The sequence below is a fragment of the Nicrophorus vespilloides genome, unplaced genomic scaffold (assembly GCF_001412225.1).
Source record: "Nicrophorus vespilloides isolate i.1.1-1 unplaced genomic scaffold, Nicve_v1.0, whole genome shotgun sequence".
Taxonomy (NCBI): domain Eukaryota; kingdom Metazoa; phylum Arthropoda; class Insecta; order Coleoptera; family Silphidae; genus Nicrophorus; species Nicrophorus vespilloides.
Window position 1 is genome coordinate 401,027 of NW_017099680.1, and position 144,179 is coordinate 545,205.

General features: G+C 32.1%; 13 protein-coding genes and 3 non-coding genes across 21 annotated transcripts; 8 read left to right on the top strand and 8 right to left on the bottom strand.

Moving 5' to 3' along the window:
* The first annotated feature begins 3,604 nt into the window (after positions 1-3,604).
* Positions 3,605-3,677, top strand: Trnak-cuu. Its single transcript has one exon. It is a non-coding gene; the product is annotated as a tRNA-Lys (tRNA).
* A 52-nt stretch (positions 3,678-3,729) lies between these two features.
* On the bottom strand, positions 3,730-12,433 carry LOC108565153. The gene is made up of 4 exons (XM_017924447.1): positions 12,405-12,433; positions 4,558-4,897; positions 4,248-4,501; positions 3,730-4,181 (listed from the first exon to the last, which is right to left on the bottom strand). Exons 2-4 carry the CDS (start codon positions 4,887-4,889, stop codon positions 4,015-4,017), a joined length of 753 nt encoding a protein of 250 aa, XP_017779936.1. The 5' UTR covers positions 4,890-4,897; positions 12,405-12,433; the 3' UTR covers positions 3,730-4,014.
* Trnar-acg lies at positions 3,820-3,892 on the top strand. Its single transcript has one exon. It is a non-coding gene; the product is annotated as a tRNA-Arg (tRNA).
* On the top strand, positions 11,798-11,889 carry Trnay-gua. The gene is given in 2 exon segments: positions 11,798-11,834; positions 11,854-11,889. It is a non-coding gene; the product is annotated as a tRNA-Tyr (tRNA).
* An 18,734-nt stretch (positions 12,434-31,167) lies between the features above and the next one.
* LOC108565142 lies at positions 31,168-51,545 on the bottom strand. The gene is made up of 11 exons (XM_017924431.1): positions 51,413-51,545; positions 49,341-51,058; positions 45,609-45,761; positions 45,358-45,555; positions 45,047-45,300; positions 44,384-44,981; positions 43,166-43,256; positions 42,802-43,104; positions 41,479-41,626; positions 31,598-32,962; positions 31,168-31,539 (listed from the first exon to the last, which is right to left on the bottom strand). The coding sequence occupies exons 1-11, from the start codon at positions 51,543-51,545 to the stop codon at positions 31,416-31,418; spliced, it is 5,085 nt and encodes a 1,694-aa protein (XP_017779920.1). The 3' UTR covers positions 31,168-31,415.
* Positions 51,546-57,787: 6,242 nt separating this feature from the next.
* LOC108565143 (dynein heavy chain 12, axonemal-like) lies at positions 57,788-69,865 on the bottom strand. The gene is made up of 6 exons (XM_017924432.1): positions 67,699-69,865; positions 65,345-67,644; positions 65,026-65,292; positions 64,720-64,965; positions 64,330-64,660; positions 57,788-64,260 (listed from the first exon to the last, which is right to left on the bottom strand). The coding sequence occupies exons 1-6, from the start codon at positions 69,863-69,865 to the stop codon at positions 57,788-57,790; spliced, it is 11,784 nt and encodes a 3,927-aa protein (XP_017779921.1).
* Positions 69,866-76,985: 7,120 nt separating this feature from the next.
* LOC108565183 (sushi, von Willebrand factor type A, EGF and pentraxin domain-containing protein 1-like) lies at positions 76,986-84,608 on the top strand. Its single transcript, XM_017924500.1, has 22 exons — positions 76,986-77,431; positions 77,484-77,615; positions 77,670-77,925; positions 77,986-78,162; positions 78,218-78,364; positions 78,416-78,808; positions 78,870-79,064; positions 79,119-79,220; positions 79,272-79,424; positions 79,483-79,604; positions 79,656-79,770; positions 79,825-80,475; positions 80,530-80,691; positions 80,750-81,067; positions 81,125-81,548; positions 81,604-81,850; positions 81,908-82,017; positions 82,079-82,251; positions 82,304-82,696; positions 82,757-83,356; positions 83,411-83,596; positions 84,350-84,608. The coding sequence occupies exons 1-22, from the start codon at positions 76,991-76,993 to the stop codon at positions 84,508-84,510; spliced, it is 5,658 nt and encodes a 1,885-aa protein (XP_017779989.1). The 5' UTR covers positions 76,986-76,990; the 3' UTR covers positions 84,511-84,608.
* LOC108565185 (chymotrypsin-elastase inhibitor ixodidin-like) lies at positions 83,698-84,112 on the top strand. The gene is made up of 2 exons (XM_017924501.1): positions 83,698-83,798; positions 83,850-84,112. Exons 1-2 carry the CDS (start codon positions 83,744-83,746, stop codon positions 84,035-84,037), a joined length of 243 nt encoding a protein of 80 aa, XP_017779990.1. The 5' UTR covers positions 83,698-83,743; the 3' UTR covers positions 84,038-84,112.
* A 2,040-nt stretch (positions 84,609-86,648) lies between the features above and the next one.
* Positions 86,649-88,205, top strand: LOC108565145 (NADH dehydrogenase [ubiquinone] 1 alpha subcomplex subunit 10, mitochondrial). Its single transcript, XM_017924434.1, has 4 exons — positions 86,649-86,972; positions 87,028-87,278; positions 87,335-87,956; positions 88,021-88,205. The coding sequence occupies exons 1-4, from the start codon at positions 86,745-86,747 to the stop codon at positions 88,147-88,149; spliced, it is 1,230 nt and encodes a 409-aa protein (XP_017779923.1). The 5' UTR covers positions 86,649-86,744; the 3' UTR covers positions 88,150-88,205.
* A 1,789-nt stretch (positions 88,206-89,994) lies between these two features.
* LOC108565158 (triosephosphate isomerase) lies at positions 89,995-94,807 on the bottom strand. Its single transcript, XM_017924454.1, has 4 exons — positions 94,696-94,807; positions 94,045-94,290; positions 90,433-90,676; positions 89,995-90,373 (listed from the first exon to the last, which is right to left on the bottom strand). Exons 2-4 carry the CDS (start codon positions 94,265-94,267, stop codon positions 90,097-90,099), a joined length of 744 nt encoding a protein of 247 aa, XP_017779943.1. The 5' UTR covers positions 94,268-94,290; positions 94,696-94,807; the 3' UTR covers positions 89,995-90,096.
* LOC108565155 (excitatory amino acid transporter 1-like) lies at positions 90,683-93,938 on the top strand. The gene is made up of 8 exons (XM_017924451.1): positions 90,683-90,984; positions 92,072-92,366; positions 92,422-92,617; positions 92,674-92,753; positions 92,814-93,013; positions 93,072-93,295; positions 93,347-93,676; positions 93,736-93,938. The coding sequence occupies exons 2-8, from the start codon at positions 92,078-92,080 to the stop codon at positions 93,884-93,886; spliced, it is 1,470 nt and encodes a 489-aa protein (XP_017779940.1). The 5' UTR covers positions 90,683-90,984; positions 92,072-92,077; the 3' UTR covers positions 93,887-93,938.
* A 362-nt stretch (positions 94,808-95,169) lies between the features above and the next one.
* LOC108565156 (something about silencing protein 10) lies at positions 95,170-96,822 on the bottom strand. Its single transcript, XM_017924452.1, has 5 exons — positions 96,723-96,822; positions 96,556-96,667; positions 96,072-96,498; positions 95,322-96,016; positions 95,170-95,259 (listed from the first exon to the last, which is right to left on the bottom strand). The coding sequence occupies exons 1-5, from the start codon at positions 96,743-96,745 to the stop codon at positions 95,170-95,172; spliced, it is 1,347 nt and encodes a 448-aa protein (XP_017779941.1). The 5' UTR covers positions 96,746-96,822.
* Positions 96,823-98,521: 1,699 nt separating this feature from the next.
* Positions 98,522-103,926, bottom strand: LOC108565157 (putative ATP-dependent RNA helicase me31b). The gene is made up of 6 exons (XM_017924453.1): positions 103,694-103,926; positions 102,336-102,752; positions 101,861-101,939; positions 101,631-101,799; positions 100,429-101,181; positions 98,522-100,369 (listed from the first exon to the last, which is right to left on the bottom strand). The coding sequence occupies exons 2-6, from the start codon at positions 102,392-102,394 to the stop codon at positions 100,104-100,106; spliced, it is 1,326 nt and encodes a 441-aa protein (XP_017779942.1). The 5' UTR covers positions 102,395-102,752; positions 103,694-103,926; the 3' UTR covers positions 98,522-100,103.
* Positions 103,927-104,094: 168 nt separating this feature from the next.
* Positions 104,095-106,123, bottom strand: LOC108565146 (protein KBP homolog). The gene is made up of 2 exons (XM_017924435.1): positions 105,806-106,123; positions 104,095-105,750 (listed from the first exon to the last, which is right to left on the bottom strand). Exons 1-2 carry the CDS (start codon positions 106,011-106,013, stop codon positions 104,192-104,194), a joined length of 1,767 nt encoding a protein of 588 aa, XP_017779924.1. The 5' UTR covers positions 106,014-106,123; the 3' UTR covers positions 104,095-104,191.
* A 1,367-nt stretch (positions 106,124-107,490) lies between these two features.
* Positions 107,491-113,724, bottom strand: LOC108565144 (E3 ubiquitin-protein ligase TRIM9). The gene is made up of 9 exons (XM_017924433.1): positions 113,716-113,724; positions 112,004-112,099; positions 111,699-111,932; positions 111,032-111,185; positions 110,661-110,693; positions 110,299-110,438; positions 108,522-108,660; positions 108,217-108,441; positions 107,491-108,156 (listed from the first exon to the last, which is right to left on the bottom strand). The coding sequence occupies exons 1-9, from the start codon at positions 113,722-113,724 to the stop codon at positions 107,864-107,866; spliced, it is 1,323 nt and encodes a 440-aa protein (XP_017779922.1). The 3' UTR covers positions 107,491-107,863.
* A 23,111-nt stretch (positions 113,725-136,835) lies between these two features.
* Positions 136,836-140,996, top strand: LOC108565147. 6 transcript variants are annotated; one of them, XM_017924437.1, is made up of 4 exons: positions 136,836-137,180; positions 137,621-137,685; positions 139,797-140,015; positions 140,072-140,996. In XM_017924437.1, the coding sequence occupies exons 2-4, from the start codon at positions 137,649-137,651 to the stop codon at positions 140,350-140,352; spliced, it is 537 nt and encodes a 178-aa protein (XP_017779926.1). In that variant the 5' UTR covers positions 136,836-137,180; positions 137,621-137,648; the 3' UTR covers positions 140,353-140,996. The 6 variants fall into 6 exon arrangements, with proteins under 6 accessions (XP_017779926.1, XP_017779931.1, XP_017779929.1 ...); XM_017924440.1 differs by lacking the exon at positions 136,836-137,180 and adding an exon at positions 137,391-137,508; XM_017924439.1 differs by lacking the exon at positions 136,836-137,180 and adding an exon at positions 137,503-137,564.
* Positions 140,997-144,179: the final 3,183 nt, after the last annotated feature.

Below are 144,179 nucleotides of genomic sequence, written 5' to 3' on the forward strand. Positions count from 1 at the left end.
GTCCCTGTCTTATAATAAACAAAACCACCAAGGCCGTGGGAATGCTTAATCATCAATATATACAAACCCTACTCCAAATCACAACTCCCACCCCCTATTAATAAGAATTTACTTTGTAAGTGGAATAAGTATTTAGAATTAGTTTCAGTAAAACCTTGATAAGATGAACAGTCTCAGCAGAACCTTTGAGGACAAGCATAGTCTCATAAAAACCTAAGACGAGCATAGTCTTAGCAGAAGACGAAGTAACGAATAAATTTGTGTAAAACCAAACGAATTTCATTAAATTCCCAACTATTGAGGCTCCGCAACGGCTTCCACTGTGTCCAGAATTCCATCCCTGGCACACGACAGAGGATATGCTAGTGTTTGTATTAAAATTAAATTTAAGGGTAATTTTCTAGTAGGGTAGTTTTGGATAGATATAGAATAGAATAGGAAACTTTAAATATATGAATTTGGAGAACCTTAAAATTATGATAGTATTTCAATTATTTCGAAAATATGTAAAAAAAAGTGTAAGAAATACATTTTGATTTACAAAATAAATCTAGGTATTAGAAATGATTTATAAATAACATACTGCATTTAATGATCTTTTTACATTGTAACAATTAAGTATAAAATACACATAAATGGAAATATATGAGGAATACACACAGAGTAATGGTATAAAATAGCAGTATATTCGTACCTTAATTATAGTTTTAATATTTTTAATGAGTGTTTTTATTTCTTATTTAATTTGTATGTAAAAAGTTAATTATTTGTTACATTTTGCGTTAGTAACATTTTTTATTGTAATTAAAAATAAGTGGTATACAATAATTATGTTAAATGAGTTGATACAGGTTCTGAGAAACGTTAAATTTAAAAAAAATGTGTATGCAAATTGTGTATTGGAGTTCTGTCCGTTGAACATAAGCGTGTTACGCAAACGCATATAAAAGCTGAGATCGCGAAGCAGAGTCGACTCAGCACGGATTTAAGTACATAAAAGAGTTATAAGTGCAATAAAACGAATCAATTGTGAACATAGGTATCAAGTGGAATACACGGTTGAAAGAAGCACAAAATATAGAATTTTGATATCTGTGTGATATAAGGTATACGTTATTTGCTTTTGATCTATAAGTTTGCAATGAACTGAGGAGAAAGGGTTTGTGATTTAAGTGTATCGTGTAATTGGTTTTATTGAACCGTCGTCTTTGGTCCGATGATGTGATGAGAATGCACACGTAATATTTCGTTAACGCAGCGCAATACCAAGAGGCGAACGATGAAGACCTGGAGCCGCGGTTTTGTTTGGTTTTCGAGGGGTCTCTTTTTGTGGTTTTGTTGGCATATTTACGACGCTGGACTATCGTTTAATATAAAATAAATTAGGATTCGATTAAGTTGGGTTTCTCGTTTCAACAAAAAGATTTTGAGAGAGAGAAAAAAAAAGGAAATCCAAAAAACGAATAGTGGAAGAACACGACCGCACCAAAGGCCCCGGTACGTGTGAAAACTTTGTTTACGACATCGGGGGCGATAAATAAGTCGTGTGTATGGGTTTTTGTAGGTGTTGAAAGTCTCTTTCTCGCTCTTTCTTTTACTGTTTCGCTCCGTTCCACCCGTTCCGCGCCTCCGCCGGATGGAAAGAAACGAAACGGAATGGAAAGGAACGAAATGGAATGGATCGGATTTGATATGGAACTGAGAGGAATGGAAGATCTAAGGGGGCTCCTTTGGCCAGCTGCGGAATGCTGTTACGACTTTGTTTAATATTCATTTCTTATTCCGTTTGTGCTCTTTCCTTCTCTTTCGGAGGCCAGAGGAGACTCCGTAGGACGTGGATCTGTGGATAACCGTGCTGTGTTATTAATAGGAACTCCGGGACTTCACGCGCCCGCCGCTTCCATACAAACCACCCGCGGATCGCAGAACAACGTGCTACAAGAGATATCTCTAATTCAGATATTATAATCAACGCGATTAATTTTATCATGTAAACACCTCATTCTCACATATTTCATGCCTATTTCGCGTTACCATCGGCACCTTTCCACATTTTCCCACTACGTCTATATGCAAAATTATATAACTAATTTCTCGAATATAATGCACACTTGTATATTGCTTGAAACTTCTGCTAAAATTTAAATTATCTCTAGATAAAATTGTTTAACCTCATATATGTCTTTAATGCAAAATATTATATATAATCTTTATTTTATTTATTCTAAAAGCGTAAACTAAAATATATATTGAGACTGGATTAAATTGAAGATTTTTTACTCTCGATTATAAATTTACTAGTATGTAATATTTTATTAAAGCTGTTTCAATTTATAATACTTATTTTCAAAGTAAAATAATATATTTGGTGTTTCCAATATAATTCGCTTTTTTGTATCATAATATTTTATGCAATATAAAAACTTTTGTTATCTCATCATTTTTTCTTTAATGCAAAATAACATTTTTACACTCTCAAATATAATTAGTTACTTTTAAGCTTTTGGTAAAATGTGAATGGATGAAATTGAAACTGTTACATTTGTTTAACTTCATGCCAAGTAATATTCCTACTCTCTCGAATATAATGCGAATTTGAAAGGCTTTATGCGAATGTGAAAGATGTTAAACTCAAACTGAAATGATTTTTTTTCATAAATTTTGATATAATTTGTACAGTTTTAAACAGTGCTTAAAACTGTACAAATTATATTCGAGATTCCATACTTTACAAATTCGATTTTAAAATTATTATAAAATGCTTGAAATCTTTAAAATAAGACTCAGCGTTAAATATTTCAAAAATGTTTTTACTATATCAATGTTAACTGTCGATTAAAATACACACCACTATATTATTGTATCTATGAACCTGCAAATTCGATTTTTCAATTCTTAAAATGATGAAAATTATGAATTAATACGAACGTTTAAATGTGTAAAATTGTGCTTGTTACACACGAGATTATACGATATGTACTTTTTTTTGTTTAAAAATACACATATTTTTTGTGATTATAACATTGGTATCAATAGACCATAATCTGTGTTTTCAAATTCTACAAGTCATGATGAATTTAGTGATCATAAAATTTTATTTAATGTCTTATATCATGTTTTCTATGGACGGAGTTAATATTAAACAATAGAACAATAGTTGAACGGAATAACATTCTCAATCAAAAACATTGATATGCTTTTAAGATAATGTAAAACTAAAAAAAATATGAAATGTCTATTATGTGGGTTTATAAACTTTTTATTAGGTAATAGATTAAAATAATTTCAAAGAGTAATTTTCTGTGTTCTAATTTTTACAAAATGATTTCTGATACTTCCAATTGCAAAAATATTGATAAAATGTATAGTTTATATTAGGAAAGATTTATTATTTGCATTTTGCAAAATATTTGGTACTTCTAATTTGACTGTTTATTTATTTTCTAATTAATGATTATCTAAATAAGGAATGTTCGTTTGTTTCGAGAACATCTGTTACTCAACTATATACTTGAATTCCCAAAATAAACGAGATAATTTAGTAAAACTATTAATAAACTATGCGTTATTTTCGTGTACGACATTCTATCTAATATTTATATAAGCCCGGCTAGCTCAGTCGGTAGAGCATGAGACTCTTAATCTCAGGGTCGTGGGTTCGAGCCCCACGTTGGGCGACTTCTTTTGATACAATTAACAAAAATATATAAATTCTTAAAATTCTTATTCTTTATTTTTTACAACACACACTATTATTATTTAAAAGTTAACAATCTTGCATTCAAGTCGATCACTGGATATTTACAGTAGTTGTTATAAGGTCCTGTGGCGCAACGGATAACGCGTCTGACTACGGATCAGAAGATTCCAGGTTCGAATCCTGGCAGGATCGCTTCTTTTTATGTGTACCTCATATTAAATAAAATACGTAGATCTTGGTGACATGATACAAATATTATATTTTCGTATAATTGTATCATGGATCTTCGTAATGGTTATTCAAAGTATTTGCATTTACTTCTTTATCAATTTTTTGGCGTAAACGAAGGTCATTTGATAAGGAACTGCAATGATGGTGCTTCTCTTTCCGAAATACTTGATCTTCTCTTTCGCGACTCTTGTCGACATAAAATGATTAATAAAGTCATCAGTTACTTCAAAGTTCAGGCTCTTCAATTCTTCTACAAAAAGAAAAAAAAAACATTAAACATTATAATGAAGATGTAAAAATGTTGTTTATTATTTACCTATCATTATTTTCTTGTTTGGGAAAATTTGGTACCTCTCAAAGGTCTTGCAAATGATCTGCGTAAAACCTATATCGATTAAAGACCTTGTCAAGTTCTGTTTGTCACTGAAAAGGCGCAAATTGACTTTGCTGCAGGAAGACTGATCTTTGAGTTCCTCAATAACATGCGCAAAGAAATGATCGGTTTGTAATAATATCACGATGTCTCCAGTAGGAGTAAGGAAGTTTTTGTAGAATTTTTCGAAAATATTCCTGAAAAAAAAATTTGTAAAAGTTTGTGTTTAAATGATTGGAATGTATACAAATACCTCTTACTCAGGAAATCGTCAATGTAATAAATTGAGAAGATCCTATCGAAAGTCTCCGTGAACTGCTCGTTGCAGTTATTAATGGTCTTGAAGGTAATTTTCGGATGAGAATACCGCTGTTGCGCCAAAATCACGTCGTTCGAATTGAAATCCATTCCTATCACATTGCTCACTTCTTTCGGAAGCGCCCGAAGCAGGAAGTAATTGGTGAACATCCCCTTACCGCATCCGAAATGCAGTATGTTTTCATAGTCATTCCACGCACCGATTTCTGGGTAAAACTTCAGGATGAACTTCACGTCCTCCATTTGACACATATTGTTTTTGTACATGTTAAAAGCTGAAAGAAGCGTAATTTAGTTAAATGCAGTCAACACAATGGAGAAGCGTCCGAACGGAGCAGCTATTTATAGAAAACGGTATACATTGTTATCAGCAGGGTGGAAAGATCAGCAATGAACAACAATAAGACCAAATATTTAGAAATTTATACTTGTTGGAGTTTAAAAACAAACATGTTTTCCTTGATAATTCTTCATAATGTAAAGAAAAAGATACTTTTGTTTTCACTCTAATTGTATTGGTAATGTGTAAATAGTTATAAAGATTAAATTAAATATTTTGCTTTCCCACAAAAATCTTAATGGTAAAGTATCTAAAATATCCACATCTCTGATTAAATTCGATAATGCATTTGCAAGAAATGTGTCGACCTAATGTAATTATATCTCATTTGATGTACGTAAATAAGGATTAAATAATCTTTGAAGCACAATCAACAATACATGGTTTCAAAGTTCACAAAACAGATAAAAAAGTATGTTACAAAACAAATTTAGGAGTGATTGTTATATTTTCATATTTGATTTTATTGTAACATATTTTTAAAATTGACAAAAACTAAATTTGTTCACTTAACTTTACTATAAATAGAAATACTTTTTCCACAAGTTTCATTGTTTTGATTGACAGAAGTTAAAATATTTTATTACAATTTGATTATATAAGAAATGTGAAAATGTAGTATTTTGTATTGTCCATGAAAGTTTGCTGAATTAAAATATAATGCAAGTCTGAAATATATTCATAACTCGGTTAACGTTACCTCTGATAACGAAGTTCGCAATTTCAACGTGTTAAGAACGTTCGACAAATATATTCCATTGAAAGTTGCATTTCTTCCAACAAATACATCGGATTAGGAAGTAACCATCATTTAAGCTTATTATCGGTGTCAAACATTAAGCAATGGGAAGAAAATAACAATTAAAGCATTGATAGTTCTTGTAATGAAATGCTTAACAGAAATTGTACCCTCAGCTGGCCGAGGTAAAATTTGCAAACGTTGACCGATCCGCGGCGATAAAAAGGTTGCAACAATAGATTTGGAAAATGACGATGAAGCTGATTTTAGAAATATATTAAATATAGAAGATTAAATGATGAAGACGAAATTGCAAAAAATCCTATCAAAGAATGTTAACAACCAAAGATTTACAAAATACTTAAATGACATTGAAAACGTTAAATTAGCAAGTAATCAGTGTTAAATGTAACTATTCCATATAGTTATTTTTTAAATGAAAGATAAAACTTTTCTTTCTTGGAAAAATAAAGAAGATTTTCTTTATGAACTATTAAAAACTGATATAAATTGAACAAGAGACAAACTAAAACACACTGTAATAATCTAATTCCAAGTTAATTTCAGTTAACAAATTTAATTTACAATGTTATCTTTCTCTATTAATATATGTTTTATATTCTTTTTGAGATAATAATTAATCCAAATAGTATAACAATTATGTGGGTTACGCTATTCCTATTACTGTGGTCATCTCATATTTAATGAAGATCCGAAGAAGAACAGATGAATAATGACAGGTTTAAAGTGCAATCGCTGAGGCGAACAGGAACATATAACATATTGTTCTTGCATTTTTAATACTTTGACCTACTAATTACTACCGTCGTTCGAAGCGAAGCTAATCATTTTAATAGTTGATTTCGGTGAGCGTAATATTGTTTTGGGACATCGAAACGTCTTTCTCCTCGCTGAGGGGGAGAGATACAACCTGAAGTCCTGAATGTTTCAGTGGTTTTTCGTTATTTACATTCGCGTGCGGTAAATGTTATAGCCAGTAGCAAAGGCTAAGTGGTAGTTTCGCCTGTTTGGATGTTACGCGAGCGTGGAAAAACCGACAGATGGAACACTTGATGCTACTCAATATTTCAGAGGATGATTACTGGTCTTTTGACCGGCATGTATCGTGCACGATACGTACCGTACTTCTATACAACAATTGTACACGGTGATTCAGAAATGTTAAATACAAAATATAAATTTAATATATCAATATTATTAAGTAAGCGATACTTGACAAGTAACATGTATAACTATAAATATACTGTATGTAAATGAAGCTCAAGCATTTATCAAAGAAAATATGATAATAATTTAAAATTTTCATGTTTTTGTCATTTTTGGGTTAAGGGTCATAAGTTAAACAATTGCACTCTATTTCCTCGTTATGACTCTTGTGAGGTTAGACATAAAAGTGAAGTATTTTTTATTCTCTAAGTTAATTAAGATTCTAATGAACGAAGCATACATCCTTTTCTTTGATAAGAGTAGAATTTGGATAATTATAACTTTTATTTTCAATTAATTATATCTGTACTACAATTTACATCTATGTAAAATATAACCAATCATTATTTATTTAGAAACGTCAATCTTTAATTGTTATAAAAAAATCTTTAATTGCGCTCATTTTATTGTAGTATTTATTCATTTTTATTGAGTGCAAAGTTTTATTAAGTTTTAAGCATAGTAACACTGAAACAATTTAATTTATTAATTTTAACTTACTTGTTGCTTTTTTTTGTATGAGTCCTTTGTGATTGTGATATACGCTAATGACCTAAGCTGTCGATGCTCAAAAACGAATAAAAAAAAAGTAACACTGTTTAGATATAAAATACAGCAACACTTCGTATAGTAATTGGTTCCATCAATTTCCCGGATTAATGAAGTAATTAAATAAGATAGGAATTAAGTGCACTTTTTTGTATAAAAAGATAATCTTATATATTAAATTTATAGAATTTATTTCTAATAATAATAATAATAATAATTTATTGGCCAAACATCAATACATAAGAAAAAAAGTACATTATACATATAAATAAATAAATTCTAACATAAAATTAAAAAAAATATATATATTAATAAGCTGGCCAAAGGGCTAACGACCGAGGTCTTTCCGCCCTTTATTTCTATTTTAATAATAGTAATAATAATATTTATTGTATCAAAAAAAACAACACAATTTAATAAAACAAAAAGTCCACTAGTGTATAGGGCTTTTGATCTAGCTCTTCTAATTTACTCAATTATCATTTTGTTTGTTTTGGAATTTTCAAATCTGGACTGATAGATGTCGTACTATGCGAGATATTGCTGTTCTTCATAATATAATTGAATATATTGCACTATAAAACTCAATTGAAAATATATGAAAGCAAGACAAAATGGTAAACCGCTTATTGAATTAATTATACAATAGTTATGTTTTTCCTGAAATAATTATTATTGCAAATTATATATTAACAAAATTGATATATTTATGAGAATAATTGTTCCCTTCTCTTTTATACAACATTAGCTCATTTATTCATTGAATGTTTATACATTCATTGGATCTAAACCTTCAATTATCTAAAATACACATTTCAGAAAGAACAATTGATCTTTCAAATATAGTAAACACCACTTATCGTAGTTAACATAACACATTTCATTTTATGTTCTAAATTAATTAGATCTAAACTTTGAATTATCTAAAATAAACATTTATATTATTTTCTTGGAAATGATAGATGAAAAAATGAATTAATAAATAAATTATTGTAATGAGATTCACTGTGTATATAGAGATGGATGTTCGCTTGATACTCGTCACATAATCGAATGAGTATTAGCCGAGGTAAATAATGCATACAGTCTTTACTATTATTTAATAACAGTGGATATAACAAATCGCTTGATGGACAACTGAGACATGCAATGCATGCTATTATCATTTTCCATCGAAACCCCCCCGTGACCGACCACCACCTATCGCTGCTCAATATACACAAACCGTTCGAGCCACCCTTAAAACAATTGACAACTTTCCCGATTGAAATATGCATGAGATCAGATGTATATGAAGAAACGTATCAAATATGCAGACGTGTAAACGTTACGAAAACATTTATAACTTTAGCGTTTATCGGGTAGTTCCGGACGTAATAAGAATAATTTCCTTTAATTCAATAAAAGCGAATTGAAAGATCACAGTGCTTTGAATAATGATATAACCAGGAAAAGAAAGAAACTAAATAATCTATTGTGAAGAAGAAAATATCACCTATTAGTCATAATCGAATCTATTGGATATATCAACTCAACTGTGGGTAAATGCGGCTCTCATTAAAATTTTATTTTATCATAATTGAATTTTATTGCTAAAATTTTGATAAATACAAATTTTTGAATTTCTTTATTTACGTCTTTATGAAATATAAAAAAACATGATTGCGTCTCTTTTTGGCCTTATGTGAGCCCACATATACTATGTCTTATATATTTATACAGTAGATTTTTTAAATAATATTGTAGTAATATGGACAAAAAGACCTATAGTTCTTTGCAGCAGTTGACTTCATATTTTGTATTTTCGATATTGTAATATTTTGTATGAGAAAATGATTCAATAAATAGAACATTTTAAAAATCGTAAAAACATGGTAATTAGTAAACATTATTAATTTCTAATCAAATTCTCTAGTAAATAATTATTTGATCACAAAATTATGAATAAATTACATACAAATTATGAAATAATTACGAATTTAATTATTTTTTAATTACGAAGTAATTATATTATTTTGATTTTCTGTAATAATTAAATATTATTATTTTATACATTTCTTGATACATTGAAGTGATATAATTTTGTTACCGACGTTACTAGTAATCAAATTATTAATACAAAAATACCTCGCATAGTACGGATACTCCAAAACTGGATTAATCGAGAAACTAAATTTTATACAAATTTTGTTCACTACTTCTTAAATTTAATTTAGTGAATCCGGAATGTCTGAAGCTTATCAGAGCTATTGGAGATGATATGAATCGGTGAATATATTGTGTTTTAGATTATTATAGAGTTAGAAACGCATTCACACGAAAAGAAATGTGTATTTTTAAAATACATGAATTGTGGTATAATTATTCTAGTGTTCTCATGCTTTCTGCCATGTTTCATGTCACATCCAATTTAGTTCCATTATTTTGTCAGTTGCACGAAAGATAGGCGACTGCTTAACATAAAAGCAAAACAAATTAACGCTTTATCCGCACTCCACAATGGACGTAATCTGATGGAAGCAAACGAAAATCGTAAAACACTTTCCGTGGAAAATAAAAAGAAATACTTCTGCGAACTGTATCGGTTTCTATTGTGACTACAAGTTTTGCAGAACTGAGCTTTGTGCAAAAGATGCAAGGATTTTCTTTTTCCCGTAACGAGATTTTCATTTATTTAATTTGTTCCTTTACGTGTGAAACTGAGGAGCGCGCAAGGTGTGGTGCAGAACGTTCCCAGCCACTTGTACAAATCGGATTAGATTAGGTCAAATCATCCAGAAGGGCCTCCTCGAAACCAGGAAACGTCAAATGTGTCTCGTGGTACGTTTCCCGTCGACTGGCCACACGAGGGCCCATCTCGAGAAATTATCCTTAGAGGCAACGGAGTGTGCAAATATTCGTCACTTCATGTTGATGGTGCAGAGAGAGAAAAAAAGGGAAACTTTGCAGAGGGTCAGGACAACAAAGGGCGAGAATTCTGCACGAAGATTTAGATGTTTTAACATATTTATTAACTGCAATGGATCTCGAGATTCTTTGTTTTCTTCTTCGGGTGCGTTGTGCCGTAACTTGACGGCGATTTGATCGAAGTTGATTGATTTGTTCTTTGTTTGTTATACCTGAGTTCTTTGGGCGGGGCGACGTCGTTCGACCGCCAATGGCCGCCTTGCGATTTATTGCGGCCGTGATTTAACTCTTAAGACACTCACTCTCCTTCGGTTTCCAAAGACGCGAAAGTTTTGTCAAAATGGCGACATGCAATCATTACTTTGTACTTTATAAATATAATACAACAGTTAACATTCCGCAAACCTGATTTCAACAATTTCATTTCGAATATTACAACTATAGGACATAAAAATAAACAAAAAGTTAACAATCCGCAATCAATATTTAATACTATTTTTTGCTTATTAATTCTATTAAAACTTTTATACTTTTTAAACAGTTTTTCTTCATTTATATTTATAATAATAACAAATATTGAATGCTTTAATTATTAATAATCAATTTAACTATTAATAAAACAATAAAATGAAAGATAAATTTGTATTCATATATTAATAACAAAATATATTTATCTTGTTTGTATATTTGCACTTGATCAATGTAAAAATATCAATAAGTAACAATAATTGACGTAAATGTCCTTGAGATTTATGTGTATGACTTTAAAATAACCAGTTTAATTGATTTAAAGTCCCGTTCAAGGTTTTACATGTTTATATTAAATACAATAATTAAATAAATTAATTGCAACTAAATTTTATAAAAATTAATGTGGAAGTATTATTTTTTCCTTTAAGCCTATTACTTTTGAGAACATTTAGAATATATAGAATAATAATGATTATTAATCAAATCAAAGTTTTTGAAGTATAAATATAAAACAAAGAGATAAAAATATAAATATATTAAAGTTGAATTGAAAAAATTATTTCCTACTACTAATAGAAATTTACGATTTGTAAGGTATTTAGTGTAAATCAGCATTTTTCAAATTTCCAATGATAGTTGTCACTTGTATCAAAGCGAAAATCGTGAAACAGTCTTAGCTCTCATCAGTAGTTTCTCTTTGTAAAACTACAAACAAATAAGTTAGATCGCGCAACAAAAAGGTTGAGAAACTCTGGTGCAAAGATACAAACGATTTTGTAAATGCTTTTGTAATTTTATAAAGAAACCAAATCTATATAGGAATAGAGATGTCTACTAAATTTATTATAATGTATATTTTACTTATGACATGCTTTAGTAACATTATAATTATTATAACTACGACTAGATTATTAAATGTGTTTTTTTACAAAACAAATATAACCTTCGATAGCTCAGTTGGTAGAGCGGTGGACTGTAGTTTGTAATATGAAATAGTCATCCATAGGTCACTGGTTCAAATCCGGTTCGAAGGATTTATTTTACTATAATTCGTAGTATTTTACTCAATTAACTTGCAGTTCTTCATTTATAATTTAATTATAATTAATTCATTTATTTTTCATGAATTTATATTTTGTTATAGAGCTGATAGAGAAAGTTATATATAAATAAACTTAACATACCAAAAATCAACGAAATATTCCTTAAATATTGAAAAAAATCACTTGGCAATAACTGTGTATTGGCAATGTAACGAAACGATGGACGATGGACGATGTTAACTTGGTGATTACTAAATGCAAACTGAATGACCCTTGCAAAAATTGTCTATTTGAGTGCAGCGAAAGTATTTAGAAACGAAACATGCCGAAAGCATGTTTTTGACCGTTTAAGGTCAACTTTACAACAACCCCCATAAAGTTGGGAGAATTTAAGTAAACAGAAGAGAAAACTTTCTCAAGGTTACTTGAGTAAAATGTTTCAATAGATAAATCCTTATTTCCAACAGCTGATTTTTGTGGGTATTCTCCAGTTCAAAGATACTTACATTTAAATAAAAACGAAAAACGATTTAAAATAAACAAGATCACTCACGTACACTTTTTCTCGAGAAAACCACCAAACATATGAATTCGATTTATATATTTTATTTACGCTTTTTTTAATGCTCAAATCAAAAAGACTTAAAGAACAGATTAAGAAAAAATATTTTTTTTAAGAAATCAAAATATATCAATCAAACATATATATTTGATGACATTTACCCAGGTAAATCGAATAACAAAAGATGATTTAAATACAATTAAAGTAATTGAAGTTAAAATAGTTTTGTGTGTGATCTTCATGTAATAATGGAATGTTTTAAACAAAAATTAATAGTGATTATAAACTACTTAGAGTTTGTAAATTAACACTTTGAAGACTATTTGCTTATTTATTTCTTTGAATCCAAAAAAAATCAGTTTTTCAATTTTTCCTATATCTAATTGACTACTTTATTTGTTAATTGTAGTAATTATAATACCATAATACCATTATACCATTATAACAATAAATCAAACAAATAATACTACACATTTAAAGCGATTAAACTCATTTATTTGAAGTTGAATAACATTAGAAGTAATACAGTAATAGAATTTTGTAATATTGATAGTATTGATGTTGAGATTATTAATAATAAAATATGATTTAAGTTCAAATTATAATTGTAATTACAATATTTATATGGAAAGTTGCAAAATATTTAACCCCTTAAGTGAGTATGTCGTATATATTCGTCTTGGCCGTAGCGCTTATGACGAATATATTCGCATCATGAATAATAAAATACGCTAGCAATAAAACTAGTTGGCTATTACAAGAGCCACATCATATAATACATCAATCCGCTTAAACGGTTAATTAATTCTATTACCGAAAAATAATTTTATTTTGTTTAAACGGTTTATAGTTATTATATAATTATTATCTACTGATTAAAATCCAGTAAAACTTGTAACAAATTTAGTTCTTAGAATCTTAATTGTATAATTAGAAAAATTTCAGTATGTGTTATAATTGAAATATTGGAAGAAATATTGTTTGTTATTAAAATTATAAATAATATTTTGGTTGAACCGTAACTACATAAATAATTACAAGTAAAAAAGTGAAATTAAATTAAGCAAATTCTATCCGCCTAAATCATTTACATTAACTAATTCAGTAAATATTTCTACTAAACCTAAATTTAACATATAAAAGAATTAGTATATGCAAAGATTAAACTATTTCAATGTCATTAGAGCTAATTCAGAAGTATTGCAATAAAGGGTTAACAGGCTTATACGAACTAAGTTTTCGCTAAAGGAGAATTATATGTTAGCCTTTTTTGGAATTGCTTTCATCCTATACGTTTTCATTTCATTCTTTATTCAGAAAACGGGTTTAGAATAGAAATGCTGCAAAGAACTAATCCAAATATCTATATACTCAAAGTATTGATTACGCTTCACTGAATTTTCAATTGCGCATTGAGACGGAAAATAATTCTATGATACAAACATTTCACAATATATTCACATGAAATATTTTTGTTTAATTTATTTGTATCTATTAAAAGAACTTTTAAGTAAAATAGTTACTAATGGGACTAACAGGTAATTATTTTGTTGAGTTTGTAGTATGTTGATTTGTGGCAATAAATGTTGTTATTATTAGTTACTAATCATCATTCTTTCAGCTATATCTTTCTATATTAATTAAAGTAAAATTTATTTTATACAAACCAAAAAAAAAACATAAAAAGTAATATTTATTCAATAATTAATAGACGTATTTTTAATTTTACTATAACATATTGTTTGTTAAGAAATTTTCTATAAGTTTCTCTATTTGCCATTTTTGTTTGTAGGACTTTTTCTATATTTTTTTGACATTAATTTAACATCCATTTTCAAATTATTTTTATCATGTATATTTTCTGAAAATGTTTATTTATATAATGAGTTTAGAAGTATTCAAACAGAACTTATTCAAATATCTATATAGTATTGATTATGTTTGATTTTCCATTACACAGTGAAGTAGAAAATAATTCTTACATATAAACATATCACAATTTGAAATAAGTACAGTAAAACAATTATACTGGTCTTAATTTACAGGCGTTCGAATTAACCGTGGTCTTGTCTTAGTGTTTATATATTTTATAAATTCAACAATAAAATTGTCTCTGCAAAACTGCCGTTAAGTAAATAATTTTGTAAGGAAAACAAGAAAAAATATGTTTTTGTTTTAATTTATATTATAATTTGTATATCGATATAGATATTAAATTTGTAAACCGAATAAATGCGATATTTGTATTAACCGTGCTTTTCAATTATTCCCGATTTGCTTTAACATTCCCGATACCACGGATAATCGCTGATTTACTTTACATTAATTTTAAGGATTATTATTTCTATACAGCCAACCCATTTATAACGAAATTAATTGGTATCGTGTAACATGAAAACCGCGTTATTAGAAGCTCAGAATAAAATCTAATTTTATATGGAAATAGAATTTTAATTCCTTACTCAAATCAAGTCTATTTTTCACAACAATCCAGTTGAAACTGTCAATCCAATTTTTATACCTTTTTTGTTTACCATAGCATTTGATATAGAAGATTTATTTAATCAATTCTTCTTCATCTTATAAACTTTGGATTCTAAAGTTTCTTCCCGAACTAGTTCTTAAGTTAATTAATAAAAACCGCGCTATTAAATGGTTTTTGTCGTTAAAAAGATGTTAATTGAATGTATTACCAAGATTTATTTAGATGAAAAATGAAAAAATTGTAGCATATTGTTAAAAATGGCAATTATTGTTAGAAATAAAAAACTGATACTTTTGTTATAAATTAATTTAAAATATTAATAATATTCTGAGATTATTTTAATTATTAGAATTACATTTATTGTATAATTTTATCATGATTTTCAAAGTGTGGGTCGCGACCCCCAGGGGGTCACGTAAAATATAATAACAGATCAATCCATAAACTCATTCTTCGGGTTTTTTTTCCAAAAGGGGGTCGCGAATTAAAGAGATTGAGAATCACTGATTTAGAAGAAAAATCATATATTTGTTTTGAACACTATTTCATTCAATTTGTCTAATTATTGGTTTTATAAAATCTATATGGAGTTATAGGCTTAAGTTAAATAAAGTGTAATAAAGGTTTTCCTATAGAAATTATAGTCCATTCAGTGTATCCTTCATCCACGCGTATTCTACTCTGTACGAAAGGACGAGAAAGAGTGTGTATACATATATGTATTGCAAAGATTTGGTTTGTTGTTGAGTGGAGACTAATCCAAAGATCGAATTATCCGTGTTTGGTGTAATGAGATTTCGATGAAATTGAGTGCGCTCGTTACGGACGAGCGATTCCTCCTTTGACAGGCAGGATGAAGATGAAGATGAAAAAGGGGTTTGTACTGTGTGCGTGCATCCTCGGATGTGCATGAATTGTAATCCGGGATAGTTTTTCGGTGAGCTCCGGGACCGATCCATCACGGTTTTTCAAAATGTGCCTCGGAATCCAGAAGTCCCCATTATACATCAAAATCACATGACGGCTCACGTCAACCGTAATCCCAGAGCTATTTGTAAGAGACCACAGAACGGAATAACAAAGCGACAAGAAAAAGAAGACGAGAGCGGAGTAGAATAAAAGCTGAAATCAAAATGAAAATAACTATGCATATTATATGTATACATATATACGTATTTTTATTGTATTTGTGTGTATGTGTACGCGACAACAATGAATGGAATTAATTTTGTCCACTTGTCAGGCAGAGCATTTTCCTAACAACAAACAGAAACTGACACAAGGTCTCTTGACGTTTCTGGATGTCCTGTGATTATTTTAAATATGAATACGAATCAAATTCTGGAGAGGAAAACAGAAAGGAAATACATAATATATTCGCTATATTAATACGAATGAATAGCGAATTGGAGAAACGTTACAATCGGTTCAATTAAAATTATATTGTATATATTTTAACTCAATCTAATTCACAAATATTATTATTAACATAACTATAGTATTAAATAAACTATATATATTGAGTTTAGTTTATTAATAATGTAAATTTAAGAACGTTTTCACTGGTAAATTAAATCTACATAATATTATACAAGTACATAAGACTTGAGTCTAAATTTTACTGATAAACAAATCTAAGTTTATTTAAATCGATTCAATTCATAATTTTGAAAGAAATTACTGGAAAACAAAGAAATTACTGATAAACAAATAAATATAAATCATAAGCCCACAAAAAAAATAATTCTTCATCTTCATACAACTAAAATTGATCTTTTATATGTTTCATGTTATTTTTTACAAAAATATAGTTGAAACTTCTTTTGTATTAGGTAACAAATATGTTATTATTTATCATCGCCTGTTTTACTAAAACAAATAATTTGTTAACATTTTTAATGAAAAACTCAAAATCAATACTTTAGTGTAAACAGTATAAACTAGATATTTAATTGAATTTTTTTTATTAATAATGTCGAGATTCAAAACTGAAAATAAAAAGATTAATTGTGTTTTATTGTAGATTTATATTTAAAAACTATATTTTCTTCATACTACATCGTAAGCTACTAATTATACGTTAATTTTTAATTAATAATTTTATTCATTGTAACTTATTTCTAATTTTTAATATATGACTGAGATTTAAATTATATTTTATAAAAAAAAAATATTAATTAAACATAAAAAATATCTGTTATTCCTCGTAAATATAATTTTAAGAGCAGAAAGACTTATGGTCAATAGCCGCCCTTTGTAACAGTTAATCTTTTGTTTTACTATTATTATTGTTGTAAATGAAAATGTTTAATTTTGTTTTTAATTGTTACAATAAAGATTATTATTATTATTATTTTAAATCAATAAATTATGTTTCAGGGGTTGCCAAACTGTGGCTCGCGAGCCTCATGCGGCTTTTCAAGTGTCTTGTTCTAGCTGGTTGAGCCACAACAAAACAGAAATATTATATATATTTTATATTATAATTGAGATTTTTTTAAAATTATTATACCAAAAAGTCTGGCCACCTTTGTTATATATGTTGCTTAATAGCTCTTTGCAACAGTTACATTTTATTTTTATTATTGTATTGATTTAATGAATTTATCTGTTAACTCTTTGAGGGGCCAGAAATTCCTAAATTTCTAGACCCAACAAATTTTTTGACAATTGTAATTTCTCTTTCATGTACATATTATAGAAAATTATTTTAATTATTGCGTGTACCATCGCCACTCAAAGAGTTAAGTAAAAGCAAAACTAAATTTTATTATTCGTAATTACCTCAAATAAAACATATATGGAATCAAACAGTCTTGCATTTCTGTTTTCGATATTTAAAAATTGTTCTAAAACTCTTAAAACATGGACGAATGAATGTTTTGTATTATTTAGTTATTTTCTAATAACAATAATAACTATTATTTCAAAACTCACACAAGACTTTTGTAATTAAAAATGTAATAAATATATTTTGATAATTCCAATTAATAAAAATTATTGCAAAAGGCTATAGGTTTTTCCAGCTTATACTTGTCAAATAAAGAGCAAACTAAGTCTAATGTTGATTTTTCAGTTCGTAATTGTATTTTACAGAAAGTTTTTTTTTTAATATTATTAAGTTTTGCAATACAAGAAAATTTACTATTATTATGCTGTATCTGCTCTATTTGTTGTGTCAAAAATTAAATGTATATCTGCATTCACGCACAGTGCGGATGCACAATAAAACAAAAGAAATATCAAATTTATTGCATTCAGCAATGAAATTCTAAAATCAACTCAATTATATGAGTGTCAATAATGCATTAACTTTGAGATTCATCGAATTAAATTGCGATTCGGTGGAAGCAATTGAATTGAGTTGAAAGGGATCGAGCGGGGTGGTAGTGTATGTGTATGATCGACGTCGGTGTTCTCGGTTTACCAAAGGATCGCTGAATGCCTCTTCCCTCCGCCCGATGATCGTCATCATTATTATTATGATCCGGTGCAATTCTTTGTGCAGGGCGAAAGGGCTGAAGGGGGGTGGAATTGATAATTCGATTTCAATGCGAGGCGGCGTCGGATCAAAGCGCGCGCGTCTCCATTGTCGACGCCTAGGCCAACAATGGCGGGTTGCGAACGGAAGACTCCGCTTCTTTTTCTTTTTCCACCAGCACTAGTAGTAGTATTATTATTAGGGCATTCCCAGTTCGCGTTTTCTTTCTCTCTTCTCTTTTTTTTTACTACTACTTACTTCACGTTTTTGATACCCGACACGCCGCCCCATCAAGGGATCTGTTTAATAATATTTTCACTGCGCGGCCCTTTTTAAGAAAGCGGCAGGGTTAAATAGTTTCGAATTACCCTCCGAATTATTGCTCCATTCAGCCATGTCGTCTTGTTCTTCTTCAACCCGATTTTCCTTTACACATACACACACGTTGGAGCATCTAAAAAAAGATCTTGCGTAAACGAACAAGGAACTTCTTTGTTACGTTTACGTTCGAATTGAATACTTTGGGAAATCTTGATCTTACTCACACTTCGACCATGTTGCATTAACATTTTCATTATTGTCAGGCAATGTTAAATGGCGGATGTCTACATCACGTTCACACATATAATTAAACAAACAAATATGATACAGTTAAATTTGGTTAAATTGAAACCGGTTATAACGACATCAACATCACTCTTGAAGTTATATAAGGAATTACAGTTCTTTTAAAGATATAAATCCAAAAGACATTGTCTTGATTAAAATGTCACTAAGTTAATTTGTTTTTCAAATGATAGTGTAACTAAAATTGATATAAATCATGTATCATGCAAAACAGTTCTAATTATGATATAAAACTTCTATTTTGTTATTAGAAAAATAAATTATTACTTTACATGTAATTTTTACAGCATACATTTTAAAATATTAAATAAAATATACAATTTTGTTAACACAAAAATTATTATTTTTTAATCTTTGAAGCTTAAGAGATTTGACCAGAAGTTATGCAACCAAATTCACACTTAAATCATAAAGTTGGCTAATTTATTATTTTATGAAGTTGTAGAAAGTAAGTCAAATTAAAAGAGATATTTGTTATTTTAGACTAGTGAATAGAAAATGAGTAATTTTCTAGTTTTCTTAAATTTGTAAGATAATATTAATTTAATGCATTTCATAAATGAGCACTAATTATTCAAATTTTTCTTCAATTAAAATTTAGTTTCTTTTTAAATTAAAAAAAAAAGTACTAATAGAAGCCGTACTATACGAGATATTTCTTAATAGAAACATTAAATTCCAGGTGCATGTTTTGAAAATTATTTCAAATATTTACGAAGAGAAAGGAAATAAAACAATCCAAGAAAACATGTATCGTCATGTGTACCTGTTTGTAAGAGTACAGCTATTGCAATTACTAATAACAGATGAGTCGTAAAAGTGAGCTATGTAATGAAATTGTGGTTCTCAGATTTGATTTCTTAACTATAGCCTTAGGAGACGTTTCTAATGATATGATCATCAATTCTATCGTCTATTAAAAAAATCTTACGAAATAACAATTATTTATTTTTCAAAAGTAATATTCTAATTCTGATTATATTACATTTTTTATTAATTATAATTACATGAAATTATTATTGTATAAAAAAAATAATTGTTTATAAAATTTAATTGTTACTAAATGAAATAAAGGTTAATCAAAGTGTTAATCTTGTTAATCAAACAAGATAAGAAATCGAAATAAAAATATAAATATATATTTTTTTAGATATTAGCGAAACGCGTGTATATATGTATCATATATAAAGATGGTATGTTCGGATGGGATTCTTCGGATATGATGTATCGGTGGATGCCAGGTGTCTGACTGTAAGCGCGGTCCCTTTTTACTCTCACCGAAAATTCTTCGCCTTTATCTCGGTATGTAAATTGAGCGTAAAACTCGACCTCGAGTTGCCTCTTCCACCTTTCAACTCCATTTCCATCCGAAGACAATCCGCCATCAACGGATTGATAATACATTTTACTACTTTGATCTTATTATATCCTTTTCAAGAAAAATCCACAACACTATGTTTACATATTTAAAGTGCAGTAATACTTTGCACAGTGCGAGTAACTCGTTCAGTCAATATCCCGGATTGTTTGAAAACTTATCCTCGACTTATAGAGGAAATATATACAAAAATTAAACCGCACGACAAATGACTTTACTGTATGAAGATGAAAATGATTATTTTTATTAGAATTTATTTTTGCTCAATTAAAATTTTGTTTGCTTTATAATTTTTTTACCCGGACTAATTGAAGCCGCGTTATTCAAGGTATTATAATCATATTTTTTTAAAAGATTTCCTTCCCATTCATTTGCTAAATTTGATTAATTTATTTAGTAATCTTCTTATTTGTTATTGCTAATACTATCTGTAACTCAGTAAATTTATTGGTTCATAATAAAAAGTTAATAAATCTGCAGACAACAGATACAACTACATTCAACAATTTAGTAAAATCTGTAAAGTATTTTCATTTTGTAGCATTTGAATAAAATTATATCTATCTATCGCGCACTATTTTGGATTATATTATGAATTATCCTTTAATATCATTGACTGTTTTTAAAACTTTAATTCAAGAATTTTAATATAGATTAAGTAGATTTATAGTTATTGTAATTACATTCCTACATCAGCTATGAATTAATTATAATTGTTTCTAATTTGTAGATATAGAAAATGTAAATACAAGGAACTGGTGGCAAGTTGTCATTAATGAATCATCAAGTTAACAATGATTTTTGTATATCGATTTACGCCAATATTTTTTCTTTACCATTTCTGGATTAGTGTTGAGATTATTTATTTACACTTGGCTACAGTAATCCTTTACACAGCATCTGTACCATTTCTTCATACTTCATAAAGATTATTTTCTAATCGGTAGTGTATCATAATTCCCGAAGTTAATTTAGTTTTCTTTTAAGTTGTTAAGTATTAAGTATAGTTTTGGTAAAGTTTTAAGTACATTATTTATATAAAATAATACCTTGCATAGTGCGGGTAATCTGTTATGCCAATATTGAACACTGTTTGAAACCTGACTCATCCAGGACTTTTAAACAGCACAAAATTAGACTATACTGTATATAGTAAAACCGCACTGATTGAATCCGCACTTTGCGAGGTATTATTGTATAGTACAATACTTGTACTAGTAATATGGATAATGTATAATGTCTAGTAATCACTGAAAAGAAATTACTTTTAAATTTACTTTAATGAAAGATTAAAACAGTTAACAAAGTACATTTTAATGTATATTAAAAAGTTATTAGTAGACAAATGTCACTTTCATATTTTTTGTAAATATTATAGGAATAGTTTGATGATGTTATTTAATCTTCGGTGAAATTTCTATTTTCTTACTCTTTGAAATCATCTTTCGGAAAGTCTGTATCAAACTGTCAGTATATATTTTAACAAGCTATTAGGATGATCCGAAGATGCTTATTTAATAAATACACACGGAAGGTTTAGGTGTGTTTCTTCGGCTTTCCTTGTGCTTTGGCGCTCGACTAAGAATAAGCATGAGGAGGAGGAAGAAGAGGTGGCATTGTTTTCCATGAGTCTGCAAGTTTTGTTCTCGATCGGTGCTCGAAATTACTGTATACACACAATGGATGCCGATCGTAAGGATAATGACTTTTCGGGAATCCGCTAATTACAGGACACCGGTCGATCCGTTGAGGATGACACCACGGAATTCGATACGGGCTCAGGAATTAAATCAATTAAACACGGGAATTATTATGAAAAAAGAAAATAAAATAATAATGAAATTAAATTGTTTAGAGCCGCGTGAAATTACACGCGAGTTGAGGCCCCGTGCAAAATGCATTTATATATGATAAAGAGAAGAGTGTGTACCTAGCCAAGATGGCCGACATGTAAATAAGTTTGGTTGTAAGCCGTGAACATGGAAGCCCTTCCGGTTTTTTGAGCTGTCAGCGCGCCATCGCGCTCTCGGACAACTTAATTATACATACAGACACATACACACACACACACTCTCGCACATAAAAGTGTGCATACATGCACTCATACACATACACACAGCATGCACACACCACTTGCGGCCAACGTGCCGCCTTCTATTGCCAAACATTTCCCACTTTCATCATTGTATTCCACTCACCAACACAATGAGCACAATGGAAATTACATCCCAAATAAAAAAAAATGGAAAAGAAGAACGAACCACAGAAAGAAATTATAATGAAAGAACGAACCAACCACACAATTATAATTAACGTTGGTTATTATTCTTGTATGCAATTATTTACTACCGAGTGTTGATCCTTTGCCGCTAAACATATCTTTCATTTCTCTTCATTTCATTTCATTCTTTTTTTTTCTTTTTGTACTTTTTGCTTTAACGTAAGATCAAAATACCACTGTTCGGGCAAATTCTGACAGGTCCGATAACCTTTCGAAAATCTCGCAACGTAATGCTCTCTCGACATTTGTTGCTTTAGTGTAAAAGACAACCGAATCTGCAATCACAATGGGAACAATAAAAAAACAGCTTGAGAATTTATTTGAAATCAGCTTAAAGCTATAATCTGATAATTACGTGCATATCCACTGTCATTTGCAACACCTTCTATGAGAAGATTTTTATATCACCACATATATATTATATACGTTATAACAGTGTTTCGCAAACTTTTTGGTTCGCATTTTGTACTTAAAAAAATTAAAGGACCCCCGAAGAATGGGTATGTGTAGAAAAACATACAGTTCCGTCTGTCATTATTTCATTACAAACACCAGTGATCCGCGTTAGACTATAATTATTCGTTATTATTTGTTTTATAGATTATCAAGTTTCTTTATCCATACTAAAATAAGATACTTTGATATCGAAGAAACAGATGACAAAGTTGAAATAATAATTAGAATTATCAGTAGATAATTGTTTAATTTATCAATTATTCATTAGTTTACAAGGATCTTCCTGCTGGCGCAACCTTAAATTTAGCATATAATAGAAATTGAGAATACATGGATTAATATAATAGAAAAATTACATAACAATACTAAGAAAACACAATTAAATTAAATTTAGCTATGGTTAAACAAGGTTTTCAATATTAATTTTCTTAATTAAAAATAGTAGTACAAAGAAGTTTAGATAATCGATAAATGAAATACATAAGAGAATGCATCCAAACAAAGTAAATCTCATTGTTTGGATTGAAAATTCACATACATAATTCACCGATACGCGCATCTTCTTGTGATGAATTGGTTCAAAATCGACTATTCATATACCGTATAAAAAGAACCGCACAAAAACAGGTTCTACTGTATATCTTAATTTTCAATGGCAAATATCTTGTACACACAATGTACATTTGTCAAATGCAGTGATAACAGTATACATTTACCAGAAAATGTATAGATTATCCCAAATATGCACGTATACCGTAACATATACAAGAAACCTTCCAATAAGATGGCAGATAGGTTGTGTTATATAAAACCGTGTTATGTGAGATCATGAATGATTCGCTCTTATTGCGTTAGAATTCGAAAACTTAAAAGCATTTTTATTTTCGATTTCTTTTAAAACACATTAAATTTAAGTTGCCTATATATGTATTACTTTCTGGTATCAACAGATAATTTTAAACATAAATCGTATAATAAGTGAATTGTAGTGAATTTTCATATATACAGTAACAATATTATCTTATAAACTTACTTCATAATATTCTGCAATACACTTTCCTTTTCTATACAATATAAAAAATAACCAATTCAGAAGTGACAAGTATTACTTTAATGTAGGTTTATACTAACTTGGTATTTCCAACTGCAAAACAAATAATTTTGTATATAATATAAAGATTGCTTTAAAGTATCAACAAGTATTTAAGTCTATTTCACGACTTTTTATAATTTACATAGTGACATAGTCGGTACTTAACGACAAAGAGTTAATAATTATAAACAAAATTAAATGTTTATTCGCTTGAATGGAATTATCTTCACTTTCTGAATTCTGTCCTCTTTAAAATGTATAATTTGGTTTGTCTACTATTCCTTATTAGATAATTATAGATTATAGATCTAAATATTATACATTTCGTTAAATAGTAGAAGAAACGTTATACGAATATTTGTTAGTGTTATACGAATATTTTGAAAAGAAACCGTGTTGTAGAATATCTTACTCTAGAATAGTTACATTTATGGCATAAATAGTTAAAATGAAAATAGTAGTAGAATATGATAAATTTTAAATAAAACTTTTATTGAAAATGTAGGAAGGTTGATATTCACGAGAAGTGACAATTCTACAAGAAATTAAGTATATTAACAATCTCATGTAAATACTATATAAAATACCCTAAATAATGATCATACTTTTACGATTCTTCATGGACCATTGAACCCACAATTGAAAGTAACGTCGTTAATTAAAAAAGCGCTTGTCTATGCCTTCAGTAATAAACACGCAGTTTCGAATTTTGATGGCTTATTTTATTAGATGAAAGGGAACATTCTGTGGCGGCGGTAATTTTTTTTTCCGGGTGATTGGTGGCATGTGTGTTCTTACACAATGGGTGGCTGATGATTGGCGGTGGCGGGTGCTAATTTACCAGATTACAGGTCTCATGAGACCGCGGTTGTTTAGCAACAGAACGGGATCCGGTTACAGGACTCGAACCCTCCTCCTCCTCCACCACCTCCTCCTTCAGCTCTAAACCCCGACGGCCCATTCAACCCATTGTCCAATCACACATACACATTCAGTAAGCCCAGACCAGAAATTCTATCTTCGATTGTGTGAATCGCATTAAATAAATAATAAAACCCAATTCAACTAATTGGAAACGAAAAGAACAAAAGTTTATTTATAATCTGAGAATGCTTTTTGTTTTTTTTTTTTTCATTTTGCAAAGAGATTTAACGTTAGGCCTAATATTTTTATGACTCAATTATCATATTTAGAGTTAAGGTCGCCATTGCCATGGTTTTACCGGACATGTCTACTTTTTTCATCAAGAATTTTCTAGGTAAATATTTAAGAACTTTGCAACTGAGAACATTTCTTTCATTTTAGAAATTATATTGCAATACATACAATAATTTCATACACTATATGTATTGATATACTATTGGCAAGCAGGTTAATAACTAGATCATAAATAATATATATTTGTTACTTAGGGTCTTCAACTGAACAAATATCTTCTTATTCTTTCATTAATTTTCCACGTAACATTTTCTTAGATAAATCTTTTTTTGTTTTGCATAGAATTTAAATTAGTAAACTTAAGTATTAGCAATTTATTATAATTATGTTAAAATAACTTTGTTTTCTATATTAAGATCGTTTCATACACGGAAACTCGTACACAATTAACAATGTAGTGTGTAAAACTCATTTGTCAAGAACATCACCATATATTTTGTAATCTGTTTGAAACGTTTTCAGTGTAATTCGCATATGAATATGTTTAACATGATTCGTTTATATATGAAAGCGACAATTAATTTACTGAAAGCTAAAAATCAGAATTTATACAATTTTTTTTTTCAAAAATGATAACTTCACTAAATCTAATTACTACGAATCTTCAAATACAATTCGTTCCAGGAGACAGTTTGATTTTCAACTTAAATTTTCTTCTAAGAAAACCATGTAAAATCTTAAAATTTACCTATTATTAAATTAAATATTTTAAGTTTATAATAAACACATGCACTAAGACCTCGTTTAACGTGTTAAAAGAAGACACATTTACATATACAGTGAAACCTCGCATAACGAGCATTGCGCTTAACGAGCAAAATGAATTGTAAGAAAAATGTCTCGCTTAACGAGCGACATTTCGAATAACGAGTGCTATATCATTTTAAAAGTTTGTGTACACATATTATATGTATTTTTGAATATGTTTCACTATACGAGTATTTTATTATACGAGTAAAAATCCGGAAATTTTGTAATGTAAATAAGCAAATTTAGAGTTTTTTAAGACTTCGCGTTATAGCGCTAAATGAAGTTTACTGTATAATAAAAATATTATATAATAATATTAGAAGGAAGGATATGACTGTTCACTGAAGTGATACCAAGTTTTCTTCACTTCAGATGAAAGAATAGTAAAAAATGTATAATTTTTTTTTGAGTTTCAAAATTTCAAGTTCTATTTTACTTTGGATTTGTTTTTTATCACTCTTTTATATATATTTAATTTTATATATATTAAATTTAATTGATTTTTTGTTCTAGTTTGAAATAACATTGAATATCAAACCATTCTACGTACGACATTCGAGTTTTTGTTTGACTTTTAAAATTTTCATCTATTTTCTTTTTGTTAATATTTCTACTAGTTCAAAAATCAAACTTTTCTTGGGAAAATAAATTGTCTAACATAAATTGTTTTTATCATTCTTTTTATATATAATTAGAGAAAGAAGTTTGATTTTCGAATGAAACCATTTAAACTTCAAAGGTCCTGTTTACTTGCTTTTTGATTATGATTTGGACACAATTAATTATGTTACGTGTAATATAATATAACTAAAAATAAAGTAATCGTGTGTATAAATCATCGCGGAAATATGTAATCCGTTAGAAACATCCAAGCACAATTCGTGTGTAAATGAGTGTGTTTTTAATAATGTAATGGGCGAGGCGTCGCGACGCCATTGCGTTCCTTTTGTGTACGCTCCACATTAATGTGTGCGTATGTCAAAAGATACAGAAGGTGGGTGGATTTATGCGCCGACAAATATTTACATAACTTCCTCTCCTCCACTGTCGGCAATCCATTTCCTATGCAAATCTAAGCGGTGACAGCCATCAAATGTTACATCTAATCCATCTAGTCCTTTTCATCGGACACGTTAAAATATTTAATAACTCCTTCATTTACATTTTTTCACATAAAACACACGTGCATTTTTATTATAAATGGATCTTTTATAATACTTTTACTACTGTGTTTATGTAATTAAATTTGTAAGCCTCTTTCAAATTGCTCTTTCTTTGTTAAATGAAAACAATATTAAAGTGTTGTATATTAAAGTAACTCCAAGAGATTGTGTTATAAAATACATGATATATTAAAAACACTTAACTTATTCTATATTAGTTTCAAAATTATATTTAAAATTATCCTGTATTGTAAAGATACATTATATATTTTAACATTACATAAATTAATAGTAACTAAACACTTTTCATATTTATTGATTACATTTCTCTAAATAAGCATATTTAATATCTTTTTAAGAAAAATATCTTAACACATATCTGATGCTAACAATGATTCTTATGAACATTAAATATATAAAATGATCATCTTCACTATTATATATTAATAAATATATGTTGTTTATGTTTATCTTAATTCAAATTGAAAATATTGGTAAAGAGCATTCTTTTTAGATTGAAAATGCAATAAAGAATTGTAAAAATACTCAACAATTCATAGTTATTTTTGTATTATATATGCAACCAACATCGCATTTGGTTCAAATGTTATTTTACTAAGTTATGTTCAAATTTTATAATTAAATTAATTATCATTTTATAATCATTAAAAATTAAAAGTAAACTAGTTAAATTTTTGTTAATAACTCAGAATGTATAAAATATACTTGGATATAGTGGAAAAACCTAAAAATAGGTCTATTTTTAATATTAATTATAATTTTTGTATTTTGTTATGACTATATAAATAAGTTTTAATTGTATTTAGGCATGTTTAACAGTTTCAATAAATATTATTATTAAACTTTAATATTTCTAGTCGAAAAAAATTGATCAGATTGAAGTGAAAGCAATGATAATTCAAATTTAGCAAAGTTTCTGCAAACTTTATTTATATTATTATTATTTTTGAAACTTCTTTTAATCATACATTATGTTGTTGACAATTATGTTATGAGAGATTATTTCTTATATAATTGGTGGGTGGTCTTTGTTATCGGCATTTTAGCAATAAAATATCTATTCTTGAATTCTTTTGTGAATTGTCAAAAAAATATCGTAGGATTTGGGTTAACATTCTTTAGGTATCACAGAGACGTCGCTACGACCGGTCAATCGAGAGAATGTTCAAACCCCACGAAATTGGGGCCCATAAACAGTGTTAGTTACTCTCCCGTTTTCACATTTTCTTCTGGGATGTCGCCCCCAATTATCATTGAAGTTGTCCTTCAATTCATGTAGTATATTTAATACCACCATTTGATATTTATACCCGGGGCCTCAAAATCCAAAGGCCCTGAGATGCCAAGCCTAAATCTGGTCCCACGTGGTCCCTTCCGGATTGCATACCCTTGTTATGCAATTGCTAATACACTCAATGCGTTAATCTTGTAATAATTAACATATTATAGTGATAGTTGTGATATTTGATGAACAGACTAGATAATATGCAACCAAACTTACTCATTTCTTTAGAAAAAAATCTTTATTTTATAAGAAAATTGAGTTGATAAAAATATCTATTTTATAATAAGAACGGTTAATATGTTATTCCTTGATTTAGTATGCGAATATTTTGTTTGAAGCATTTAAAATCCAGGTATAAAATTTCTTTTGAATTAAGAACCGGAAATTCCTAATATGTCTCGAGTTATAATAAATGAGCAGAAGATTTACAATTATGTTTACAATAAGAAATATCTCTTATGCACAACTGATGGTTTCGAGGATAAATCTATTATTTATTTGAATTTAAATCAAGAGTTTACTAAACTTTCTTAATCTATTATTTTATATATTATATTATATAATGGATACTAATCCAATACATTTTGTAGTTCTTTCACAAATATAAAAGTAATAGCTTTAAATTAAACCTGGCAAAATCTTAACATTTCATACAATATATTTTTTGTACTCAAGGATGCACGCGTCTCTTCCCTTTCTTTGGATTACAGAAAAAAATGTAACTTTTCTACTGGAAACCAACAACAAGATTATCGATGGATCTAATATTATTATTAAAGTTACATTTGAAAAAGTAAAGGTTTAATAATCCTTTCCCTTCTATTCTTTACGAATGCAATATTTTCCCACCCACTTCAAAATTTCTTGCCTGATCAGGGTCCCATGTGTGTATCTGTGTATATGCGGATAATATATTTTTAATAAGTCGACACGTAAGGCTTGTTATGATCGCATTAACACCGTCCCCCAGGTGTCTATTATCTGAAAAAAGAGGGTTTCTCCAGCGAAACACGTCTGCCACATTAAGAGGATTATGCGATCCCCTTTCAATTCCATCATCCATGTACGAATAAAATATTTAATAACCAGAATCCTCCGCATGGAAACGCCATTGTTCTTCACCCCTTCACCAAAAGTTCCTAAGGAAACCAATGTTACCTCTTGCTAATTGTCTGATGGCAACAGGAAACGATGTGTGTAAGTGCATGTAGTAAATAGAAATGATTAATAATAATACAACAAACTAAATCTACACAACAAAAACAATAATAATAATACACATATATAAAGTAAAATGAAATGAATCGTTTTTTTTTTTTTATTTATTTATTGCTCAATGCATATGAGACCCAGATTATTCAAGCGTGGGGCCTTTTGTGAGAGTGTCAAAACCGAAAAAGTTAAAGTCGGCTCCATTGGAGCGACGCCTTTGATAGGATTAATACAGTAGACGTATAATTTATAAAACGTACATTCACCAGGCACAGCAGAAAACGAATTCTAAAATAAGTCCACGAGAAGAACTAAAAATACGTTTATTCTTTTTTTATATATGTTGTAAATGTAACAGAGTATATCGTTAAATAAAAGTTAATCTATCAAAATCTTATAACACTTACTATGTACTAAATAAATATAAAATTTGATTCTTTTAAAGTATTTACAGTTGTTCTTTTGGTGCGGACGGACAGTTTTAAATTACTTACATAACTAACTTTAATAGACACTAAGGCAATATAAATATATAGAACTAAACAAAATTATATACATTTTGGATACAATATAACAGTTTTTTTTTTACAGAAAAGCAAGTTCTAATTATTAGTTCCAAAAAAATATTTCTATATTTGAATAAATGAAATAGATTATAAAATAAATGTTTATTACTTGCAAATTAAAAAATAAATAAATTTCATCAGCAACCAACAATTATGCTCAATAAATCTAGATTCGTTTAAATTCATATAAAATTAATCTATTACATATTCGTTTATATACAATAAATATTATTTTTATTACTTACATATAATCTTCTAAACTATTTTCCAGTTTTACGCAGTTTTTGTTTCACAATTGGTGTGTTTGTTACACTGTTGTAACATAAATTAATTCAATTAATTTATTCTATACAAATATGTAATTTATATATACATTAATATTTTAAAAGTTATTCCTATACAATATTCTGGTGAAAGTGAAATAAACAATTATATGTAGAAAACTTTCTAAGTAGGTTTGATTAAAAATATATTTACAAATTGACTAATGCGTTTCTAAATGAAAACTAGTTCATTGCTTTTCTCTAATGTATATAAAATATGATTAATATAAATTATTTCATCTATTTCATCCATTTTAAAATAAAAATTATAACAATAAAATTATATAATTTTAAGATAATTAACTCGATTCTAATTTATGTACTTTGTAATGAACTGTATATACAATATATTTTGTTTAAGGGAATAATTTAACCAACTGTATTCATACTATTTATGTATGAGACATACATATGTTCCAAGTTATATTTGGAATTGACAGCAGTTTCATTGTTCTTATATACTAACACTTGTATCTCATACGTGGCTGCAACGCAATACCTTACATTTGAGTATTTTAGAATGATGTAAATCGATTAGACGACAAAATTATATCGCTCGTAAATTTGTTTTGCGACGTGGCAAAACATTCAGAACGACACCAAATCTTAGTTTTTTTTACATTATCGTCCTTAACGTCTTATCGATGTGCCTCAATACACTGGAGGGTACGGCTTCGGTCAAGGCCTTTTGGAACTGGCTGTGTCCACTCAGTTGACCCAAAAGCATTTTCGAATGTTTCCTGCAAAACAAACAAACACTTGAGCACTTAAATCGCATGCACGACGCAATTATCTTACCTTGTTTCCAAGCTTCCTTCCATCAGCAAGTTGGCGCCTGCCAACAAAATTTTATCCCTTGTGTCTCTCGGCAATTGGAAGATCTTTTCCGCGCCTAACTTTGAAACGATATGGCATAGAAGTCTTGCGGAGGCGCAGCGAACTACGGCATTCTGATGATTGCAGCCTCGATGTGAAATGACATTAACGACCTTCGGTATGGATAGATTTGCAATCATATTGTCCAAAGCGGCGTTCGCATCGGTCCTCAAGAACTTGTTGGTATCGGCCGTCCTATGAAGGAGCGCTGAAGCCAACTCGTCCAACTCCAGCTCAACTGGTCTTCGGCTCATACTAAACAACTCAGATGTAACTAGACAAGCACTTCTTGCCACCTGAGATCTCAAGTTACGTATATGTCTACTTAGTAAAACGCACAAGTTGTGCATGTTATTTTCAACGAGTTCTTTGTGGAACTTAATCAAGCGTACGAAGTCCTGCAAACCCTTCATCGTCGTTTCCCATTCAGTGCTCTCCAGTTGCGAAATAACTTCGTTCAGAGCCTCTTTCGGTTTTGCGAATGGACAAACGTGATCACTCACTACGTTTACGTTTGTCGATTTGCATTTTCGGCGATAGGATAATGATTTCTTCGCAGAAACTGTGGCCAACGATCGCGGTTTCGGCTGTTGAACAATTACTTCCTGTATTTCAGGTTCTGGTTCCGGTTCAGGTATAACTTCTGGTTCTTGTTCTAATTGCGGTTCTGGTTCTGGGTCAGGGTCTGGTATCGATCCTGGTAATAATACAGGTTCGGGTTCCTGACTCGTCTTCGGAATCTCGTTTAAACTTGGAGCAGAGTTCGTGGTTTTCCTGATAACTTGCGTGGAGATGATGATGTCCACTTCAGATTTGGAGAGTTCTCGATGTTCGGAGAAGGTGATGTGCGTGAAATCGACGGCATCGAAACTGCTCATTGCACTCAAAGGATTTGGTTTGATGGTGGATGCAAGTTCGTCCAAACTAGTAGACGTCGCGTGTCTCTTGAAAATCCTCTTCGGCGTCGCTGGTTGGGAGGGGAAATGGTGCTTTGGACTTGGCGTAGGTGTGACATCTCTTTTAGGACTTTCGATGGGACTTGGAATAGGCGTTATATCGGAGGAATTATCCTTGCTCGGGGTTGATTGCAGTGAAATGACAGGTGTCGACTCCTTGGGACTGGACAGTGGAGTGACAGCGCGCTCTTCAATTTCCGGTTCCGGCGGTGGCGTGAAGTAACCGGAAGATTCACTTCCAGATGATTGAGGTTGTCGATCCAAGATGTTATCCTGCTCAGGTCTAGCAATAATCTTTTCCGGCGTGGAGAGTGGACTCGGTGATTTCACGCTACAAAAACAGAAAATATCATTAAATTCGACCTACATAATTAAATACGCCTGCATTTATTTCTTTTTTCCCGTTCTATTTTCGCATGGGTATTAGCATTTTATCAGAGATTAAGGTCTTGCTACAAACAAAACATTTTATAACGGACTTGCACGCATCGTTGGAAATTGGCTCTTATTTCAATTCTCTGGAGACCATTTTAGAATTATCTAGAAATTGCTGTAAATATTTCACGATTATACCCTGATGGTACTTCAAACATAATAAAAACTTTTATTTTTAGGAACAATCGATTCATTTTTTTTTATTCTTGTACCATCGCCTTTTCTTTATCAAACAATGAAAGTAGGAGTTTTGATGGAAATTCTTAACATTAAGTGCGATAATCAATCAAATAAGAAAGGGTTTTTGTTTGGCTGTAATTAGATATTTTGCGAGACCCTTTGGCAATTTCCACGAAATGATCTACATTTATTATGGCACGAAAATCGATTGAAAGTCGTGAGAATTTCATTTATTATTTATAAGCCGCTTTGGAAATTGTTGTATCCAACCGTTGCATCGGTATATAGGGTAATTATCTGGCAATAAAAAAAACTGGGAAACACACAATATACGTTCGTTTCGGGAATAATTTCTGAACGTTTACCTTCCACCTAGATTAACATCGCTATCTGAAATCATGGATAATAATAGTACAATTTCGTCATTTATGCTGAATTAGAAAAAAAAAATGTATGTAGTAAGATTAATGATTTTTTATAGAATTTGCACTAGATTTTGCTTCGTTAATATATTAACAATTTATTTATTTATTCATCAAATTCTTAGTACCACCTTATGTTACTAAGAAGAATATGCATCAATAGATATGTATTTATGAGATCATGAGAAGTAATAGTTGAAGTTAATAACAGTTAACTTTTGTGGTTAACAAGTATTAAACTTCACTTTTAAGCTTTTAGTGACTTACCCTGAATTAAAATATAATAGAAGAAGATTACTAATAAAAATTGATTCACTGTTTGATTACTTTTGGCGTAACAAATTGAAAAAGTTGACAGTTTTTAAACTTTTCAACTGTAACATATTATATGATGAAACGAGTACATCGGATATAGATTTCTGGTTTCTACCCTAAGATAGATTATTTGACATTGATTGCACATCAAATCAAGATTATATATAAGTACTTCAAATGAAAATCAAAAGTAGAAGAATCTACTAAAAATACTGTAGTAGTTATTAATACTTTAATTTTATAAAATATCTTGCAATATATTTATTGTCTAATTACAGGTAATTATCATAAAATTATTTCCTGCGATAGTAAATTTATCAAACGTTTAAATGACAATAAATATGCAAAGTATCACTTAGAATATGAAATTAGATTTTTCTAGCGTGCACTGTTTGTAGTAACCAACTTGTTGCAAATCTTCAATAATGCATCGCCTTTGATACACTTCTAATACTGAAGTCAACAATATTAAGACAAACAATAAACACAATTATTTACATTTTTTCTTTTAAATATTATTAGAACACTTCTATTAATATTGATTTTCAATATATATTACCAACTCTAAAATTTAAATCAAATAAATTTGGATTAGTTCAAAATACCAAATATCCCGAACTGATTGAAAACGGACTAATCAAAGATTCAGTTACTTGATTACAATTAAACCACATTAAAAGAGACTCGACTATATAAAAAACATATTAATTTAAAATTTAGTTTGTTTTAATTTGTTTTAAATTTTCAAACGGTACTACAAGGTATTGTTTTATATCTATTAGTTTTAAAACCAATAATATAAAGTAAAATGTAGTGACTGTACTGTGTTCAATAATTTACTGATGGGAAATGAACATTAATCATTTATAGTTTAGAATTTATATTTTATAAAAAATAAATTAATGTCTTCTTTATTTATATTAATTTTTAAATCATTCATAGCTTATTCTAAATAATTATAATATTTGTTATAGTAGTAATATTATAATACCATTTGCAGCAGATCAATTTGGTTTCAATTTTCTTGAGTTTGTACCATACTACAAAATAACATAAGAATGTTTTGTTGCAATAAATGTTATTATTATTATTATAATAGCAAATAAATCTTTCCGCGCAGTTTATTTTTATTTGACCAATGAAAATTTAAAGAAAACATTGAATTTTACATAATTCATAAATAACAAAATAATGAATTGAGCAAAATTCAAATAAATTCTGAAAAAATAATTAACAAAATTATGTTTTTCATACATAAATAATCGGTATTATCCACTTTATAGAATATCTATCAAGTATCTTTTTGTGCGGTTTATTTTTATGTTAGTCCGATATAAAACAGTACTATGCTACTATTGCTGTATTTATATTTACCGTATGGATGTATTTTTTGAACAATTAATTAAATATTATATTTTTGTATTTTGTTGCTCCAACGAATTCACTATTTTTGTTACTAATTAAATTAGTAGTTAAACATTTTTTCATTAGAAATCCAAGTGATTAATTCGTGTTTTTTAAATAATTTTGGTTTTTGCATGTATTATGCATTTGTTTGTATTAATGTATGCTATAAATTATAGTTATTATTATTTTTGAATTGAAACATACTCGATATCCGATGGGAGAATTGTAACAGACACAACTGGAGTAGTGACAGTTTCGGTGTTCGTAAGAGCGGCAACCCTCGTGGGCCTGAAGATCCTGTAGCAACATTTGAAAGGATTTCGCCACGTCTTTGTAACATCTTCGCGCAATCCCCATGGATTCTTGTTACCCAAAGCGTACGCGCTGTGGCACAGCATCTTCGGAGCGGAACACTTCAAACAACGAACTTAGGAGCAGATTCAATGATTTGTCTGTAACTCATGCTCGAGGATCGCTTGATTTCTAACAGTCACCATTCTCAAACTTGCACTCGTGCACACCGGAAGTCACGAAGCTCGAAGTGAAGAAGAACAAGAGGATTGTTGTCATTGGCGTCGCTCATCATGATGTGGGTGTTTTGTACGCACGTGTTTGATATAGTGTCCAACTTGATACTGGTCATCGAGTATTACTAGTGGCGCATTGATTGTCCGCTACTACAAACCAGACCAGTCCGTGTTTCCGCCGCCACCGCTGCCGTCTCTCACGCCGCCTCCGCCACAGCCGCCGCCAAAGAAATACCCACTAGTTTTATCGACCATCATGCATAGCCAAGAAATGAACCCATAGCATATACACTTATAATCTATGCGTTGTTTGACCTCTCCCCATATTATGCAGACACAACACACACCTAAGCTAAGCAATACACACAAATTTATCGCAAAAGTTCACTTCGCAGTTGGCACGCAACGTGTTTTGCGAAAGTTAATAATGGTCAGGTAAAAGGATTTTTTTTTCAATGCAGAAAGCATGAATAACAAAGGGAAAAAATAAATACGTAAAGAGGCGTCCGTTCCAGAAATACACGAAATTTAAATAATGAATTTCCATAGATGAATCTACACACATATTCGATATACATCTTAATGATTTCAGTGTTAAAAATAAAACCGTACTTGGTGTTACTATTTCTAAACAAGCTTCGTCTCTAAATTTAATTTAATTATATAAATTGAATTGAAAATGAATTTCTACGCTTCAATAAATTAATTATTTGACGATAATAAAAATATTCATTTATTCATTTTTGTGTTTAATTTTAATTACTTAAACACAAATTTAATCTACAAATATACAAAAGTGATAATATTGATACTATTTCAATAAGATACAAGCTCAGTTGTTTGAAATAAATATTTTAAAATGGTAAAAAAAATAATGATATACGTTATAAAATGAAGATCACATTATTAGTACTATATTAATTTCACTATAGATAGTACTCGAACATTTCGGTTCCCGAACAAAATATCATTGACATATACTGGTATAATATACTTGTTATAATTATTGAGTTGTCAATTAAACTTAATTGCATTTTTTTTATTACTAAAATGAAAATGTTCTTTTTCTTTTGGAATAAAACTTACTAAATAAATATAAAATGTACAGTGTAGAAAGACCTATGGTTAAGAGAATTTTATTTTATTTTTTATAAAATTTACTATAAAAATACGATTTTAGCCTTTGGTCGCAATGTGACTAATAAATATTATTATTATTAGATTTAGAATTTTTACTATATGGTTCAAATATTGTTTCTAAATTAAGCTATGACCTTTTTAAGTTAAAAAAATGAAAATGCACTATTTTTCCCAAAAGTGGATTATATTTTGGTTCGTAGAAGAAAACAGTCCTTTTTCAATTCAATTTTATATGGAAGATTGCTAAGAAGTCATTTTGAATGATAAAACTAAAATTTATAATTACTAATATAATATTTATTTCAGTTTATAAATGCAAATAAAAAAATGTTAATTAAAGAAATATATTTAAATTTTAGTAATAATAATATTATAGGAACAGAAAGATATGGTCAATAGCCTTTTATAATAGGTTTATCGTTTACTGTATAAATACTTTTATATTTTTTATTCGTTTCAAGAATTAGTAATATCATACTAATTATAAAATACATTATATATACAAGCACTTACGACTATCAAATATAGATTTTTAAGATTTAAAGTATTCATAGTGTACTAGTGACCCAGTAAGTGCAAACACAATGACCTATTGTGTAGGTATCGTTTCATTTTGAACAATTCGAACCATCGACCTTAATAGCTCGAACCAATTTTCTCCATAAGAATAATAACACTTATTCTTACATAATCGGATTTACGTTAAAATCAATAAGAACATTCAGATTTTATTACAACAAGGCTATACATCCAAATAAGTATACACATGTATTGATAGTTGATTTTTTATAAATAGTATTTATATTAATTGTATTTGTTAGAAAGGTACCTAGATTTTTTAACTGTTTATAGATTATCGTTATAACTAAATTATAAATCAAGTCAATATAGAGAAATACCTCGCTTAGTACGGGTTTTCTATAAACGGTAGAAATGATCTTTGTTAGGAAGTTTTCACCTCAAGATACTTCAACTGTTATATGTCTATATTAGATGAATGTCTTGAAGTTTAATGTTTAGTATTTATATTTTTATCAATTAATCCCAAGTGATAAACACTCCAAGTTTTAATAATATTATGCTACATTGCTTAACTTTCATAAATTGTCAAAAAAAATTTTTTTGATATGTAAATACAATACAACTCTATTTTTATATGTATCTATAAACTAATTTTACTGCATGTGCACATGTATTTATTAGATGTCCACTAATTATTATATATTTAATTAAGGCTATTAATGACAGTCGATGTCTCAAACGAAAAACTTAACTACTAAATATAAACTTTCATCAAAACGTATATGCAAAACTACATGAAATTAGCATACTTTAACTACGCAAGAGATAAGTAGATATTAAATACGGATTTCATACATCATCGCTTTAAAAACAAGCGACTGAATGCATTTGGAAAGAGGCAAAACAAGTTTTCTAGTTATCTCCGTACACGTATTGTGTGTGTGTATATGCCCGATAATTAATAACATTAAAGAATATCCATCATCGATTTATGTACGTATCGTGCATACACTGAATAGGGATAATTTCTTAGAGAGTAATTTTGTGAAATACGAGGACAAGTTAATTGGAAGTGTAAGAAAAGAGAGAGAGAGAGAAAAAAACGTACTGGCACATGTATGTATAGTGGATAATTATATTTCACCTCTTATTGAGAAGACGTTGAACCGCAGAAGTGTATTAAATTTTCACGAAATAATGCCTCACTGTAAATAATAGAAAACACTATTGGCTCACGCCATGCCTATTTACATCTCCCTTGGTATTCTGTGCTATTCAACTTTGACCACTTTTCTTATAGCAAATATCATTTCTTCATTCTATACAATAACATAATTAAACTAACAATGCTGAATACAAGTTTTTAAATTATATAATAACATATAATAATATTATCACAAATCTAACTAATTAGTAGAACTAAGATTTAAGTAAAGAATAATTCATCTCAATTGTCAGATTTTATCATATAAATATAGTAGATTTATACAATCTTAGAAAATAAAATCAATTCATCGATTTGGGTATTTCCAAACTGCATATTTTGCTGCAACAAGTTGCTTTGATTTAATATTCAAACATATGCACTATCCTTGAATCATTCTTGAAAAAGCTTTTTCATATAGTCTAAGAGGTTGATTATGGATGAAATGAATCATTTTATTACCAGTAAAATTTTCTGAATCATTATTTCTAATTTATGTATTCTTACCTCCTTTATTTTGAAATTTAATACAAGCATAATTAGTAATATTGATTAGTTAATACATTCAAAATTCAAGTCATACATCGAGGTAGAAGGTTGAAGGAAATATATATAAATATGTGCAATATTGTTTAATTATTTTTTATGGTATCAAGGCTTTAATTTAATTTAATATGCTTGTTACTATAAAAAATGAACCTTTTATTATTGCCTCTAAATTTAGAAATCATAGCACGAATTACAGTTCGTAATTGGTGTACTTTTAGTTTTTTTTTATTTACGCACTAAACTTAATTATAAGTTTAATGTACACAACTTGATAACTAACGAAGAAGAGGAGAGGTTTTAGTGCGGTAAGAATCCCACAGTAGGTTTCCTCTCCTCTACAAAAAAAAAGTTTGATAACTACCATAAAAAAGTTATTATGTAGTTAATATGAATTTAATATTTCAGGTCTTCTATATTATGAAAATGCATCTAGATAGAAAATTTATGAAAAATATAGAAATAAATGCAATGTTGAAACAATTTGAAAGTATATTTACGTGAATTAAATTAGAAAAGCCATGTAAGAAGACGAACAAACAATGTTTGGAAGGATCAATAGAATTTTACATTACTGAAGTTTAAATAACATTATATAATTTAATTATATTACAATTTATAATATGATCATTATAAAATTGGAAAATATTTATATTACGACAAAAAAATGTTTTGAAAATAGGAGTTACCTCACTTGATGCGGTTGTTCTACATATTTCATTTTAATTACAGTTGGTATAAAGCAATCCCCGTGGAAAAGAGAAGAAATTTTTTATCTGATTTCGGATGAATTCGGTATCATTCGGAACTTTTCCAAATTTGTATTTTGCGATAATAAAACTTTGATGGTAGTGTGCCTGTGTTAGTGCTTTTTTATATTTATATTGACATTCGAAGAAAATAAATTTTGTGATAATCGAAGTTAAAGATTTCGAAAACTATTTGAACTAATTTCGACATTGAGAAGATTTCAGAAGAATAGTAACAAGTAAGTTTTATAATAATTTATTTATATATTCGGATTTTCACTCGTGTTGTGAAACAATTTTCCCCATATAAACTAATGTAATATACGATAATGCGTTCCATTTTGGAGTCATTTTTTTTGCAAATTTATTTTTCTCGTAAAGTGAAATGCTCTTTATGCGAGATGCTCATTAAGCGAGGTTCCACTGTACTATTATTGTAGCTTTATATTACGATGGTCATTAACTGTTGCGTCAAAGGATGTGCTACAATACAGGATGTAGTACTACGACAATTTCCTCCCATCGATTTTCTCCAATTTGAACAGTGGAAAATTGCAACATGGAATCCTTCCCTATTGAATAAAGATAACATGTATATTCGAAAAAGGAAAAGGGTATGCAACCTCCATTTTAAAGAGAATTATACACACAGACCTTCTTTTTTGAAATACCTTCATACCACGTTTTACGGAAAATAGTATGGAAATGAATATTGAAGAAATTAATGTTGTTAATAAGCTGAGTTCTTGACGTTTGAATGTTACTTACGTCATGCGTTATTGTAGTTAAATTATTTTAATTAAATCACTAAAATGTGATAACAGATATTATTGAAAATAACTTCATCTTTTCCTATATTGTTATACATATAGTAGAACTTTGATAACGAGCACCTCTAGTAATTCGTTTAACGAGCAAAACAAAAATGATTCGCTTAGCGAGCGAATTTTCGCATAAGGAATGAGAGAAGAGAATTCCCGGATTGTGCGCCTGTTACATCATTTTCTAAACTGGTGTTGAGACATATTATGTCTGACTTTTGTTTTGTGCAAAGTTTAAAAACTCTTGCATAAATGTCCCAGAAGAAAAAGCCATAAGATAATAATAAAGAGAATTCCAGGTTCGTTCTTTCAAATGAAGAAGATGATTCACTTCGCTTAACAAGCAAAATCCGTTCCAGGATGTCAGAATTACTTACTTACTCGTAAAGCAAAACGCTCGTTAAGCGAAACACCTTTTACCATATAAATTAATGTAAAATACGATAATGTGTTCCATCCCAAAAAAAAAATACTTATAGAAAAGGTAAATCGTGAATGTGCATCGTTCGACTTTAAGAGGTTAAAAATAATATTGCCTTAATCTCTCAAAAGAACATTTTAAATATAAATAACACTTACATGTATCGATAAGGTATCGTCATGGGTCCTTTATGTCGGTGCTGAGTTTTCCTATGTCGTATCCTAAACTTCCGGTCTTCAGCGACGGGAACCGGAATTCCGGATCTGAAATCGCCATACCAATTTCCAGGTTGTCTCATCGACGAACCTATAATATAATTAAACAATCAATAATATGAGATTATTTAAATATTTGTTACGAGAAGTCAATGTAATGGAATTATTTAATGATCGTATACTTCCTCTAATAGTAACTACAAATTTAGATAATTATATAGTATTGACAAAATGTTCGAATTACAAAGGTAGTAGATTTATATATAAAAATAAATATAGAAATGAAAATAATGTTATCAAAATGTAGTATTGACTTAGAATTATTTCTTAATAATAATGTAACGTGGTAAAATCGACAACGCTGCAAGTGCGCTCCACGTTGTGTTACAATAATAATCCTAAGATAAATATCTAGATATCAGTTTTAACATTTGTATTATGCAGAATGAAAAAATAGAAAATCATGTGATGAAATATTGAATCTAATTATATTTAATTCAAATTAATACTGAAAGTCGACTTAACTTTAAAAAAATATTATCTAGATATATATATGGTGAAATTTATTAAAAATGTAGTTATTGGTTATCAAATAAAAATTAAACGAAGATTGTAAAATTTCATGTTTAAATCATCATTTCAGTTATTCTTAAACTCCCGCCCCGAGTGGTACTCTTAGGTACCAATAATATTTCAAAATACCTGAAAGTTAAATAAAGAATTTTAGTGAATTCCACTATGTTGTGATATAAACATTCTTCGCAAATAAATTATTTCAATTTCAAAATAATTCCATCACTAATGTAGTTATAAATAAAATTTGTTTCATAACAATTCATTTATATTTAGTGACGAAATGATGTCTTTTTATTTGATGCAAATAAAAATTAAAATTCATTAAAAGCAGTTTAAGTAGATTAAGCAGTAAATTAAATCTTATATTTTTAATTTTGATGAAAATATAAATGTAATTTCAAATTATTATTATAAGAATTTTTTACGTGAAAAATATAGGAAATGCTATATAAAATTATTTGAAGACAGCAATCGTTATACAGGCAACCAGTAACACGTATTTATCGATTCCTATATGAACTACATTTTCTTATTTAAATTCAATTGTAGGACATGTTGTAACCGTTCAAGGAACTTGCATACTTATAAAATAACAATATTAGACATATTTTTATAATAATGCATAAATACTAAAATGTTATAATTTAAGCAAAGGAAGATTGAAGAAATCATGAGAATATTATTTCTTACTTGATGAAGATGCCGATTCAGTGTCCCTTTGTATAGCTCTTCTGGCAGTTAAATGATCGCTGCTATAACTCTTCCTGATTTGTTCATAATCTTCACTTTCAGCAGATTGCCATCGCATGACGCCATTGAATCTGGATGTGGTAGTCTGAGGTTCTGGTGGTGAGAACGATCGTCCTCTAGGACGTCTCTTAAATATCGGAGATGTGTTCGTAGCTCCTTCGCGGTAACTTTGTGCTGTAGTATTCGTGGAAGCAGTTTTCTTCGTGGCATTACCATTGACGATAAGCATTTGATGCAAAGTGCCTGAAATGCAAAACGAAATAAAAGAAAAATGCACGAAGCGATGACAACAAATAATACTAACCATTTGTGGTTGAAACCTTTTCAGCAGTCCCAAAAACGGAAGGGTCAATCGCCCAAACCTGTGTAGTGGACGTCCTTGCCAAAGGATCTTCCTGCGATATAAGAAGGTAACGGTATTAGGTTAATTGTTCAAAGTAGGACAAGGATAACGCTCTAGCTTACAACGTATAGATTAGTTAGTGCAACAGGACGCAAATTAATCAACCTGCAGAACAGCATTTTCTTCACAAAACCGCAAACACTAATTGAATTTCGGAAGTTGAACAACGATTACTCGTTTTGTTTTTTTTTTTGTCTTCTTCTGAGCGAACACTTTTCGCGACGATTTTCGCGAAAACCCGGGCACACAATGAATCACCATGCAGCGTTTCAAATGTTAGATCGATGCGGGGGCGGAATAAAACCATAGTGGAAAGTGTTATGCCCTTTCATTGACATTGCATGTCGCAGGTCGGAGGCGGCTAACGTCCACGTCACTTCCGCGCCGTCATGATTTTTTTTTACGCTGCCGCACGCAAATTTTCGTACGTTCATTAGTTTCCATATATATTTTTTGCGACCTGCGTAATAATTTCCAATACGCACTTGGATCCATAGCAACAAATTATGTAAATAGCCGAGAAACATTCATTACGTATGCAAATCAATCTCAGCTCAAAAGAAACCTTACATTACAATTGAAATATCATAAAAATAATAGGTTCTTGGATAATATTGTCAGAAAATCTTATTAAGTAATAATATTAATATTTTTAGCAATATATTTAATAAAAATACTCTAAAACTAGTATCTTAAACTTTACTCCTAGAGTCCAGTTCTGCGTACTAAATTATTTCACAATATTAGGAAATTTTAAGTTTATAAACTTTATAATAGTGAAAATAGTAATATTGAATCAAAAGAAAAGCATATATAAATGTATTTTTATGAGATTAGATTTTCAACTTCATTTTACACCCAAATAAACAATTATTGAAATAAAACATATTTTATGGGCATTAATTTGATAAGCGTAACTGAAAAGTATTGAGTCTGTAGATTATATTAGTTTAAAGTATAATAATGTAAATTACCATAATATAATTTTAATTATCGGAATGTTTAAAAAAGTTGTAGAATTACTTTAATTCTATAACTTCAATAACTCTATATCTTTGTTTCACGCTAAATTTATATTTGTAATGTATAAAATATTATAAAATTTGCAATTTGACTTACTTTAATTGATTGAGACCAATCGCTGTCGCCTTCGTCTAAAGTCGAGTGATGCCTTTTATTAATGCGCCAATAATTCACTTTCTGATTAGATCCGGAACTAACTGAATCCGTCTCCTCACTTGTATTCTTCCTCTCAATACTCTCCCCATTTTCCACCCCGTTTATCCAAAAACTGGGCTTCTCCCCTTCAGTCCAACCACAGTTTTCCGTATCCCGAGAGCTAGTCAAACATTCCGTCTCCTGTTTACTCTCCGAAAACTGCAATCTCTTCAGCTTCAAATCCTGCTTCCAATTATCACTAGGAGACACATTAATGAACCTATCGACATTAACGAATCTCTGATGATCCGAATTTGATTCCGATTCCGAACTTTCTTTCGTATTATAAGTAGCGGAAGAAATCTTGTCGCGTCTCCAATTTGTAAGCTTTTCGGTATTTTGAGCGCTGTAAAACCGTCGACGACTTTTCCCACTTTCATCCAGATTATTAAACCCGTTACTGCCGTGACACAACCAATGGATTTCGCAATCAGATTGCGGCGTCGAATATCGAACAACCCCGTTCATATGCACAGTTGGTAATTGCTTTCGCGATAACCTGCAGTTAAAAAAACAACTAAATTAGCTTACTTTACACTTACTTTAACAATGTATTACTCTTACCTTATCCTCAAGATTTTCGAGATTTCTTCGTTTTCTTTATCGGTTTGAGCCATTTGATCCGCTATGGTCAATACGTCTTTGGTAGAACTTATTTGTGCCAAAGTTGCCAAAGTCTCCAAAGCGGCTTGTCTGACTTTCCTCTTCTTGTCTTTAAGAGCCAAAACAGACACCGTAGTAGCTTTAGGTATGTTTATTTCCGTGCTCGGATAGATTCTGCTAATTGTCATCAAAATCTGCAAAGCTCCTTCACGAACCTAATAGTAATAGACAATAATTACATAAATTAATTAATATTATTTTATTACAAGCACCTTCGAACTCTTCGCTCCAGAAATCGCGTCAGTTAACAGCTGATCCACCAACAATCCGGGTGGAATTCTCTTCATCAACAAAATCGCCAATCTAATCCCATTCGGTGATCCCAATCGGCTTAAACTCAAGCAAATCTGGTGTAGCCTTTGCTGCAATATCTGTTGATTTACGTTGCTGAATATCGTATCGAAGATTTGCTAAAAATCTGCACAATTAAACAACTATTTAAAAAAATAAAGACTTCTCTTACCTCAGCCGCGTTCTGCAAGAGCGGTTGCTGTTCTGCGGTAAATAAGATTCCCAGAAGCACAGCAAGCTTTCCTTCGAGGACTTCGAGACCTTCGGGAGTTTTGCTGATCCTATTGAGTCGCTCCAGAGCACGCAATCTGGATCTCAGATCGTCCTAGACCAAAAAAGGTAACACGTTATTTTTAAAGCATTGGCCTTGCTGTTTAAAATCATGTATTTTTGGTGATTGATCATAAAGTATGTATTAACCATGTTAATCAACCCGATTACAATTCTTGGAAATGCCAAGGACCACAGCAAGTCATAAATAATAAATCTCCGTTGCGAAAATACGCGCGCCCTTTGGATTTATTACTAGTTGAAAGCTACGACCTTTCGCGCATAAAGTTTGCAATCATTATTCAAAACATTTAAATGCAAACGTCCATTATTTTAATTATTCTTGCGCTGAATGTATAATAATCCTATGTACGTGATCCATGGTGATTCAGAAAACTTTTTTTTTGTTATTGCTTTAATTGCGCTAGAATTTTATTATAATTTTAACATTTTTCTTTAATAGTTATGACAGCATCGTTTCGGTTTAGTGTCGAATAAAAATATTTTCTAATTGTGCATTAATATGGATGAGATCGTGCATTCGATCTAGCGAAGGATATATAAATTGAAGTGGACAGGTCGGCTACCTTTTTACATACCCATCGACTCGCTGATAATTATTATTGGAGGAGCGGAACACGCATAAGGTCATTAGACGGTAATTACGATTTATTTTTATTTAAATCGTAACTTCTTTTTTTATTATTCAAGCAAACATTTCATTAGGGATATTTAAGATATCGCATGATTAAACTCTATACCATCATTCATTGATTGCTTATAATTATTTAATGACATGATCTAAAAATAAATAAATTATCATTTGCAATATTCGATAACATTTTTACCTCGTTAGAGCGTGTGTTAGAGTATTCTAAAATGGAGGTAAAAAAGAGAAAAAATTGTGTTTTTTATGAACCCAATACAGTATCGAATGCAAGATTAAAGCGTTAGTCCCAACGCTTCCATTCTGGTAATATGGATGTCGAAGATGTAGGCCAATCGTTGAAAATGTTGATAAAATCATGGAAATGGTCGAGTCGGACTGGAATGCGAGCACTTATTACATTTCTGAAGATTAGCCAGAAAACCGTTTGGAATCATTTGCATAAGGCTGGTCCTAAGAATTGGGTCGATGTATGGGTGCTACACGAATTAAAACAAATTGATGCCTGCGATTCTTTGCTGAAGCAAAACTCATTTTTGAAGCGATAAAAAATGGGTCATATACGAGAACAGCAGGCGAAAAAGATCGTGGTCCAAGAGCGGTGAGCCAACCCAAGCCCGGTTTTACTGTATGTTTGGTAGGATTGGAAGGAAATCCTCCACTATGTGCTGCTCCCGTCGGGTCAATTACTACATTCGGACCAGCTTGTCATCAACTGACCAGATTGAAGCAGCTGATCAACAAGAATAGGCCAAGAGAAAAAATGCTCAGAACTTTTTACTTCACCCAACATTTATATATTTTATTTATTGGTTGTTATTTTTACCAAAGGACTGTTGTCTCTGTACGCGAACATATAAATTTATATAATTAAGTAAGTTAATTTATTAATTCAGAAAATAATGATTTTTTACCTTATGGTGAAAATAGTACATGAAAATGATGTATAGTGTATAGAACATATTAACCCGAATTGAAGGATATTATTATTATTATTATTATTAGTTTCCTAAACGTTAGTAATAATTCAGTACACCACACTTTATCATTACACAACAAATAGACTATTTATAAATACTTCCAAACTAATCTAGTGTTTAGTGTTGAATATGCATATTAAGTACAAATCACAAAATATTATTATTCTAATATAGTTAAATTTTAATGAATAATTATTATATGTGCAATAGATATTCTTTGTTTTTAATACTATAAATTTATTAATTTACTTATTATCTTCTGGAATTTCAAATATAACGTATTTAAAAAAAAAATTTCTTTTTATATTATATAATCAATAACAAAAATGAATATCATAAGTTTTTAAAACATAAATATAAAATGATAATTTTTAAGTCAGAAATATTCGTTCCGAAACAGATGTAAATCAGTATAGAAAGAGATTTAATCACTTTAGTCTGAAACAACTGAATCCAATTCCTTCATATTGTGGCGTGCATAAACACCTTAAATCACGTTGTCCTAAATTTCATTAGCATTCATAATCCGCTTTGTACCTGTTTACTCTATTTTCAGTTTTTACATATTTAAAAATAAAGGAAATCTAGACCACGATATTAATTTTCTTTCGAACTACCAATAAAAAATGTGTTAATATTCGTTTTAACAACTTTTATCAGAAATAAACGTAACATTTACATCTCACAAGTATTTTTTTTTTACATTAGTTGTAATAATATCTTTTTTATTTTATGTATTAATATATTAACACATTTTATTAGAAATAAATTGAAATTCTGGACCATAGCTTTTTATGTTGTAACTATAAGAAAATATATTTACTACGTGTAAAATCTTTGAAAGTTCATTATAGTAAAACGAGCACGATGCAGGTTTATCAAGTAAAGCTTCGCTCTAAATAATTCAGTATTTTGCTCCAATTATAAAATTTTAAGAAATTCAATTATAACTTCAATAATCTTAGATTAATCAATTCAATAACAGAAATGTATTATTGACCTAAATAATAAAACAAATTATTTAGAATTGAATGAGCTTACAATATAAAATATGAGGTTTATATAGGAAATATCTTATATTGAATTCAACTTTACAAATTTTTGTATTAAAAAGATAAGCATTTTCAAGTATTTTAAATATTTTACTACATAAGTACAATATATTCTTACAATAAATTAATCAAAACATTGGCCTGAATTATGCGAATATTTTCTACGTGTCATTTATAACATTCTATTCGAATGCGTTTCTTTTTTTCTATGTGTGAAAGTATTCATAACTTTGTTTGACATAATTCCATTAGCGGTGAAGTGCGTCGACACGATTCTCATAGGTAACAAAAATTGATTTATCAATTATCCGTCGCTTTATGAGTTTTCGCCATTTCTTTCGGTATTTCCAGCGCGTGTCAAAGTTTGCAAACAAAAAAAAAATCAGAGGACTTTATACGATGCAAATTTGTTGGTGTTTCCGCAATTTGCGACCACTTGAATTAAAATTGGGGACGCAATCTTTTCCGGTATAGCAGAAACCATAAAAATGCAAATTTCCGAATCGTTTATTTTTTTCTATGGATTCGATTTTCCTTTTCAATCATTTAAACGTAACTTTCGATCGCGAATCCCGAAAACAATTATAGTGGATGCGCCGGTACACGAAAACGTTCCCTTGTGGCCCAACGGCAGTTTGCTAATTAAAATTGACGCTATCGTTACACGCTCTAAATATTCATTAATTGGCCGGCTTATTTACTGATTACCATTCGTAAATTGTTACTTAGTTATGCAATCGGCAGCGTTATGAGCGTGTCCCACTTTGCCGGCAATCCATAATAATCATGGGCAGTTGGAGAGAATTTTGAAAAATAAATAAATAGAAAGGAAAAAACACGTGGAAAGGAGTCACTTTCCAACCCCTTTTCTTGCGGTTACACGAATTAACCTAGTTACGTGATATGTATTCGAGTCGCCAGGACTAATTGCTTACCGTGTTTTGGAGATCTTCCAGGATCGTTCCTTCAACGGATGTTGATTTAGACCATGCATCAGCGTCGCTTCCGGAACTGGAACATGTCAGGCAATCACCCCCATCCTTGTTCAGAATCGGAGATTCGTTTTTCGCCTGGCAAACGTGGAAGCTCTTGAACTCGTCCACTGCTTTTGCCTTTGATTTCGCAGCGGGAACTTTCAAATAATTATCTTCAATCGGTGCAGCCACTGAATCCTCTATGATAACTATATTTTGTGCTTTTGGCTCTTTCGGAAGCGCCGGCTTTTTTGAGCGTTTCTCCTCCTCACATGTTTTACTTACATCAGTCGGAAAAGTTATGAAACTATTTACCGCCTCATTTTCACTATTAACTGTTACATTATCAACTTTTAAATCCCTTTTCTTAAAATCCTCTTCAAATTTATTTACAGGTTTTCCACGAGAAGGTGAAGGACTTCGAGTTAAATTGTGCAAAACTTGGATTTCGTGATGAATTGGCGTCGGACTGAATTCATCCTCTCTACTGTTACGCCTCGTCCTCACAGCTCCCATCTTCTCCAAATTCCTCCTTCTCAAAGACTCAGATTCGCACTTCTTCTTTGGATTCTCATGTATTCTGATTTGTATCTGAGTTTCCACAGTTCTTCCCTGCTTAATGGGAATTCGAGATCTTGTGTAGACTTTCGGCGATTGAATATTAGGTGAAGATCTAAACACTTTGGATTTCTTGAGGTTAGTTCGAGCTGGACTGCTCGGAGCTGATCTGGTCTGCTTAATTGGAACAGGGATCAAACTTTTAGTAGTCTTAATCTCCTTCTCAATATACTCTATTTGCACGGTCGAATCACCATCACTTCTAATTACTTCACTATCACTCTGAAGATTACTGTCACTATCGGGTGTCCTCAATTTTACGATTTCACCTCCGAATCTAACGCGACGCGGCGTTCTTCTCACAGGTTCTTCGTCATCTGGTAGCACTTGAAACGTAGCGCAGTTATCCTCATCGATTTTTTCTTCATGGATTTTCATGGTGATTGCGGAGCCCGAATCCAGTTTTATTTCAGTTTCCAATATTACTTTATCCTCGTCGTAGTTGAAAACGCGCAATTCTTCTGAATCCTTTCGCTTAGTGAATTTGAATCCGCGCAAGTCATAGACTTCGCAAAGCATTTCGAAGTCTTTAAGAGAATTGTAGCTTGGATGAGATGTCAATGCAAAATCGAAGAAATCTTTACCAACTACCTCTTTAATCCTCAACAAGGATTTAACCACGGTTTCCTGGTGGACCACTTTAACTATTTTATCCAGTAGCTTGTGAATGGTGTACAACAAAGTATCATCTTTCAACTTGTTGTTAAGTATGTAAGGTATACTTATGATTATACCTAAGACCACGTTATTCTGAACGCGATTCTCTTGTGATCTGTCAACTCCTGTATCTATTAAATTCACAATGACTTCATCCGGATTCTGTGTGCATTTTATATAAGCCCTCAAACTATCGATTGCTCCCTTTCGAACTGCCGGCCCGAGATGTCCCAAATTGGCAATCAGACTGTTTAATACAGAGCTCACATAATACTCGAGTTGATTGGCCGGAATCAGCGGTATTGTATCAGCCAATAACCTCAAGGAATGCTGACGGACTTCCCATTCGGGATTCCTTAACCTTTCGTGAATGGTCCGAAAAAAGTCGTCCAAATTCAATCCATCTATAAAATGAATTAATAATTTAAAATAGTTCTGCTGCGAACTGAAAATAAGCCTCTCCTAATTGTAATTATATAATAAAATATTCAGTCTGCCGTTCATGTGTATCAGGTCCTTTTTACTGTGTGCTTGTGCTTGATGTGGTTGGCCGATAACGAGTTTTAATGGGGCGAACCGTCGCGTGTCCTACAAACCCCAAAAATATAGCCACCCTCGCTACCTTCGCGTAAAGAGGGGGATAATATTTACACGCGAAATTGGCCGAGGCGAAAGTTTCTTTGTAACAAGGACATCCAACCCGAAAATTTTGGTAGCCCCAATTTCATATTTATTGCGCTATGATTGCTTATAAATACCTGGCAGTGATTTCGTTTTCACGATATGTTCCCAAACAGCTGCCAACGACGTCCCTTCCCTTCCGCTCTCTTTGCTCTCGTCCTCCATGGAGGCCGTGGAAGTGGATACATAGCTGTGCTCGGAATATGTCATCATCGTTTTTCTTCCAAAAATAGCATCTGAAATATATTTCATATAATTATATATAATATGCAGACAAAATTACTTTTTGTTGTAACATTTAAATCTTACAAAACGAATATTAAAACAGAAAATAACTACTTCAACTCAGAAGACTTTTTGCTCTAATCAATATGTTATAATAAGTATATAGCGAATTTTTTTTTAATTTTAGTAAACTAAAGTTAATAGTGTACATAAAAACTACAATCATACAAAATACTATGAACTCCAATATTTTTACCTTATTTTATTCAACAATACATAAAATATGACTATTATAAGCTTTGTGAATAACATTAAGCAAATTTTATTTTATGAAAAATATTACTAACTTTTTAGTTTTTTTTTATATATATACATATATTTAAATACTATTTTGAAAACACGTTACTTAACTATTTCCCGTACCTGTTTTTCACAGTCCGTCAATTCAGTTTTATTATATTTATCCTAAAATTCCTATGTTTCCACAAAGCACATATTATTTTTATGCAAAATATGTATATAGTACTTATAGCTTTAAATTTAAAATATGTTAGAAATTGCAGTTTAATCTTGATTTATATTTCCATTTCAATATTGCAATTGTGAGAATGTGTTCTTTCTGCATTTGAGATTTAGATCAAAGTAGACATTTAATTTCCGTAAGAAAATGTTAATAACTGATAAAGAGAAAATTGTAAAATGCGACTTGATCTATTGATTATTGTAAGTATTATGTAGGTTTAGTTGCATACGCATATATAACATTATTAATGACCCTGACACCAATAAATAGTGGCGTATTCAGTAATACTCTCTTATCACCAATTGTTAGTATTTAAGATACATCTAAAACCAAACTTCCCGATCTTAAGCCATTACAGTGAATGTCGTGCGTACATTTGAAGTAGTTGTTTTACTGCGCGCTTTCGTCTGTGCGCTTTTGTCTGAAAGACAAAATGAACTTTAACAACAATATAATAATAACATATTTTTTTAATTAAAAAAATATGTATTGAATACATAACAAAATTCGAATATCAAAAAATACATCAATAAATAATATATATAAACCGCACAAATCTAGATTTCGCTATATGGTGAAAAATGGTATATAATTTTTTTAGAATTTATTTTTATTTTGTCCAATTAAAATAAAATTTAGTTTGCTTTCAGTATAATTAATCTGATCGAAACCGCACTATTCGAGGTATTTCTGTAATTAGATTAATTAGTTTTGTCATACATAATTATTCTGTTTCAAATTACTTCATTATTAATTGTTTTAATATATTTTTTAATTTTAATCAATTTAAATGACTACTTCAATGAAAACACCTATCAAAAGCTTTGATGTTTTAATAAACCAATGAATCATGCAACTTTGCATGATACAAGTCTTGCTTCTATTTGTTCCATTCTATTTTCATCATTCTTACTTGAGTGCATTTAAGTAAACAAATTTATATTTTCATTTACCTTGATCATTTATAAGACTGTAAATTTGTTAAAAAAATCAAATAAACTTATATTAGAGTATATAATGTCTTTGTGAATAAAACTCCAATCTGCAAATATTTATTTTATTCATATTATTTATATATTACCTATTACCATAAAAGAACCGCACCAAAACAGACTTTATTAAGGAAAATATAGTATAATAATTTTGTTCAGAATCCGTACTAATTAAAGTCGCACTATACGAGCGGTATTATATTACATTTAATATACAATAAAAATATATAATCATATTTGCAAATATTCTCCATCGAATTTGAATCGATACAAACTCTAATTTGTCATGTATTGTTTTGTTAATTTTATAATTTATGCACTTTTTATTTAAATGACCTCCCGTGATTAACATGCATATCAAGTAATTAATATTTATCACGGCATAAATATTTGGTGAAACGCTGATATTTTAAAAACATTGTTGTTGTTTTTTTTCTGCATGATTAATTGCATGCATTTTCGAATAATAATGAGACTCAAAAGCCACACTCACCTTAATATTCGCACAAATAAATCCATACTTTCCCTTTCACCAATTTTTAATTGAAAAATCCAAAAATACTACTTTTATAAAATTACAATTATAAAATATAATTATATAGATTTAGAATTTTATAATTATATAGTTTCTATAGAGTTCTAGTACGTAGATAACAAATATTGATTATATGTACTTCCATTAAGCTTATTCCGATGATGAATGCGAACTGCATTCATATCATATCTGTCGAAATATGTAATAATCAATATTCATTTGTATAACTCGTACTTTTTTTTTATATCTGTTATCGAGGTATCCATTAATTATGTATTTAGAATGCAATAAACTTTCTTATTATAACCGTAATTTCAAATATCTACTATCTATTCAAACTGTTATAATAAATATAATATTTACGAAATGTAGATTCACGAAACTCGTCTTTTTATAGAACGCCTTCGCCTAAATAACAGTTGTTTTACTTTACATCCACAAAAATAATAAACGTTGTGAAGAACGTTAACATTTATTATTAATATGATCATATTACATTGAACTATTCTTAAATAGCAAATCATTCTCATAATATACAATACAGTGGAACCTCGCTTAACGAGCACCTCGCCTAACGAGCATATCGCTTAACAAGCAAAATTAGTTGTAAGAAAAATGACTCTCTTAACGAGCGACATTTCGTATAATGATGAGAAGAGAAGTACCGGATTGCGCGCCTGCTACATCATTTTTATAGATATATACATGTTATGTGTATTTTTGAATATGTTTCACTATACGAGTAAAAATCCGGAAATTTTGGAACGGATTAAACTCGTTAAGCGAGGTTCCATGTATTATTTTCCCATGTATTTTCTAACAAACGTATATTTCAGTATTTATAAGGCATTTTACCATAGTACAGTCACACTTAGATTAACGAATAGGATACCTTCTACGTAACTACTTCTTTAAGCAAAACTTTGTTTTCAATAGTAAATATATGAAAGCTTATTTGCAAACATAGAAAAGTTTTATTAAATAAATAGTCAACTTACATACAAAATGAAATCACATTTACAAATATAAGTCTAAAATTGATTGTTTGTGCTTTTTTTTACTTTATTTAACAATTACTTATACGTAATTGTCAAGTTTATATCGTTTTCAATATCATATGTGGAACTTTTTCTTAGACTGTTAAAATAAATGAAATAATACAATCCTAAGTTTTCTATGGAAAAACCATCTTCATTCAATAATATTTTATCATTTTTTTCATCTTCCTTTTTGTAACATATTGATTGAGACATCTGGATAACATTCAAATAACTAGAAATGTTTTCAATTGGGTTTTTAATGGTTTTTCCAATAAGTTTTAAATGTAATTTTCTCTTTATCCTCTATTTCAATTAAATTACTTAATGTTCGATGCAGATAATAAGCTATAACTCTTTGAGGGACCAGAAATGAAAAACCCATTCTACGCAACAGAATCAGACAACTACGTGAACTGAATCAAGATAGGATTGTATGGCCATTCATCCTTTGACATACCAATCAAATCTCGTACTCAATTTCTCTTTTCTGGATATTTCCTAGAAAATTACAATTATGCCTCACTAGGAATGTTCAGATCTAATGGTTGAATCACGAAAGTTATGTTTGATGGAAGAAACACAACTTGGGCAGAAATGCATATGTCTAACATCTTAAGATGAGTAAGATATTTCGAAGCATTGTCTAACATGTAAGGTTTTTCATCATTTGGGGATTTGGAAGTACAGACTTCTTTATATCAAAACTTCAATATCAGAAGTAATGCTAACCGAGGTATAACTGTGACCAGGCCCGACTTTCTATTGGTATAACTGACCCAATAATTGTGATTTTTAAAGATAATTAAAAAAAATATTTGACCCCATCATGTGCCAAGGTTTTGTCACCACACGCCACTAAACATCGTACCTTCAATATACAATTTAATTAGAAGAAATTTGAAAAGCTATTTCAGTACATTATAAATATTAAGAATAATATAATTAAGATTAAATATTTGCTAGCCTGTCGAAAACATTAACGAAATTTTGTATTTGTTCAGTAAATATTTGTTTACTTGTTATTATTAATAATATGTATTTTTCACGTGTACTTGCTTTTCTGTCGCTTTTTTATTATATCTGTGTCAGGGTTACTTTGGCGTAACGAATATGAATGTTAATAATGAGATATTTAACGCGTATTCTTGATAATGTCATGTATTTATATATATAAGAACCACTTGCTCCATATTCATGAAAAGTAAATAATTTAAAATATGCTTATATTTAAATATATAAAAATGTACAACAACAACAAAACAAATTGTGCAAATATTGTTGATAAAAAATTTTTCGAATATTGTAATTGTTAATAATGTAACATATTTCTTCAGTAAATATTATAAATGTATAAATTTATAAAATTAGTTTCATATTTAAGATTATTAAATTCGCTGAATATTTTATATATATTAACACAATTAATAAAATGTTCAAAATATGATCAAACAACACGAAAATTTGTAAATTTGTTGAATCTAATATTGGAATCTAATTTTCATACTAATTATATTATATTAATTTCCTTTCATTATTTTATTAAATCAAGAAATATCATAATGTGATATTATTACATAAATGATATTAATAGATTATGAATCCTATGAATAAACTCATATGCAAGTATCTTGTAAATGATTAAATGTAAACTCATTCAGTTTCAATATGATATTCATAGATAAAAACCTATTAATAAATATAAATAAAATAAAGCGTTTTAAATTGCATTCTATTAATAATTACAAGTAAACATTTAAATAAATCTTGTATGAAACATACATTTATCAGTAATTATTCATTACTCAAAAAGAATTCAATATAAATATAGTCAATTATCAATATTCTAAAAATTATTTTGCTAATCAACTAAGAATGTAGATATAATTTACAAACTATTCATGTTGTAGGTGCATATTTATGCAAGTAATAACAATTAATAAATAAAATAAAGTTTTGTTTTTTTCCACAACAACATGAAAAAAAAAACTATTCTTCAATTATGTTAATTCTCATATTTTGCTGTGACTTTGAAGCATTTTTATTTTATTATTTTTCCAAGGATTTTGCTTCATTTACAATGCAGTAGGTTTAAAAATGATTGCGATTTAGGTATTTTCCGATTACAAGTAATATATTTAGATTATTTTTGATGCTAGGGGAAATATGATTATGGCTAGAATGTCAGAATTAAGAAACTTTGAAATTATGATAGTTAACGTAAATTGGCTTTTGTTTTTATGGGTAATTAGTATATATATAAAACAAAATACAAAACGTTAAATTCTCATTATTTTTAAATTAAAAGTTTAAACTGGCTATTGTTTTAAACAAAATATTTAGGATATTGCAATATTTTAGTAAAAAAATAAATAAATTTAAATTACTTTTTATGTATAAGTTTGACTTGAGCGAAAAAGTGTTGTTGAATTACAAAATTCCAATAAATCATAATGGTAATTTTGAATGAAATTATCATTGTTAGAGTAACTTGGATTTTACTTTCATGAGTAATGGGAACCTAATAATGCAGTTTTTAAGGTAAAAATGAACAAACGTTAACATTTATTATAAGTAATGATTTTAATTGATATAGTACTTATTGTTCGATTATATTTATTAATAATACGGAAGTGTATGTTATTTATTTGTTTTGAGTGTAAATGTGGTTAAATATGTTTTTTATCGTTCATTGATGTTTGTTGAAGTAATTTGTTTTAATTAATAATCGTGAGCATTATATAATCATAATTTAGTTACAATACTTACTGCGATAATGATCAGATGGATAAACAAATGCAACGACATGAAGCGCACATCAACAATTCATTCATTTGTTCCGTTCATCGACATTCACGTGGACGCGCCGTCGACGTCGTTGCCATGGCAGCACGCGCCAAAACATGCGGGTCTTGCGGCAGCGTCGCGACGCCGACTGCCCGCTTCTCGGTCGTCGAGCGCGTAACGAGAAATTAACGCCGACTATCGATCGTTCTTAGTCAATTCAATTATTCGAAAAGAAGAGAAAAAAAGGAAGAAGACAAAGAACAACAATGGTTGATGGAAAAACGATGGGTTAAAGAGAAATAATGTATTCGCCTGATCGGTAGAACCGTGTAAATCTTTATTGGTAAAAAACTTTAATCAAGTTGGCACAGAAGTGCCACACTCCTTTTGGTCCAATGCGAAGGTTTCTTATCCGTCCCAAGTAAAAATGGAAGAACGTAGTTGGTGGAATGACCAGTCGTGGAAAGGACGCCTCGTCTCTCCGAAGTCTTGTATAACGGACATTTATACCTTCCCTCCTCAGTATAATCTTCAACTAAAATAGGCTTCAACCACATTAATGGCATGTAATCATTGCGGATCTTTGGATAAAGTTCCCGCAACACGCCTTTTTGAATATCCCATCTTGCACCATCAGTGAAGACACCGTAAACGTAAATTCCGTCAGCCGGTGCGTAATCCAAACTCATCACTTTCAGCACCTCAAAATCGAACGTCAACTGATCGATTGGTATTGTAAATTTCCTGGCATAATTTTGCTTGGCTCCCGTTAAAAATGCTTGAGTAAAGAAGAATCCTGACAACCAGAAATTCTGCGGTTTTCCTTCCATATACCATTTGTTCAAGAAATCCAACCTATCAACGAAATCCGCTATATAATTTGGTAACGACTTCAAACTGGGATAGGATACTTTGGCCCAAGCTGCCGGAATCCTACCCAAAAGTAAAGAGTTGGAAACTAACTCCAACGCAGGAGACATGATCACCAAACCTTGCACCGCTTTCTGTATATTCACCAAAGAAAACTTTATCTCCTTTAAAAGCCTATTGAACCTTTCCATTTCCTGAACCAGCACCGTATTCATAGACTCATTATACTGCACAGGGAATTTAATTTTTGCAGCTTCCAAATCAAAATGTTTAGGGATTTTCGATAATACATCTGCGCTAATCATAACCAACAATTGATCTGTTTCGCTATCTCCAGCACCCACGCCTTGACTCTGTACATGAATCATGCAATCCAACAAATTGTAACTGGTTTGAAGATCTCTGGTAATTCCAGCGTTCATGTGCAAACCAAATACTTCGGGTCTGTGGATGTGCGGAAGATTCTCGATATGCTCGATGTAATCTTCGTAAGAGTCTTTTCTGGGAAGACCATAATCGCCGATTTCGACAAACATGTAATCCATGTTTTCGACAACATCTTTATTAACGAAATCAGCTAAGATCGTGACGATTAATCGTCTATCCCAATCATCTGTGACTCTCCCACCGTAATTGCATTCACCAGTTAAGTACGTTACGGCCTCATAAGGATTATCAGATTCGTTAATAAACATCTGTAGCTGCTGTATGGAAATATCCAAATCGGACTCATTAAAACCATAAGGTATATTCCAACCCATTGGTCCAAATGTCCTTCGCTCCTGAATAACAGCGTGAAAGAATGTAGTTGCGTACAGCAATCTTGAAAAGGTTGATTCCTTTCCAACGCATCCCGAATAAAAATCAGGTTCTTTGATTGGTTCACTTTGATATGATCTTAGCAGATTCTGGTGAAGTCCTGTTGGTGGTTCGTTGGTCATTTTAACTCCGTACTGCAAAATCGATATAGGAAATTTATCGGACGGATAACTGGTCAACCAAAGACGAAACGTCTGATGCGTATTTCCAAAATCCATGGTTTCCCATAATTTCTCCAACATCGGCATCCACGAAACAGCTAAATGGCAATTCTGCAAACAAACCCAACTACCATCTTCTTGGCCACGTTCGATCAAATTTTGTGCTATCGGTCCTTGTCCTTGCCCAAGTGAAATCGAATTGAAAGTGTCTTGAATCCCTCTTGTTTCCGCGAACTTCACCAGAGACGCCATTGGATCATTTCCAGGCGATAAAATGAATATTAAAGGGCAAATGCAACTCGATTCTTCGTAAGATTTACTAATATCAAAAGGCGGAGGCTGTATAAACTTACTACCCAATTCGTGACTTACAAATTTACTAATGCTCACAAAAATTTTATCGGGTCTCAGGACACGTATAATGATCAACTTTTGAAAATGATTAAGTTTATTCTCCCATGGCGCAGGTAATTCCAAATTTTGCGGATTATCATCATCGTAGATACTTTGCCAATGATTCAAATTAGCAGTTACATGTTTCACAAGCCCAACGAACGCTGGCATATCTTCGGCTCGACAAATTTCATCCCAAGATTTGTCGCTTAACCACTCTGCTGGACTTTTCAAAGGATTATCGACTGTAATTCCTCCAGTCAACAAGAACTTAAGTTCCTTATCATTCAGTTTCTTCTGTGCCGTCATGATCATCGTGCAAAGAACAAAACTGAACATCAGCTTATCCTTTTCGAACAACGATCTGCAAACGTTTGAATATAAATTATACGTGAAGGTGTCTTTCAGGAATTTTAATCGCTTATCCAAATCCCTCGATTTATTCGCAGAATCTATTGAGCTAATATACAAATTTATGAACCATTCTAACGAGAATTGGTACATTGGGTCGACGTTGGGTAAATCCGAAACACTGTAGTACAAAACTGCAGAATGCTCAGCGATGGGTTTGTAATCCAACCGAAAACCTTCGATTTTTTTTTCAGTTTCCACTGAAGACTTCTGCTTAGCTATTATATCATTGGACAAGATCTTAGAGAAATCTAACACTTCTATAGCACTCTCGTCTTCAAGAATATCACCTTGAGATTCAGACAAAGTTTTCAAAATGTTCTCTTCAACACGCGCCAGCGCAGCTTTATTTTCCGCACTTTGTACAATCAGATCTTCCCTTTGCCTTTGCAAATCAGGTCTTTCCTTAGCAACAACAATACCCAATAATTGATCTTCCAATCCTTGAACCGTCAGAGCAAAGTTTATAATCGTGACCTTGTTGAAAACTTCCGGCAGATAATGTGGATTTCGTAACTTGGATGTTAAATATAACTTAAAGTTTTTGTTGTATGGAATAACGTTATCGCCTAAGCTTATCACTTCTATTCCGGCTTGATTAAATACAGCTTTAAAGAGCAATGGATCCAATGGAGCCTCTAAATCTTCTCCGACGTTTTCCAAAAGCGCCGGTTTTCCAAACTGTACGCACTTCTCCAAGATTTTCATGTAATTTGCATCGGAAAATTTGGTCACTTCAAGTTCGTTCTTCTTTTCCATGTGTTTTATCCAAATGTTGGCCTGACTTTGCGGATCGATCATTAAAGAATATCTTCTAGAACTATCTTGAATTATACCATTCTCTGTAGAAAATGCGTCCCTTGGTAAAGCATTAATGTACCAGTTCTGAATCTTTATATCAGATCCAAGAATATCAGTAAAATCGAATTTTTCACTGCAAGGTATTCTTAAATCTCTTACGTGTTTGTGCCAATCGTTCACAGTAGTTTGCCTATAATCCATTGTGAACGGAGATAGATATGCGATAAGTCCGCAAGATATTAATATATCTCCAGCTAATGAATCGTAGAGCAGTTGTAAATTTTCGGCGGCTTGGAACCAACGTGTTCTTTCACCACCTAAACCACCAATCAATTTCACAGCTCTGCGTAGTTTGTTCTTGCACAAATCAACATTCTCCTGAAGTTCGTTTTGTTTCTTAATAGCATCGTCTAGTAACTCGTTCAAATTAGCTAAACGTTCTTCAAGTTTAGCCAAAGCCTCTTTTTTCTCTATCAATATAGCGATTGTGTCCGCATATTCACGTTCAGCTTTCTCCAAGCGTTCCTTCTTTGGAGCAACCTCTCTGGCAACATTATCGTAAAGGTCCATAGCAATCACCCACTTGCAAAGTCCTTCAGCAGCACTGCTAGCTTTAGCTACAATTTGAGGTTTGAATAATTTGTTCGGTAAAAACTCTTTCCTAATTTTCGCCATAATTTCCGGTTTTATGTGGTCCTTATCAAAATCCTTCAATACTTGCAAGAAGTACATGTCTCCTAGCAACCGTTTGCTTGGACCCCAATAATCCAAAATCTTGCCACCAGTAGCTGCATCGTTGATTCGATCTGGTTTAACATCTCGCATAACGCAAACACTTGCCATGACAATTTTAACAGCTTCCGGTGGATTCTTCATCGATTTTACCAAAGTTATATCATTTGGTTTCAAAGTATTTAAAGCGGCGATCGCATCTTCCAAAATTGGAATAGCTTCAGCCAAATCGGCTTCGCATTCTCTCTTCAACGCTTGAGCCGAAGCAGCTTGAACATTAGCAACTTTCTCATCTTGTCTCACCTGAGTTGAAGCTTTTTCAACTTGTATAGTCTCAGTCGCTATTTGTTTAGTCACTTCAATGGCCTTTCTATTCATCTCTTCTAACAATGGTTTATACTCTTCCAAATTCTTTTGCATTTCAGCTACTTGCGAAGCAGCGCTCTGCAGTTTATCTAAACCCACAAGGTATCGATTTTTGTTCCTCATTATTTCTTTCTGCTTAGAATTAACAAATGTAGTGAAAGATTTGATCAATTCGAGATATGAGGCTGAAGTCACGTAACTTTTTCTTCCGGTTGCATTATAGAACTCTGCACTGACATTCCTCGCAACCACATGAAAGTATTGACAAGCAGTGACTGCGCAATATTTTGTACCATCTGGCAAATTTATATCTGTTAACCAACTATGTGCTACCATTTGGAGAGCATCTTCGGGCCAATCCTCGAACCAATCGATAGTACAGCAATTTACCAATGAGGGATATAATCGAAGCCGAGACCTAAAAGTGGTACCAATGGGACTGAAGCACAGCATCATATGTAACTTTTCTTTACACCTCTTGGTGAAAAATGAAAACACCACCAAGGCACTAATATCCAAATTTCGGTTTCCACCTTGCGCTGCAAGCCGAACCATTTCTAAGATCTCCTGCTTCTCATCAATGGGGAAAATGTTTGGAACTTCTCCTGAATTTAATAGACAATCGATATCTTGTAAGAAACCTTCTTCCTTTATTTGGCCTTCGGAGAAAAGAAAGGTCATGGACTTTCCTCGACCTCCTGATTCTTTTAGAACCTTCTTCAAGTCTTCCCTCCATTCATTCATTCCATAATTTTTACTGATCTCCGGTTGGAAAAAACTGTACTGCGATATTTGTGTTGCCAATTTCGTTAGTGATTGTCGTCCTGATCCACTCACACCAACTAATAAAGCGCTTCCAGATGGAATCGATAATATTCTGCATATTTTGGATAAATGCTCCAAAGCGTATCGGAACAAAACAATATCCATTTTAGTTTTGTGCGTCGAATTGTAATCGTCCAAACAATTCATCGCAATTTGCCTAAAGTGTTCGATATCTACGACTTCATCGTATCGAATGTCTTCTTCAGAAGCATCCATATCCATATACGTTCCAAACATCAAGTCCTTCAGACTATCTTCGCTGACTTTTCCTTCTGAATCTTGTAAGTTTTCGAAAACGTTATCGAAGAAATCTTTAAAGTGTTCTCTCACAAATATTCTTAATTTCTCATAAAGCCACTCTTTGTCCTTTTTATCTATCAGCCGGTCGTAGAAGACACGCAATATTTCATGGACCCAAAGTTTGGCAAACACTTTTCTATCCTCGGCCGATTCCTTTCGAAGCATCCCACAACCTTGTATCACTCTTGAAAAGTCACGAAGATTAAATATATAATGACTCTTGGCCGGAGTCGGTCGAAGTTTCTCCATAGCCGCTAAATATACGCTCATTGTCGCCGATACAATGGAATTTACCATAATAATAATATCACTCGGAAATCCATTCTTTTTCAAACCCAACAATAATATATTTGAATATATTTTTGTCAGAGTTTCCTCGTTGTATTCGTTTATTGAGAAAATTGTGAAGTGCCTTAAAAACCGAGCATAAATTTCCTGTCTGCTTCCACCCACTAATCCCATTGCAGCAATAAAGAGCACATTTTCTAAGAACAATTTTGTTGTATCTTTAAGATCATACCAGTTTTTGTGATCAAAGTACTGTCTTAACAGTTCAATCGGAGGTTGAGCACCGTAAACTTCCTTCACAGGCATATTCAAATCATCAACAAAAATAACAGTCATTTTCCCCTTCGGAGATCCATACCGGCCTCTTCTGATCTTATTTAACTTCGAAATCACCAAATCCTGCGTTTGATTAGCACTTATCTTCACAGTAAAAGTAATGAAAGCTGGAACGAACTTTTCCTGATCCAATTTATTCATCAGCAAATCTTGTAGATAGTAACTTTTTCCTGTTCCCGTTGGACCAACCATCAATAAAGGCATGTTGTATTTAATTAGCATCTCAACCATGCTCATATATTTCAGCGAATCCACTGTTGGAATTAAAACTTGCTGTACATTATGCGCTTCCTCAATTCTCATTGATCGTACAATTTCAGGCCAATATTTCCAAGTCCCCTTCAGTCTGTAGATGTAGCTGTAATCCATTAGAATACCTTCGAAAGGCATCAACACCTCCAGTTTCTCTCCAATAAACTCTGGATATGGATAAGCCTCATTCTCGTTTTTCCACATTCCTCTGTAAAACTCGTCGTATGCATCTCTGGAATCTGTGTCCAATATTCCACCCAATCCCCAAACACCTATTCACAACAATTATATGATTTAAAATAATAAAAATATTTAATTAAAATAAACACGTAAAGAAATACCTGCTATCATAAATGTGACTTGAATCCATCCTATCATATATTTGAAATCATCTTCCTTCCTTTGACTCTCAGAGCAAGCATCATCCAAAAGCATTTGTACAATTTGCATCATGCTCTTCACCAAATTCATTTCGCCAGGCACGCAAATTTGTTTACATTTCTTTCTTATAAAATATAAACTCGGATTCACTAACCAATCAAACAATCCGATAATCATTGATTTATATTCTGATCCACACCATTCGGGGTTCTGCTTGACCACCCACGATTCCATCAAAGGCCTCCAACCTAAAGTTTCTGGTTGCATGTAAATCATTCCGCAACGAGAAACCTGCAACAATATTTAAATATAATCCACCTCTGATTTTGTTTTAAAAATGTATAATTTACTGTTGCAGGCGAAGCTTGTGTCAAATCCATAACTTCGAAGATCATAGACATTGAATTGGTCATGGCCATAACTTCCCCAGACATCAAACAAAGCTTCTTGTTATCATCCAAAACTGTATTCATATTTTCAATCCAAACAGCATCTACAGGACCATCGAAAATGACCCATTTCCTATCCGGTGCAGGATCAATCACAAAATTCCTGAAGCATGTGGCAATAACACCATCGAACCATTCATAAGAAACCTAAAAATCAAATATATTACTTTAAATATGTAGTGTATACATACGATTATATTAATTTACCGGATCGAATTGTCCATATAATTGTCCCATGGTTATACTCTTAGGATTTATTATTTGATATTGCACCTTCAATTGAGGATGTCCTCTTTCACAAAGCAAAGTCAATGTATCTGCAAGGACTTTTAAGGTAACAGTTTTACCAGCAAATGGCTCTCCCACCAACATGAATCCATGACGAACTATCATCATCTCAAAAGTTTGAATCACTTTGATAATAAACGATTCCCTCGCTTGCAAGTTTCTCCTTTTGCAAGAATCTTTCATTGCCTATATAATTAATAAAGAAATAATCATTCAATTAGTATGATTGATATAATACCTTAATGAAGATAACGTAGTCAGGCTGTGGAAGTTTAATTCCAGGAAATAGATCACTGATGATTCCTTCAAATAATGGTACGTCGTGATTTAAGAATTTGGGTAAATTAACATCGGTTATTGATCTTAATAGAATAATGTCTTCGTCCTCGTTCGGAAAACTTCTTTTGTTATTACCAGCTGCAGATAAAACACTCTTCACAGCTCTCATTCCATAATCATAGTGATTTTGAGAAGACAATTGTTCCGAACACAATCGATAAGTAGTCGAAATTTTTACGCTTAAAATTCGTGCGTTTTGGAATCCGTACGAATACAATGATATTTCACCGATCATCGCGTAATCTGGTACCATCATAGCTACAGTACGGAATAACACTTTCAAGTTATCAGGCAACTCCGTTCTTCCCGCATATCCGGGATTCATTGTAATGCACACATAACAAGATGGGTTCAAGTTCAATTCGGTTCCTTCGAATAAAAATGACTTTACGTGTCCTCTGACCGCTTGGACTATGCACATAATTTGCTGTGCCACCACAGAAAGCACCTCTATTTCGATCCTATTGAACTCGTCGAAGCAGGCCCAGGCGCCAGAAGAGGCTAATCCTTTGAAGAACTTCCCCATCGCCTTGTAATCTAATCCATCAGAGCAATTGAAAACCACGCACTGCACGGCCAAGGCCTTGGCCAAATCCTTCGTCGTTTCCGTTTTTCCGGTTCCTGCCGGTCCTTCCGGAGCTCCATTCAAATGCAAATGGTACGCACCAATCAATGTGCGATAGCATCGATCCGTTAACGGAGTTATCACTAACCTATCGCTATTTCCTAAATATTCACAGGCGTATTTTACAGTGGCGTTGATGATTCGCACCTGGCACACTTCATCTTCCCAATAGTATCGTAGCTGTGCCAACCATTTAAACTCGTTCTCGTGTAGAACATTCTGCTGGTACATTTCGTAAACAACGTCTTTTGCATGTACGTCGATAACAATAAGCGCTTTGATCGTAATTCGCTGCAAATTAGTGAGATTCGGGTCTCTGATCAACTCGACAGTGTCCTGCAATTCGCTCTTCAAAATATCGCTGAGTTCCTGCAGAGTCGATGTGCTCTCCGGACCTAATATAGTCTGACAGTTAGCAGTCCAGTAGATCTGTGAAACGCACAGAACAATTTGTCCGGGCCAATCCTGCATCCATTGTGTTCTTGGCTTATTGCAGTAATCGGTCCAACTTTCGAATATCTGATTACGCATGGAAGAAAGCATCTGCTCCTCTACTTGGATCAACCACTTCTCAACGCTTCCTCCGGCCTCCTCCGTTTTGATTATCCTCATAAAATCTATCTTCTCGTTCTCTTGACTCATCATTGCATGAATCTGAAGACGTCCATCGAACTCCAACTTGTTGATTGCTTCGAAACATTTTCGGAGATGAGGTTGCACTCTGAGAGGATCTTTAGTTTCCGACAAAATCTCCAACATTTCATCGTTGGAGAGGAAAAAGAATCGAGGAAAGAACAGTCTCTTCTTTTCCAAGTACGAGGTCACGCCATCATTAATTTTCTCAAGATTTTGAGTACACATTTGCATCGCTTCTAAAAGTCCGACAGCTCCTGCACTCTCAATAACACGAGGATCTTTAGCTACGACCTGCATATATCTTTTGTAAGTAGAATCCACCTCTCTAAACAATATTCCTTCTGCTGGCATCTGCATTACGATATCTTTAGATGAGAAAATTGGAAGAAGATACAGCCACTGCGACTGAACTTTTCCCCATTCATCGATGGTTGCATTCATCCTAGTAATCTTCTCGTACCAGGCTTTCACTTGGGCTTCGTACGGTTTCACGAAAATAGAACCTCGCATAGTCAGCGTCTTCATAATATGGTCATCTAGTATAACTTGCACATCATCTAATGCTGTTAAAATCATAGCTCCAGAATCTTTGTAAGCGCTAGTTTTAAATTTAACATCATCCCATTCGGCTATCATCTTCCTAAGCGCTGTAATTAACTGCAATTCTTTGACAGCACCAGTACTTATAATCTCATAAGGCTCATAGCTAGGACCCAAGTCAATCTCTGTGAGTTTTCTTAGAGTGGTCCCAGCATCCGGAGTAATATCGAATCCGGCTATCTCAGACATATCATCCCAATGACGTTGAAGAAGCGCCGAATTACACATAATTCCCATTAGCTGAAGAGCAGGTCTGAAATCTTTAAGCTGCTGCATCACCTTTCTAGTCAATTGAATAGGAGCAGGTTGATTCAAAGGATCAGGATCTTCCACGGATCCTAAAATGTATAAAAAAAAATAATCAATTACTATTACAAAAATATAACAATTACCTTGAAATGTTTTTGCATTATTCTCAGTTGCCATTTGTCTTAGTTTATTCCTGTAGTACTTCTGTATCTTCAGCAATTCCTTAAAGAATTCCTCCAACTGTTCTTCGGCCAGAACTGCATCTAAAAATTCAAAAGGACCGTCCATCCAGGCAAAGAAACTACGGTTCCAATTCATACACAACTTAACAAGATGATAGAATTGATAGATCCACGTCTTCAAATCTTCCAATTCAAGAAATGAAGATATAGGATATTTGAACGTTGCCTCTTCCTTGTTGATCAAAATTTTCTGTTGCTCGCAGCTTCTAATTTTAACCAATATTCCAGCCAACTGATGCACGTATTCTCGTGCATTGTCAGAATTGTCCATAGAATCTAACATAGTTAAAAACGGTATAATATCTTGGATATCTGCATTTATTTTGACAACGGCGTTTGCCAAAGCTTCCTCAAAATCGTATTTGTATGCTTCGTACATTGAGGAATTCTTTTCCAAGATTGGTTTAATATTCCAGATCCAATGGACGGTTCTGCAATTCAGCTGCATATGATCATAGGTTATAGTGGTGATATCGGTCAGTCTGCAAATCACCACCAACATATTTTGAATTCTCTCAGTTAATTGTGGCACTAAAACAGTTTTAGCCCAAGTCATGTAAACCCCCTGATCCATTAGCTCTTGAGAATTTTTGGGTATTTCTAAAGCACGTTCAGTTAGCTTCTGGAAAACTTCACAAATATCTTCGTTTTCCCATTCGTGCTGTAAAACAAGTTTTGCAGCTATATCTTCTATTAAATTGTAAATGGACATTTTCAAATTAGCTCTACAGTCTTCCTGCTCTACAGCGCCAATTGCATAATACTCGTTGGTAACGATTTCTTCGATCTCGTCCATTAAATTCATGTAAAAATCGATCTGTTTGCAGCCATCCTCAAAACTAATTTCTAAGTCTTGCTCGCTGTCCTTCTGATCTTCACTCTCCGGATACAAAGAAGCAAAGCTGCTTTCCAACTTAGTCACGTATTCGTATACCGGAATATAAAATTCCTGTATATTAGATCTGATACGTTCGATACACTCTTCGAGAAACTGTTCTTGTATGTATATTGGTATGTAATATTCGTCTGAACCTTCGTACATTATACTTTCCAAAGCCAGAAGCTCATTTGCTGAATTCGATATGGTTCTGAGTAATTTCGCGTACATTTGCGTGGTTTCTTCTGCCGTTGGGCTCAAAATCAAGCCGTGATCGTAACCCAAATTCAGTTTAAGAAAAGGTATTCTATTTCCATCTCCTGTGATGTTGATGATTTGAAGAATGGTGTTACGTAAGAGACGATCAATACATGAAGCTAGAATTCCGGTTCCCGTCCTTAAATATTGAGCTTTTGCCCTTGGGGTTTGTGGTACTTCGTTTTTAAAAGTTCTGGCCACTTTACTCACAGCAAAATGAAATTTCTTAATGAGTTTCGCGCCTTCGGCAACTTCTTCTTCGAAGACAGCCATTATGGTTGGGATTTCATTCTCGGCCTCGCGAAATTTGCTGATGTCGATTAAAATTGGTGGTAAAATCGTCGAGCATTTCAAAATCTTCTGCATTAGAGGATATTGTATGAACAAGTATTTCTTGATTCTTTCACGATTGGCCAGATAAATATCATAATGCTCAGTTTTACCAAAATACTGGTACGGTTTCAAAGTGAAATGTGTTTCCGACCCATCCAAAGGCCTCACCCTACTGTTAACTCCAGTTGCATGGGTCACCTCAAGATATAAGTTTCTAAACTCGAGCGTCACACTGGCCGCAGTATCCGAGTAAACTTCCAGCTGCTTCTTCATACCCGTCCTATAGATTATATCTTTTTGCACGTACTTATCTATTTCTGTTGTGGGAAGAGCATCGGCAAAGGTGAGCATATCTCCGTGGCTCGTATCCTTCCTCGCTATCTTCGGATACTCAGGATCAATGACATTCTTAAACTCCTTATTCTTCAGATCGATGATTTTCTTCTGCAAGAATCCCACCAACTGCTTCCGCTTTTTCTCGGGCACGTTAAACTCATCCGCCACGTGAACACTTGCAACCTCAAAATCCAAATTGCTTAACTGACCGCATCTCTTCGCTCTGGCCAAAGCCTTATTCAGATTAACCTTTCTTTGGGACATCTTTCAGTCCCAAACGACACAATAAAAATGAAAGCCGTCAAATTTTTGTCGGGGAGATGCCAAGCGACAACGATTTGTTTACACCTGTTGATATTTATCATCGGCCCTTTAATAAATCGATATATACAAACTTCATATGTACACGCCATTACGCATTACGTTTACCAACAATTGTTTTAAAAGTTATTTGTCGGTATATTAATATCTCGAACATAAATCAAATATACTTTGATAGCAAAATTGAACAATTAAAATGTTTACTATTGTTATTAGGCAGATAACAGAGAATAAATTACAGTTTAAATTAGTTATTTTAATGAGCAAAAAGAAAAATGACTATGCTATAATTAACAATTTTTTTTACCATTCAGATATTAGCAAACTAGGTTGTTATAATTGTTTTAATAGTACTGCATTATTTTACAAAATAGTATTTGAATTATTGCAACAGGGAAATATTATTAAAATTGGGAATAAGGGCAATTGAGGATATCAATATAATAATATACTATTTTAATGCTAAGATATCTGTACGAAGGCGTACAGATCCAAGAGTCGATTTGCGTGTTAGGTCAAAGAGATGAGAGATTTTATCGACAAAAAAATACCAAAATTATCTGCAACAGCTATTTATAAAAATTAATTTAATATTCCATGTAGTTTGTTAATAAATTTTAAGTCTACATTAATATATAAACAAATTGTGGACACGAAAATATTTAGAAAATTAAAACTTGCAACTTCATATATATAAAAATGATCACTAAGACTTAATATTTAAATAAGAACTCCAAATTCATTGTAATAAATTAACAAATAAACTCAAAATTATAATTACAATCGGTAAATATTTACTTCACATAAAAAATTTCATTTTGACCAATTTTATTATTCTTATCAAAAAATATGAATATATATCGAAGGAACCTAGATTTTTATTTTATTCACATGCAGATACGTAATGTAGATGAATAATTAATGGATATATAAGTAGAAATTATTTCCAACGAAAATTATAATATTTTGATTCGTCAACGAATTAAAGACAATTACTAAAATGTTCAAAATCATTATTTTATCATTTTTTTTAATCTATGTTGCTGAAGTTTATCGTAAGTATTTATTTCTGTATGATTATCAATTAAAATATTGTTTTATATATCTAATATTCATTTATTTACATTTTTATAATTGTACTTTACATTATATTTAAATTTAAGTTTTTTTTTTTATTTCAGCTGCAAATGTTGCTAGAGTGGCAAGAGCCATAGTCCCGGAATTTATCCATTGCTCACTGTTAAATAGATTTTGCGGCTTGCCGACATTCATTAACTTACATCTCTGTTTTCCACTCTGCGAATGCGTGAACAACAATGATTTGTGGTTCAACTGCAACGGTACTTGCACCATAAATTGCTTATAAGTTTTCATTTAATGAAAACATTTAATACTAACATTATGTAGTTTCTCGTAATTGTCTTTCTTATTGTTAAATTTCTTAAAAATGGCAAAATGACTTTATAATAATTAAATTATTTTAATTTTATTTCCTTCAATTTGTTTTGTAATTATTTGTGTAATATTATAGTTATAAAATAAATATATTTCTTTGGTGCTTACTTAGTATTAAAAATAACTATATTTATTTTCGTTAATGCTCAAAGAGATTCCCACATTTACACTACAGAGTATGAAAATGTTTTTCAACTAATTCGTTTACATGAGTCACCACATTAAATATAAGAATATACTTATTTACTGATGCGTGAAAACTGGAAATTTGACATCTACTTAAACAATAATTGGCTATGAATGTTACATTATTAACAACAGAATAAACGAATTACATGTAAACGGAAAAAGTACAGGATACTAGCAAAACATTAGATGAAATAATATTCTCGAGAATACCCAAATAATTTAGTTAAGAACTTTTGATCCAAGCCCATCAATCCATACAGAAGACACAGTCTCCAATCACTAAGAGTTCTATTATCATATTGTACTGCTCTTGTTTCCCCCACATATACTCTGTCAGGGGATTCCGAGATAATCAAATAGTATAGTGTGGACATAGAAAGTGATGTGTTGCATATTTGTATTGTTTTTTGACATATTTTTATAGTTTGTTCCAAGAACTATCGATGTTTGAACCTCTGGAATTTATGGTATATCTAATTATACCAAGAATAACTATTTTTTACAGGTAAACTTTTGTAACAAAAGATATAGTGCAATAGAAATGGGATTTATTGCACCTAATAAAATTAGGAAAATAATACCTGTAAAATATAGAATATAAAAGGTGAACAACGTACTGCAATCACCAGTTACTTGAATACAGTAATAGAAGAAGCATCACGTTTGCAATTTATAACAATGAGTTCAAAAAATAATAGTGAAGAAGTTAACGCCAACGAGATGAATGCAGATGACGAAATTGTATTCGAGGTAGATGAAATCTCTCAAGAGGACGATGTTGAGTTCGTAAAGGAATACAAATTGGACGAGGTTTGTTACTATCCACACGAATCTGATGAGGGCATGGATGAAGACCACCACGAAGATGAAAAAACTATCAATGTAAATGGAATTCCTGAGAGGCATGAGATATGCTATTATCCTGACGAATTCGATAGGATGATTGCAGAGATATTACAAAAAGAGGAAAAAGTCTCTCAACACCCTGATGATAATAATTACGACGAGGAGACGATGCACCGAAGCGATATAACACAGACTCATGAAGTCTGCTACAGCCCACCACCTGACGATATTGAAATTGAAATATTTATGAAAAAGCGTCGTTTATACAAATAAAAATTAATAATTTTGAAAATTTATATTTTATTTTTAATCATTCTTCAATTTATATTGTTTATTGGTTTTTTGATACATTTGCTATTATTTTTAATATATATTTATAAAAAATATTACTTATTTTCAATATATTATTTACCTGAATATTACCCAAGAGCAACAAAACTAGATATTGATTATGCCATTTTTTCATAGATTATTCTTGGAATTGTCAACAAATACTTGTAAAAAAAACAGATGTAAGAAAGGTTAATTTCGTTGTCTGCAATTTATGACATATCTAATGATTCCAAGCATAACTATTTTGTATAGTTAAACATTTATCTAAAGGAGAGGGGATCTAAAGGTGAACAACGTACTGCTATCACCAGTTACTTGAATACAGTACTAGAAGAAGCATCAAGTTTGCAATTTATAACAATGAGTTCAAGAAATAATAGTGGAGAAGTTAAGGCCAACAAGATGAATGCAGATGACGAAGTTGTATTCGTAAAAGAATACAAGTTGCACGAGGTATGCTATTATCCGAACGAAGTTGATATGGAGGTAGATGAAATCAGTCAAGACGACGATGTTGAGTTCGTAAAGGAATACAAATTGGACGAGGTTTGTTACTATCCACACGAATCTGATGAGGGCATGGATGAAGACGACTACGAAGATGAAAAAACTATCAATGTAAATAAAATTCCTGAGAGGCATGAGATATGCTATTATCCTGACGAATTCGATAGGATGATTGCCGAGATATTACAAAAAGAGGAAAAAGTATCTCAACACCCTGATGATAAGAATTACGATGAGGAGACGATGCACCGAAGCAATATAACAGAGGCTCATGAAGTCTGCTATAGCCCACCACCTGACGATATTGAAATTGAAATATTTATGAAAAAGCGTCGTTTATACAAATAAAAATTAATAATTTTGAAAATTTATATTTTATTTTTAATCATTCTTCAATTTATATTGTTTATTGGTTATTTGATGCATTTGCTATTATTTTTAATATATATTTATGACAAATATTACTTATTTTCAATATATTATTTACCCTAATTTTACCCAAGGGCGACAAAACTAGATATTAATTATGCCCTTCTTTCATAGATTATTCTTAGAATTGTCAAAAATACTTGCAAAAAAAAACAGATGTAATAAAGGTTAATTTCGATGCCTGCAATTTATGATATATCTAATGATTCCAAGAATAACTATTTTGTGCAGGTAAACATTTATCTAAAGGAGAGGGGATCTAAAGGTGAACAACGTACTGCTATCACCAGTTACTTGAATACAGTATTAGAAGAAGCATCAAGTTTCCATTTTATATCAATGAGTTTAAGAAATAACAGTGGAGAAGTTAACGCCAACGAGATGAATGCAGATGACGAAGTTGTATTCATAAATGAATACAAGTTGCACGAGGTATGCTATTATCCGAACGAAGTTGATATGGAGGTAGATGAAATCAGTCAAGACGACGATGTTGAGTTCGTAAAGGAATACAAATTGGACGAGGTTTGCTACTATCCACACGAATCTGATGAGAGCATGAATGAAGACAACCACGAAGATGAAGAAACTATCAATGCAAATGGAATTCCTCAGAGGCATGAGATATGCTATTATCCTGACGAATTCGATAGGATGATTGCCGAGATATTACAAAAAGAGGAAAAAGTATCTCAACACCCTGATGATAAGAATTACGATGAGGAGACGATGCACCGAAGCGATATAACAGAGGCTCATGAAGTCTGCTATAGCCCACCACCTGACGATATTGAAATATTTATGAAAAAGCGTCGTTTATACAAATAAAAATTAATAATTTTGAAAATTTATATTTTATTTTTAATCATAATTTGTATTCTTTATTGGTTTTTTGATGTATTTGCTATTATTTTTAATATATATTTATAACAAATATTACTTATTTTCAATATATTATTTACCCTAATTTTACCTAAAGGCAACAAAACTAGATATTAATTATGCCCTTCTTTCATAGATTATTCTTGGAATTGTCAACAAATACTTTCAAGAAAAACAGATATAATGAAGGTTAATTTCGATGTCTGCAAAGGAAAGGGGATTTATTGCACCTAATAAAATTAGGAAAATAATACCTGTAAAATATATAATATAAAATACTAGAAGAAGCATCAAGTTTGCAATTTATAACAATGAGTTTAAGAAATAATAGTGGAGAAGTTAAAGCCAACGAGATGAATGGAGATTACGAAGTTGTATTCGTAAATGAATACAAGTTGCACGAGTTATGCTATTATCCGAACGAAGTTGATATGAAGGTATATGAAATCTTTCAAGACGACGATGTTGTATACGTAAATGAATACAAGTTGGACGAGGTTTGCTACTATCTGCATGAATCTGATGAGGACATGGATAACGACGACCACGAAAGTGACTATGGTCATATTGAAGATGAAGAAACTATCAATGTAAATGGAATTCCTGAGAGGCATGAGATATGCTATTATCCTGACGAATTCGATAGGATGATGTCCGAGATAATATAAAAAGAGGAAAAAGTAACTCAACACCCTGATGCTGATAATTACGACGAGGAGCGATATAACAAAGCGTCATGAAATCTGCTACAGTCTACCACCTGACATTATTAAAAGGGAAATATTTATTAGAAAACATTGTTTGTACAAATAAAAATTAACATTTTCAATTTAAATTGTTTATTGGTGTTTTGATGCATTTTTCTATTATTTTTAATATATATTTCTGACCAATATTATATATTTTCAAAATGTTATTTCTTCTTTGTCCTGTAGTTCAATTCAATTGTTTATTACTCGACAGAAGTAATAAGCTTTAAATGGTGCTATTACTCCTTAATCCAATTGTTTAATTGATAAACAATTGAAATTGCGATGTTTTTTTATATAGAAGCTTTGTTCTTAGAAGATATTTTTTGAATAAATAAACGAATAAATAAAAGTACATTCATATTTTTATATATATAACTTTACTCTGTGTGTTAATTTTTAAGGTGTACATTTTTAATTAAACGTCACAGTTTAAAAAATAATTAATTAATATATTCCATTTCATCGGTTTACGATATATATTTTCCTTATCAAAGAATACATTATACATATTTATCGTATATATTAAGGTATATATATTTATGATGTATACAATAAAATCACTATAAAAATGGAAGTCGATCAAAATGAAAACCAAAATACTTATTTGCAATCTACAAATAACTACAAGTAAAATGTACAAAGTAATTACATTTACTGTATTATTCATATTTGTTGCTTCCCAATATGGTAAGGGTATATAATATATAGTAATTTTAATAATATTTTTAATTACAAACAAATTACATTTTACATATTTTTTTTCAGTCGAAGCTGCAAATGTGGCAAGAGTTGCAAGAGCTACGAATTTGCCTCTTCGTTGCACATTATTAACCAAAATCTGCGGTACACCCACATTCGCTGACTTCAAATTATGTTTCCCTCTCTGCACTTGCAATGATCCAGCAGAATCCTCGATAAACTGCGATGGAAGTTGCGAACTCAGTTGTTTTTTCTAATGTAAATATTTAAATGGTTTTATGCAATATAATTAATGTTAGATATTTATGTTATTTTAATTTTATTCATTAACAGACAAATACTTTTCCCAACATTATGTTTTATTGGATAGATATTCAGATAAAATATATTTTCAAAAATAAAATATTTTAGGGAATGAGTACAAGAATGTTAGATACATTTAGTAAAAATGATACAAAAAAAATATCTTAAGAATGTTGTATTTTAAAAATAATATTTATTGCAAAAATAAATTACAAAATAATAAAACTTAATACAATAATAAAATTATAAAAATAAAATTTTACTGCTGCAAAAAGCTATTGACCATATGTCTTTTTGCTCGATGTTGTATTTTATTTCTATATAAAATATATTTTAGAAATCTGCTATGAAAATTGTATATTCAAACATTATAATTATTAATCTATATTTAATTTTTAGTACCAACAAAATAGTGTCCAATATGAAAATATAGTTTTTACTTGTTTGAAGATAATTTGTCTCGTTCATAGGATTTAAATAGAATGCATCGCTAATAAAAGTCACATAACATCTTTGTAGTTTTGAAATTCTCGCTGTTAGAAGCAGCAGCAGCGCGGATTAATTGTATTGAAATAAATTTACAGATGCAATGCAGATGTTTCACGATGTATAAAATTATTCGGTTTATTATTGTAATAAAATCTAAAAATAAACCCGATTAGGCGCCGTCCAAATGATACAAATTCCTCATCTAGTAGTAACAATGGCAGCGTCGACGAAGGCTGCCGCGTTCTTCTTCCTCCTCTTCCTTTCAATTGGGATAATATCGGTTATCGGTGCAGGTAAAACCTATCCTGATGTTATCAACGAGTTTTCAGATTACTTCAACTTCGGCGGTAAGAAAATCGCCACGAAATTGAATCGAGACCAACGCGAGAATTCCATCTTCAAGTCGAAAGTGGACATCATCGGTTCCGTCTTCAAACTAAACGTGGACAATCTGAAAACCGGAGGAATTCTCGATTTGGTCTTCCTTATTGATGCATCCTCGAGTGTAGGCGAAACCAATTTCAGGAGCGAACTGAAATTCGTGAAGAAATTACTTAGCGATGTTACCGTAGACTTCAACCACACCAGAATCGCTGTAGTCACCTTCAGTTCTCAGGAACATATAGTAAGTTTTATACTTCTTTTTAAGAAAACAATTATAAGAATGTATTCTCAAGGTGACGAACATCAACGAAATTTCCATGCCGACCGAAACCAACAACAAATGTTTGCTCTTGAATAAAGAATTGAACGAGATTAAGTACTCGGGTGGAGGAACTTACACTTTAGGCGCTTTCGAAATGGCTCAAGTACATTGTTTAATTAACAATCAAATGTAATTTCACTCACAAATTTTACCTTAGGATATATTAAACGGAAGCAGATCTGAAGCTAAGAAAATCATTTTCCTAATTACTGATGGTTTCTCGAATGGAGGAGATCCCATTCCCGTTGCAAAAGATTTAAAAGCTTTAGGTGTAACAATTTTCACCATAGGAATTCTCAATGGTAACTACAAAGAACTATATCAATTGGCTTCAGAGCCGGGCGAAATGTTTAGCTTCTTATTGGATAGTTTTGAACAGTTCGAAAGCCTAGCCAGAAGGGCTCTACACGTCGGTAATTACCATTGCATGAAACCACTTAAACTATCTTGTAAAACTACTTTAATAATTTAAGATCTGCAAAGCGGAGATTACATTCCTCTAGGATCAAATCAACCATGCGATAAACTTTGTCCCGAGAAGAATTGCTGCGATAATCAGGCTTTATGCACTTGTGGTACAACTACTGGTCACTACGCTTGTCTTTGCAGGCCTGGGTATTACGGTTCAGGTTTACAAAACGGATGCTCACGTGAGTCTATAAAACTATTAGAAGTAACCTTTAATTAATATTAACTTAATCATAGCTTGTCCGTCGGGAAGTTACGCAAGTGGACCAAACCTTTGTCTTCCTTGTCCGGACATTAATCATTACACTTTTCCACCAGCGATTGGGATCAGCAGTTGCACTTGTAAAAGCGGTTACAAAGCAGCTGATAACCATAAATGCGAAGGTATTAGGTACAAATTATAAATTTGATCAATTACGTAATTTCTTCTTGCAGTTATCACTTGTCCGAAACTTAAACCTCCTGAAAACGGATATTTCGTCAAAAGGAAGAATTGCAGTAACGTACTGAATAGCGCGTGCGGCGTTAGATGTTTTGTTGGTTACACTTTAATCGGAAGCAGCATAAGATTGTGTCTATCGAATGCCACTTGGAGCGGCAAGAATCCATCCTGCGAAGTAAAAACCTGCAATAAACTGCAGGCTCCTCCACACGGTTCAATGTACTGCAAGCACTCAGATTTAGGTGAAGACTTTACCGCAGAATCAAAACTTCCCGTGGACACAGTCTGCTCATTCGCTTGTGAAAGAGGAAGAACCTTAACAGGATCTGTTCAAAGGACTTGCTTACCTTTGGCTCGTTGGGATGGTTTAAAAACGGCTTGCAAACGTAAACTCTCTATTAAATTATCTTTAAATAATTACCTAATTTGTAATTTATGATTTATTAGAAATCAAATGCAACAGACTCTCGCAAATCAACTTTGGAACAGTCGAGCCAAAATCCTGCACAACAGGTAAACAGTCGTTCGGAAAGAAATGCAATATCGTTTGTAACGAAGGATTCGAATTGGTTGGTCCATCACAGAAAGTCTGCTCAGGACAGCACGGAACATGGGACAGTATTGATGAAGTATTTTGCAAAGGTTACATCAAATCCATCATGTAACATTGTATTTCTTATTGTTTAATATTTTTAGATATTACCAAACCGAATATTACTTGCCCTGATAATATACAAGCTGAAACTTTAACCGGAAAACCTTATGGTTTCGTTTCATGGAATGTCCCCAATGCTACTGGTAAATTCCAAATAAAATTCGAGAAAACATTTCTTATTAATTAAATTGCAGATAACTCCAATTTGAACGTCTCCATTTGGACTAAACCTTCCATAAAGAAAGTAAACAATTTCAAATTCAAAATTGGTACAACTATTGTCACGTATTTTGCTCAAGACGGCTTCAAGAACAGAGCTAAGTGTAATTTCACCGTTAAGATATTAGGTAAGCAGTATAAATCGATACATTCAGAATTATTAATTTAAGTACATTTTTTTTATAGATAAGCAACCTCCCAATATAGAACAATGCGTTGACCCTCCGCCGTTTTTAACCGTCGAGAAACAGCCGCAAAACTTAACATGGGATGAACCCGTCATCTATGATAATTCTCAAAACGTCAATGTAAGAGACTTATACAGTTCATATATTTAGATTTTATTTGTTTCTTTTAAGGTACATAAAACTCACGAATTTGGTTTGTTCGATATTGGAACTACTCAAGTGATTTACACCGCTACAGATTTCTCTAACAATACAGCCTCTTGTACACTCAATATAACATTACAAGGTAATTGCTGATTACTAAGAATTTGTTTAGTTCCAAAATAACATTTTTTTATAGAGTCCAAATGTGAAGATCTGCCCGATCCGATTTTCGGACATTCAGATTGTCAACCATTCTCCGACCAAATTCAATGCGTCGTCACTTGCGATGAGGGATATGCCCTACCTTTATATCAGTCAAGTGTAATTGATGTTGGCAATGAAACCAAATTCATTTGTGAGCATAGCCAACCCATGTGGTACAGCAACGCAGGAGCGCTTCTCGGCTGTTCCGTAAGTGAAATACCTTTGGAGGTGAATCATACTGGAGTTATTGAAGTGGACGATCGTAAAGAACTTTGTCAGAACGAAAGCAACTTAACAGATTTTGGAAATGAAATCGGCAACAAATTGGAAAACGATTGCGAAGGTTTCGAATGCAAAGTTACCACCGAAGCAATCTGTCTCGATGATGATGATAAGGATGAGGAGGAGGAGGAATCGTCGAATATAATAAAGAGGGAAATTGACGTGAGGGAAAAACCGGGCAAAAGGAAATTCTTTAGAAGGAAGAAGGTTAACGTAAAGTTCAAATTGCACGCCAAGAATATCGGTTTGGCTAAAAAAGTTCCCAACTTTAGTCAGATTAAGAAGGACGGTTTGAAAGTTCTCGTTCAAAAATCAAAAATCCTTTGTCCGAAAGGCTCTTTCATCAAAAAATTAAAATGCGGTAATCTTAATAATTAGAAATTTGCAATCTCAACCAATTGTCGTTTATCTGTAGTTCGTTGCCCAGAAGGAACATTCCACAATGAAACATCAAACTCTTGTCAAAGCTGCACAATTGGATCTTATAATGATAAAACCGGTCAAATGGGATGTTTATCATGTCCGGATCATTATTCTACCAGAAAGCTACATGCAAAATCTTTAGAAGATTGTATAGGTAATTAAATAATAATTTATGATTATTAATTCATTAATTTACATTACATTTGATTTAGAGCAATGTCCACCAGGAACTTATGCTAGAAAGAAGCAAATAAAACGACCGAAGAATCATCCAAATGCTATAATTGAAAGAACAACTCTGAAACCTTACTGCACATCTTGTCCTTTGGGACAATACCAATCCAAACACGGACAAATCAATTGCATGACTTGCTCGAAATCTTTGACCACATTTTCCAGAGGTGCAATCAGTTCGAACGATTGCGTTCCGAATACCGATTACCAATGCCAAATAGAAAAAGTTTGCAATTCCGGCACATGCGTTGTCGAAGAATTTCAGTACTCTTGTTTATGCGATGATAATTACATAGGTATGCGTTTCGCGCATAAAATTTTGATTATATAATTAATATGTTGTTGCATTTAAGGATCGCATTGTGAAATTGGTAGTGAACCGTGCTCATCGAATCCATGCCAGAACAACGGGACTTGCATCAACGAAGATCAATCAACTTACAGTTGCAAGTGTCTGGAAGGTTATTTAGGATTGAGTTGCGGAGAAATAGCAGATACTTGTAAATTACAATGTACAAACGGTGGAACCTGCCTTAACACCGAGGATGAGGAAATCTGCTTATGTCCTAAAGGATTTATTGGTGATTTGTGCGATAAAAAATTGGAATATTGCTTCGAAGAATTATGTCAAAACAATGGCTCCTGTAGAGAAGATATCAATGGATTCAAGTGTATGTGCGAAGGAGGATTCGTAGGTCGAAGATGCAGTTACTTACCATGCGATTATCAACCGTGCCCAGACAACGCTATTTGCTACAACGAAAATTCGACTTTCAAGTACTTCGCTAATAATTTTAATTACATGATACGTAACATTCCTCCTAATCAACAGGTGTGAATGTCTGGAGGGTTTCGAAGGAGTAAATTGCACGCAGAAATTGGATCCTTGTAAAAACGTCAATTGTCACAATGGGAAATGCGAAGAAATCGAAAATTTTAGTTACAAATGTAAGTGTTTCAGAGGATTTTCAGGGAAAAATTGTGACAATGAATTGAAAGAGGATTACATTCTGAACTTTCCGAGATCATCGACCACAGATTTTGTGAATATGGACGGTTTCCAAAACGATCTTAATCAAGTAATTATAAGCAACAAAACCTTAAGTCAATACCACCTTGTAAATTAATTATTTGAGGTTTCCATCTGTTTATGGGTAAAAACGAACGATAGTTTTAATTATGGAACTATATTGTCGTATGCAACTGCTGAATTTGATAATGCCTTTACAATTACCGATTACACTGGGTAAATAATTATTATGTTATCATTTTTTTTAAGTATTGTAACATTAATTGAAATATTTTAGATTGGTAATTTATATTAACAATAAATACATAGTCAGTGATATTGTATTGAACGATGGAAACTGGAATTTCTTCTGCTTTAATTGGGAAAGTCTTGATGGAATTTTTGGAATATATCTTAACGGAAAAATGATTCAAAATGGAACAAATTTATCAAAAGGCGAACAAATTAAAGGTGAATTAGGAATATACTTAATAGAGTTAATTGCATTAAAGAATGATTTTAGGTGGCGGAAAGTTATTTTTGGGTCAAGAGCAAGATGTACTAGGAGGGAAATTCAGCAGGTCAGAATCGTTTCTTGGAAGAATGGCATATTTCGAAATGCATTCTAAAGTCTTGAGTCATGGCGATATCATAGAATCGATGAGTTGCAACCAAAGTGTTTTTGGAGATGTATATACTTGGCCGGAAATCGCGATTGGAATTAATGGAGATATCACTGTAGAAGACTCAACGTTTTGCAAGAATTGCCCAATTCTGGAAGCGCCCATCAACGGAAACGTAACTATTGTAAATTCCACTGCTTTCTACTCTTGCAAAAACGGGTACAATACCAATATTACTCAAAGGATTTGCACGAAATCTTCGAAATGGGATAAAGTCGCTCCTATTTGTATACGTAATTAATACATGTTATAATATCTGAGATAATATATATAATGCGATTTTATTTTTCTAGCTGTGAAATGCGGACATCCGGGTTATATTTCAAACGGTGTGTTTCGTGGAAGGCGATACACATATTCCGAAGAGCTTACCTACAAATGCAACCACGGTTACAACTTGACCGGTTCGAAAATTAGGACTTGTAAGGAAGATGGGAATTGGTATCCTGAAGCTCCGAAATGCGTGGGAATACAATGCATTAAGTTCGATGCGCCTGAAAATGCGCAACTTCTTGTATTGACTGAAGACTATACTGAGGCTGCTTTCGAAGATTACGACAACTTCGAGGTAGGATTACAGGTGGAAGTTAAGTGCGTCGAAGAATCTGAGTTGAATGGAGAGAGCGTCCTTACGTGCTTACACGATGGCAGCTGGGACTACGATATACCAATCTGCAAATCCACGAAGAAATTGAAGATTCCTTGCAGCTTGGAACATGTACCTGAAGCTCCAACAAACGGATATTTAGAAGAAGCGAGTTTAGCTTTGGTGCAGAGCAATGAAGCCGAATCGGTTTATTACAAATGCAGAGAGGGTTACAAAATGCATGGTTCAAATATCAGTACTTGCATCATCGATGGTTATTGGACCGAATTGAAGATGTCCTGCTTAGGTGAGTTCTGTAATCACTTGTATTATTTCAATATTTACTTAAATTATTTCGTAGCAAACATGTGTCCAAAACCACCGAAGTATAAGCATATGGTACCGAAACTCTTGGAGCCAGATCAGGTCTTCCAAATTGGTAACATGCTTACGTACGAGTGCGTGAAAGGTTACAAAGGCTTTTCCAACATGCGACTGCGGTGCATGTCTAATGGAAATTGGGGCAGGATGCAAGGCAAATGTTTTAGTAAGTCATACATTACACTGCATTATCATTCGCTTAACACAATCTAATCGACGTGTCAGAATTAATGACCCCATAAATTAAAATCGGTCCAAATAAATACGAGTGCAAAAAGGCGGAGAGCAACCAAATACGTGTTGATCATCGAGCATGTCTAAGTTGTTAACGATCTTCTGTCTTTTCGTTTGCGTGGGCATCGCCATGGGTAAGATATTTTCAATGCTGATACACTAGATGGACAAATTTCAATTTGAAGGTGGTATGCAATGTTCGAGCGGCCAAGCTTACTCCAGATGCGGATCCGGGTGTTCCCAGATTTGCGGCGATGATTATATACCTTTCTGCGAAGTCGGATGCGTTCCTGGATGCTTCTGTCCGAAAGGACAACTCATCGATCGAAAAACCGGGAGATGCATCCCGTGCCAACCAAACCTGCCCGAATAAATGAACACGCTGATTATAAATATTTCGACTTGTAATTGAATAAAAATTAACTTGCATATGCATGATCTATAGAAACATAACTTCATATTTAACACACCAATTTATTTATAGGAAGTTTTAATTGAAAATTGGACATTTGATTTCTACAAAAAATGTAATAATAACAATAAGTTTGTATAATGTTTCTATAATTTTAGTTCACTATTTAAAACTACTTACACACACAATAATAATATAAGTATATGAGAATTACCTTACTATACAATTATAATATAAACAAACAAAAATATAACATATGTAACTTTTTTTCAGAAATTTCGTGTGGAAAACCAGTTGTATTGGAAGATACACAAATTGTTGGACGATCGTATCTGTACAACAATACAATTACCTTAATTTGTCCAAACAAAGTGGAGAAGATGTTGCTGTGCGAAAGCGATGGAAAATGGAAAGGAAACATGGAGAATTGTTAACAGTTTATTTACATTTTTAATTTGGAATATATGTGTGAATAATATAACGTTTTATGTATAATAGGTGGTTAAAAAAAAGTTTAAAATTAAACGTTAACAAACAATATAAAATTATAACTTATTTACTATATGAAATAGATGTATCAATTAAGGTCGAATTTATATCATTGTGAACAATTATTTAGTTATCTAAATAAAGGATTAAATAAAACTTTATTTGAAAAACCATTTATAATAATTATTTTTTTTTATAAATCACAATTATTTATTAATTGACCATTTTTTGGTATTCCATTAACTTTAATTTATTAAAAAAAATATTTTGAGAATTAGCTAATTAGATACTTGAGTCATTCCACATTAAAAAATATTATAGTACTAAAGTAATAATTGTACCAAGAAAATAAGGTAATAACACATGTTTTTATTAAAGGAATCTCTTTATCAACATTTTCTTTTAAACGTTTAACATTCTTTCGATAATATTATACGTATAAAGGTTCGAACTAAAACTTGAATTTGAACAGTACTTTCATATTAATAATATACAGTACTTTTAAACCCTCATAATGAATATTTTTTGGAAAATTTCGTTACTTTTAACAACAGTTTATATTTGCATATATGGTAAGTTCAATTGCTTTTAATCTCTTTGATTATAAATTTCATATCGACTTGCAGCGCAAACATGTACCAATGGACAGGTTTATGTCGCTTGTGGATCGGCTTGTCCAAATGCTACTTATTGCAATCTCAATTATACTTTCTTCTGTGAGGTCGGATGTGTATCTGGATGTCGATGTCCCAATGGAACCAAAGCTGTTTCTAAAACCAACAATACTTGTGTGGTTTGTTAATAGTAAATTTAATGTATTTATAACAAGGTGCTATGCTCAAGCAGCTCTTAATAAATAAATTATGTTTATAACAATATTGCAATTAGTTTTATATCGGATTTTGAAAAATGATGTGAATATTCAATTCTTCCACTGGTTGTTATGAATCATATTTGCAATTTTGAATAGTATTGATTTAAAATGCAAATTGTAATTTCACATGTAAACAAGCCATTGGGAAACTTTGCAATCGATTTCAAGTATTTCCAAATATCCATATTATTAATAGGTGTGCAATCAATGAAAAATGCCTATATATAAAGCTGGAAACAACATTTAAATTGTACATTTATATTACAGTCAACAGTTGGTTAAGTATGAAGATGTTGCTAAAAGTGTTAATACCGTTGGCATGTATGTACGTGTTTATATACGGTAAGCATAAACTTGTATAATTTATAATCTAGTGTCCAACCTAATATTACATTAAAGGTCAATTTTGTCCAAGCGGACAAGTTTTTTCAATATGTGGATCGGCTTGTCCAAATGATACCTATTGTGGACAAGACTACGTTCCATTTTGTGAGGTCGGATGCATTGGAGGATGTCGATGTCCTGAAGGAATGCTTCAAGCTTCCTTAATTAATACCTCTTGTGTGACTACTTGTCCAGCACCTTAAAAAAATGTTAAACAATATATTAATCTAATATGTTAATAGCTATAAGTAATTGCAATTATAACAATTCTCTAGAAACAGTTATGCACTTTCAATTTAATTTTAGTTTATTGAGTATTGATTATTTTTTCTTATAGAATATTATTTTGTAAAGTTTTCAATTACGCGAATTAATTGATTAAGTAATGAATTTAGTGAAAGGGTCCTAATTAATAAAGTTTTTACAATTAATATACATTTTTTTATCTTTAAAAAGAAATATTAACTCAGAAATTCCTAAACAACTTCGTCAAGGAAGAGGTAATTCATCTTTTCTGGATATTTTCTAAAACATTATAATAATGCCCCACTGGGCATGTTCGAAAGGTGGTACAGTGTCCCACCGCTTCTGAAGTAGTTAAAACATAATCAGTTTTTCCTGAATACGTCTCTGTATTGTTTGAACCATATTAAACTGTTTTCAGCGCCATCTGCATTAATATGTCTACATTAATATTATAATTTATTTAGTTTTATTAAAAAATGTAAATGCACTAAAATAATCTTTTTAATGGGAAAAATAAATAAAATTGATTTATATTGTATAATTATTGAATTAAAGATCATTTATGGTTATGTTCGCTGAAGTTAGCACTAAACTGTGTCGACAGCTGTCAAAACGACTTGTCACACACTGTATTATGTAAAGAACTTTTTGAACCCAGATTAGGGCACATTGAGAATGGGTTCTTTGATTCGAATTAGCTTCGGCAGGTTGTCCGGAACCTGTAAATTATTAAACCGGAAGAACATCGAATTTGTTGGATTGCGATGCATTTCCGGCAAGACGATTAAACTGAAGGACCCTTCGATTGTCAGGCCAGCCCCATGGGACTACAAGGAGAGAAGATACACCTGGTTCCATAGTTTGTATGATAAAACCACCTCCAGGTTCGATGAAAACTCTAAGGTAATGTAAATGGTTCAAGAATGATGTGTTATGTAAAGTACATGTTATGTTTTAGATTGTCATTGTCGAAGGGCCTGTTGCTGCTGGCAAAACGAAATTTGCCAAAACCTTGGCTGATGAGTTGGATATGCTTTACATGCCAGAAGCTAATCTGGATATGAATTACATCAACAACTACGGTTATGATTTGCGTAAACTTGATGAGCAGGTACCAGAATCCTGCAGAAGCTTCGATGTGAACAACTTCTTGTTGAATCCTCAAAATAGACTCACTGCCAACTTCCAAATGGAACAATATATTGTAAAGTAAGTAAACTGTGAGATTAATCATAAAACAATGTTCTTATATATATTTTTTTTAGATTCTCTCAATATATTGATGCTTTGGCTCATCTTCTGAGCACTGGACAAGGTGTTGTATTGGACAGAAGTGTTTATTCTGACTTTGTCTTCATGGAAGCTATGTGCAAAAATGGATATGTTTCCAAACCAGCAAGATCCGCGTATTACGAATTGCGTCAGAACACCATTGAAGAATTAATGAGACCGCATTTGGTCATTTACTTGGATGTTCCTGTACCCAAAGTACTTGAAAATATCAAGGAACGCAGCATCAGCTATGAAGTCAACTCCAAAGTCTTAACGCCAGAATATTTAAGCGAAATGGAAACGAATTACAAACAGAAGTACTTGAAGGAAATCAGCAAGCACGCTGAATTGTTGGTCTACGACTGGTCCGAGGGTGGTGATCCAGAGGTCGTTGTCGAAGATATTGAGAGAATCGACTTCGCCGCCACGGATAATCCGCTAATGAAAATGAAGGATTGGGATTTCCGTCTCGAAGAGGAATGGGCCTGTGCGAGAAACAGATACGCAGACGACAAGAATAACATTATGATGATGGTCAATATTCCAAGATTCGATGTGCCTGAATTTGTGATCAGTCATGACGACTATAAAGCATACGTGGATGCTCTGAAGCAGGTATATTTTTGAAATATGAATATTTTAATTAAGAATACGATAATAATTATGTGCTTGTTTTTAGGCACCCGGCGAAAAATACCAATTGGGTTATAATACGGATTTAGGAGATACAGGTCTTCTTTTCAAGAGCAAACTACAAAAAAGAGTCACCTTACCTCTCAGGGAGAGAAGGTGTCCTGACGCATATTAATTATTTTCAGAAATAAATAAATTTGTATTATAAATAAAACACTCTTAATCTTAAAAAAAACAATTTAAGATATAAATTTATTCAATCATTATTATTTGTGGTCATTTACTTCATTTTTGTAAAAAACATAGTTATAAATCGGCTATTGAATAGTATTTATTAACAAATTTTATGACGAAATCACTAAAAAATATATCAGAAAATTATTCAGTTTTGATTTCTAAGTTAGAAAATTATTAACTACTTAATAAAACTTCAAATATCTTTTATATCCACGAAACTTTAATTTCCCAAAAATATCTATATTATTGATCTGATGCGATTTCAGTCTATAGATTTTTGATTGAGTTTCTAATTTACAAGCTCAAACCACGTTCATTTAAATTATATGAAGATGTATATTTTATGTAAACCAGACTGATGCAACAACAATTTTAAACCTATGATAGTATTTTAAATTAATATTCTAATCCATATTTGAACAGTTTATTGCAATGGTTACATTCATAATATACATTTTCTTAAAACTTGCTTTAAACAAATGTTTATAAAATTCCAATCCAGTCACACAATTGATACTTTTGAATTTTGCTGTAAAAACGAATGTAAATGATTGTATGCACTTATAAACATTTATATACAACTTTTGCTCAGGAGATCAATATATATTATACTTCTACTTTAGTAGATCGATTCTTTTTATAAGAAATACCATTTTTCTAAATGATCTACTAAGAACTAATAATATCTCTAAAAATACCAATCAAATTAATTGAGGAAGCATTTCGAAAATTCGTATAAAATTTTCAAATTAATTGGAAATACCTAGTAGTATAATCATTAAAAATAGAAAAGAAATAAATAATTCATTTTAAGACGGTAGTTAGTACGTATTGTTCTTGTGATCATTGAATCATAATTTATCATCACACAAAATATGATGAATGCTCTTCAAAACATATATAATTCAAGAAAACTTTCGTTCTATCAGAAAATTTAAAAAAACATCAACCATTATTTTTTAAACAAGAAATTAGTTTAAAAGTAAAACATATTTTTTAGAATCAAAACTTTTGCTGGTAATTTAAGGTTGTCATGCCTAGTAGGACATTATTATACTTTTCTAGGAAATGTCCAGGAAAGAGGAATTATCATTTAATTTAGTTAGTATGTTAAAGGATGAATCTTGATAAGTCAGTTGACGTAACTATCTGATTCAGTTGTTTAGGAATTTCAGGCCCCTCAAAGAGTTAATGCGACGTTCGGGAGGAAATTTACTAACTTAAATTACTTCATGAATTATAATATTAAGAACGGTTACAAATCAATTTGTATTGGCGGTGTTTGATATTCAAATAATCCGATAATAGCAATGATTGATCCAATTTGATACTTCAATCAATACGTGGTCGTGTCGGTGATTTGGGTAATTTTTTTCTAATTTTATAACATTAAATAATTGTTATCTGCATAGGTTTTTATTTCAATCTTGACTGCCGATTTACTACGAAATATTTCTCATATTTTCGCTTTAGGTATAAAAAGATAACTTTACTTACATTTATATTCTTGTCATCAAAACGATATACTTAATTCAACAAACTTCTCTGCAATTCACTATGACAGATTAATTTGGTTGTATAACAAAAGCGTGTCGGTCTTTCCAAAGTTTACTCAATTTCTCAACAGTGGAAACATCTGCTAAATGATTAGAACAATCAATTGAACCAACTAGATCTTCTGTGAATAACAAATAAAACAAATGTTTAATTTAAAAAGTTTAATATTTTTTCGTATTAATGGTAATTTAAAATTAATTATTGCAATTAACAATGATAATAAACATTTGCATAATTTATCGTAAAAATGGAATGGATAAAAAAAATAAAATTTCTTGTAAAAATCAATAGTATAATGATATGAAGATAACGTGCTCATCAATCACGTTCAGCATTTGGCGTTGACGATGTTGACGAATTCCGGCTTCAAGGAAGCACCGCCCACGAGGAAACCATCGATGTCTCCTTGAGAAGCCAATTCCTTGCAGTTGGACGCAGTTACCGAACCGCCGTATTGAATCCTGACTTTGGCAGCGACATCGGCGCTGATATTCTCTGCAATCCACTTGCGAAGAGATTGATGGACCTCTTGAGCTTGAGCTGGGGTGGCTGTCTTTCCAGTTCCAATAGCCCAAACCGGCTCGTAAGCTAACACAACTTTGGACCTATCAAAACAGAGATTTCTATCAATAATGCAAATACTAAAATATCATTTGAAACTAACCAATCGTTGATTTTATCGGCGACGGCTTTGGTCTGCCTGTAGACGACTTCTTCGGTCTTTCCGGCCTCGCGTTCCTCCAGCTTCTCACCGATGCAGGCGATCACATTCAGACCACTCTCCAGAGCATGTTTAACCTTATCTCCAATTAATTCGTCGGATTCTCCGAAGACATGGCGCCTCTCCGAATGTCCAAGAATCACCCAATCGCATCCAACATCGGCGATCATCGCAGGCGAAATTTCACCTGAAATCATAAACAGTCTAATCTAAATTGTGTACAATATGGCATGAAATTATGAGGATTATCTGAGGTGACAATTATAAGATTATGGATGGCTTTCGAAAACTCATGATGGGAGGAATGCGCGAAGCGCTGAGAGGATGTTAGGATGATGATCAGTCAATCATAATCCGCGGCACGTCCATAGCAGAAAACGCGCGCAACACCATCAGAATTCTTAATTTAAAATAATTAAATCTTGAAAACAAACGCATTAAAAAATAGCAATTATTAATTGAGCCAGCAGACGGCGTTTGACACCCATACAAGACGTAAGTCCGCTCATCACAAATATTATTTATTTTATTCTTTACAATCACTTCTTACAATTCAGATATCAAAATTTTAATCTTAATCTTGTAGCAATTCAACTTAAGTCTATTGCTTTATTGATTTTTTTCTTAGATAATACTTCGTTATCTTTAAGTCATCAAACTGTAATTATCCATTGAATTACACAATTATTACCACAAACGTTTTGAATAGTCGATTGCGTCATCAATACATATGCAAATTGATTAAGGCCAATTATCAAATAAATTTGCAAAAAAACCGCACTCTAAGAGTTTTTTTTGCGGTTTTCGAGGAATATATTTTAGCATTTCAATTTAAACATAAATTTAAAACTTTTGCGGTTTACAAAGCAATTTGCAATTGGAATTATTTGAGCATGTATCCAGATTGTTCCAGTACCAACTGGACTAATTACCCCTTGCGTTAGTGATCATTTAAAGTCGATCACGTTAATTATTGAGCCTTCAATTAAATGGAATTGAATTCAGAAAAATGCGAATTGAATTTAATTGCACGTATATTAATATCATTAGAGTCTATAATCGAATGAGAATGAATCATTCTGGAATCGTGCAAATGGGGCGAGGAATTCTTGGTGGCACAGAAAACACACAGCAGCAAGTTGCACAATCCTACTTATCTAATCAACCATTTGCGTGTTTATCACTACCATTTAATAAAACAAACCATTATTGCCCAATAAATATAAAACGCGCAGCAGGAAGAGGGAGAGAATGCATGATCGACAGTGTCAGTCTAATTCAATAAATTTAGATAAGGGATTGTTCAATAAAAGATGAAAGTTTGTCGATTAATTGGTTCAAAGTATATTTAATGGTTGAATGGGAATGGGCGGTAAAAAGTAAAATTGATTTTTTGAAAGTCAACCGTAGAAGAGTGAAAAAAACGTAGACCGAGGTAAACAGGTAAAAGTGGGGCTCTCGAAGATCAGTGCGAGCGGTGGTGAGCGAGAGCTCGATTGCGCTTATTTCAAAACAGCGAAAAAATCTGTGCGGAGAAAGCCAAAGGAATTGCACAATTTCACCGTCCACTATACTGTCTTAGCTCAAAATGCAGACATCGATCGAAGGCTTAGACGGATCTGAGGAGAAGCGTTCCGGAGGCTGCTTAAGATGCTTGCGTTCGAATCTTCTCACACTTCTTACGGTCGCTGGGGTGGTTCTCGGTGCTGGTTTGGGCTTCATCCTGAAAAGCGTCAAAGAAGACTGGACCGAAAGGGAAATTATGTACGTGAACTTCGTCGGTGATATATTCCTGCGGATGCTCAAAGCTCTCATTCTACCGCTCATTATATCCTCGCTCATATCAGCCATAGCTAACTTAGATCTCTCATTATCAGGTAAGCTTCATGTTTATAATTAATCATTAATTATTGATTAAACGTGTTGTTTTAGGCAAAATTGCCGCACGCGCAATCGTTTATTACATGCTTACAACCGTTCTGGCTGTGATTTTGGGAATCATCCTCGTCACAACTATCCGACCTGGTGATAACAGCGATGATACTACCAGCCAAAACGAAGATGAAGTCGTGGTAGATCCGTTCACGCAAAAAGGCACCACAGCAGACACATTACTCGATTTAGTTAGGTAATTTTGTAAATAAATATTCAATCTAATTCGCTTTAATAAACATCATCTTTTAGGAGCATGTTTCCTCCGAATTTGATTGAAGCATGCACCAAACAGCATCGGACATTGTTAACTCGATCAAAATCTACACCAGGTAAAATACAAATTACAATAAAATGAATAGAATAAAACTAAAACATTCTCAACATTTTAGAAGATTTACCAATTGAACTGTGGAAAGTTGGAAGTGAATCTGTGGATGGAATGAACATTCTCGGATTGGTCGTTTTCTCTGTGATTTTCGGTGTAACTCTCGCTAAGATTGGAGAGGAAGGAAGACCATTGGCCAACTTTTTTCAATCTCTTATGTCTGCCATGATGACAATAACGACTTGGGTCATTTGGCTTTCGCCAGTGAGCATACAAAACATTAAAGAAATACATTCACTAATAACAACAATATTGATTGTAGGTCGGAATATTTTTTTTGGTTGCATCGAAAATACTCGAAATGCAGGACATTGTAGAGACCATGAGCCAAATGGGCATGTATTTCGTGACAGTTTTGGTGGGAATTTTGATCCACGGCTTTGTTTTCCTTCCTTTGATATTCTTTCTGTTCACCAAACGCAATCCGTTGAAGTACATCAGCAATATGGGTCAGGCCATAGCCACCGCTTTCGGAACTGCCTCTAGGTATGATTATTACTTGAAGGATTCATTTAAAATTAAATATTCGCATTTTAGCTCCGCTTCACTGCCTGTGACTATACAGTGTTTAGAGAACAACAACGGAATAAATAAAATCGTTTCGCGATTTGTACTTCCTATTGGTGCCACGATTAACATGGACGGAACCGCACTCTATGAAGCTGTGGCGGCTATTTTCATTGCTCAAGTTAAGAAAGTAAGTTTAAGCGTGGGACAAGTTGTAGCAATTAGTATAACAGCTACTGCAGCCAGCATAGGCGCAGCGGGAATCCCCCAAGCTGGATTAGTAACTATGGTGATGGTTTTGGATACAGTTGGATTGACCGCTAAAGAAGTGACTTTAATTTTGGCTGTGGATTGGTTGCTGTGAGTATAGAATACACGTAATATTTAAAATTACTATACGTAATGCAACGTCTTTTCAGGGATCGTTTCAGGACTGCCATCAACGTATTAGGTGATTCATTTGGCGCTGGTATTGTCGACCATTTGAGCCAGAAAGAGCTACAGAATTTGCACAACAAACCAAAAGAAGCGTACGATAACAAATCGTTGCAACCAGATGAACCAATTTAAATTTGAACAGATTCAAATTTAAATTTCAAAAATATGTTATAATGACGATGAAGCGCCATTTAATTTTTTTTAATGTAGTAATACAACTTAAATTATAGCTTTAATAATATGTAGATTTTATCAATAAATATGACTAGGCTAGTGAATGTATTGCGTACCTGTAAACGCGCCCTTTGGAACCTTGTAGCAGTTTTGGGCGGCGACTTTAATAGTTTCAGGCAAGTTGCTTCTGGCATGTTCCAGGTAGATGGCAGGAACACCGACAACGACTTCGGTTTCTGCGTTCAATGGTCCCTTTTTCAAGAATTCAATGATCTCTCCAATTTGGCTCTTGCTGCCGTTCATCTTCCAGTTTCCACCAACGATGAATTTACGCGACATCTTGCTAGCAATTAATTTCAACACTGAAACAAATAGTGTAATAATTTTAAAAAACTATAGCTTTATATAATATTAGACAACCATTTCTGCTTTTTCAAATTATTAAAAGCTTATCTAGATAATGTGATTACTATTGATTAATTACATAATGATTAGCAAATAAATTAATCATGTTTACAATATAATTCCAATTAGATTTAATCATTAATAACATTTATTAAACAAATATTAATTTTGTTGAGAATAATGATTACTAATAATAATGATCCCTTTACACTTAAAAAAAATCAACAATCCGGTTTACGTGCATTAAACAAAATACATTTACTAATGTATTGCATTTTACAAAAGCTATCTAGATTTACTAATATAATCCATTTTTAATTGCAATTCCAATTAATTATAATGTATCAAAGCTTTTTGCTTACCTTTTGCAGTAGAGAAACAAATTTGTAATGAGGAATGAAAGTGTCTGCGTGATAAAAGCCGCAGAATTTATGTGTAAAAAATTTGTCGCTTTTGACCTATTGGACCCTCAAAGGTGAAATGACTCCGCCCACAGAACTCTACCCATCTAGATAATTTTCAAACGAAAGCGCGCCAAAACTAAAACCCACTTGAAGTTATCAACAAACTACTTGTTTATGTCAAAAATTCAAATGTTTATTTGACTTTTGCCAAATAAAATGACAATAATTTAAAATTTAAATTCAAATTATACGACTCACCTTTCGCCATTTACCATGTTTCATACAAAAATACTTAAAATAGAACACACCAAATCCCTCCCCCCAGTTATTAAAGGTGCAATTGTAATGATTTTGGCAAAATTAAAGGAATGTGGTAATTAAACAAAAAAAATGATATTTAAACAATTTATTTGAAATATAATAAAAATATAATTATTTAATCTTGATACTCTTTGTAACAGATGCTTTAATTCCTGATATTTCACCACCATATCTGGACATTTCCGTTCGCACTTCCCGCACCTAGTAGAAATTAAACAAAATATAAAATTCGTTCTCTTCAATATGTTTAACTTGATACTTACAGCACCCTTCCTGCGAATTTTAGCTTTCCTGTACTTATTTCTATGCTTAACCCTTGGATTTCTTTGCTCCTTCTTTCTGACTGGCATCAAGCCCTTGTTCTTGAACATTTGATAAGTAATTTGACGTCTCGTGTCACCTTCCTGAGTTACAGCTTGTTCTTCTTCCTCCCCTTCTTCCTTTTCTCCATCCTCGTCCTCCTCATCCTCGTCATCAGAATCCTCCAACATAGCTTCATCACTTTCTTTAAGTTTCTTCTTGGGTTGAACTACTTCCTCGTCAATATCCTCTTCATCCAACTTCTTCTTTTTCTTATTTTCAACTTCCTTCTTCTCCTTACTCAATTTGGACAATAATTTCAAAGTTTTCTTCTTCTTTGATTTCACTTGTAATCCCTCGTCGTCATCATTTACTTTAGCAACAAGCAGTTCCAGTTGAGGCTTAATTACTTCATCAAAAACGGGTTCCATTTTATTTAACAGTTCGCGAAATTGATACAACCTCTTTATGATTGGATGCTTTTGGACGTTCACGCGATTCGATTTTAAAAGCATATACATGTAAATGTTGTTAAAGTAATTTAAAATTAATTCGTAATACGTCATGACAAAATCCTTTGCACGACAATCTTCAATTTTATTCTGTTTTATGAGTTTGATTACTGGATAAATTATATCTTTAATCAATTCCATTTTACCTGTAACAAATATTATTAATAAAACTGCACACAAGAAATTACATGAATAACTTACTTTCATAATCTTCTACTAATCCAAAAAATTCAGGTGATTCTTTCTGCAAGAGTTCTAATCTTTGTCTCTTACTTAAAGTAGTAATATCAGTTTTAACTACTTCCTTCACCACTTCTTTTTCAACTTTAGGTTGCTCTTTAGCCTCAAATCCTAAAGAGAAGTCATCATCATCTAGCTGCTTCACTAATTCAGCTTGTAAATTTCTTGTTTCTTCCTCTTCCTTCTCTGCATCTTCTGCATCCTGGCCTTGGAAGCCACCATAATCTTGATCTACATAGTCAGTAGCATAGTAATGACTCTTCTTTTTACCCCATGCTTTTGCATTTGGTAAACCATCATCCTCCTGTCCTTCGACATCACTAAGAGCAATTTCACTTTGCACATCCTCTTCATCTTCAGATTCTGAACGTACCCCATAGATTTCTTCCTACAAATTTATTAATTAATTTAAAATTTAACTCATAACATAAAAGTATGAACTTACTTCAGAGTCTGAATATTTGGGTCCTTTATTTCTTGCTTTCTTTAACAGCTTTAAGTCATTCTCTGATAAATCATCATCAGAGTCTGTAGGCTCATAATCAGAGTCTTGTAATCTAAAAACCACAGTTGTTGAATAAGTTGTTTAAATACTATAAAATAATAACTAACTTTATATGTTCCTTCGGCCGCATGTTGACATCCACGTGAAAATTGATACTGAATCAATTGTTGGTTATGTTATGGTTAACTTCCACAGTAGTTCAAATAAAAAAAATGGCGGATATTCGTAGTTTATTTTTTCCTAAATAGTTCAAACGAGTCCATTAATAAAAATACCGTAATTCCACATGGCACAAATATACATTATTGTATTATGTCGTAATTCTTCATTCCAATGAATAAAAGAACTATGATAATGTAATCTTATCTTTCAGATCCAAAGTAAAATAATTAATCATTGGGATGACATTTGAAAACATGAACACTTAAATTACGTGCAATTCCTTCAATTACAAATCCATATTTTTAAAATGAAAACTCAAAGAAAAATAACAAATATGTTTTTTTTCCTAATTTATTAACGAAATTATGTATGTTATCGTGATACAAACATACATTTATAGTTGAATATTATGTTTTGGTCCATACATTATTTTTATGATGGGAAAATTATTCTAATCAATCTATAACAATTAGTTAAATTGTCAGAAAAAATGAAAATTCAAAAAAAGCACTCAAAATTAATATACTCGAACTTTTCTATTTGTTATAATTTATTAATATCTCACATCAGTTTTTTTTCTGGATAGTTTTCAAGATAATTTACGTCCAAACACTTGTTTAGTTATTTCATTCAAAATTGTATAAAGCATAAAGCGGGAATGACTTGAAATTCCTACTTATTGATTTATTATAATTAATCCTGGTATAAAGTTATAATGCAAAATTAAATTCATCAAAGTGAAATGCTCATTTCAAAACAAATATTTGGATTGTCATTTTTAAGGGCTTATACAAAAACCAGTTTTCGAATTTTCACAAAAAAAAATAGAGAAAAACGATTTTTACAACTCATTTGGTTGTTATTTAATATTAAAAAAATTAAAAAGAATGTCTACAGATGCGGATGCAACATTTTCAGAACTAGAAAGAAACTCCAAGCTGGGTTTAATCGTCTTTAAAGCATTAGATAATAAAAACTACTAGAAGCTCCCTTTTTAGTGTCTTGTGACAGGACAGTCACATCTTCAGTTTCTTAAAGATATTTATCATTTTTTCAAAGCAACCTATGGCTTGTTTTTCTTCTTTACCGCTTTTCTTCATCATCGCAGTGATCTATTTAACAATTTGGATACAATCTTGATATTTGTAGAAAAACTTAATGATTAATTTCAGATTTTTCAATTCATATGTCAAATAATTAAAATAACTCATTTTTATATTATAAGTTTAGACTCAAAAACCATTTTTTACTTAAATTTCCTTTAAAAAAACGGTTTCCAAAACCGACAAATCCTGTTTTTAACATTATTGGATCCTAGAAGCTAGAAAAGGCAGGTCACATAAGAAATAAAATATATAGGTATAAGGTGTTGTTCTGTATTTATTTCCAAATTTAAAAAAAAACCTCGAATATTGCAAATTAAAAAAATGTAAGAGAAATGAAAAAATAAAACCAAATAGAAAATAGTTTGAATCAGCCGAAATTATAATCCTGTTTAAAAGAAAAAAAACAAAATATAACATATTTTAAAAAAAGGCGTATGTGTGTGTATGTGTATAATATAAACTGTTGTACAAAATTGATTTTGATATTAGTGAAGAAAAAAAATAAAGTTTTGGTATTTTGAAGAAAAAAAACAAATAATAATGTATAAATACATATGTTTCACGTTTCCCCCCCTGATGTTTCATTAATCAATAAAAGATATTGAATAAAAGCAATTTCAATTCTTAAAATTTCTGGATGGAAAAGGGTTGTTCTTTCCAAATAAAATATTTTTATCACAATTGCAATGAATAAAAGAACAACCAGAATCAGTTGCTGAAGTAATTGTAAAAAGTCAGTTGATTTTTTTTAATGTCCCCGAAAAAGAATATTTAGAAATGAACGCGATGCAACTTTAATCTGGTTGTTCCCCCCGGAAACACCAGGTTTCCGAGTTAACGAGCCAATTTTGTTTTAAATATTCGTTCGCATTCGAACTTAAGTGTGGTTCCTTCGGGGGAGGCTCATTCGAAAACCCCAAAAGAACCCGTACATTAGAATCTCCATCTCTTAAACATAAACAAAAAAAATAATATTCACTTCCGCATTCCATTCTTCCGTAGCACACAATCAATCACTTAACTGTTCGTTAGTTCTAACAATTTTTTTTGTCGCGTTTCACAATTCCACTTAAAATTAAATCATAGTTCAAAATATGTATCATGTTTATAATGTAAAGTGTTTGTTACTGTAGTAATTCATAATTTTAAGAGATCCCAAGAGCACATATAACGTATTTGAAATAGCTCGAATATTTAAGCAGCTTTATAAATTAACAAACGTCGTCGATAGTTCAAACGACGACCATGTTAAACGCATTGCTGGAGATTCTGGGTGTTAACAATTTGCTTTCTTTTTTTCCAATGCGATAAAACTGCTTAAATATTGTTATTTCCGTGGCGCAAGACACGAAACTTCGGTGAAATCGATTTGTACTATTGCATGAATTGTATTTCATAAATAAAAGTAATTAGTGGGATATTTTTTAATTGTACATTTCAATTCATTAAAAATACGATTAAAAAACGATAATGTATACGTTAAAATGTGTTATTGTTGACCGAATCGACGATAATCACAGAAATTTCGCATTTGCACCGCTCGAAATACGTTAATTCTAGTACTAGAAAAAAAATCGAAAAAAGATTAAATGAAAACATAAGAAATTAATCAATAAATTACATAACCCGATACAAGACCAAAAATTATTTTGTTTTTTTCGCTCCACAGTATATGTGCCGAAAAGATTTCGCTTTTTTCCACATCTAACCAACCGAAAACTGAAATTTATCATCATAATTAATTCAAACGAAAAGACAATTCATGTACATAATTCCACCTGACTATATACAAAATCCGAAAATATAATGATAAACAGAAGAAAATAATGTTTCACGCGAATATATATTATATAAATATATAGTTTGGGAGGGTCGAGGGGTGTCTCGGTGTGTGTGTGTATGTGTGTATTGCGCTTTTGATTTTTTTTTCATGGGGCACTCAAAACAAGAGCCCCCGTGTTGTTTCGTTATTTCAATCATTTAATACTGCACTTTTTTTTTATATCGCATCCTCCAAAAAGAGAACGGAATCAAAAATAAATGTTATGCGCACTGCTTGTCCGTTTTTTTTTGTTTGTTTAGTATTGTTCGTTCTTCCCCACTTTGCATAATCGTCTGATAATTTTCACTGTTTAGTTGCTTTTCTTCTTTTTTTAATATATACATTTGACCGACAGATAACTGAACGAAAATAACCGAATTGTTGGGTTACGGGTTGATTTATTTGCTGATCTCTTCTTGGAGACGATCATCGTCCATGCTAGGTACATACAGGGACGGATCAATCACCTTCGGTATAGGCTTAATTTCTGTACCGAGCTCTTGTTCGATGCGATGAAGAGCGAACCTATCCTCGTATGTGATTAGATTGATGGCGATACCCAAATGACCGAACCTACCCGAACGGCCGATACGATGCAAATATGTTTCAGCCATCTTCGGAAAATCAAAATTAATAACGACATTCACAGCCTGCACATCAATACCTAAGAAGAAAAAAGAGATTATAAATTTGTTTTGAAAATTCAAACTCATTAATATTTACCTCTAGTGAACAAATCGGAGCAGACGAGATTCCTGCATAGTCCTGCCCTGAAGTCATGGAAGACGCGATTACGATGCGCCTGCGCCATTTTAGCATGGATATAGTAACAACAGTACCCTAGTTCAGTAATCTTTTTAGCCAGCAATTCGACACGCTGAGTACTGTTGCAGAATATTATGCTCTGGTTGATGTTTAGCTTGCTAAAGAGCGTATTCAAACAATGGACTTTTTGGCGCTCTTGAACGAACGCATAATATTGAGTAACACCTTTCAATGTAAGCTCTTCCATCAGATTGATTTCATACGGGTCGCGCAAGTGTTTCTCCATGAACTGCTTTACCGTGAGAGGGAATGTCGCCGAGAACAAAAGAATTTGTCGTTCGCGTGGTAAACGAGATATCACATGGTCGAGCATTCCCTTAAAGTCAGAACTGAGAAGCTTGTCCGCCTCATCAAGCACCAGAATACGACACTGGTCCATTTTCGCGACCTGCTTGTCCATTAAATCCAAAATACGTCCAGGTGTCGCAATAATTACTTGCACTTTTTGGTAGATACGCATAATGTCATCGCGAAGATTGGTGCCGCCCGTCGTCACCATCACGCGAATGTTCATATGTTTGGCGAGTTCAATGCAAATTTGCGATGTTTGCAGCGCGAGTTCTCTCGTAGGCACTATTATCAGCGCCTGGATGCAGTCTTTCTTGGGATCTATCTGTTCTAGCACAGGAATGCAGTATGCTCCAGTTTTTCCTGAAATCACACAAATATGCATCGGGTTAATTTCTGAACAATCGTAAACGACAAATGCATTTATCTGTATAAATTCATTCTCAGAGACACGATATTATCATTTATAAATAAATGAAGGGGAATCCAAAAAATCATCATGGTACTCATAGGATTGTGAAACGATGATAAAAACTCAATTCCTGACAAGTATTTAACTCAAATTTACCCCCCAGTAATATTTATAATGGAAGCTAAATAGTATATTTGACGAGGAATGATATTCGTAACTGATATTAAATATTGAAAAATTTAAAGAATCCTCAAATTTGACTAAAATGATATTTATATTTCCGTACACACGTAATAGTGATTTGCATAACTCATTAATTGCATTATCTAAAATATTGTCAGGAATTTGTTACAATCATGAGAAAGTAAGAAAAATTAAGAAACAATAAAACGATGCGTACCTGTTCCATTCTTAGCTCGGGCCAAGACGTCTTTACCAGATAGGGCAATGGGAATGGAGGCCTCTTGTATAGGAGATGGTTTCTCCCAACCTTTCTCGAATATTCCCATCAGAAGTTCACGTTTCAGGCAGAACTCTTCAAATTCGTTGCCCCTTGTGTCAGTGACATCCTATATAAGCAAATCATAATGAAATTCAGCACTTTACAGTTTTAACATTGCATATACATACTGTAGTCTTAACCCTTTTGTCCTTTGGTGGAATTTTGAGCTTCGCTTTCCAGCCAATATCATCCATTTTCTCAATGTCTCTGTAAAATGAATCAAGGATAAATATTTATTTTAACATAGATATAAACAAATATAGAGTACTTGAAACAGAAAATGTTTATAATATATAGACATATAATAAACATTCTCCTTATCTTATCTCTGTAAAATGTGGTTTGACTCTTGGTCTGCACTTGTAGATAATTGCAAAAGCAATAATTACATTTGTTTATATAATTCAAGTATTTTATACTAGTCAGACAATTAATTGATTGTTTGTGATAGTGAACTAAATACTAACATAGATTGAAGCATTTTAATAGTGACACACACACAATTCATTATAGCATACTATGTTCCCCTCAATGCCAACATCAAAGCTTGACTTGAGTCTACAGACATGCAATGAATGATGATTAGTGTGTTTATCAACTTACCCTTTGTTTGGCATCGATGATAACACAAGGTTATTCGAGTTCAACGTGTCAGTCATCATTTTGCTTGTGTATTACAAAAGAAAACTTCTCTTGAAAATGTTTATACGTGTTTGGATGTGTGCAGAAGACACAATAAAAATATATATCTATATAGTCTCACACTATGATCACTCACTTTTTTTTGTTTTATAGGAAAGAAAAAAACGAAAAAAAAAGATAATTGTCTATTATTTTTGCTCTTTTTTTTTCTAGTCTTTAGTGTGCTTGGAAACAAACACCTTTCCTCATTGAATCACTTCTCACCACTTAAAAATAAACTTCACTTTAGAAATAATCAGTTGATATTATTTCTTCCAAAGAAAGTTAATGTATGTTTGTTTATCCAGCACTGGAGCAACTCACGTCTCTAACAGACACCTGAAACACAAAGAAAAATGTACAGATTTCTTTATTTAGACAAAGATGTAAAGTTTAAATATCTTTTATGCACATTTAACTGGAATTACTTAATTCATAACTGTACTAGTTTCTAGTAATAAAGTGTATATATATATATTTTATGCATATATACTTTATGCAAAATAAATGAAAATTTAGAAAAATATGAAATTAATGAAAGAGCACATGTCTGTGATTAGTTTAAGGTGTTTTATATGTTATAATAACCTGTTACAGATCACAATTGATAATCTAGCATAAATTGTCCCCTCCAGATCAAAATTGAAGCTTTGAGTGGAGTCTATTTTTATGCAAGTGTGATTATGTTATTTCTGACATGTAGGATGTTCAGTCAAAAGTCTATTGATTATTTCAGCCAAGAAAAATGTGTGATTTGGCACAATCCACATTACTACTATCCAAAGAGAAAGTTTTTAAGCGTGAAAGCATCAATTGACGGTCCCTAAGCTTTTTCAAGGTTAATTTTTATTGGTTATAGAAAAGAAAGTGTAACGAATGATGTACCTACTGAGATGGTTGTATTACTTTTCGTGACTAAAAATAAAGTAATTATTTTAGAATTCACTAAAAGGAAGAAGAAAGAATGGTTTCCGTCTTCTTCCCCCACTATATACTCCGTTCAAATGGTATTGCGATTGTAAAATGAACGAAAAAAAAAAAAGAAGACAGTCCGCAATGATTGGCAAAAATTTTACGGAAAAAGTAAATTGGAGTAAAAATATCGAAGTAAATTTAATCTCGATTGGATCGTATGCAATTACAGCTGCAAATGAAATGCATTCAGGGGCAAATGCATCGGATGCAAGCGGATTAAGGTTCGAAATGGGGGAAAAAATAAAATCTAAAATGGCTCCACTCTCGTACACATACATACATAGGCATAAAGCAAAAATCCTTACCTCGTTAAATAATCACAGAGCGTCTCGCTTACAGCCACTTTGTACATCTCTTCGCACGACAATAATAAAATAAGTATTTACGTAACCGACACGTCGTCCTCTCTCGAGTTATCAAATTTTACTTGCTATAATCCTTTTTCGAAATTCACCATTCGCTTGCACTTGTACGTACGTTGCGCGGGTTTTCCTCTGCTCAACTTGCTTACACTAAATATAGGAATGAAATGAGCGGCGTCATGCGATTCCAAAACCACTTACCCAGTATGCATCAGACATACCACCACAAGCCGCATCCTCTTAAAGCATATCCAACCCAACGGAAATAAAACTAACCAGAATATTCAATTTAAAATTTTTATTATCGTATTATTATTATCCATAATCATTATAATGATCATAGCACATCCTACAATATCATATTAAAACTATTATAAATATACAAATAATATATAAAAAAACAACCAAACAATATATATCATATACAATTGCTCAACAAAACTATCTTGGTAAAGGCAATTCATTTCGTAACTTTGCAATCTTTAATGGTAATAACGTAACCATCTCTTTGGCTACGGACAGCTCCTCTTTAACGCAACCTACAGCGCTTTCGTTCGCGTTACAGTAATCAACAAACATTTTATAGAATTTCATACTCTCTTCGGTATTCTTCAATTGAACATTCTTATCCAAAGTTATATGTCTCGTTTGTAAAACGGCCAAATGGAAATATGCCTGTAGAAATGGTTTCTCCATGTCTTCAGTCATTTTCTTAGGTAGCTCCCCAGAAGAATTTTTAAAGCTATCAACGAAAGAGTTAAAGTGTTTCAAGCTTTTATCGACCAAGGCGTTGATTTTCTTCAATGCATGTGGATTTGGTCGAGCTGTGCTTTCTTTGATTCTATCCAACTTGATATCAATTAAATCAGAATATAACATGCCTAGTCGGAACCAGATCGGTCTGCAGTACTGCATGTAATACGTTGGATTCACCTCAGACAGCACCTGCTCCAAAACATCGATGGCCCGCTTAATCAATTTCGATCTATTATCAGGATTTTCTTCGTAAAATACTAACGCATCATACAGTTTACTGTAATCTTGCGCGATCTCAATATAATCAGAAGCTAACGATTCTAAGCTGTAGTATTCCTGTGCTCTGTTTAGCCACTTTTGAGCGTTCAAGAAAACCTTTTTGGCGTCTTCTATAGTTAGCACGAATTGATCAGTCACTTCCTCCTCATATTTGCTTAATTCTAATGTGGGAAAGTCCCACTCAGTTAGTTCTTCAGTTATATTGAGTTTGGAAATATCAGTGCAAATACTTGCTGTTGCATCAATATCAGAAGTGTTCACCAATCTATCTCTTGAGTTAACCAAGAGTACTAAACCATATTTACCCCAACATCTTGCAACATCTGCAAAACGATGCTGGTACGTTTCCAATTTCGCGAAATATTCATCGTCTCGTTCAACAATCGCATCTAGTTTTTTCTTATGCTCGTCCAGCATATACCAACTAGCGCTCAAGTGATGTCTAGCCTGTTTAAATCCATTCTTTTCCATCAAAAACTGAGACAATGTAGCTGTATTCAAAATCCAATCAATTTCCTCATAGTCATTACTCTCCAGTTGCCTTTGCAACGTTTTATGACAGAATATGGCGCTTTTCACAGGATCCTTTAGACTGTAAACTTGTGCTAAATAATACAATGTAAGTGTATATAGCTTTTCAAATTTCTTCATGGCATCTTCTTCATTCAACTCATAATTTACATTGAAAATATCATTGCAATCAATTGGTACAAGGCCAGATTCTTTAATTTGCTTATAAAAAGAATCAGCCTTTTCCAAATGCTCCTGTCCTTTTTCGTAATCCCATCTAGCCCAGACTGTTCCCAATTGATTCAACATATGCAAATTAACAGAAGCTACTTCAAGTTTGTCTTCAAAACCTTCAATAATTTTAGCACACTCTTGAAAATGCTTTTCACCAATTGTCAGTTCTTCAGTGTCAACTGCAATCATGCCCAAATTTAATTTGACTGTCCCGTGCATCCCTAAAAATGGTTATATTGATACAAATCTGTTTTAATAAGATATGAATACAATTACCTATTAATTTTGGATAATCAGGACTGTCTGGTCCTTGTTTCTCTTTGAGATTCTCAATTAAAGCATTCATTGATATCAGATTTTGCCTTGCAGAGTATTTTGAGAAGTAGGGTTGTGTTTCTGGATCAAATCTTGCATCTTCCTCCACCAATTTCTTCACTTTTTCAAACTTCTCTTGTAAATCTCCTAAGCTCTCTTTAGTAATCATCTTGTACGTACTTTTCGTAAGTTAATTAATATAAATCAATTATTACGCCACCCCTATTTACTCCGTATACTTTGATCTGCTTATGTCCAATTGAAACATGCTTCACTTCCCTTCACTTATGTCAAGTGCATTTGAACTACTATAAGTAAATTCAATTTGTATTATCTTAGCATAAATGCTTACATTTAGATAGATTCAAATATTTAAATGTAATAATTCGCAATAATTAAAGAGAAAAATAATAATATTCAATACTAATTTTAATATTTACGTTTTAGAACATCGTCAAGAGATGGCAACCAGTTCCTTGCTTTCATTTAAATTTGAATTGTATTTGTGAATCAAGATATAGTGGAACCTCGCTTAAAGAGTACCTCGCATAACGAGCATTTTGTTTAGCGAGCAAAATGAATTCTAAGAAAAATTACTCGCTTAACGAGCGACTTTTCACATAACGAGTGACAATGAGAAGAGAAATCCGGGATTGCGCGCTTACTACATCATATTTAAAACTTGTGTACACATATTATGAGGAAAAATCCGGAAAGTTTGGAACGGATTAAACTCGTTAAGCGAGGTTCCACTGTATATGTATATATTTTATATGGAAGCGATCGTTATATTTAATGGTATATGTTGGCCATGTTCTTAAACTTCCAGTATTAATATACACGATTTAAGAATTTTATTGCAGGAAAGATAACACATTTTCTAGTTAAAAGTCCCATAATTTTGCTAGTTTTTTAATTTTGTAACGAAAATTCTTCTTAGCTTTTCATAACTTAATGTTATTTTTAATTTAACATTAATAAGCCATAAAATAAGAACAAATATTTTGAAGAAAAGACGCATTTCATTATACTAAATCTTTATTTACAAATATGAAAACACGTTAAATAATAGTTAATACCGAAATTAAAAACCTTTTTTAATATGAATTGTATTTTGAATCAAATTTAAGGTCACTAAATTAAATGTATTGGAATTTATTTATACAAATTTTATTTACATGTGACATTACATTAATATTTGTGTAATATATGTATATCAATAGTAAGATATAATAAATGGAAAATAACACAATAAAATAAATTATACTAATTGCCTTAAATCTATTATATATATATATATATTTTAAATATATAACAAATATTATAATAAATACGCAGTTGTTCTAAACAAATTGTTTACAATAAACAAATAAAATATAAAATAAAAATGGCAAAGGAAAATTAGGCAGGATTTGTTCACATGATTTAATATTGAGTGTGTACATTATAGGTCCCATAATTATTATTGGAGCATTCATAAATTCGTTTTCCTTATAATAAATTTATATTGAGCTAAATTTTCAATTCGCTTTCTTTTTAGGACTAGAAAATATGTGGAACAGACACGAAAATACATGAAGCATTTAAAATTAAATAAAAAAACAACAATCAAAATAATAAATTGTAAACTATTCTTAAATCTAGCTTTGCTAAATCCGTTGTTAGCAATTCATGGACATATACTTTTCAGTTCACATTCACTTAGTTTATATGTATTTCGAAAAAAGAACGAAATCGAAACGTTTGTGCATTCAGTCTTTTATGATTATAAAATTATTAATCCGAATAATAAGTAATTGGTGTATGATTAAATCGCGTGTATATTGTTATTATTATATTGTGTGACACGGAGAACGAAAGTATTGTCTTGTTGTTTGGAGGAAATATTTATATATGTGGGAAGAAATAATTTTGTTTGCATTTAAGGACGTCATAGTTAAGATATGTTAAACATTTAAATGAAAGAACTATCTAGGAAATAAAATTGTTCATATGTATATATCTATATAAGTTTAGAATTTATGTCTCTTCTACATCGGATGGTGGATCTATTGCTGTGTGGAGGCTCACGCTGACGCCGCGATTGATACTTATTGCAGGATAGAACACTCCGTACAGGTCTCTGAAAGCGACGGAGCCCTGGGGCTCCTCGTTCACGTAAAAAGCTAAAGTGTGTCTATCCAAATCTAGGAGTACTCCGACCGTGCTGCCGGGACTGATGCCGCCATCCACCCGTTCCTCGTGCCCTCCGGCATGTTGGAACCAAGACCGTTGCCTGTCTATGTACATAGCCCAGCCCTTGTCGTCTTTACCTAAACAGAAAAAGGGATATGAATTCGTCGTATCGATTTAACATGCATCGTCGAGCCTACCGAGCATTTTATCTCTGGCTACATCGATCCTGGCGATGCCAAAGGCCGGATCTGTATCCGCATCGAATTTGTCAATGCTGAATTCCCAGTAGTGGACGCCTCTGCTAAATCCGACACTACCAAGTGCCACCCGGTGTTCCCAACCTTCCCCAGTCACCGTTAAACTGTCCTCCGAATAATGAAGCCCTGGGCCTGAGAGAACTGGATCGAACGAGAACCAAGCAACTACACGCAAATCAATGCAACAAAAAGGGAACACAATATTATTAGAAAGTGTCGATCACAATATAGAATCTTCATCTCACCTTCTGCGGTTTGCAAACCTATCAATTCGCTGTATTCTCCTTCGCCGGTGCTGTTGAAAGCTTTCACCCTCGCGTTGTACATGCAATGAAAATGTAATCCGTCCACGGTGCAGATAGTTTCGATGCCGCAGTATACCTCCTACAAAAAAGCAAAATTTAGAATTTTTGAGAAAATTATGAAATTATGAAATTTTCACAAATTTTATCGTTCCGAGATTTGTATTGTTGTGAAGGGGTGTTTTCCGAATAATAGCGGTTTGAATAATTAAGAGTATAAAAACGTGAATTAGAATGGAAGGAGCCAGACGAGGGACTAATGGCTGTCATGATTATTATATTTATGAAAAGAGGTAGGGTAGTCTCGTTTTGAATAACGTGCGGGGTGCGGGTTCCACTTCCCTTCCCTCGATTATGCATGACCATGAAACAAAACACTTCTTCTTCCCGTACAAATACGCGTCCCTCATAGAGTTCGTATACCCTCTTACATATCAAAGGAGAGCCCAATTTCATTCAGAATCTGATTGTACCATTTAAATCTTTTGATCACTATTTTTGATGCATCATATGGGACAATAAAAGAACGATAATAATAAGTTTGTATAGTATACTGCATCACATTTCTGTTAAAAAATAATCAAATAAGTAGAACAAATGAATATAATTCAAATGAAAAATAAGGTAGTAGTTTTGACTACAATATACAAGATAGTAACTGTCATATTAGGATTCATAAAAAAAAAATAACGCGATCCATTATTGTGTCGCAACTCGTAGGTTGAGAAACTATGTACCAGATTAGCGGTCGTCTAACTTGTTGACCTCATGGACCATTAAACTCAAAATAGTCCCGCGGACTACTAAATTCAAAATATTGCATCCCGCGGACTAAACTCAAAATTTCATGCAAAAAAGTAGAATCAGAATATTAGAAAATTAAAATTGCAAATATATTCAAATTACTTCGTGAACTACCAAAATTCTCTTGCGTATCACTAGTCGTCTGATTGGCGAATTTCCGAAGAACAAAAAATAAACTACACATAAATGTTATTGATATTTTAAAAGTTAATATTATATACATTTAATTACTGTGTTGAAATTATCACTTTCAACAAAAAAATTAAAGTTTCGTATTTAGGAATGTATTCTAAGAGATAATCAGGTATTGATAGAAGTTTCTCCTAATATAAAGACGCGAGTTTCGTGTATTTAGAAACTGGTACAAGTACATGTTAAACAAGAAGAAGTATTGTAAATAATTCCGAAGAATATAATAACTATTGAAAGTATAAAACATTGTATTTATGGAGACATAATCAGATTTTGGACAAAATAAGTAATTTACAGATGAGCATTTCGTGTTGCAATATGATTGAGTCGAGATGAATGATTGGGATGGATGTAAAAGTTGTAGGTATATAACTTTCGAATGGGTATATCAAGGGCCAATATAGGAGTCAGTATTTGATATTAGTCCAGGGGCCTGGGGTGTGAGTCATGTGGCAATTGCGGCACCAAAAGGCCATTAATCACTCGGGTCGGTCCCATCCCCCGATGCACCAATTTTATCACAACTGCATTGCCAATTTTCGAGGGAGCCGGTAATTGATCGATTCGAGCAATTGCACGTGTTGTCTCTCAATACCAGTGTCCCCTCGATGGTCGTCCGGAGAAAAAAAAGGAAGGACCTGATTCGAACAAGGATAAACCTCCTCCTTTGTATCCTCCTCCTACAAACCCCCTACCGACGAACAGAATCTAAATGGAAACTCACCCTGAAGTCGCCTCCGTTGCCGTCGTCCAATTCCAAAACGTATCCTTCGACGTGACTCTGCGGGGGTGGCTGCCAGGCCACCGTCACAGAATTATTCTCGGCGCTGCATTCTTCTGGAATTATTGTCGGAGCTGCCGGAGCTACAAATTACAGAACGCTCTTAATAAATGGAAATACGACAGAAAGTTACAATTCATACAAAAAAAAAACAACGAAGTAACGAACGAAACGGAAAAAGGAAATTATATTTAAATAAATATAAAAGTAAAATTCAACAACATTACGAAATTATAAAACGCAAACCCTGCTCTCCTCAACTCATGCGATATAATATATTTTTTTTTATTGGTTTTGTCTGTTACCTGCAGGGACCCGTTCTTCGCCATCTTTGTAAGCTAAAGGACGGAAATTACAAAAAAAAAATTGGATCATTTTAAACCAGTCTCGGGTTGAAGAATGTGTTTCGTTAATTATTTAAAACCTTTATGAACTAAAGGATAAAAACACGAGTTCGTGCAATTACAATTCAAATAGAATAGTAAGTATATTCATCTTTCGCGCATTCCCCTACATTACATTTTTTTTCGGTGCTCTTTAATTAAATGCTAGCGCGCAAAATGCTGAACATGAATTTCATTATGCATGCGCCTTTTCTTTACGTTTGTTCCAGTTTTAGTTGTTGTTGTCTGATGCGGAGCGAGAGGAAAGGAATAGTTTAATTGATGCAACTCACGTTTCATCTGTATAAAGTTCAGCTGATCTATGGCCCTGTGCACAGACTTGTCGTCGAGGGTGAGGTCAAAGTGGGGCGAGACCCTTGGGGCCGTCCACTCCTTGTGCCACGAATGATCCGTATTTGCCACACGACCTATCAACATGCTGCCCACCTGAAAACAAAATATAACGTAACGAATTGCGATCTTTAAAATTAAACTTTAATAGTCCACGCAACCCAAGATCAGAATTACACATGTTTGTTCATATATCTATTAATCGTATAATAATTTATATAATATAAATGTTCTATATTTCTATTAATATAGATTGTGATAAATAGAAAAAAAAATATTAATAATATATTAAAAGTTACATGATTATTTCCTTTCATTATTTTTTTTGTAATTTTATAGTTTTGGTAATAATGATTAACTAACAATAATAACTTTTTTATGTATGCAATATATTATAGTGTACTAAAATTAATTAAGAAACATGTAAGGTTTACTTATTAACTAATCGGTACGTAATCTGTTGGGTGTAATTTGATTAGTTTATAATTGAAAAACTTGTTTCTGAGGTCGTCGTTTTACAGTAATAAACTTAAAGATTCAATATTCCCGTTGATATTGAATCACCATCATTAATAAGGTGGTTGAAAAAGAAAGAGAAAATGGGTTTACTTGTAAAAATGCGGCGCTGTCCGTTTCTTTCAGAGCCTCGATGCAGAATTGTAGGAGGGCGGTGGTGTGTTGGAGGCGGGCAGTGCAGGTCGCGACTTGCTCCTTGAGGGCCCGCACTCTCAAGTCTTTGTCCTGTCTGATGCACTCGAGCAGCTGTGCCCTACGGGCATGGATGGCCGCGATCAGGGCATCACACTGGGCGGAAACCAAACTCTCGAATTCCAGGCAGTTCTCCTGCGAATCAAAGAAGAAGCAATTAAAAACGTCCACTCAAAACATCCAACACCCAGAGCGAGAATACTCACGTTGACTTTATCGCTCATCCCTTTGAGCCTCTGTATGAACTCGGTCGTCGATCGCGCCCTCTCCGACAACTGCTGCAGATTATGGGATAATTCAGTCTGAAATAGAGAGAGAGAGAATGTTAGAGATAAATTAACAAAATTAAATTTGCATTGAAACGCGCCTCGTCGACGCCTTCTCGCCTCGACGGAACAAATTATAAAAGAAATCCATTACTGTCGCTCCGGCGACATCGGTAATGATTTCTTTCCAAGATTTGATATGGCGAGATTACTATAATAAAATGTGCCCTGCGGGGGCGTCTTCCTTTCCTGCTAGGAGGAAAGCTTTTGAAACCGAAGAGGGTGAGCCTCCCTTCTATTTCTTTTTCGTGCACCCAAAATCTAGGGGAAGGACGACCGAGTTTTGATAACGTAATGGAGGATAAAGTCCATTACACCTGAGAACATTATTCGGGATCGTCCCTCGTCATTTCCATTCGCGATTAATTAATTAAACCCACCGCTGCATGTAAAAAGCGAAGTGGGATTAATTCGAACTTCTTCAAATTCAGACAGCCAAAGATCCATAATCCATCCCAGGCTTAAAGTAACTTTGTTTCCGAGGTTGCACCGCGCCGATTTTAATCATCACATTCAATGAACTTAATCTGATTTTGTTGCGTATTGCGTAAATTCATTAAATTTTCACTTTAAATCCAATTTAATCCGATGATGCCTAAAATGCAAATCTATTTGTTTGAATCGATAAAACCTTAAGTTTCTTGTTAAATAAAACAATGTTATCTCCGTTTAAACTAAAATTATAAAAAAACTAACATTTAATCTCCAAGAGAGTAAAATATAATCATCTTATTTTAAACAGCACTAAGTTTCATAAAAAAATATTTGTTTGTAAAAACCTTAAGTTTTTTGATATAAAACAAAGATATCTTCAACATTTTTAATCAATGTTCCTTCATTCAAACTTTCTACAAAGTAATGAAAAAGTATCTAAGCACATATACCTAAGGGCAAACATAAATAATCTTCCTTTAAACAGCAATGCGAAGTATAATAAAAATATACTTGTACAATTTATTAACATGGCAATCTTATAATTATTGCACTTAATGGTCAATTCCCCGTTGCAATTATACATGTGTGTTTTTTTGTTTCATACATTTTTTGCTATAAGTATTTGAATTATTGTACTAAATCTTGTTTGTAACAATTATACATGACATTCATAATAAATTTAATTTGTTGTTTACATACAGATAAAGGGATATTGACTTTCCGTCAATATTGATAATTATGTTAATTATTTGTTAATTCTTTACAATTAATTTAAAATCAAATTATATTTTTTTGTAATGGCTTAGCTGTCATTACAAATTTGTCGTCATTAGTACTGTTATAATGTGCTTTTAATGTATATAATTATTTTAAGTTAATTAACTTAATTGACATTGGTATAATTCAAATAATAAAATTTATGGATTAGTGTAACATATGACAATAGAGACATCTCAGTTATATATAAATTCCAGAATATAATTATGATTACATGTCGTTTATGCTTTTGTTAATCAGATTTTTTTAAATTATATTGAATGTACATGTACATGTTTTATGCCTTCAATGGAGTTATGTTCTTTCATCTTTTAAAAGAATCTCTCTTTCTTCGTCAAGTAAAAACTTCAGAATCATGCTAATTAATTAGTAGTGTATACCGTTTGCATGTTGAAATAGTTGGGAAATGGAAGTAATACAAACAGTGAGTGAGTGACTGGCCGAAAGTTCGTGAACGCTGATGTTCGTTTCTTCTTGGCATTTTTTTTGTACAAAGTCGTGGTCTTATCTTTATGTGTGTGAGGGGTTTCGTATTTAATAAAAATCAATAATCGCACCCCCGCGGCAACGCTGAAAGTTTCTGATATATGTCCCGGGGAATGTCAAGTGCGCTGCTTTATTATCCTGCATGCAACCGATAAGGGTTGCATTTCCTCCTCACTCGCTAAACCAACCCAACCAGCCAACCAACCCCTGCTGCCCTAAAGCACTCCTCCAGGGCAAGGGGCTCGAAAGTTCGTAAATTCCGTGCTCCTGCAATGTTAACGAACCCTCCCTTGTTAAAGAAGGGAAGCGAAAAAAAAAAGTATAATAATCCTCCCCTTCCACATACACGTTAATTACTTAAATCTTTATCTGCCTGCAAAACGCAGTAGCTCGTTCCGAAAGTTCCATGGCAACAAATCGGCTAGAAACTGTCAAGGAAATTTGTTTCGAGTGACAAATGCCAGTTGGTAATCACGTATAAAACATTTGGAGTTTAAATTTCACGTGATCATTGTTTTTGTCGGTTCGCAAGAAATTCACAGTTTCGTGGAAAATTATGAAGGCGTCTAGCAGATCCCCAGGTACGAAAGATTAAATTAAACCCATTCGCTTTAAACTGCACTGAAAGCTTTAAGGAGCTAAGAACCATCATCATCATCATCGCCATCATCGCAATAACCATGATGAAAATTTCTCTTTGAAATTAAAAGATGTTGCCAGGGAAACGTACAGCGATCGCTTAAGACAATTGGCATTGCCGAACTGTCACTTGGTTGAGGCGGTGCTGAAAGAACACTACCATATATTCAACGATGATTGCAGGGATCGTCTCAAGAAGCTTTTGGAATTAATTCTCTCGGTAAATCGAAGTAGCAAAGTGAAATTTGACAATATGAACGATAAGATGCGATGGAGGGCGATAAAAAATTTGACCAATAAAATTAAGCGTTTAGAAGACGCTGAGATGATGAGACAGAAACAGGCCGGAGATCACGATTCATCCGCTAAGGAGATGAGAGTGCTGTTTAAAGCGAAGAAGTTGCAAAGAGACCAATCCGGGAATCGCGGAAGCGAAGTATCACCAGATGCGGCGTGCGGTGATCACCAACAGAAAACGCAAGTCGAGGAAGAGCAGTATTCCGAGAGAATGTGTAAAACTCCGAACAACAGTTATATACTGCACGAAGACGAAGTCAAAGACGAGAAGGTCATGACGAGTTTCAGCGAAGAACTGAAGATTTACCAAGACCATCTCGAGCCGAAATGGTTTAATAGCGAGGATGATGTACGGATGGCCACCGAATGTTTAGCAAAATTCTTCGTGCAACGTAACAAGTACGGCTCGAACGATGTGCCATCTCTTGCCGTCAAGTATTACATTATTTTGGTGTACGATATGCAGAGGAACTGCAAGATATACGCGCACTTTATCCGTGAGCATAACTAAATTAGGCATTCCACTCGCACATAGTGCTCATCAATTCAATCATTTACAGAAGAACTGATACGGCCCACTTCGCATGATAACGAGCCCTATTTGGAAGCTGCATACGAATGCTGGATGGAGTACATGTCGTACATCAAGCACACGCTCGAATACTTGCATCCGTACATAACTGATTTAGTGAGGATGTGCCATACGTTCAATCCTGGCGATCCGGCACTCAAAGAATACGAAACAAAGTTGCCGAGAGTTCTGGTGAATAGCATCAGAAATATGAAGCCTTGGCGGAGGGCACTCTCGGAAACCGTTGAATGCTGTAAGGAGTTGATCGTGGATTCTACACAAAGGAAGGGGAGCGTTGCTATTAACATTCACCATTTGTATGTAAGATATTACAAGAAAATTAGGTCGCTGGCAAAAGAACAACTCAACTGAACATTCTAATTCCTCTCTCGCTCTTCTCGAGCATCTGTAAAAATAAATTTTTGTTCAGCCATCCATTTGATTTTTCATCGACGAAGGAAACTCGGTTGAACTGGTAACCAATGACAACTCATTCGTCCTTTAAATATTATCAACTTTTCTTTAATGTAAATACCCTACATTTTTACATTTAAATCATTTTTTAATGTAAGTAATAAATATTAATATGAAATTTATAATATATGATTCCACACAAAGATTATATAGAATTTTTAATTTATTACCAAATATTAAAATTATGCATTTTTACATAAATCATATATCAAAATTACTCAAAATAGTTGTTATAACTAAATATGCTTTCTATTGAATGAACAATATTAATTAATTATTTATTTGTTGATTTACTTAGCAGTTTCAGCGTGTTTTCAAATATTAAATGTAATTTAGGGGAAGGCTACGTGCAGTAAACATCTGAGAAGTAAACAAGTCCTGATTTTCTCAACTTAAATTTTCCCGCATCCGTTCAGGTAGTCGACTCAAGACAAAGAGTAAATAAATATATAAGGATAAAAAAATAAGTTTCGGTTCGAGCTGAAGGGATTTGTTATTTTAATATGTCCTCGTTTCGGTGCTCAAAGCGACTTGCATTTCACAGACAGTTGGAAATTGCGGGCTTTGAATTCCGAACGAGCGCCGCGACGCATAACAGTTTCGTTTATTAAATTTTCCCCTTTTTATTAAAGACATAGCAGCCGGAAAGCAAAACGGAATTGGGGATAAGGCGAAGAAGCAAAAAAAAAAGAAAACACGACGAAGAAGTAGGAACTGCGTTAATATCTAAAGTGGAATCGGTAGAAGAAGTGCAAGTTTCTTATTCTTCATCTCCGATCCGAGCATCGCTTCGCCCTGTTTAATGTCATTATAAGGGAGAGATGGCACTTAAGTGTGTGCTGCAGAAAGGGGATCAATACCAGCAGCATCCCGACGTCGCGGATTTCATTCATCTTATTTTTTCTTCTTCTTCAATAAAGAGGCCGAGCGCCGATTGATTAGTGCCGTCCTGAATTTATATTGCTCAATCAAAACGCTCTGGCCTTCTTCTACTTCTCCTTCATCTTCTTCGGTGATTTAATTGATTCGTACACAGTTATTGGCACTACGGTATTCTGGAGGATCCACAACAGACTTAACCAAAACCGGAGCAGTTTGGGTAATTGAATCGTCAAACGATATCTCGAGACAAGGGTGAGAGGAGATGGCCCGAGAACTTCGTTTATTAATATAATTTTCGATGGAGTGAACTCTGCCCTCTCAAGGATTAATTATTAAATCACTACTGTTACAAAGAGGGGGGGAGGGGGACTCTTCAAAGGAATCTCGCGAAATTAATTCCTGCCATCATCGGAATAAAAAGTATTCGTTAATTGATTTCGTGGTGCCGTTTTAAGGACGCAACTCGACTGAAAAATCTGAAGGCGGTGAAGGAGGAAGTGGAGATCTTTTCCTTTGCTGGAAATAAATGATCCTCGGCGATCAGTCGCCAACTGGTTTCTTTGTTTCAATTTTACGTTCATTTAGTCCGGAGTAATTGCATGGCTTTTGAAAGTGCACTGTACTCCCTTTGTTCTCTCCGTAGGAATAAAACTGGATAGAATTTATTACAGAGTCCTCGCTCTGAAACTATCGTGTAAAAGTCTCTCTTTAATGTTCCCAACAACAAACATAAAAGTAAAACAATAAAACCGAGACGTTCTATAAAATACAAATGTATAAAAGGCATATATTTAATTTAAACTAGACGAAAGTACTTACTATTTCAAGCATTTAACAAATTATATTTTCATTTAAAAATAACATAATGAACGTTACTTTTATATTTTAATTTTTAACTATTTCCATATTTATTTCAACTGTCTTTAATATTGCAACGTTATTTTATAATTTGTTTCTAAAAACTTTATAAGATTTTTAATAAAAGTTTCTTAATATGTAATTCTGTATAGCCCAGAATTTCGTTTTAAAAATTCATTATAAAGAAGTATATGTATCACAAGAAATTCGATATAACTTATATAAAAAAAAATATTTATAAAATTAGTATAATTTTCTAATTAAAATTTAATTGCTTTTTAGAATTTTATATTCAAAATTTGCAACGGCTTTGTGTAGAACAACAGAGCTTTTCTCTAGAGTTGGGGAGCGAAATACCCTGAATGGATAAAGGATTATTGTATAGTGGCCAAGGAACAAAACCACTGTACAAAGGATTATGTATAAACTGTGTGAATGGATAGTAAATTACAACCGTTAAAGGACCTCGGCATATTATTCATAAATTGATGTGTTACGTAATAAAAAAACAAGTTTAATTTTGCCTGGGCTATAAAAAAAATATATATGTGATGTTCGACACAGATTTGGTAAATATGTACGAGTTAATTGTATATTGATTTTCAATTATATTTACACAAACCAATTTTAACATAAAATAAAATGTATTACTACATTTAAAAAATATATAATTTTTTTAAGTTTGTAATATGTAATATACCATTATTTTAATACTACATAAACAAAAGTAAATTAGACTCTTCATTAGATACAATCTAAACACAAAAAAATGATCAAACAGATTGGACTTTCTCCACGATCTGTAATAATTACGTAATAATAATGAGCTCCAACATAATTTAATTACTTGATAAATTTAATGAGAAACTGTTATTTAATAAGTATGAATCGATTCTGCAGGTATTTTTTTAATCATTTAATGATTGATCGCATCGAATTGGTTTTCACGTGACCAAGAGGTAATGTTATTATAAAACTTTTGCACTAAAAACCTTGAAACTTTAATAAAAAATCTAAGAACAGACAGAACATGAAACGCCTTGGAATAAGAGCAATTATATATAATTTTATTTATATATACTTATAGTTTATTGATAATTTTTATGGAAAGTTCCTTAAGAACATTATTGGAATACATGAGATGTCTCTTGTGTTCTTAGATACAGAGAAAATATTTTGTTAAAGCAATGAAACAAAAGTCTCAAACGTGCTCAGATATTTGCATTGTAATTTATACGCAAAAATAACAGCGTGACCAATTTATATAAGTATACTGTGATATTTAAGCTGCTCATAGATAATACTTCTTGCTTCATTGACTAACATTTCCTTGCATTTACAGAGTATTACGGAAAACCCACAAGTGGCACGATGATTCCAACACACTTATTATGTTTCCTCGGTGTAAGGTTTATGCTACATATTCAATTTACATTTTATAGTAGCTATGTTTCGAGAAAAAATGTAAAACACACTCTTATCATTGCCTCGCTTCAGCGTTGACAGAATATCGTATTGCTTTGATTACATTTACGTAATATTATTATGTTGTATATTCTTGATTACTTGATTTGCCAAGTACATGTCTGTGTATGCATCGTCTTATTATTTTTACTTACAAGTACTTGCTCTTCATAGAACAGTTGCAAAGTAATTAAAAAGTAATGAAGATTACTATAGTATATGCAGTTACTTAATTAATAATAATAAATTAATAAATAACCATTACACTACGAAATGTTGACTTTATGCACATTATTAATTAAAATTATTGCATGCATTATAAATGTTATATGCAATTACAAATTTGCGAACAGTTCTGTATAATAAATAGATTAATTAATTTCCATGTACAAAATAAAACAGTCGCAGTAATGTCGATACTGACAACAGCAGCAGGTATATTTTGTTGGTTCATTGTTGGAATAGTTGTAAGGACGACAACTTCATTCAGAAACTTATTGAATGCGCTCTGTCCGAAAAGCAAAATAGTTGTCTTAACGAGTTGAATCTCCAATTACAATCTTGTTACGCCATTGCCGAACTATCTGGACAAGTTTCGTTGTTATGTAGTTGGCAGCGGCTGTAAGGATGCAAATGATTATTCCGAGGACCCATTTTTCCCTAATGACATTGAGAAACTTCGCGAAACTTCGTACACAGTTAACGCTAATAACACGAGTTATATCAAAATTATTCGCAAATCATAAAGAAAGTTGTTTGTGTGTCATACAAAAGAAAATACGTTTGATGTAGAATGGAAACTTTATGATTGTCATAGTACATCCACTCAGGTCCGGAATGCGTTTTTTTTTTCTTGATGTGCAAATTATGTTTTGCGCCTTTAAACAAAAAAAAAAATCAGATATATCATATTTTACTTTAATTTGCCATTCATTTGAAAAAAAGTTGAATAGTAATATCATCAACTTTATAAAACATAAATATACAGGTACTTTATAAAACATAAATATAATAGTCGTGTCTATCATTCTAATGAAAGCTATTTAAGTGTTTTTCATGAGTATCATCAGCAACGTAAAAAATGATAATACAGAATTAGTAGATTTGTTATTTGAAATTGGATTTTTTTCTTAAATTATTTGAATCTGTTTGTGTAGTAATAGCGTTAATCTTGTATAGTCTTGGAGAGATGATACAGGCGCACCAAGTTTGTAAACAATCAATACCGCCATTATTTTACTTGCAAACGGAGATAACAATGGATCGAGGAATAATGAGGAGAAGATGGGACAATGCGATATTGTGCAGAAGTGTGAATATATAAGTTTATGATGGTTGTTAGCGTAATAATAAGGTTTCCGTTTTTCAATGTTTTACTTTTTTTGCAGAGTTGCGGTATTCCGTGGAAAAGGGCGGCAATAGATCGGAAGGACTAGTACTGCGTTAGCGTGGCCTGAAATGTCGTCGAACCGTCGCGGCTCAGTTTGTTGCAGCGCGTACACATAAAGTATCTTCGCCGCAAAAATCTATATAGACCCCGGGTCTCTCGCTGCAGAACATAATAGAGATATCGCCCAGGCGTTTCTGCGGTTTTGTGAAATATGATTTGACTAGCATACATTACCAACGTTGTGCTTTCCATGCACAGACATACATGCATAAACTATATAGTATGAACATACACGCACGCAGATGTGCAGTATAAAGTACGTTTCTGTTTTAACGGACCATTGCATTGTAATGCTATATAGGTATAGAGAGATAGATATAGGTATGGAGATATCGGCTATGTGCATCGTAAATCTCGCAACCAATATGCACTCCATTATTTCCCCGCCGGCCGACACACCACTACATTATGAACTATGGATGGACAAAGCTGGACCAAACATCCAGCCAACCTCCTCCACTCGACCTCCCTTCCCTTCCTTCACCTTTCAACCCTTGCGGTCTGCAGCCCGAAACTTTAAACCGTGCATTATTCCAATTTCCAATGGATAAATCATTTATGTACTCACGTAATATTCATTCGGCTTTATTGGCCTCCACGGCGATTAAATTATCAACATCGACTGTGCTAGTGGGCTTAGCTTAAACAGTTACCAGCTCAATTAGAATTATTGACAATTCACCAAGCGCACTTCAGATATCCATTTGCTAAAAGCGTTGACACAATTCGCTTTAAAACAAATGAATAGATTGGGAAGGTCAAATGGAAATTATTATTCATTAATAATCCCAATAAAATTTAAAATATAGTTAAATAATCATTATTATTTTTTGGGCAGAAAAAACTAAAATAACTTTTTTATTTTATAATTATTATTGTATTAAGGTTTTATTATTTTTCTTGCAATTTACTTTAAAAAGTTATTTTATTTACCGATCGAAATCCAAACGAAGATTAATATCGGTACATCAATGCATACGCCTTCATTTTTGCTTCCGTGCGTCAATCTCGTTCCTTTTTTCTCAATCCGAACACCCACAAAAGCTAACATTCTCGGCACGTTACCTTCCGAGTATCCTAGATATCTTGGCAATCTAGCGAGGAGCACTTGCGAGAGTCGAGGGGTATTCCGGATTAAATATGCCGTGCGCAATTTTATCCTGTCCTTAAACTTCAAGTTCACTTCTTTCGAAAGCACACACTTTGCAAAAACTTCTCAACCGACGCGATTTACAGGTACAAACGCTTACGCCTGAACCTCGAACAAACTTTGCAGAAGATGGAAAATCGCTGCGGCTTTGGAGCTTCTCTTTGACTCTTCACTATTTGGTTATTAATGTACCGTGAAAACCAATCCATTAATTCATGTTTATAGAATATCATAATATTAATCATTTATCAACATAGACGTTAACATATTGATTTACAGATTTACAAAATTTTACTTGATTATAGAAATTATCTATTTATTTCTCAGTGAAAGCAGTGTTCGTTCATGTTTTCAGACGCAAAACAATGTTATTGAACAAACAAGTTGAAATTTAATTCCAGCAACTGAGTGATGAGATTGCAGAAACTAATCCTTTGAACTGTAATCCCCCCATTGTGAGCGTCGCTGCGTCCACGTTTTATCGTAATGTGCATATCCTTAGAATAAAAGTACACAACAAATGTTTTAAAGATTAAATAAAACGTAATATATTATAAATAAACACAAAAATATGTTGAAAGATTAAATATTATTTTGAAATATAATTTTTTGTCGTATAATTTTATTCACACTCTGTTCATCTGTGTGAACATTGAGAAAATTTAAGATCACTGTTGACATTATCCATTTATAATCTTTCCCGGTGGATAGTTACCATTATGATGATTTGATTTTTCAAATTTGTTCTTTGGCTGTCGTCTTGTAAGTTAACTTCAGTAGCATATTGAAGCTCTACAATTCCACTATTTTCTTTATCTGCAAATTTACTGCTATCCTTAACACTGTCATTGGCCATCGACTTGGCTGAACCTCATTCATTTGACTGTCCAACTGTGATGAACGATGGCCCTATTACTGCAAGCACCGAGAGGGCTCACAAAGGGCCTGGCTTGACCAGGATTCGAACCAGCACCCACGAAATCGTGGGTAGGGCGACTTAACCATTCGTCTATTAGTCGCCCTGGAATATGATATGAACACGTTATTATTACTAATATTGAATAATATAAAGACAAGTTAACATAATAATGGTAAAACACAATTGCAATTACATTAAGGTAATTAATCTGCGTCAATCGTGTGTCTCTACTCTAATGCAGAGATAACGTCAATATGCCTAATTTCGTCAATAATCCTAATGTAATAGTACCTACTAATGTTCAAACTAATCCTTAGATTAAATAATCACTTGATTATTACATGTGACATACTAAATCAGATAAATTTTACATAGCAAAAATCTTGATTTAAGATTGTTACGTACATTAAATGCACGCAAGTTGGAAGAATAAATTGCATCGTAATATTGTGCATAAAAAAGCAGACCTTGACATGGTTCTTGAGTCGAGTTCGAAAGTGCTTTTAATTAACAGAAGATTATTACCATATTATAAATTACTTATATGAATAAATAAGGTTAATTAGTGTTACCATTATTTATTTCAATTATTCAGATTTATAAGAAATATGATCAATTAAAGTAAATTATTGCGTTATAAATGAATCGTTTATTAAATTGGAAAGAATTTTATTAATTATAGCAAAGAATGCGCCCTTCATTACGAGAAGGGGCAGCCCTTCATTAAAGTTAAGCACAAAAAGAAGGAATTAATGTAGTAAAGCTTTTTTTTCTATATAATTACGCTATTCTAAAGAGGCTTGTAAGAAACTGAACAATGTAAACATAACGAACATTCTGATATTTCAGTAATAAAAGTATACACAAAATCGATGCGATAATAAAACGAATATTACACTTTTTCGTGTTGTATGCAGTTTATAAACTTGAATCAATAATAGTCGTCTTTATTGCTCTGTGATTTCCTTATTGTGGTGCTATTGCGCTTTGAATTATTGTGAATGTATACACAAAACTATCGTGACAAGCGACAGAAATTCGCTACGTTCATTTGTTTCATAAATAACGTCGAACTTCAAATGGGAAGTTGCATGTGGTTCCGTTCACGGTTTTCTAACATGTCAATAAAACTCGGTGGGCTGTAAACTTCGGCAATGTACTTGGTCACTCCAGACGTTTATAAAGTTGTAAACTGTTTCCCCGAAGACATTGTTGTTGACACAAGCAACTATAAAAACAAGTAAATTTTTAAGTAGATCAAAAAGTAAATTGCATATTAGTAAAAAAAAATACAGCTACACATTATATTTAGAAAGTGATTTCAATTTGAAATAAATTGCTTGCAAATTTTTTTTTCACTTCTATGTGTCTCGAGATCGATGAAACTAGTTGCTGTTTGAGTGAGAATGTTAAAAAAAGAGCATACTCTAGTCTAGGAAATACAAATTTTGTGGGCTAATTTAATTTTCAATTTAACTGTATAATTATTACTTGTTACACATACAAAATATAAGCAATAAAAAAATAATAATATCCATAATGGAGGATATAGCGTGCTTCTAATGTACTTCATTTGGTTGCGTTATGTTGGCAATCTAAAGTACATAATATAATAATTGCACCAGTGGACATGGTAATAATGGTAATGTGTGTAAGCATAGAAAAGCGGAGAGCTTTTAATTAAATTAATTTAACATTTCGCTGAAATGCTACAAAACACTCTATTTTATTACTATTGATTTCTAATGGAATCCAAGCAATAATCATTAGTATTTAGTAAGGAAGGAACTTGTTTTGTCAATTTCTTCCATGTATATTTTATTCGTAAATTATGTAGATTACAATTTCCTGCTTTTATAGGAAGTCGATATATCGGAATTGATGATAAATTGCTCAATTATTTTGTAACGTTTATGATATTCATGCTTGGCTCAAAATATAAACGATGCAATTTATTTAATTACTTTAATTAATAACTTAATTATATAGAAACGTTCCCTCTGTTTTTTTAGCGAAAAGTAATTTAGTTAAATAAACATATTTTAATTATTTGAACAAAAAAAATGCGGAGAAATGATTATTTTTCTGGTGAAGAAAATAATATATTTCTGGGTTAAGAGAAAACCAATTGGAACTATATTTGATTAAAGATAAGATAAATACCACATAAATTTAATTTAATTATAATTAATTCTTTGACTTGAATGGTATCTGAAATAGAAAGCTACTTTATTGCGTTTTCCAACCACTAGACTCTAAATTTATTTAATGTCCTTTTAACAATAGTAATTCAAATTTACGTTTTAGACAATTGTTAGTTTAATTTTAACTCAGCGCATATGCTAATTAGACACAGTTGAGTTAATGAAAGTGAGATTATAATCTAAATTGAATACTTAATTAAATAACTAGTTCAAGGTTATTATATTCAAAATTTCGTGTGATTAATCCAAGTAATAATATTTAAGTTTTTTTAATGTTATATGTGATATATTAATTGAATGCTATATAAATAAATTGTATTAAAGATAATTAAATCATACATATATGTTACCTAAAATGACTATGAAGAACACATTTTTTATTCCATAAAATGAATAATTGAATAATTCAGTCAATTTACCATTAAAATTATATAATCAAATCAATTCGCAAAATCTAAGGGTTTAAAACACTTTAGTTGTATCGTTGACAAGTTAAATTAGTAGTTTGAATGATTAATTTAAGTTATAAATATGATAAATCGGGCTTTCAATGTTGATGAAGTCTATGTTGGACTTCTGCAATGCGCTGAATTAAGTCTTTTTTTTTTGTATAGAATGAGCGTATTGATTTCTACACGAGCGCTGAGTTATTAGATTAGATAAGGCTGTATGAATGCATTGTTACAAATGCAGGCTATCTAAATTAAAATACATTTGTCCAGTGGAAAGAATGAAAGCAAAAAATCAACACTGGCAATTAATATTCTTGCTATTGTAGTGGAAATGCAAATCGCATTTGTGCGGTAACTACAGGATGCATAAAGCTTTGGGAATTTGCGCTAGGCAACGATGATGATGGTGCCGTTGGGGTGGCTGCAGGGACATTTTAATTAAACCGCTCGAACGTAACAAAAGTTTCGTTTATTCTCACCATCCAAACATAACAGAACACGACCGACAGACCCATTCCCCCACGAAAAACAGACGACGAAAAGGTCCGGCGAAAATTTCATTTTAAGCACTGCTTTGTTCCACGAAGTCGCAACAAACTTAATTACGAACGCTAACTCGATATTGCCATTACTATCGTTTTAAGGGATGCGCCAACAATTTAACAATATTCCATCAGGGATGAATGTGTGTGTGGTGTGTGCAAGTCAAACGACTTTGCGATCGCGTTTTGCCCGCATTTAATGGAAGTTGTAGGGGTGCGAGAATGCAATTTGCGTTGCCAAACATGTTGTGCTTTCTGCACACACACACACAACCCCAAACACACACTATCAATACGTGGCGGTGGAGCGCACAAATCGCACGGCAAAGCGGGGGCGGTTTTCGAGAAACACCTCTAACTTGTGCAATAAAAGCTTTAACTTCACAGCGAGAGTTTACTTTCGGGGTTCTGAATGGCAAACATCCGACATCAAAGACCCACGATTACGGAGTCCCAGATATGAACGTGCGAGGGGTGAGAAGAAAGTGCAGTTAATTTTCCAACCCGAGTAGAAAATAACTGCTTACTAATCGCGTGTTTTCCGAGGATAGGAAAAGTGAGGGGGCACAAAAAAAATAATAAAAGAAAAACTCTTACACACATCCCTCATTTTAAATTAATTCCCTTAGACTTTTAGTTTGATTTATGGCGTGTTCGTGTATGCATGCATTCGTGAACTAGCTTAGTACCAACAACCGGTAATAGGACGTGGCGCAAAGTGGCACCGCCACGCTGGAAACCGTTTTCACTCGTGACTAATTTCAGATTTACCACCGAAATGATCGATAACGTGGCAAAACTCATCAGCTCCCACGGGGATTCACCCGATTTTACGCACCGCCGATTCGAAAAACCCTCCCTCTCTACGCCCACCTCATCCACCGTTTTACGGGATCAAAGTTGGTTTTTATTAAATTTCCACGCAGCTAGAGGAAAAAAAAACCGGTCACATAAGAAGGCTTAATGAGATTCAAAGGTGTCGTATGTGCATGGAAAACGCATCGATCAAATAAAAAAAAATCTGCGAAGGAAAGGAAACTTCTTCGAATTTCAAAAGGACGACGCAGCAAAATAACATGATTCGGATTCGATTATCATTCAATGGGTCTTGCTCGTACCGAATCGGAGGGATTCAGATGAATATATGTTTTTTTTTTCGTGTCTTGCTCGACAAAGGGATTTAATAAGGGAAATCAAGCTCGTCCCCTTTTGGCCGTGCAAATCTCGCTGTTCACATGCACGAAATATCCGCAGCGATAAATACTGCACAAAGGGAAATAGGGACTTAGACTACACACACACTTACTCACTCGTCCACCCTCCATCCACTTTTACCTCTCAATTACCTTAACTATACACGCTGAAAGGGGGGAGCTTCTGTTACTCATTCCTTATGCAGTCTTGTCAAAATCAATTTCCCTCGTATAAGCCGGAAAATAATTTTATTCGTAGTTAAGCAGTAAACACTTGTTATGTAGAAATTGGTACCCTTGTTTTAATTTCGTGCGAATTATTGACTTTGCACCAATTTTAACCTAACAACTTCAGTTGTTGAGGGATTTCCGGCTTTGGTTCACTTCAATGTGTGCTAATCTGCTCCTTCACTTATTATGTACATACTATAGAGATGATTAAACCTTCGAGAAACTCGAACTTGATATAAAATGCAAAGTTCTTGGTAACTCCTAAATCGTAATCTATACATAAATCGTTTAAGAAGTTAATAGTAAATATCGAATTTAATTATTCTAAATCAACAAATATAATTAAATATTACAAAAAATATTAGTACAAAAAGAATTGATACTTGAAAAGGCAACAGTAACACATAAAATTTTAAATACACATCTTTACTTTGTGTCTATTTGCTTAGTAAGTGATGAAACTTTCTTTGGTGGTCCTGTTGTTTGATCAATAATAATAATAATATTAAGTGAAGTACACTAGACAATTTTCGTATTTTGTATGCTAGTTAAATAAAGTCAGTATAAATAAATTAACAAATTATAAATTCGAGCAATTATACTTTGAAAAGATGGTAAATTTAAAATCAAATTTTAGTTATAATATAATTGATTTGTCCTCTTATACAGTTTATTTTTGTATGTATTTAGTTCCTCGATTACTGAGGTTTCAATCAGTCGCGCACATAAATTTTGATAAATAAAAAAAGTTTTCATGTAACATTTTCATTTATTATAGATCGTCGAATGAAATACTAAATGTTGTGATAAATATAAACGTATGTTAAACTATTTCTCCTACGAAACATGATTTATGAATGTACTACATGGCTTTGACCATGAGTTACGTTCTCGAATGGATGTTCAGCAATATTTGCTCAATCTAGCAGAACTCTGAGAAGACAGAGAAAAGATCCGAGATATTGGAATTGAACGGGACAAATGTGTCTGAGATCCATTTGATTCGGTCGGGGTGGCCGTCAGAAATAAATCTCCCCACGAATCTGTCCAATTCGTCGTCGCATGAGAGAGACGACAGACAGGGTCTCAGCTGCAGTAGATTATCAAAATTGTTTGAGCAATTTCGGTTTTGATTAATTACGGGCTTCATTCGGTGCGATGCGAGAAGCGAAATTGATGCACGAAAATACCGAAATAAAAACAATGACGAAACCAGGAAAAACAAAATCGGCGCGCGTTGCGCTCTAAATAAATTAATGGCCTGTCAATTGAACCGTGTGTAAATATTTGCAAAGTGGATATTCCCACTGCACATAAACTGTTTCAACCTCGCTCACTCTCTCTCTCTCTCTCTCAACTAATCGTTAACTAATTTCGCATATTTAATCAAATATCCTAGCATCCCTATATATATACAAACTATGTATGTGTGTGGAAACGATTGATTAATTACGCAGCATCCCCGAGGCGTCTGGTGCTGCAGAGACTCCCCTCGTCCTCTGCTTTGGTCCAGCATCGTCCGCCGCACCAAAACCATCCCCCGAAACATGTAAATGAATTTTAATTACAATTCGATTCGCTTGGATGGAGGACGGCATCTACGTCGAACGAAATCCACCTACTGCTTCCATCCCCTTTCAGGACTTTGCATTAAAACCGCGCCAAACAAAAGGTCATTAGTGCGGCGTTTCCTTTTTTGCGCTTTGCGATGCGGAGGTATGCATGTTCGAAAGGGTGGATCACCCAATTAACTACCCCCTTGGCAATTCGTACGTCTGTTTGCAAAAGGGATGCATTTAACAGCGTTCTCCTCATCCTATTTTCCTCTGTATCAACCCCACAGATCAACCGGAAACGTACTTTCGCCCTGGGTCAGCTACTGGTAATTGGCCGGACGGATATGAAATAATGACCAACCATCTGGAAACAATCCTCCCCACTGAAAGATCATTTCTTTCATAATTGCCAATGCGAAGGCCCATTATCACAAAACTCTATCTTCATTCGGCATCTCGCTGCCAATGTAATACCCTCCCGTATTCCATCTAACGAATACCACCATTTCAACAAATCAAACCTAATTATGAAATATGTAAACCTCTTTACTAAAAATCTGTCTAATTCCATTAAACCATCGTTTATTTATATTAACACAAACCATAGTAGATGTCTACTTGTTACTTGGAATCATATATTACCAAAAACACTTTTTTATCACTCATTAGAAATATGCCACAATTATCCTGTAAACTCTTTCAAACATATAAAGTAGAATCAATATCTTAAATTAGAACCTAATTTTATCTCATCAGTTATGAATAAAGTCTGTAGTTCTCTTTTTATAATCTCACACTTCTTGAGAACTAATTAAATATTTTACTAATGTATCAAATATTTTAATGTGTTTTGATTCATTTATATTTTTAAATCATGCATTGATTACTTCTTAAAGATATCTTAATTATAATTATTTCATCAAATGTCAATATTGTGGAATTCTTTTTAAATCTCTTAATTTTTTTGTAATATATCTTCAAAAAATAGAAAATTTTATTGTTTAATTGATTATTATGTGTTTCAATATTAAATCATCAGTAATATTTAGTTTACTATATAATATTATCATTACCAAAAATCAATATTTATGTAATAATTAGATATTTTGATATATTAACGTAAACATGCAAAATAATTAACATATTGTAATTATTCAAATACAACCAAACATTATTAATAACTATATTAATTAAAAGTAAATCAGCGAACTGAAACAATGCATCATTCTAAATTAAGCGTAGCGCATGTAACTTTATATATTATTAATGATGATACGAGGTAAAGAATAACACGAAAGTGAAACGAATCTGAAATCCGAGGAGGAAGGAACTGCTGGCATCGCTTTCAATGAAAAACAAACTATGTGAGTGCGTCTTAATAATAAATCGGCATTCCGAGACGTTGAACGAACGAAACAAAAGTGGATGAGGCAACTAACTATTCGCTACTACTTACTCAATAACAAATCGAGAAACTTCCATCTTCCATTATAAATAAGGCTATTTAACTGTCGAAGTTAGTTTCGAGATACGATTGTGCTATAGAATGCCACGTCGCAAACAATACGTCGCAAGCGTTCTGCATAAGTTTCCTTCGATATAATTACGCGTCTTACACAATTACAATATTATTGCTTACGTTGTGAGACTATTGTTTTTCCATTTCAATTGAGTCATATTGTTTTTGTAGTGTACTAGTTTATATTAGACTTAATCTTGTCGATGATTAATTGGTATAATCATATTATCGATAATTGTGTAATGGATTATTATAATCTTATAATAACATATTTATAATCAATAAATGCCTTCATATAGAAATTAAATTAATTGAATTTTTATCTGATTGTTTTCATTTAGAAACATTAGTTTTTTAACCTAAATATATATTAATACTATGAATAAAATACTTTCAAAATAACAATTTATTTACATTCGATGATTTTATTAGTTAATTGAAACTAAAACTATTGATTTACTTTCTTCAAAGTTTAAATATAATTTAATCTAATTGTTCGATGTAAGTGTAATTCAATTGATCTTGGAAATTTTTGATGATCATCAGGCCAAGATAATATAGCTCGTTGGATTCTGGTCAAGGAAAGTCGTCTACTTGGACGATGCAACTCGGTTATAAATAGTGCGCATTGAGAACATAGTGCCAAGATCTCTGAACTAGAATACATCAATAAATCTTTCTGTTTGAAATAGCAATGTTTTTAGTTACTTAAATTATTTATCAAAAATATTTAATTAAATTGAGCGCAATTACTACTAGTTACTATAAAAAAAATTGAATAAATGTTAGAAGTTAATTTAATATTATAGATACATTGATTAAGACAACAAATAATCACTGTAGTTCGAATTAATGGTACAAGTAACTTACTGATTTAATTTACTTCAGTGTTTCTAAAACTTTTTAATTTCACACCATATTAGAACGAATTGTTAAACCTCGGCGGCTTAAATTATAAAGATTTTCTAATTTTGATATGTTAAGTGTTTGGATTTCTTTTAAAAATAATTTAAATAATCTAATAATTCTAGTATTTTGTTTATAATTTAATAAGAACATAATAAGACTTTCTGATAAATCTTTACTATTTCTATAAAAGAATAAATATTTATACAATTAAAATGCTCATTACTCTATACGATAAATCTATGAGTTTGAAACGTTAAAGTTTATTTATTGTTATATTTGTGAAGCCAGAACATTATGTGATTCCAATAAACACTGCTGCTATTCAGCTTTTTACCAGTAATTGAAAGTGATTCGAATTGGCTTCTGCTAATTTGTGTGTTTGTAATAAAATCTTTGGCATCTATATAATATATTTGTAAAACGTAACTAAAGTAAATATAAGTTGTAAAAGAAAGTGAGATCAAGTATGTTTGCATGACATTGAGGAGGTCTGGTGCCAAACATGATGATTTGCATACGCGCTTCGAGATAAATGGTTCGGTCAGAAGTCCAGATGCGATCTGCGCCTAAGTGCATGTATCTTGACAGGTGTGATAGAGCGATTTAAGGCCTGTGGGGTCTAGCAGTGTTAGAAGCGAATTGCCGTTGACATACATTTCTTGGACGCATTTGCGATCGCAATTAAGGCGAAATCTGATAGAGCCTAAGAGCCATGAAGCACGCCAAAGCATCAATCAGGAGGCGATTAAAAACGAATCACGTGCATATTGAATTAACTCTCGGCCTAAATTACACTCGAGGAAAATTGCAAGGAAGCGAAAGAAAAATACCTGAGACTGTATACGTGTGTATACATATAGACTTACGCGTACAAACACAATCAAGTTTTATCTCGGAAACCTCACACCGCAAATTCCATTAAACGCCTTAACGGAACGTTAGCATTAATCGTGTAATGCAATTCTTAACGGCGCTTAAGAAGGAAAGGAGAAAGAGGATGGAATGAATTTGTAAAAGAGAGATAAAAAAAATAAGCGGAAGAAGAGAGGATGGTTTAAAGGGAGGCGAGGATGAAAATGGGAAGATAGAGAGGACGTTACGGGTTGGAGCAATTTGCATCGTGATTGGTTAATTACGCGTCGCCAGGTGAAGCGAGCAATTAAATGTGCGGAGGGGGTTTGAGGGAGAGTGGAGGACGAAGAGGGAAGGGTCGAAAAACCTAAATTGATTCTGGAAAATGTTCACTAAAATATTCATAAGCTGCGAGGCGAAAGAAATGTTGCGGAAGCGAGGAATTAATTTTTCAGGGCTTTCTACCAACACAACAAAAGTTGACGGCGTTGCCAACTTTAGCACCGACGACGCCGATGCATCATTGACTGCTCTCTATCGATTTAATTTTACTAAGTACGTCTCCGATGTCATTTCGCTTTACTTGTATTTGCCTCTTCTATTTTTTTTCTTCCGTTCATTCGTTGTTCCTTCGTCCCTTTCGAAACACTTCCGTGCGATGGATGTATAAATACGAACTGTGGACGCTCCCAACCTTTTTCTATTAAAAGGGACGTTTTCGTTCACATATTACTCTCAAGGAAATTACATAATCCTCATGCAACAAAGATATGTTCACGAAACAGAAAACGTAATAAATACATTCCAAATATACACCATTAGCAGATATTCCTAAAACTAGCAATACTACTATTGCAACATTCCCTGACAATTTGGCATCAGATGAGAATCTAGAAGTAGCATCTGAATATGGAGATAAGCTACAAGAATGACTCAAAAAATGGAGAATAGCAGTTAACAAAATGAAATCCGTACATATGACATTCACGCTAAAGAAAGACATCTGCCCAATTGTAAGCGTTAATGGACAAGATCTGCCCAAAGCAACAAAAGTCAAATATCTAGGCTAACAGGGAGCAATTAGAAATAAAGTTTAGAAAACTTTACTGGCTTCTAGGAAAAAGGTCGGAATTATCAGTGGAAAATAAATTACTTATATACAAAGTAATACTGAAACCATTATGGACGTATGGTATCCAATTGTGTGGTGCAGCCAGCAAATCGAACATACAATTCATACAAAGCTTGCAATCAAAATGCCTAAGATATATTATTAGGGATCCGTGGTGCGTCAAGAATAAACAAATACACGAAGATCTCCATATAGATATAGTCGAGGATATAATACCAACATTTAGTAGTAGATACCAAGATAGACTGGAGTCACATACTACTGTTCTGGCTATTGGCCTACTCGACAACAGTGAAATAATAAACAGGCTGAAGCGTTGCAAACCACTAGATTTAGTATATAGATTTAAATAATTATTAATGTCATCAGCATAATGGTAACTATCCACCGGGAAAGTTTTTTTTTAAATACAACATTCAACAAAACAATATTTTACGGATTTGTAGAGTGAAACAGACTTTACTGAGTTTCCACTCAATTTAGATGATTTGATTTAATTAAGCAAGACGATCGAAATATAACTATGTAACTAATTAAGTTATTAATAATCCAATTGTAATCATTTGAAATCATAAATTTAGTAAAAACTAATATAATTACAAAAAATATTTATTCTTTCCACAAAATAGCTAGACAAATATATTTTTTAATTAATTTCATTACAAGTTTTAAAATATGTTTTGTTAAAAATGCGATTTAGTTAAGTTAAATTATTATGTTTTTTAAATTTGATCATATTCAATTATGGCGAACGCTGACTTCATATAGTAATTATTTTCTTTGGGCAAAAAATATATAAAATAATCAAGTACAAGAAAGTACAACAAGATTTGCATTTACTTTCTGTAATAAGAAACGTTTCGTTACTAAAAAAGTTAATAACCTATTAAATAAATTTAAAACTTCTACTTATTTATTTTTTGGTTTGTTATTATTATACTTGGCAGTCTGTGGAATTGACTTGCGGTATCTATAATTAATGATCCGTCTGCTATTGTGTCCATGGACTTGACGCTATCACGGATCAATTTTCTATTTTTATAGTTGAATACCGCTGGCTCCTCGTGTTTGTAACGGGTTTTCCATGACAATTAATAACTGGTTCCATACCAATTAAAATCTGATACATGTATTACGTAATAATATAAATAGAACAACCATATCAAATATTGATTTTATTGTATAACAAATAAGTGTATAATACGAAATTATATGGATAGAATATACACATTTTCAGTGTGGAATTAAATTTATATTTGTATAATAAATCACCGCTATTTGTAGACGCAAATTCAGTTTAACCTTAAATGGTATACTTGCTGTGTATGTATGAGCATAAGATGGGAATACAACGTGTGAATTATTTGGTGGCACAAAGCCAATAATCGAACAGATCAACAGTTTACGTAAGTGCCACTTTGTACTATGCACTTGCAGCCAAAACCACCAATTTTATGCAGTTTTTGACATGAAAGTAATTTTCAATTAAAGAAATTGTTAAAATTACAATTGAAGTTATAGAAACATAAACACATCAATACCTCATATAGTACGGATAGTCAGTTCCATCAATAAATGTTGTTTGTTTTCAGATTTTCAAACTGGGCTATAGTAAATCCGGACTGATAGAAGACGCACTAAGCAGTACTATCATAGTTTTTAGACCATTACTAGAAATACGAAAAAATAAACAAAATAAGTAGAAATAAATCACCTTATATATTTCCATAAAATACGCATTTAAGGAAACCAATTTTCCGGATATTGGGCACATTTTATTCGAACTTTGCTTCCAAATACATCAGTAAAGAAAATGCTGTTTGTTGTTTCTATGTAGGGGAAAACAAGGGTCAATGTATTTACAATCAATATTGGTCTTTCATTAATTGCATAAGGGCTTTCCAATCAATAAACTGTTATTATCGATTAAAGCATACCATAGCTGTGAATCACAAAAATTTTATTACTTATTTTAAAATCAGTTCTTATTGAAGAGTTAAGTACATTTTCAATTTAAAGAATGTAATATTTGATACAGATTTTTTAAGTTGTATGTACATAATAAATACGATACGATACTTTTGTACTTCTTAAAGATTATTAATTTTAATAATAACACTATTTTCTTTAGTGTTAATAAAATTCCGTATCTTAAGCTTCTGAATAAGCAAATTAAACTTTCAATGGATATATAAATCTTCTGAGAACTTGCTTCGTATAATTAGTAATAAAACATGTCACAAATGCATTAGACCATAAATCTGTCTCCAATAGTCGACAGTTGATTCACAACCAATTGCCTGCAATTCTTCAGAAAACATTGAATGAACGAACATATAATTCGTTATCTGCAATAATTTATTAACTCATCCATAACAAGCGTCTTATTTACTATACCTTAAAAAATGGTAAGATATGATAAAATTTACAATAAAAATATGTTTAAATTGGTTTTCTATTCTGTTTATTTGTTAAGCAAATTTATTTGTGAATTAATATACAATTATAAAAAATCATAAAATGCAATTATTTAAAGTTCTAAATAAATTGTTAAATTCATGTTTATAATAAAAATAAATAAATCTGTATTTGCTAGATTTTTCTACCAACTATATTTATGCTATTATGTAAATAGAATTTATTCACAGTAATTCATCTGTAACAAGTTTGAATATATGACTAAAATTTAAAAAGAAAATTAAATAAATTATGTTAATAAATTTAAAAGAATGTTTATATCTTGTACATATTTATTGCTTTTCATGTAAACTTATTTTATTGAGGTTTGCCAAAAACATCATCCATTAAGAGTTATTACTCCTACTCTTCGAAAATTAATAATAGTCACAAGATATATCTTTACTAATTGAGTTTCTACGTACTCTTTCATAACCTTTTTCTGTAATAATTTGTTGTAATTAAATAATTAAATAATAATTCAAGTATTTATAATCATAATCACATATAAAAACTTAATATTTACTATAAATTTTATTTTTAGCTTAACATTAGCATTTTGTAAGATATAGTAATTTACTTGATAATTTATAGATAAGACTTATAAAATGTGTCGACAAAGTTTTTTATAAAATTGTAATTGAAAAATTGTTAAATTAGAGAAAGTTTTCAGTTAAAACGAGTCTCGGTGATCGAATACTTAAGCGTAAACACGTAATAAATCAAATTTCCTCTAAAACAAAGTCAGGATATTAATAACGTATAACAGGTTTCTCCCCATATGTACGCAGATGTGATACAGTCGAACATGTTTTTCTTTGAATTCACAAATGTAAATATTTGAAAGGACAGAAAGTCCCCAAAGGCATACGCAGTGTCAACATTGTAAGAAGAAAGGAAAGAAAAAAAGGGACGAAACAGTCTTCCGGGGATGAGTAATGTTGGTTCTTTCAATTTTTAATAACGTAATTGCTGCGGACGGAATACACTTTCGAATACGTAAAAAGAATCCAAGGCGGAAGCAACGCGCTGCTTCTATGGGTGGTGGTAAGTAAGTAACATTGCGGAGGTAACATTGATTATCCGCAACGGCGAAAGAACAAAATATCGCAATTCGGTAATGACGAAATCGTTCCAATTCCTCGATCTAACCTTGTCATATGGACGACTTTCGAAGTGGTCCGAATCCATTTAGAGAATGCCAAAAAACTCTGGGGGCTATTTTTGTTCTAGTGAATGCTGCGGATGTCGGCGTGAAGAGAGCTGTGTGTGTATGTAGTCACTGTAGTATTTTCGTGCGAGACGCGATGTTATGAATGTACAGAGCGTTGCTTTTTGGCCCGAAGCCAGGAACGAAATTCTAGCCGGAATATCGTCTCTACCCTACAATTCTATCGCATTGTGAGTTCGAGCGGTGTTCGAACGTGGACCGCACGGATCGATTCATTAAGAAAATCACATTTTCCGACCGCACAAACAAAAATCCGTCGCAAAAAAAAAAACAGGCGAAAAGGATTGGAAACATATTCTGTGACAGTGTTCAGTGATACCTGTGTTTGTTTGTTCTATTTCGTTATCCCTCCCTTCGTGCAAATCAACTAGCAAAAGGTTTGTTTCAATCAGAACGCTTCTCTTTTCATAAATTTTCCTTGAACAAAACTAAACTTTAACATGCAACTGCAAATATAACAAATAGTACAGAGCTTCCATGATTCAAACCGTTGAGTAATCCACTTTAATTAAAGAGTGCGTCACGGGTAATAAGAGGCAGAGCTATTTTTAAGTTGCGAAACCTCTGCTATTATTTTTAAATTTTCGAAAACCTTGCCCACTGCAAGTTCGGTTCATCCTCAACTCCTCCATGCGATTCTCGATTGTATTATTCTCGTGCGAACCACGAAGCTAATTGCTTCGCTGAATCAAACAAAACAAAAGAGTAATAATAAAACGTATCATGCGCAAATATTAACGTGTGTGCGTTATTATCAGTGTGTAAACAGAGAGTGAAATCAGTCGTAGATAAAAGTTTGTATTTGCCAATTTTCCAGGACCAGTCTAATTTGAAAGAGATACGCGATGCACCTCCAGACCGAGAAGCCGAAAAATTGCCCGGGTAAATATACTTATTTACATTGCACATTTCTCCGAATCAATATTTACTTACAATTCGATTAAAGTTTTTCCATCCGTTTCCGCCCGTCCGAATGATGGAAGAAAGTCAATCCATTAAGTGAAAACCGTACTTTAATTTCACGCTATTTATAACATGTTATAAATTACCGAATCATGCTCTGGCATCTGTTTAGAAATACAAGCCGGAACTCGATATCGTTTTACGTTCTTTATTTGTAATCCCAACTAAATTTTATAATTGTTCAAAAGGCCTGAAGCATTTCGATTTATTATATAATGTTTCAAAGATGATCGCATCCAACGTGTATATACAAACTTTAAACTATGTATTAAGAAATTAAGTTTTCTAAAAGAGAGAGTAATTTGCTACATAATCATGTTCTGTAAAGAGCGAAAAAAAAAGTTTGTGAATAAATGTAATTACTTAAGGAGATACTATACAGGGTGATTCATAATTATTACGAGAACCCTACTTCGCCGACATAAATCATCGTCTTAAGTTAATTAAGATAAGATTAGATTAGTGGGTATGAATTTCCGTCATACCGGAAAGCCGGGAAGAATGTAAAACAAAAACACAAATTATGAGTCAACTCTACATTCAAATTATATACAATGAGATTTTATTATTTGTTATTTTGATTAAAATTTACTTCTATTTTTTTAAGGAATAGATCAAGTAATTTTCTTGAAGAGTAATTAAATACAATTATTATATGAAAAAAAATCCTATATAAAGGATAACATCAAATGTGTAATTTCCTTAAATTATATTTTGATTCACAGAATTAACAGAAGATTAAAATAAATAAATCAATATTTTTCTTTCTTAAATAAATACCTAAAGGATAAAATAAATTTAAAAATATAATTTAATGAGATGGAGCAACATTTTGTGTGTTAACTGCTAATGACTACAAGAATACAGGAAATAGCACGTATACGTGAAACGGGATTTCGTATAACTCGTTTGTAAATACTTCTTTTCTCTTGTGTAGAACTAAATTTTGAATAAAAATATTTTGCATTAAACGAATACTATTGTATTATATCGACTTCTTTGTTTTTCAATTAAATAACTGAAATATATAATAAAAATTACAATACAAATGTGTATTTGCTCCTTCAAATGAATGTATAAAACTGTACGTAATTATATGATAAAGTTCAGTGTTAAGTTGTTATCAACCACTAAGTCCTTCAGTCATTTGAATAGTGCAATTGTGTGTAGTGTTAAGACTTTCTCTATTGTTCTGATATGATGAATATTATCAGTTTTGCTTAACTGTTGTAAGAATCATATACGCAATAAACTTTCTCATAATATTATTAATACATAATTAAAGCATTGACGCTGAACTAAAATAATTCATAATGTAATACTTTACAAGTTTTCAATTAAATTAAATAATTTACTAATTACTTAATTTGTTGATTCATATCTTAATATACATTTCTCTAATAATAAATGATTAAATATCAAAATTACGGTGTGTTAATTACTGGGGTAAATATGTATTTTTTTGTATTTTTCTAAGCCATATATAATCATTTTATTGGCAGTCGACACTGAATAATACTAGACTATAGAGTGTGATTCATAATTATTAAGAACGTTGCTGCCGCCACAATAAATCATTTTCTTGAGGTAATTAAGATCGGATTAGATTGGTCAAAGCGGTAATTCATTGGAACAAAAGACCCATAGTGGTAAAGGGAGAGGAAAAAAATAGAGAACGAAAGCTGTTAGTAGATGGCGTGACTTATAACATTTAAATAACAACTACGATCTTTTAATAATAGAATTTATTGGACGACGAAAAAAAATGTATAACGTAAATACTGTGGGGGTGCAATAAAGGGGTTCTGATTAAATTTTCCCTCTGACACGTTATAGTTTCGGTTTTATTATTGCCATCATTATTTCAGCAGTTTACTGTGCGCGGAAACCGAAGGGAAGACTAATGTTCGGTAATAAAGACGTTTTAATGGGCAAACAAATATATTATTCCACGTGCATCGATTTTCTGTTAACGAATCCGAGAGATTTCATGGTGGTAACGCGATGTGTATGTTCGTATGTATTTTCAGTGATTAAACTGGGTAAGAGACGCTCCCGCCGGCGCAACAGGAAGAGGAGTATGGAAGTTGTGGCCGTTGCGAAACCTGAACCGGATTTCGGGGATTTGGATGCCGGCGATGACATTTACCTAACCAAACTTGGAACGGTGATTCCCAGGACGGGGAAAATATTTTCCTTCACCTTCTGGAGGACGCAGTTGAAGAATGACGTCTTCTGGAGCGTCCAAGGTAATCTTAACGTCAATCAATCATTTTCGTTGTTTATTTATTTTTGTATTTTGTAGGAGTCGATTATGATAACGACGGTGGTGCTTGGATCGTGACCGAATACTTCGGACCACCTGAAAAGGCGAGTCGCTTCTTGCAGGAGGTGACTGTGATGCATCCCACGGAGAAATGTGTGCAAATGAGGTACACATCAACGATGGAACCGGGCAAGAATTGCGTATTCATTTCAAGGCACATACTTCAGCATTTCAAGAGCTCAGACAGCAACTCGTTCGAATTCGAGTTCAGGATACTGAGATGGCGTGGCAGACCGACGAAACAAAGCAAATGTTATTAAAGAGGCTTTTTTTTTAATGTAAACGAAAAACGAACACAAGACATACAGAGACTCACAAACCAATAAGCACGCATTCAGTGAGCCAAATGCGAGTGGAAGCATCATCTTCCGATTGGCAATATTTGGCTTCGAAAAAGACGAATATTATATGAACAAAAACAAAACGAAATCCGATTGACTCAAGATGAATCAAAAGAAAACGCGACGTCAAAGCCGCACACGGTGGCTCATGTTTATTTACCATTCCTGATCTATCTCATCTAATTAACATTAGATTAGTTTAGAATGCAGGAACCCGAACGACGTGCGTCAAACATCCCATGTTTGTTTTGAAGAAAACAACAATAAAAATGAGTAAATATTGAAACATTTATGAATGGGAAACAATGCGCACGGATGTAACAGACAAACATTTGCTGTTTAATTTTGTCATTGTCAGTTTTGACTAAAGAATGTTACCGAATGAATCATTTTCTACTATCTTTTTTTTATCTTGTACACGTACTACCTCGAAGAACATATCAGTTTTTGAGCTTTCTTTAATAGCTAATATTAATATTATTATGTAACGCAATTTAAATGTATTAATTTTATAGCTATGATTATAAATGACGCAAGGTTTTCCAAGTGCCAACAATCAATTTGTATAAAATTTTATAGAATAAATATAAAAAAATGTGAAGTAAATTTATATATATTACCTAAATTAAATTTATATATATTATTTTCAATTTTTAAATATATTATTTTCTAAGAGATTTTCTGCAAGTTTATTTAGGGGTGATTATGAACTTTTTAAAAAAATATTCCAGTTATGTTAATAAATCAATCGAAACTGGACTACATAAACTATTTAACTGTAATAAAATATATGTCTAATGTATTAATAAACTATTGTATCACCTCTATACATATTTCGGCATCGGTTCAACAAAATTGGCATGCAAATAAATTACTTAGTAAATTAATGTCAAGATACTGTGAGTATTTGGCATATGACCATCTTTTAAGTTTATTGACCGACTTTTATTTTTTGCATATTGAAAAATTCATTCATTAGTTTATTCTATTATAGTAATCCATTGTCTATATACAACTTAATTAACTTTCATTATTTACACAATTTATGTTAATATAATTATTATATTTCGGTGGAAATAGTTTTTAAGTTTCTTTTATTACAACTTATATTTGGTATAATATACATATAAAGTTGGCACCTTGCGATACACGGAAGTCAATTTGGAAGAATACAATTGATTCCGAACAATAGGATAAAATATAATTATGTTTTAGATGAATACAACACAATAATAAAAAGTATTCTTGCTTATTTCTAATTAATTATTAATACACTACTAATTTTCTTAATATTAAGTAGTAAATCTACTTATATACAATTATTGAATAACAATAATACTAATAATAATTAATTAAACTTAAAATAAAATCTCATTGTTAATAATTTTAATAATTATTACAATAAAAATAATCACGAAACACATAGTTTATTATCAATATAATCTTTTAATACTCATATATTATAAATAATATCATGAACATTCTTCAGATACGAAGAGATGTATCTAAAAGTAAAATTAAGATTTACATTCAGTCTGTAAAATATTTGTTTATTACTTATTTATTTAGTTTATTATGGATATATTTTTTTTAAATTAAATGCAAAGCGTCAAATTAGTTACAATTATTGTTCAAACTTGAAGCATGTCAGGCAACTTCCAAAACATCCATCCAATCCTATGAGATTTTCCTTTAATAAGGAATCTCCAATTAAAACTTTAATGCATCGATCCTAACCAGCTCCATGCTGTATATATAAGGCTTATTGATAATAAGCAGAAACAAGTTCTTAAGATATGTTTGAAATTTCGCTGTAATATGTTTAAAGAGAATTATAGATCAGCAACAAAGTATTAAGACACTCACATAGACTAAAAAAAAACATTATAGTCGGTAAACAGGCTTCGGCAAAGCGAAAATAAATTACAATATATTATTATACTAATTCCGTATGCAGCGCACGTTGCACAACATGGCATTATCCTGCTTATGTATCCAATAATCATGGTTTCAATCATCTCTTGTATAATCAATAAATGCGAGTGTAATAATCATGCGTTTCCCCAATGACCAATTTAAAATATAAGATCGTAATGAGTTTAGAAATTCGAAAACGAAACAGAGAAACAAAATGAAAACACGATTCAGATAAGTGGTGTAGGCTGTAAGAAAAATTAATGATGACTTTGACCTTTTCAAGTTGTTACTAATGCATTGAATAAGGTACGATTTTCAGGTGACCTCAAAAAATTCACTCGTTTTTGTGTACTATCGATATCTAATCTCAATGATTTTGGGTTGTAGATTAGGATGAGACAAAATAATGCGCGTTTTGCGATTCGATGATATTCTTCCTCAAGCAAGTGTATTTTCAGAGCGAGCATTTCAGGTGCTATTTCAGCGTTTTCTCGTGCTATTATTAGCACTGCTCTGTCCCAGTATAAGTTGAGAAATCGATGACAATCTGCACAGGAGGAGTCAACCGGGGGGAAAATGTTTAAAACTCAAACAAAGCGTTGCCTCAAGAATGCTCATCAAACCTTGAATGAAAAGAAAACGAACAGAGAATGACACGCACGCAATCGTCTATCATTGTTTTAGACTTGAACGCAAATGGATAGACGTTGACTCATGCAAAAGCAAAAAAAACTAAAATAAAATGAAACTCGGAGGAGAATTTTTATTAAATCGAAATGGTGTTAGGTAATTAATTCAAAAGCGTGATTTGCATAAGCCCGAGATTAATCTGTACGTTTTTGTGGGTCAAATATGGGTTAAAGTTGAGGTCGGAGTGGGTTCGTTGTTTGGGAATTTCTTAAGAGGATTGATCCATTGTTGTTCCAACAACAACAACAAGAAACCGAAGACACGTACGAGAGTTTCGTAATCGAAAGGACCCGCTAGATGTGATGGAGAAGTTACAATTAGATTCGTAAAATCCGTCGAACCCGGTTTTGATCGAATCGACGAAACAACAAAAATAAATAAATAAATAAACACACAAGAAACTGGCCAGACCTTCGGTAATTGCGTTTGCTGCTTTCTAAAAGCGCCGGACTGCTTTGCTCCTTATTGGGGCATTATTTTTGTGCACATTTTCCTTTAGCAAATGATCTCCGCAGGGGAAATTCAAATAACTTTATTATTATTCTCGAAGCTTTGCGCAATAAATTAGCCGCGGCGAAGAGTTCTGGTCGGTATTTGCTGGCGTGTGTGAGCTTATAGGTATATAATAATATGAAGGAATTTTATGGAGTGCTTCTTTTTTTGCTTCTTTCAATGCTTTCCTTTCTTTTATTTTCTTTCTCTTCATGAACCATCGGAGAGTACTGGAACCGGTTAAGAGACTTGTGTGATCCGCAGCTCACCTCACCATCGCTGAACGCAAGCAACCATTCTTCTTGTGCCCGCGTTTTACCTTCACGCAAACGCATAATTTTATACCTGAAGGACCTAATTTCGAAACGAAAACACAGTATAGTTCACGTTGCAGCCGAATCACCTATAGACGTGTTCTTACGAAATAGCGGAAAACCGTTTTAAACCGATTTAAATGGATCTCTCTGCATAATAACAACGTGCTGTTAACACTCATTTACCTTTACCGTATTCACAAAACATACAAGTTTCGAAAAAAGACATATAATAGTCATATTTATATAGACATAACTTTATTAATTCTAAAAATATTCTTTGTATTCACTTTTATTTTTAATAAAGACATACTAGAAAGATCTTAAAAAATA

Excerpts from the sequence above, each read along its gene's own strand:
- LOC108565153 (XM_017924447.1), bottom strand. The coding sequence starts at position 4,889 with ATGTACAAAAACAATATGTGTCAAATGGAGGACGTGAAGTTCATCCTG. Across the intron at positions 4,502-4,557 it reads GACGATTTCCTGAGTAAGAG|GAATATTTTCGAAAAATTCT; the intron begins GTATTTGTATAC and ends TTTTTTTTTCAG. Across the intron at positions 4,182-4,247 it reads AAACAAGAAAATAATGATAG|AAGAATTGAAGAGCCTGAAC; the intron begins GTAAATAATAAA and ends TTCTTTTTGTAG.
- LOC108565142 (XM_017924431.1), bottom strand. The coding sequence starts at position 51,545 with ATGACATATTCCGAGCACAGCTATGTATCCACTTCCACGGCCTCCATG. Across the intron at positions 51,059-51,412 it reads GAAAACGAAATCACTGCCAG|ATGGATTGAATTTGGACGAC; the intron begins GTATTTATAAGC and ends TTCATTTTATAG. Across the intron at positions 41,627-42,801 it reads TGAATCGGCATCTTCATCAA|GTTCGTCGATGAGACAACCT; the intron begins GTAAGAAATAAT and ends ATTATATTATAG.
- LOC108565143 (XM_017924432.1), bottom strand. The coding sequence starts at position 69,865 with ATGTCCCAAAGAAAGGTTAATCTGAATAAGGCTTTGGCCAGAGCGAAG. Across the intron at positions 65,293-65,344 it reads ACTACGTTATCTTCATTAAG|GCAATGAAAGATTCTTGCAA; the intron begins GTATTATATCAA and ends TTAATTATATAG. Across the intron at positions 64,261-64,329 it reads AGTCACATTTATGATAGCAG|GTGTTTGGGGATTGGGTGGA; the intron begins GTATTTCTTTAC and ends TGTTGTGAATAG.
- LOC108565183 (XM_017924500.1), top strand. The coding sequence starts at position 76,991 with ATGATACAAATTCCTCATCTAGTAGTAACAATGGCAGCGTCGACGAAG. Across the intron at positions 77,926-77,985 it reads CAGAAGGGCTCTACACGTCG|ATCTGCAAAGCGGAGATTAC; the intron begins GTAATTACCATT and ends TAATAATTTAAG. Across the intron at positions 81,068-81,124 it reads ATGCGATGATAATTACATAG|GATCGCATTGTGAAATTGGT; the intron begins GTATGCGTTTCG and ends GTTGCATTTAAG.
- LOC108565185 (XM_017924501.1), top strand. The coding sequence starts at position 83,744 with ATGTCTAAGTTGTTAACGATCTTCTGTCTTTTCGTTTGCGTGGGCATC. Across the intron at positions 83,799-83,849 it reads TTGCGTGGGCATCGCCATGG|GTGGTATGCAATGTTCGAGC; the intron begins GTAAGATATTTT and ends TTCAATTTGAAG.
- LOC108565145 (XM_017924434.1), top strand. The coding sequence starts at position 86,745 with ATGGGTTCTTTGATTCGAATTAGCTTCGGCAGGTTGTCCGGAACCTGT. Across the intron at positions 86,973-87,027 it reads GGTTCGATGAAAACTCTAAG|ATTGTCATTGTCGAAGGGCC; the intron begins GTAATGTAAATG and ends GTTATGTTTTAG. Across the intron at positions 87,957-88,020 it reads ACGTGGATGCTCTGAAGCAG|GCACCCGGCGAAAAATACCA; the intron begins GTATATTTTTGA and ends GCTTGTTTTTAG.
- LOC108565155 (XM_017924451.1), top strand. The coding sequence starts at position 92,078 with ATGCAGACATCGATCGAAGGCTTAGACGGATCTGAGGAGAAGCGTTCC. Across the intron at positions 92,754-92,813 it reads TCGATCAAAATCTACACCAG|AAGATTTACCAATTGAACTG; the intron begins GTAAAATACAAA and ends TCAACATTTTAG. Across the intron at positions 93,296-93,346 it reads GCTTTCGGAACTGCCTCTAG|CTCCGCTTCACTGCCTGTGA; the intron begins GTATGATTATTA and ends TTCGCATTTTAG.
- LOC108565158 (XM_017924454.1), bottom strand. The coding sequence starts at position 94,267 with ATGTCGCGTAAATTCATCGTTGGTGGAAACTGGAAGATGAACGGCAGC. Across the intron at positions 90,677-94,044 it reads TCCAAAGGGCGCGTTTACAG|GTGAAATTTCGCCTGCGATG; the intron begins GTACGCAATACA and ends TTATGATTTCAG. Across the intron at positions 90,374-90,432 it reads GCCGATAAAATCAACGATTG|GTCCAAAGTTGTGTTAGCTT; the intron begins GTTAGTTTCAAA and ends CTGTTTTGATAG.
- LOC108565156 (XM_017924452.1), bottom strand. The coding sequence starts at position 96,745 with ATGCGGCCGAAGGAACATATAAA. Across the intron at positions 96,668-96,722 it reads CGGCCGAAGGAACATATAAA|ATTACAAGACTCTGATTATG; the intron begins GTTAGTTATTAT and ends TGTGGTTTTTAG. Across the intron at positions 96,017-96,071 it reads ATTAGTAGAAGATTATGAAA|GTAAAATGGAATTGATTAAA; the intron begins GTAAGTTATTCA and ends TATTTGTTACAG.
- LOC108565157 (XM_017924453.1), bottom strand. The coding sequence starts at position 102,394 with ATGATGACTGACACGTTGAACTCGAATAACCTTGTGTTATCATCGATG. Across the intron at positions 101,940-102,335 it reads TCATCGATGCCAAACAAAGG|AGACATTGAGAAAATGGATG; the intron begins GTAAGTTGATAA and ends TTCATTTTACAG. Across the intron at positions 100,370-100,428 it reads CTCCGATTTGTTCACTAGAG|GTATTGATGTGCAGGCTGTG; the intron begins GTAAATATTAAT and ends TTTTCTTCTTAG.
- LOC108565146 (XM_017924435.1), bottom strand. The coding sequence starts at position 106,013 with ATGATTACTAAAGAGAGCTTAGGAGATTTACAAGAGAAGTTTGAAAAA. Across the intron at positions 105,751-105,805 it reads TGATTATCCAAAATTAATAG|GGATGCACGGGACAGTCAAA; the intron begins GTAATTGTATTC and ends AACCATTTTTAG.
- LOC108565144 (XM_017924433.1), bottom strand. Across the intron at positions 111,186-111,698 it reads ACAGCGCCGCATTTTTACAA|GTGGGCAGCATGTTGATAGG; the intron begins GTAAACCCATTT and ends TTTTGTTTTCAG. Across the intron at positions 110,439-110,660 it reads CGAAGAACGGGTCCCTGCAG|CTCCGGCAGCTCCGACAATA; the intron begins GTAACAGACAAA and ends TGTAATTTGTAG.
- LOC108565147 (XM_017924437.1), top strand. The coding sequence starts at position 137,649 with ATGCACCTCCAGACCGAGAAGCCGAAAAATTGCCCGG. Across the intron at positions 137,686-139,796 it reads GAAGCCGAAAAATTGCCCGG|TGATTAAACTGGGTAAGAGA; the intron begins GTAAATATACTT and ends ATGTATTTTCAG. Across the intron at positions 140,016-140,071 it reads CGTCTTCTGGAGCGTCCAAG|GAGTCGATTATGATAACGAC; the intron begins GTAATCTTAACG and ends TGTATTTTGTAG.